Source organism: Homalodisca vitripennis, chromosome 1 (genome assembly GCF_021130785.1).
Source record: "Homalodisca vitripennis isolate AUS2020 chromosome 1, UT_GWSS_2.1, whole genome shotgun sequence".
NCBI classification, from domain to species: Eukaryota; Metazoa; Arthropoda; class Insecta; order Hemiptera; family Cicadellidae; genus Homalodisca; species Homalodisca vitripennis.
The window spans coordinates 21,543,864-21,688,042 of NC_060207.1; the positions used below are offsets into that span (position 1 = coordinate 21,543,864).

Sequence of the window (144,179 nt, forward strand, 5' to 3'; positions counted from 1 at the left end):
GCTTTCGTAAAGCGCTTTGTACACCTGATGGGAGTACATTTCCTTATTGAATTTTTATTGTTTTGCCTGTTATAGTAGTTTGTTCAATTTGATCCCGGGCTTAAATAAATACCTCAGACTATTGTATGCCCAACTATCATATACCGTGTCGGCCGCATGATTGCTTAATTTTTTAAGTAAATTAATTATGTAGGCAACCTTGGGGCACACAAAGAAATATTTTTAAAAAATATTGAAATAATTTTTTTTGGAAATTGTTATTGCTTTTCTCTTTATACGTAGCCGTTTAACGTGAAAAAAACAATTTCACTTGTTTACCGTTATGACTTAAAAATTCAACTGCATATAAAAATCTGGAACTTTGCCATTGTTGTGAACCTATTAAGCAATGTTTTGACATGGTTTGAACCAGAAAACTTAGTTAGTTATAATACTTCCTGTCTGACCGGATGTACATAAAAGGATTCTGCTGATAAAAGGATTCTTGTGAAAGGAGAAGTTTGAGCAACAATGAAACTGGTATTCTTGATAATGAGTCATTTTTGGTGTTAGTAACACTTTGTAGTCAGCGATTAGTCATGAAATCATTACTTGCACAACAACAGCATCAGGTGCAACTCTCTCAACTAATAAAACTATCTGGATCTTAAAACTTGGTGAAGTAGCGCATAGACAGACATTAATTGTTTATTTCATAGCAGATACATGTCACGTAAAAAAGCTTTATGCTAATCATCATGACAAAGATTTCTTAATGTTTGAGTGGTAGTTGCACTCAGAGTTATTTATTAGTATAAATATATGATAATGTTCAATTAACAATATCTCTTCTTTCAAAAAACATACAAATCTGAGAAAATGCAAAAGATCTGCTGGACAATCCATTGTGATGATGATAACAATAAGATCTCTATAAAATCTACCTAAACCAACATTATCATCTGTTACTTACTATGAAAAACTTATCTTATGGAAGGTAAGTGATAACCCAATGGACCTTGGAATGGGGATTTCCCAGACCACTGAGTGTGTGCACTAAACAAATTAAATTATCAGAAGTCTATACAAAGATAAGCTTCAATCCAACTATTATGTCTTTGTACTAAAGAGATAAAATTTTAAGCTGAAATCTTCATGTAAACATCCACGGTCTGATATATCAGATCATTTGCTTTATTTTACTTTTCCACTACAACTTCCAAAATGTTCGAAATTACATGAATAGTATTAACATAGTAGCATAGCACAGAAAAAATACTTTTCGGGTCACTACATTGCCTATTTTTTGTCGGTAAACCTAATATTTCCTTACGCATTTCAAGGTATGGCATTAAAATTGTCATTAAACTAACCTAACAACAAAATAAATCATTTAAAAGGGGCTCATAAAATCTAGACAGTATCACACCAGGAGAAAGGAAGTTTAAGATCCGGCTGTAGTTGAGGCCATCTTGATTTGAACCTCATAAGAACAATTTTAAACCTCGTCCCCTTCATGACCTTATTTTTTGTCCGAATCATGGGAGATGTCTCATTTGAAAGACATGACTCACACATCCAACTCTTTTTTAAATATTTAATAGCTTATTCAGGAAAAAATCACACTTTTTTTGTATTTGATATAAATATTAGAACAGTAAACACTTCAAAAGAAAAACAAAAAATGTGTTTGGAAGCATATTAATAACATCTTCAAAAGACATCTCCAGTAACATTACGATCAAAAGCTAAGAGGTCATAAAAGTGTACGAGGTTTAATATTGTTCTTATGGGGAAAAATCCAAGGTCATTTCTCTACAGATCTCTCTTAACTCAATATGGTGTCTTAAAGAGACATAAGCCCGAGTGTTACTGATAGCCCAGGATCTAAGTGTAACACCAATTGGAATATTTTACAAACCTTACAACAATTTTTACAAAATTTAGTCAAAAGTTGAAATAACTACTTACAGAATGTAGATCTGAAAAGTACAATGTTGATGATATACTTGTAAATATGACTCTTTCATCAGGCTCAGTCACTTGGCCTGAAATCTGATTATCTTGGAACTTAAAATTCTTGATTAGTGGAGATGTCAACTTAGGGACATCAGTAATAGGTGAGTAATAGGGACATCAATGGCAGCAATGTTGACACATGTAAGTAAAATAAAATGAACAGTACATCCACAGGGACTCTATTCAGATTCAGGAATCTTTTGGTTTACTTGATATCTTTTGAAGCTCGAGGATGATCAATTGGAAATCCAACACAACTGGAAAATCTATTTATAGATACCACACTCTAACAAATCTATATTTTCTTGCACTCTATTTCCTTCTAATATTCAATCCCTCTTTCTGTCAATGAAATCTTGTACATAAATTTTCTCATTACACTATTTAATTGACAAGGTCAAATCTCTAACATTCATAGACATTCTACAGACAAACCAGACAGTGTACAAATTGAGTGAGAGCACCAAATACATGACCAGACTAAGAATTCTATAGTCAAACCTTACTGCCTTCATTCTCGCGCACAATTAATTCAATCAATAAATGTGTATCCTTTAAGTTTTTTTATTAGTAGTGATGGATAGTAAACTTACAGAAAAGGTTTTTCTATTAGCTCATAGCAGTGGCACATCCACAATTTGAGTTTGAGAGGCCCAAAACTCACTTACTCATATTTCATGGGAAGTTATCAATCTTATCTTACTTAACACGTTCATGACAATGTTTACCCCATCGGGTACTAGCAATCTTTTACAATTAACATTGTGTACCCAATCGGATACCGTTGCTATGCATTTCCTTATTGTGATTGTATCGGTTACCTGTCTTGGGGGTTTGTTAAATTTGATACCGCGCTTCAATAAATACCTCAGACTATCGTTTACCCGTCGGGCGCACAACTACTTTTAATTTCTTAGGTAAATTAGTATTTTAGGTATCCCTTGGGGTACACGGAAAAACAATAAAAAACAGATTGAAGTTTTTTGGTGCAAAATTTTGAAGCCTTTATACGTTTATGGTTATACTTAGACGTTTGACGTAAAAAACATTACGTCTTTGTCATTATTATTTTAAAATTCAACAGCATATAAAAAAGTGCGGAAATTAGCTGTCATTGTGAACGTGTTAATATTGAATACAGAACAATACAGAACATTTTGAAATGTGAACCAAAACTTAGGTAATAATATGAACTGCCAAATGCTGTGCAAGAACAAAAGAAACGTTTCTTTTACAATTGCTTTTTCACCTACTTCATAAATTTCATGGAGTTAAGTCTCTATCAACTATGTTGCGATGGTAACGGGATTTAAAATACATACTTATTGCCTCTAATATTAAGGAATAACACCGACAAGGGTACTAGTAGTTATAAAAATTCACTTTATAGATGCGAGGTAATATCAATCACGATGTAATGATTCTGCCACATTTAAACAATGTCTTTTATTTGTACTAATTTCTATGATGTTCACAAACATGTTTAATGTGGAAAGAAAGAGCGTTCTAATTGGAAGTCCCATTATTGCCTGAGCTGGTATGATATGTTTTTGTTCCTGGCTTCTCATGCTCATGACTTGTGCTTAGTGACTTGCATCATGTGCAGTGACAACGCCTGGGTTTCATTTTCTGTCTGGACTACAAACATTTTTCAGATATGTTTAATATTTTTTTTCTGGTTTTTTTCCTTTTCTTTCTTTTTTTAGAGTCAGTCCATTGCTGCAAGTTTTAACTTTTTTGAACTAATCATTTCCTCATCTGACGAAAATTTATTTAAATCCTCGAAACGTTGTGTTATACATTTTGAAACATGTAACGATGACAAATTTCCAAAATCCTATTATGCTTTTAACCTTCCATTGTCAATAACAAACTTTACACAAAGAAAAGCTAATAAACTAACATAGTCTTCTATAAAAATGTTTTTTTGATACTAAACACACTTAGATCATGACTCCCAATACTCTGAAGAGCCTCTTTCGGTAAAGGTTTTAGTTGAGTTATTGTGTTTTTTATAATGTAATTTCTAGGCCCAAATTGAGACTCTATGACCAGTGTGTGCATGAAAGGTTATACCGGAAATCATGCTGTGTCGTGTCCAATAATTAAGAAGTCTAGCAAAACACCGGAATATTGTATTTCATCAAGAAGTTTTGAATAAGAAGAAAATTAAATTGACAATGACCCTTCACATTACTAAATTTCACACCACCTTGGTACCTACATCTGTTATTTACTACAAACCAAAATACATCACAACTCTATCACTATCGCTTGAGCTTGACCGATAACAGCACTATTGTAATCTGTTGTCGGTCCGACAGAAATCCATAGTCCACTGTTGTCTTAATCGTCTTCAACAACCTGTTTATTTGTCCAAACGATTCTATTTTGAGAATATTAACAAAATTCTAGACATTATCGTTGTTTAATATGTATAGTCATACTGCAATACGCACTCTGTACACAATGTTTAAGACCTTCACTACAACATGAAACAGGGAACTGATAGCCAGAACAGTAGCTAGATGTGTCGACCACAATAAATGTGTTAATATTCCACATTTACAATCAACTGACATGATCTACTTGCCATGTAACCTTCCGATTCATGTGAACACAATAAATTGCTATCGAAATACCTTGTTAGAAAAAACAACATGTATCGAGACATTATAAATTGAGTTTTGGTACAATCACTTGGTTTTATGTGATATCAAGCTTTGTAGTAATGTCAGCTGTTCATTTACCTCAAAACAATATCCTATATGAACAGTCCTTAAATAACGCTTCAATAACAGTGTGTCCTACATTTTATATATACATAAAATCATAACGCGTCAGTTATGGACCTGTAATGATTAAATTATAAACAAGAATTACCAAAAAGAATATACAATAATTGTATTTTTGCCTTATTTAATTCGCTCTTACTGAAGCTACAAAGTTTTGTATTAATTTTCGATTTTTATAAAAAATGTGTTATAACTGATATAGTATTCACTAGTAATCTGACTGACGGGAGCGGTTGTCTTCGAAGTTCATCCACCACACAATCCGTAAATTGTGAAAGCTGCTAAAAAGCACACTCTTCTTGTTTTGTGTTTACAAGATCATTCAGCTGAAAAAGGACTTAGCAGCGACTAACTTACCTTAGTCATCCAGTTCTTCTTCGTCGAAGGACAGCAACTTGGAGTTGGTTGGTTGAGTTTTCGCTTTCTTCTTCTTCGGCTTCTCGTCCTGATTTGCCTCTCGTTTCTTCGGTGCCTTGAAGACAATCCGACTGTTAAGATTTGCTGGTTGATTTGCTTCCTCTGAAACAAGATTTATGTCTTCTGATTATGACATCATGGTTATCATTTAATTAATTTACTAACATTTGATTTTGTGTAACATTTTACGAACAATAATTCACTACAGTTTAAGACACAGTTAAGTATTTCATTTTTCATATTGTTATATTTATTTAGAAAGTTTTCTTGTGATATTTTTTTGTAATTTATTGAATATCAAACAAACAAATTTATGATTTTTTAATTTGCTGTATTATTGTTTTATAATTCCAATAAGTGTACTGAGTGTACTGTCTAATGAAGAATAAAATTATTATGCTTAAGAGATGATTCAGATTACAATTAATTAGTATTCATTTTTAACTAACCAATTAAATCATGATCAATAAGATACGTAAATAAACTGTTACAAAAGTTCATAACTTTAGCACTTTGGAAAAGGTACTAGTGTAATCAATCTGACAAATCAGAAGTCTGAAGCAGGTGATAAGATGCTGATCGAGCTCTATACGACTATTAAACAAATTTTAATCACAGACAAGGCGTACTTTTGTTTGTTCGTATTTGAATGTAGCTTTATGAGTATTGATAATCATGTTACTGTATGAAAGAAGTTGGGGTGTTTTATTGTTGTTTACAGAGTTATCAAAAAGAGCGCCTGTCAAGACTTGTATTCAGTAGTGGAAAAACTTTTTTTCAGAATATAAAAGGCATGGGGTTTTTTTAAAATGTTATGGTACCAAATATATCGGTAACTGATAAGATTTTATTCCAGCGACTGATCACTTATTCAGCAATCATTGCGCAATTTTAAACGTTTGTTGTAAATACAGTCACTGCTAGTTGACAAGTTGAAAACATAAGCTGATTAGTATCGCAGACTCTTATCGCATATTGGTGCCATTGGATTGCATAATTAATTTAAATTAAAATATCAATTACTTTTTAAAAGGCCGGAAAATGTATATTCCCATAAAACGGAACACGCGACGTGACTATTCCACTCAACCGCTCAAAAGGAAAAGAAAGAAGCAGAGCAAAGTGAACGAAAGAGACATGGGCGAAACCATTATTGGGAGTGGAAAGTAGGAAAACGACAAGCTTACTCCCCTCCGTGCCGAGAATGAGCATGGCCCAAAACTTCGCTGCAGCTTGCGTCATAGAAAGAAGCAGGGCCGCTTCAGGAAGCAGGGTTAGTCGCAGCGCTTCCCGCTAGGCAGCGCTGCAGTGGCGGGAGCGGGAAATCAAGTGTTGTTAGGTTGTCAGCCTACCGGCCGGCAATAATAATATAATTCAGACGATGACGAGGGGGGGCGGGGGAAAATCATAATAACGATAACAAACTCGCACACTCAATATAATCTGCTGCTTCATCATAAATACATAGCTAAGTCATGATAACATTTTATTGTTATGATTATTATAAATATGTTAATATTTACAATAATTGTAATCATACATTTTGTTAACCCGCAGCTTTATACGTCGTAGCTGTGAAGTAGCTTAACAGAAATTGGGGGCAAAAGAGACAATTCAGTTGAAAAAAGACCTTTTAACAGAGAAATAATGAAAGTATGTATTGTTACCATAAAGAGCAGTATAGTACAGACAAATTCAAATATCAAAATGTATAATCAGTACAGGTTTTCATGAAATCCAATCCTCATCAGAGACAATGATAACTAATATGGCGAACAACTGTCTTTTTAGTGAACACTGAGCAAAAGTTAAAACTATTTTTAGTAAACCAGAGTACATTATATCCTTCTTCAATAAATTATTTTGTACGATTCGGAATATTGAATAATGGCGTCATGAAATCAAGATAATCAGGAATGCTTCACTGGTGACTTCCAAGCATCAACTTTCATTCCTTCTCTCTAAAATAAGTTATGCGATTAATTTCGAAGTTGTTTCAATGCCAACAGTCATTTTCTTTAAGTAATTGAAATTCTCATGTAATGTTTTGATAAATACTTTCCAGCCTATCAATCACAATTGTAGATGAACAGATACAGGTATTTTCTATAAACTATGTAGAAGTTTAACCTAATGAGAAAGCGATAAGCGAATGTGAACTGTTCTAGGACATATCCACGCAACGGAAATTACGGTTATAGTTGCAAGTGAAATTATTTCTTGCCGCAGAAGATGAAAAATCTTGTTGCAGAAAAGTATACATCTTAAGTTTTTTTTTTTTTTTTCACAAATAACACAATAATTTACCTAATGAAACCTAATTAGGCTACAAAAAAGCTCTAAAAGCACAGTTAGGGAATATTTTGTGTAACACATTGTGTATCCTTTGTAACACATATCTATCTGAACTCTAAAGTATATGGCTGTGAATAATCAGAAACAAAGTGGAATGTAGAGCATTATCATTTAAATTGTAATATTCTGCTATTCTTGTTAAATGTGAATTGAAATAAGTATTGGACTAAAGTTAGTGAATCCTTTTATTGGATGTGTACACATATACATTTATTTTATTTTCTTAAACTTGGAAAAATGTTATGTAGTTTAGTTATGTAAGGTGTTCGTTTTACCTCACTACACGATTCGTCAGACTAGTATATGAATTCCTGATGCAATCGTATAAAATAACCAACTTTGAAGAAACTACGATACAAATTTGTTGTTACTTTGAGTACATGGGATATAAAAAAATAATTCTTACAGATTTCTTTTACATACTAAAATATTAAACATGTTTGCAATTCATCTTTTAGTGTGCGTATCAAAAACAACTAAACAAATTTTGGACGAAACGTTTACATTAATGAATATGTCCATGAATTTGTCAGCGTGTTCTGATGTGAAAGTGTATGTGATGATGATGGATGTATAAAATTATCTGCTATAATATATATATATATATATATATATATATATATATATATATATATATATATATATTCTTTTCTCGTACACACAGTTGTTTTATATGTATAGAAAACTATCTCTACTATTATAAAAGATTGTGAGAATTCCGTACCAAAATACCACTCCTCCCACACGAAGTCTTGTGGTTGCTAAAAATACTTTTAGTACGTAAACTTGTTTCTCTTATAAACTATTGCGAGGAGAATAAAGTACTTACTTTGGTACCAAGATTCACAACAATTCCATGTGCTAGTGACAGTCAAACAGGAGCCAACCTACGTATGGTACGAGAGCATTGTGAAGTTAAAGGCTTATAGGAAAACGCTATAGAAAAAGTAATTAACAGTTCAAAAATGAGATAATCTTGCGAAGTAGAGTTATAAGCGAAAGAAAGAAAGAATGGAAATTTTCTGAAAAGTAGTGGGTAATACGTGTGATTTATCGATTCAGAATCACAGAGAATATACAGAATTTTCATTGATAATTAGTCATCGTTATTACAAATGTATAAGAAACTTTTAATATTATAATGATGCCGGTCATTCCTCTATACTGAAGCAAAAAATTATTTTCAATGTAATACTAATGTAGTGACATAATTAGTGCTTAGCTTGTCAAAACGACGAGGAACACATACACTTGGCCCGCATGTGTTGTTCATGTAGTGTCCGTATCTGACAACACTTGATAATTAATTGATTCTATCACATTTTTCCAACGCTCGTTATTATTCACCATACCATGTGGTTACGGTGGTTCTCATTTATTATTTCACCCCAGAAAGAGTCACGTAACTGTTCTGAATTGTGGGGAAAAAGTGAGTTGTACGCATGTAAAACATTGTGTACCTGAATAGCAACATTGATTTTATGTTTGACAACATTGTGTCTCGAATACACGTACATAAAAGTAAATGAAAATACAAGACACATCGCTTCGTGAGTCGAAACGGTTATTTTTACCAGAATGTGGGTACTCTACAAAACGTGCAAGCAACGAATCGACATTTAACTATACGTGTAAGACATTGCGGATAGCGTGCATAGGGTCATGAAATCGTCTTGAAACGGCTTAATAATTTTGGAGAGGTTTACCTTATAAAAGAGAAATTGTGTGTATGATCACAACCACAAAACCATCGCTGTGTTATTGAGCCTTCCCAGAGGAGTCGCATATAAATCTTAAATGGAACCATAATTCTAGTGTATATTTTAAGTGCATTTTAAATAACTTAATAAGATATCTACAAACATATTAAAATATAAAACTTAAACAATCTGAAAAATATCTGTTATTGAATGTTTATTCCAAAGAGTAAACATTTTAGACTTAAAGATTTTATAATAGACTTAAATACAAATTTAAGAAGAATTCCAAACACATGTCGAATGTAAAGAATGGAGGTTCCCACTATTGGTTTTTAAAGGGTGGACGGATGAAACTCTTGAGGGAAAAATAACTTTTCAAACAATTCCCACTTTTAACACACCATTTTTTAACACTATAAACCCCTAAATATTCATTTGTTTACGAAATTTAGAATTCCTAGTATAAAAACAATAGAATTTTAAGGTTTGTTCAAGAATGAATTTGACATTTAAGCGTGCTTCGAATCATATAGTGTTTTACATGCGTCATGTTATATACGCCTTTTGACAAAGTATATAAATTATTAGTTGTGATACCTATTATCCTAAGCAATCGTAAAATAAAATGGAAGATAACGAAACACCTGAGATCTTTATCCTGACTACTAAGATTGACACGATTTATAGTATGACACGCTTAGTTGATTTCAGTGTGTCATCATTGAGCGTCAAAAATACTTTTACTCCGCTTGATGAATGTCTGTTATTATAAGGAAAACTTAACTAAAACTAATTGGGTTTATTTAAATTTGTTACATAATAACACAACATAGACAAGTTTACGTAACATAAATAGCTGCTATTTATTTGTATTGAAATAATGACAAAGTGTGATATTAACGCACTGAAAAACTGAAATTGTACGCCAGCTGATTTTTCAGATTGATGTTATGAGGTAACGAAAGAATGGGCCAACTTAGGCATCAAAACCGCTGTCTCATGTGAAATTGATATAAGTTTCTATCAAATTGATCTATCGTGAAATACTTTATTAGTTAAAAAAATCAGCCATTTTTAAATATATTACTTAGAAAAATAAAATATATGTAGTGGCTACAATATAAGCGTGCAACAAACTTTTTCAGATGACCCCGTGTACACAGAGGATACACCTCATCAAAAAATCCATACAACTCTTGATTATGAAACCTTCTGAGTCTATTGAAACCTGGTATAGGCTATTCTGTAAGAACGATCTTTCTACATTGTGACCATACTCCATCAAGCCCCACAACTGGATTTGTCAAGTCAAAATAAGAAAGAATTGTAATACAAAGTATAGTCCTATCTTGCTTAGTCTACCGTCTGTTTGTTAGGGGGTTTTAGGGGGAAACTTTATATTTTAATTAGATCAAGGTATAAATTAGTGCAAGCTTGCGCAAAATGCTTAGTCTAATTAAAAATGCTGTTTTGATAAAAAAAGGTTTAAAAAATATAACATGTTTGAAAATGTCGTCTATACAATATGTTCAAACTTTAATAACTCATACACGGGAGGTTTTATGGAAAACTGTATAATGGTAAAATATGCGTTATTTTCAGATAAACATTTTGATGCCAAATTTATTTCGTTACGACATATAACAAAGGAATGGTAAAGCTTTGCTGAGCGCCACCCCTCACCTGAAATGCAGTAGTCGAATTATTAATATGTTTTATCTGCTGGTTTATAGGCTAATTAACAATTAATGATTAATTATCAGCAGATCAAAAAAATTAACAGATGATATAACTAGCTCACTGCTGTTTTGTACAATTGTACACAATGTTTCCATGCATTACTGTATATGTTGTTTTGACGAGTTGATCTTCAAATGTTGTTTGTGTATCTTAAGCAGGTACCGCTTTTTAAACATACAATTAATTGGTTTGAATCAACGGTTATTATATTTTTATATTACTAAAAATAGGCTAGTTTACTAAATACAATCAGTTTAGTTATACTTTTATTGCTGAAAGTATTGGCTGTACAGTATAGAAAATAATCTCATACAGTAAGAAAACCAACAATAAAATTGTATAAAGTCATGGTATTAATTGTATTTTTAATATATGGTATTAGACCACAAAGACAAAATTTAAAAATCAAGTCGGGAAAATAACATGTACTGGATCCAAACAAATTGTATAACGAGTGTACTAAATGACTAAAATGATCAGGTAATTTCAGCTGATTATTAATCAGCTGTCTGTCAGCCTACATTAATAGCTCAATTAGTATATTTTAAATGAGGGATGTCTCCATTAAATTCTTTGGCTACCCGATTATTATGTGTTGTAGAAATATAAACTTCGTATCAGAATGATCATCTTAGAGTAACCCATACTTCTTTAATCTTATACATTTTTCATGAACTCTGCCGATTTTGAGTTATTATAGTATGGACATTTTGTATGGCCGCCATTTTGAAATATAATATATGTTTCTTAATTTTTTCAAAACGAGTATACACATTTTGCAAAGTTTGAACTTTATTCAATTTAATTATATCAATTTCGTACTAAAAAGCACATACAAATAATTGTAAACTGCGCAAGATAGCACTTCTTTATATGAAACTTAATATCCTTCTTACTTTTACCTGAGAAATAAAATGATGAAGTTTGGAGTAATTTATGGACATCTTTATAGACAATCATAGAATACTAGAGCCAATGCTGCGGTAATAGTAAAACTGTACATCCATAAAAAGGACATTTACTAGCAACTCAACGTTAACGATTCGGATCGTTATTTGTCTAGCGTTAATTTCGTACTGAAAATGTGACGTTGCGGTTAAACTGTGTTTTTAGTGACGTTGCGGTCAAACTGTGTTTTAGTGACGTTGCGGTTAAACTGTGTTTTAGTGACGTTGCGGTCAAACTGTGTTTTATACAAACAAGTACGATTTTCTTATAATTGTCACTATTGTAAGACAATAACTGTTCATTGATCGTGGACGCTCCCCTATCAAAAATTTGCGGGAATCCTTTTTGGTCTTTATGTTGTATGCATTCTACGCCCGGGCCATGATATCTGCTTAGTAAATAGAGATGTATAATACCAAACTTTATACAACAATATGTATTGTTGTTATTCAATATTCAATCTATAACTGAAAGAAAATATATAAAGAACATAAATCAGCAGAATCCATATGGATATAGTACATAAAACATCATATAAATATGCAGAGTCGTAATTTTTTATTAGGTGGATGAACAATGCGGAACGTCCCGTATCGCTATCACCAAGACGTCGATACTTGTAGTGATCGAATACCATATTTTGGACTGTCTGATATCGAGATTCCCTTTATCCTTAGATCTATTACACTATATGACATACCATATAGTCTTCGTATTATCAATATTATCAATACTTATGGAAATCCAACACATTACGAGGTATGATAATGTACCACTTGGGAAATACCTCTACAATCTCTCAGAAAATTGCCAAAAAAGGATTCACAGGTATGTACGAAATTCTAATATATATATATATATATTTGTGTGTGTGTGTGTTTGTGTGTGTGTGTGTGTGTATGTGTGTGTGTGTGTGTGTGTGTGTGTGTGTGTGTGTGTGTGTGTGTGTGTGTGTGTGTGTGTGTGTGTGTGTGTGTGTCGGCTTAGGTTATTGCAAAAGCCGTCAAGCACTACACAACACCAGTGACCGAAAGAGGTTAACACTTCGAATATTTGTTACCATTATATGTTCCTTAAGCCTTTCGAAAACTAGTACCCACCTCTTTCTTCACGTAGAAACATTAAGTTAATTATCCACCAACATTAATTAAGAAAGCATCAAAATTCGGCGTCAACCACGCCACTGTAATACTTAAAACAGAACAGTTGTATGTCGAAAAATCAAATACCCACCCGAACCACTACACAATAGTGCTCCACCACGTGACGCATAGACAACGTCATGTATATTAAGTGCGAACTGACCACTGAACTATTATGCTTGTTTCTCCAAATCAGTGGTACTGGGAAACGTAATCAAGGTTTTGGTTGCATCTAACTAAATCCACACAAATTTCGAAGCAATGATTAAAGAGCCAAAAAATACCCACGAACCCCGCCCCCACCCCATAAATACCCCTCATATCCCATCACATCTCCTGGAGAGAAACAATATCGGTCACAAGCGTGTACCCTGCGGCACGCCAAACACTAGTAGATGGCCTGCAGGCAGCAGGTAGTAGCAGGCCACGCGCCACTGTTAGGGTAATGAGTGTGTGCACGTGTGAGCTTCATTAGGCCAATAAATAACAGCAAGGACGCGGGCACAGGACAGGTGATGATGTGACTTCCCGCTAGTCCACTAGGCTGGTCCTAGCATGCATGACCTTTCTTGTCGGGTCGGCCGTGCAGCGCTGCCGCCGCGCTCACCTTACCATCTCATTCTCCTTCCACTATAATTGGGTTAAAAGGCATTGTGAAGGTCTACTATTTATAGCTATATTAAACTGGTACTAGGCCTTCTATAAAATCTTGAAGAAGGCGGTTAAGTGTTATAAACTGATTTAAGTGAATAAAACGATACCGTTGTATAAAATGTGCGCTTCACCAATATCTGACAGAAGAATTTAAAATCTAAATAATTGCTGGAAAAAATCACCCAGGCAAATAAGACAGAAACCTATACCGGTGAAAATTGCAAACAAGAGTTCCAAACAAATAGGCCATATCAACTGTTAATCATTTCCATGACATCTCACTGGTGTACAGGTGAAATTTGCTGGAAAACAAGAGTTCCGAGCAAATGGGCCATGTCAACAATTAATCATTTCCACGGCATCTCTACTGGTTACAGGTGGAATTTGCTAGAAAACAAGAGTTCCAACAAACAGTCCATATCAACAATTAATCATTTCCATGGCATCTCTACTGGATACAGGTGAAATTTGCTAGAAAACAAGAGTTCCAACAAACAGTCTATATCAACTGTTAATCATTTCCATGACATCTCCACTGGCATACAGTTGCTAATTGTTGGAAAACAAGAGTATCAAACAATGAGACAATTGTGAAAACTATTCTGAATATCCCGCTGAGATCTATTCAGACGTACGAAATTGAGGACTGGTGGGTGGATACTTACGCTTAGTGGAGAACAGGAGGGGAGTAAATGCTGTAATATTGGCAACAACCTATTCCCGTTTCTTAGCAACGAATATTTCATGATATTACAGTTATATTATGGATGAATATAAGACCACGAAAATATAATTCTACCCAATAATTCACAAATTGTGAATACATTTCAATGCATTGAGATGACATTGTTACAGATAAATAGACGAACTTCTTTATAAATTAAAACAGGAGATTGATTACCCATTATTTTTCATTAAAAATTGGTAATGTATTAATTACTCTCTAACTAATATTATCATTGAAAAGCTATTTGCAGTAACGAACTTCTTATATTTAATTACAGTAATATTAGATAAGTTAATTGCTACAATAATACTCTACAATCCTGTCTGCATTAGGCGTACCAACCGTTTTAAAATAAGTGAGCACTTTTAGAGGATTTTGACAGTAAATGACTACATTTCCCCTATTTTGTTTCTTTTGAGATCCTGCCAGTCCCTTTGATCTCTTCTACCACTTGTGAGTTGAATTAATGCGTAATAAATACCACTAACTGATCATACTAGGCCATAATTTTATTTCTGATTATGACAGGAACGGTTATAGTTATGTGGTTATGTGTGAATTTAGATATTTGAAAGTCCTAACCAGGTCTTAGCTTGTGCCAATGGATTAAACTGAGTTTTTTTCTGCTGGCACATGCATTAAACTTATATGTACATTGCTAGTTATCAATTATGTTTCTAACATATATTTGTTTTCAAGTTGATTCGACCAAATTAAATAAATTGGAAGATGAAAACTACGGAGTTAAAGATGAGTAGTGAAAAAATATTTGTTTAGGCGGGTTTATGAATTCTCGTCACCTAATAGCAAACAGAACAGAAAAATAAATTAGACAGACATGAAGAACAATCAGTCAAACAAATACAATGCAAACCTAGACGTCTCACTCAGATTAATAACCAGGACTAGCCAACAGATTTTGCTAGTGTTGCGCTAGGTCTCGTCAATGATCCGTACTAGACCAGGCCGTCGGATCGCGCTGTAAACAATTCCAGTAAGACTTCTGCGAGTCAAACAAAACAAATCAGTAATCTGTATTAACCAATAATACAACGCTCATTTAAATGATAATTAAAAAGTAAAGGACAATAAAAGCACTCAAAGTAGGCACACAAACAGTGATAACAAAAGTAACCGCAACACAACAAATGATCCCTCTTTCCCCCTAGCAAATAAACAAAACCCTTACGGTGCTAAGATCCAATAAATGCTATCCTTAAGAATCTGGTTCAGATACGAGAAAGCCACCATCAATCTTTTTAGTCCATCTTTTTATCCCCAACCTTGAAATCCACAACAATCAACCCAACACTTCTCCTGACGCAGGAGAAAGTGTCCGTTTTGATTTGTAGTTGCATTTTACCAATTAACTAAATTTAAGTTTTAATTTATTTTCTGAATATAAGTTTTACAGCTTTTTGAATTAGTAAATTACAGGTATGGCAATTACGCTACTTTTACCTAAAAACTTGACTATAAACCATGAAAATAGAGAAATTAAAATATGCCATTCTTCAGATGTGGGTAATTTTACGTAAATAGGTCAACAAGAGAATAGTGAAATCTTCTGATACCTCCACTACGACTAAGAGTAGGCAAAAACGTGTGATTCCCTCATTGACTATAAAACTAACAATTCACATCAAGCAATAACCTTCAAAAACAACCAACGAGATCAAACGAAACTAACGACCGAATCGCCCATCTTTAACGACACCCAAAGACCGATACCTCTCGCCTGCATCTTAAATCTCCATAGAAATCCACTAGTGGATAAGGTTAAACCTACCATTCATGTGGCATATCTAATTAAACTTAAATACATTTTGTATTAGTGTTGTATGTGTAAATGTTTGTTGCGTTATCTAGTTGGTTGTGTTAATTTGTTTGACAAAAAGACTGGTATCATATTTGCTGTGTAAACATTCTGAACACTATAAAAGTTCTTACTTATCAAATGTGGGCGTTCCCCAATGATATATGAATTATAATTGCACTTCAAACCATCAACAAACAGTCTATTTCATTCAAAGAATGTTCTCTTGCGGCTTGCGTTAATTGTCAAGTATCTTCCCGACATTTATTGACCTAATTTTTATAATATGACACTTAGGGACGTTACAGTCATTATCAAACAATGATTACGCAAATCGTAGTCGAAGCGGTTGGCCCGGAGATGTAAAAACGCGGCGAATTCCAGTTGATAGACTCGTGATGAAGCGATGGCAAGAGATTCTGGAACTGCATTCCACTGCCTATGGATTACGTTGATTACGTGTCGGCTGCTGTGGCGGCCATCTTGACTTTTGTCTCATACGAATAATGTTAAACCTTATGCACTTTTAAGAGCTTAGTTTTGGTCGAAGAATTATGAAAGATGTCTCGTATTAAGTATATGGTTAATATGCATCCAAAAGCTTTTATTATATTCGATATTTTTGTTATTTACACACAAAATCTAAAACCCTTTTTACTTCATCGTGAACATATTTTAAGAACATTTACTTCATTAAAAGAGTAATAAACAAGCAAACTTTTATAACAAAAACTTGTAGATAATGCAATTCTAAAGAGAATGATGAAAAATAGGCCCACAATAAACAAACTCAAAGTTTAAAAAATGAATGTTTAATTAAAACAACACATATGAAAAATAAGATAGAAAATGCAATATATGTTTATTAAATGAACGTTCTTCGTAAAAAAAACAGTTCAACATGTTCTTCAATCAAGTAAAAGTGTAGCTCGCTAAGAAAGCGTTTCCGGACACATTTTTATATGAACTTTTTCATTATTTTCATGAGAGGAAACCACCTGAGAAGTTTGTCGGGCTATTCGTGGGACACCCTGTATACAAGTAGATAAGTAGTAACTAATTATAGATAAGTACAGAGAGATAGGTATAGATAATGTGCAGTATTTGGGAAAGTTATTCAAAAGGGCTACGAATTTAACATAAAAAGATATTTTCCAACCCAAAACTGATCGCACTATTTGAAATAAAGGTACGTTGGCACCGACGCGCCACTTTCGAGCTGTGAGAGTTCTCTTAAATAGTTACTTACTCAGTTTCAAATGAGCGTTTATGGAAACTAACCACGCTCTCAGGGTTGCCAACCTCTCAGGCACTGACACTAAATTACCACCGCTGAGCGGATGACCGCCTCGATGGTGATTCTTGTTTAAAATGATTTATTGTTGTGTAGTTTAATATGGAGCGATAAACATATTCCTGCTAACCTTTCCTCTTTGAGGAAATGTGGATTTTGAAATTCCAGGAGTTTTTTTAAGTAGTATCAAGAATATGTAGTATGAGGTTTAGTCTTCCTCATGCATATAATGCCAACAAATATGTACTGACCCCCTATTAATTTTCCTAACAATGTGAAAACAGATTAAACATTTTCGCAATCCTCCAACCAATAAACCACGATTTTAAAAATATATTTATGTTTCCAAAATGAACTAATAAAAACACTTGTGGATTTGTTGACGAATTATATTAAGGAATTTATTGATGAAATAAAGTATATTAAGATGTAAAACAGGATTTAATTTGGAATTAGGAAATTCAAAAAAGTTCAAGAGCTAAAAATTAAAAATTTAAATAAAAACGTTAACTTCTTCAGGAAACAATATACGAGTACAACATCCACATGAAATTAATATCCAGTGGTAATACATTTGTCCTGAATATAATTAATACAAAACCAAAGAAAATTACTTAAAATTATAGTAGTTGTTCAAATATAAAGGAGAAACTTGTCTTGAAATGTAACATGGAAACACTGGAAAATTACATTTGCTAAATTAATTATTCATCATCAGATTCAGTTGTGATAGCTTAAATCTAAATTTGATAAACGTTTTTCAAAATAGGTTACTTGCAGATGTTACTGACTTTGTATGGATTATCAAAATAAAAAATAATTTTATACAAAGTGGTGATACGTGGAAAGGAGAAATTTGTCTCACCAAAGAAGGTTTCTTCGATCATAGTTAATGTGTTGACGCGTCAAAAGAGTTGATCTGTCTGATAAAGTCTGTGATCAGGCTGTACGTTGTGATTTATTTAGAACTTATAAATACTTTTAAAGCGAAAATTATATGCGAATGAGATTTTAATAAATAAAGAAATTGACACAATATCTTCCATCAAGATTAGGATGAGAGATGAAACAGAAAATGGGTTTTCAATTAATTAGCTTCTACAATGTATTTGCAAGCGAAATCACAGGGAGTTCGCATTTGCTGGCGAAATCACTGTTTGGCTACACTGCATTACACACTATGAAGGGAATGGAATTAGAACATATTAATTAAATGCAGATGTCTTAAATATTTATGTTAATTTCAGTTTTCAGGCGTAATGAAATGGACGGCAATAATTAACAACAATTTAGAATGTTAATGATTAACTGATACAACTAAGATAGTGACAGGATATATCGGAGAACGTCATAAATTGTTATTGTATGGAAGAATGAATTATTTTCTAAAATAGGGAGGGAGATAATTAAAGAATACATTTAAGAATAGCACAAAACCTGTAAACTTAGTGATTGTGAACTTAGTAATAGTGTAATGCAATATTACACTTTGGTAATAGTGTGCACTTTCAACTTCTTTCTCTGTTTCTTTTGTCTATCAGACAATAAGCATAATGAAACATGACTGTGACCACGTCACAATACTACTCTGTCAAGCATGCGCAGGCGGGGGCGCGCGTGCCACGCACAGAATCTGCCAAGCACGCAACACATACACAAGTATTACTGGCCTCTCCATTCCAAATAGAAGATGTTTTATTGTTCTGTAATAACTACGCGATAATGTTATGTTTTTGTGTAAACTGGCCACAGTTTCATACCACAATAACATAATTATTGTAGAAAACTCAGAAACTCCTGAATATGACTAAACTCTTTAAAATGACAGATTTGAAAAAAATAGTTAGATTAAAATACCATATTTATTAGAATCGACCTCCTTGCAATTATGTATTTACAGAGTTATGTACACAGAGAGCTTACATTTTCCAGCAATTGGAAACCAAAATCGAAGCCTTTAATGATCCAAAAGCAAAGTTCCAAACTGCTTGTGTGGGTGTAGAAAAATTTAAACGCTTTCATGGACAAACACACTAACGAGAGCATCATAAAGTACACGATCTAAACCTCAAAAGCAATAACACTATGTATTGCAGTTTACATGAAAGGAGGCTCGTTAACACTGTCGAGACTAAAAGGTATATTGAAGTATACAAAGAAATACATGAGAACGGCCGGGATTAAGGTTGCTAACTGCGCAGCGTACATGTTTGTTAAACACGAGAAAAAACAACCTCCTACATTACAAAATTTACCCTCATCTGTGGTGTCGTACGACACTTCAAAGTATAAACGTGAATAAGTAAGTAGCCTACTTACTAGTAAAGACTATGATTCTCTAGTGACCTGTTCATTGTGCCACATCGCGCTTGTAGTCTATGAGCTGAGGGACAATTTGCACTGTACAAGTTCATAACCTGGTTTTTGTTGCCACTTCGTGCTTTTAGTGTAGGAACTGAGGGACAATTTGCACTGTACGAGTGCATAAACTGGTTGTTGTTGCCACATCGCGCTTGTAGTCTAGGAGATGAGGGAAGATTTGCACCGTACAAGTGCATAACCTGGTTTTGTTATGATCAAACGAGGAAATTGTTCTAAGAAAGAAATCGATCGTCAGCCACGGTAGTTTTGGTGGAGGTCGAAATGAGAGGTAATCGCAAGGGGTAAAAATACGAAACAATATATTTTTAATTACTTTTTTTATAGCTTGATATTCAGATATAATATAATAGTTATATCACAGTGAGACAAGTAGATAAAGAGACTGGAAATGTCTGTATTCAGCGATTTAAAATAAGCAACAAATGGTGGAATAATAATGAAATAATAAGAAATGAATTTTTAATTTAATTTGCTATGAAGCAGATTAAGAATAATTTCTTTAACATTTAACTGTAAGAAATCCGTTTTTTGGCGTCTCGAAAACCACCTATGTGTTGAATAAATAAATAGGAGTAATTAATATCGAGTTACGAACCATATCCTGATCTTTTTATGTGTAAAGATGTGTTTGGGGGAGAGCCAGTCGGCCGGCCGATACCACATTTTTATTATTTTTTTCAGATTGGTTCCATTTTTAATCATAGCAGCATTAAATTAGTATTACAGATTTTGTTTTTGGAACTGTTTCAGGAGAGAGATATTTAGATTTAGGAATTCAAATAATTGGCTGTCTAATGAGATGGTCAATAAATAAGGAAACAGCAAAATAAAAAAAAGGATAAACACTGCAGCGTTCAACAAGAATTCGGCAATAAATTACGTGAGCCTATAGTGTCCTATCTCGACAGTAGAGCTTGCGATCTATTTGTAATGTTTATGTTTATTTTCCCCCGTGGATATGAAATGGTAACACCGACAAATGCAGAGATGAATCGAGCAAATCAATTAGCTACTTGCACGGATAAATACATTAATAATGTTTTTACCAAACCTCCCATTTCAAACTTTAATATCACATCAGTCACGTTCACATAATAACTTTTTGCGGTACTGTGTTAAACCGTAGTTATAGCCTGACGTCTGACAAGATATAAATAAGAAAACAATCGAACTAGGCATTGATTGGCCCACAAAGAGCATGATCTTGTAAGCATAATTTCAATTCAGTCATTGTTTTGTGAAGAAATAAAACCTTGCCTGTAGTTTTTTGAACACCATAAAGATTGATCTAAGTTATCAAGTTATCTATAGTCCTTCCAGCTCAATTAGAAGTAGGTAGATTTTGTAACAGCTGAAATATTAACATGGTTTATGTTTTAATACGGGATAGTAAGTACGAGTAAATTTGTACAAACACACCCCAAACTTTGAACGGCCTCCATATTGCAAGGAAACGGTTGGTGTACTAAGCAGGATTAAAGTTAGCAGAGGTATTTATAAGACCTAATTTGGTACCAAGTTTGAACTTGTTTCGGCATTTCTTTGCCAGTTCTTGGTGGTCGAAAATTTCTTCCGGGATTTACATGTAATTAATAATTTAAAATTCAGTTCTAGACTTTAAAAAATTGTTTATAACAAAATGTTTAGGAAAAGGCAATAAATAACGGAATACTGATTTTTTCAAATTCGAACGTCGCCATATTGAGAACGAAATTGCGTACCTAGTGATCGCGGCAAATTGACTTCTCACAATTGTGCATCATACTCCTGCTGCTGTAAATTAAGTGATTGCATAATATGTTCGACTTCGAATTTTCCTTTTATTCTCTTCTGGCAATTAAATTTAAAAATTTTCGATTACTTAACAATAATTTATTTTTTAATGTAGATCTGGAGGCAGGAATGGTAGTGGAACAAAACAAATCCGACTACAAAAAGGCATACTAGATATGCGCATAATAATTACTTTTACTATTATTACTTTTTTAATTATGATGAGTTAAAGTGAGAAAGTTTAAAATTTAAACCGAAAACTGTGTTTTCTCCATATTCTTGGTTATAACAATTCACATAAAAAAAATGTTTCCTTCACTCGAATACATGGGTGGATACTACCCAATCAATAAAACATTATTTGCCAGGTTTTATAGGTGTATATTTTAATGTGGTAGACGTTTGAAGTGAGATGCTTAGCGTGTGAAAGAGATCGGCGGGACCCGACTCCATCAGGGTTCTTTAGAAAAACATGCAATGGCTTATAAGAATTTCACTTCAGAACGCTATGGTAACTTACAACTCGGCCAACACTAGTAGTATGCCAGAAGTGATTCAGTAGCGATTCAATATCTAAGCAATCTCAACTTTCAAGTTCTAAACACAGTTTTAATCCTGTACTCCAAATAGTGGACTTTCTAATATATACTATGGTATGATTTCCTTGAGTACCATGAATAAATTTCTCTCCTATATTAGTCCCTGATACTAAATTTTTATATTAATGTAACGTTATTATATTAAGAAAGGGAATCAATTTGAAAATGGGACAAGATGTCGTCTCGGAGCCTGTCGTCCCGGAGTTTTGTCCCAAACATATCGTTTCACAAATACAGGGGAGAATCTGACTCGCTACTGAATATTACTTAGTCTTTTTTTTATTTATTGTGACATTGAATAAAAGTAGGTGGTTTATGAGGTGCCAAACACCAATTTTCTCACAATTAAATATTAAACCAATGCTGTAACTCTGCTTCCTCCCTCATATAAAAATCAAAACGACTTGTTTTATTACTCGATCATTCCTAAACCATTTAATTTTACACGCTTGTTTTTAAATTGCATAATAAAAATATTTTCGCACTATTTTTTGGACTAACCACCGACTTTCCGTCAGCCCTAAACCTGACAAAAATTTGTAATTGACTTAAAATAAAGTACTTGGTTCAACCACCCTACCCCCCCCTCACGACCTAAGGAACAAACTAAAATTCGTTATTCTTTTACCAGATTTTTTAGATATATCTTTTTGGCACCTGTAGGCAAAAAACACAACAGATGTACCATTTTGGATGACTTATTACAAGCGTTGTAACAGATTATCCTACAGTTGTGTAAAGAAATAGGCAGGTATTCTCAATCAACAAAAGTAGGCCAAACCCCAAAATGTATCATTAAAAGACGTAACTTAATACAATATCAATATTTACATTGCTTTTGGGAAGCGGACGAAAATATTTAAACGAACATCTTTCCGATCCTTACAAAATTTGTGAAAGAATCTCCGTGTGTTAGAGAGACACCAAATAGAATTGCCCAATATTGCAGCGTGATTGTATGTGGTGAGGCCAACTCCTTCTCTCCCATTTGAAGTATGTCAAAAACCAAAACTTGTTAACAGTAACCCGATGTTTGTGATATTTATACAGTGCTCATGATTTTATAATTATAAATATCCCCCATATTAACTTCAATGATTCAGGGTCCAGCTACCCTCCGCTTAAAAAACATTTAAATCCTTTTACTATACAATATTACAAAATTCGGATTATCGTACTTTTGGAATATCAACAAATAAACAAATCTTAATGTTTTACTCAGAATAACGCTTTGTACTCTTGTACTCTTGCCACTACAGGAGACAGTATAACGGATAACAGTTTTGTCCTCCATCATTTGAAATAGTTAATATTTTACTTTTAAGCTGTTGTATGCTGCAACGCTAATAATTATTATAAGTTGCCTCTTATTGCAACAGTCTGTAACTGTTTGTTTTATAGTTATTGGTACTTAAAATACTGAACTGTTTTTTATATGTGATATTTATATTTTCTATTTCTATTTCTGTGATACATCTATATACTACTTAGAGCTACTTGAAAAGGTCATGAGTTTCAAATTAAAGTATAATATTTTGCTCAAACGTGATTGTAACTGAGGCCACGGTTAAACTTTGTACTGGATTTGCTATTTACAAAAATATAAACCTATTGTCACAAATAAACCCAAATAAGAACACATATTATATAGATTATCAGTACTATGATATATACTTCAGATATTGTGTAGCATACAATAATTTATTGTTATTTCAATTCTATTGAAATTCGGTTGAAAATACTAGGTAAAAAAATAAAACTGTTCTTGGTTCGTTAATGTTTCTAAAGGCAGCATTTTCTGTTGTGTTTCTACGAATGTGCCATGGTCGCCCGTTGTCCGAAATTGCTGTAATAGAATTATTAATGTGAAAAATAATTAGGGATAGCGATTTATTGTTAGCAGTTTAAGTTGATGTCTGAGCAAGCAGCATATTAGACACTAAAACAGTTAGAATTCGTTTAGCTGCACTGCCAATTATTTTTGGAACATTTGGCATGTGTAATATTATTTAAATTGAATACAGGATTTGTTATAAAACTTAAACTAAATGCAACATAGCTACACTCAGAGCATAGCTAGCCAGTCATTAAATGGTAGGTTGTGTTACATCAGTTTAACTCGGTGCATTCAACTTAAGGGAAGAATTGATGGTGTAACAATTGAATAATAACTGATTTGCTAGTAATCAGTATATATACTAATTCAATCATAACGTGAAAGATAATAACACTTTTAGGACTATTTCATTTTTGTCTATTTTTACTGGTAATGCGACCAGTACTCACATCATAGCATGGCAAGGAGTAAGTGTGCTGTCGAGGTAGTAAGTACCATCAGAATGTCCGTACTGTGTCATGGACATGGAAATGAGATTCTAAGTTGTACCGTAATAAACCGTTCCGTGAATTGCTGTGCTGGAACGTAAAGTACAGTTTCGTACCGTGCCGAGACGTGTTGTCAGTCACGTGAAGTGAAGTGCTAAGATGTGGTGTAATGTCCAGTTCCGTGAATTGCTGTTCTAGAACGTAAAGTGCTATTCCTTACCGTGCCGAGACATGTTGTCAGTCACGTTAAGTGAAGTGCTAAGATGTGCCGTAATGTCCCGTACCGTGAATTACTGTTCTAGGACGTGAGGTGCTATTCCGTACCGTGCCGAGACATATTGTCAGTCACGTTAAGTGAAGTGTTAAGATGTGCCGTAATGTCCCGTACCGTGAATTGCTGTGCTACGACGTGCAGTACATTTCCCATTCCGTGTCGAGACATGTTGTCAGTCACGTTAAGTGAAGTGCTAAGATGTGGCGTAATGTCCAGTTCCGTGAATTGCTGTGCTACGACGTGCAGTACATTTCCCATTCCGTGTCGAGACATTTTGGCGGTCACGTTAAGTGAAGTGCTAAGATGTGGCCTTAATGTCCAGTACCGTGAATTGCTGTGCTACGACGTGCAGTACATTTCCCATTCCGTGTCGAGACATGTTGTCAGTCACGTTAAGTGAAGTGCTAAGATGTGCCGTAATGTCCCGTACCGTGAATTGCTGTGCTACGACGTGCAGTACATTTCCCATTCCGTGTCGAGACATGTTGTCAGTCACGTTAAGTGAAGTGTTAAGATGTGCCGTAATGTCCCGTACCGTGAATTGCTGTGCTACGACGTGCAGCACATTTCCCATTCCGTGTCGAGACATTTTGTCAGTCACGTTAAGTGAAGTGCTAAGATGTGGCCGTAATGTCCAGTACCGTGAATTGCTGTGCTACGACGTGCAGTACATTTCCCATTACTTGTCGAGACATGTTGTCAGTCACGTTAAGTGAAGTGCTAAGATGTGCCGTAATGTCCCATACCGTGAATTGCTGTGCTACGACGTGCAGTACATTTCCCATTCCGTGTCGAGACATGTTGTCAGTCACGTTAAGTGAAGTGCTAAGATGTGGCGTAATGTCCAGTTCCGTGAATTGCTGTGCTACGACGTGCAGTACATTTCCCATTCCGTGTCGAGACATTTTGTCAGTCACGTTAAGTGAAGTGCTAAGATGTGGCCTTAATGTCCAGTACCGTGAATTGCTGTGCTACGACGTGCAGTACATTTCCCATTCCGTGTCGAGACATGTTGTCAGTCACGTTAAGTGAAGTGCTAAGATGTGCCGTAATGTCCAGTTCCGTGAATTGCTGTGCTACGACGTGCAGTACATTTCCAATTCCGTGTCGAGACATTTTGGCGGTCACGTTAAGTGAAGTGCTAAGATTGGCCTTAATGTCCAGTACCGTGAATTGCTGTGCTACGACGTGCAGTGCTATTTCCCATTCCGTGTCGAGACATTTTGGCGGTCACGTTAAGTGAAGTGCTAAGATGTGGCCTTAATGTCCAGTTCCGTGAATTGCTGTGCTACGACGTGCAGTACATTTCCCATTCCTTGTCGAGACATGTTGTCAGTCACGTTAAGTGAAGTGCTAAGATGTGGCGTAATGTCCAGTACCATGAAGTATGGTGCTACGACGCGACGTGCAGTACATTTCCCGTTCCGTGTCGAGACATGCTGGCGGTCACGGGAACTGATGTGCTCAGCTGTGCCGTGAAGTGACGGTCTGTCACGTGGAAGCGAAGTGTTATGCACTACATTAGTGTGCTGTCACGTGAATTCCTGTCATAATGTACCGGGATACGTTGAGCCGTGACGTGACTCGCAGTGTCTTTTCGTGTTGTGATGTGACAAGTAATGCTGTGACGTGACGTGAGCAGATAGTAATATGCCGATTCTGGCACACATTTGGAGTCAACAGTAAATCAATATAAATTACTGTTCAAAAAATCATAAATTTAATTTAACTGCAAATCTGTTAACCACACTTTAGGAGTCGCCAGTAAATCAATGTAAAATGCTGTTTAAAGGGCCATAAATAATCCAACAGAAAATTTTTTGTTCAAACCTGTGTATTCCCTAACGTTTTTATGAAATATCTTTTAAAAATCTAAAAAAATAAGCTATTCAAAAACAACTGCTTAACATGTAAAAAAAACTGAAAATTATCGCAAACCAATGAAAAATCTGCTACAGTCAATGAGAAAATTGTAAAAAGAAATACACAAAATGTATCATAATCTCTTAAACCAAATATAAATTGTAGGAAACTTGAGAAATATTACAATCTCTATTTGCTTCCAAAAATCTATTACAAATGTCGTCTAATCTGCTTCTAAAAATCTATTACAAATGTTATCTAATCTGCTTGGAATCAATAACAAATGATGCAAAACAAGGTATAAATCTGTTTGATAAATATAGATACTCAAGGCATTTTATAAAAGAAAACTTTAAACTTAAAATAAATCAATAAACCTTTGTTTATTTCTCCAAAATATTTTTGGATAGCACGATAATATTACTACAAAGCGAAAAAAAAAAAAGAAGAAGGAAATCAAAAAATCTTAGAATTAATACAAAATGCAGAGTCAAACTTTAAGAGTGTAATTTATACAATCTCATAGATGGTAAAAATAAGCCTGAATTTGTAGAAATATAATTTAAAAATAGTGTAAGCTCTGTAAATATTATAAAGAATAGAGAATCAGATTCATTTAAATTAGACATAAAAGATAAAGAAAAATTATTAGAAATTGTAAAAAAAATTTAACAGTACAATCAATGTTGATCAATTACAAAATATTTATGGTAGAAGATTTTTTAAATATAGATTTAGAAGCTCAAAATATGGCTATGTTATAAGAACAAATTTAAAATTCTAAAAAGATTTGACAACATTACAAGCATATTTTTCTTTCATTGATATCAGATTAGACTACATTCCCAATAGATTTTTCGTTTATTCAGAGTAGATTTAACAACATTAGTGGTAATAGATAGATTTGGAAGCAGATAGGTGGTAATATTTATTTCTTAGATTTCTACCACTTTTCATTGGTTTTACTATATTAATGGAAGATTGTTGTGATTTTGTTGTTAAGTTTTTCTCCATTGACTGTAGCACATTTTTTAATTATTTTGAGAGATTTTCGTGTTTTTCTTGTTAAATTTTTCTTCATTGATTGTAGCCGATTGTTCATTGGTTTTACGAGAATTTACAGTTTTTTATCATATTATTCAGTTGTTTATGAATACGTTATTTGTTTAGATTTTTAAAAGATATTGCAGAAAAAGTTAGGGAACACACAGGTTTGAACAAGAGATTTTGTATTGGATTATTTATGGGCCTTTAAACAGTGATTTATATTGATTTACTGTTGTAAAAAGTGCGCCATAATCGGCATATCACTATCTACTGACGGTAGTAACCATGACGGTCGGAATAGTGGATGCAGTGGACCAGACTGTCAGTTTATTGCTAATAATGTACACGTTTGTTTTATAGGTACATTCGTTCTGCAATTATTACATGCGTGTCACTGACAGTATACAGTATAAATCTCTCAATACAATACTAGCAACAAGCTATACTACGTTAGTGTCGGTGTTCCGTACTTAGGCACTATTGAATGTTACATATTGGAGCGTAGTCTACAAGGAGTAGCATGAGTGTCACACATAGTGTCACGTTATCTTACAATATGTTATCCTCATTGATTTATTACATCATTGGCAATGTTATTGTTCTCATTCTTACAAAGAGTATTATGTTGTATTTTTTTATTAATATTTGCTTTGCCTTGTAATTGAAACTAGCTTTCATTTTACTTGTCATATAATGTTTACTTTATAAACAAAATTATTTGTTAATATGTATACAAATATTGTAAGTACAGTCTAGTCTCAAATTGTTGTTTTTGGATCCATAAACTATGAATAGAACAACGAATACGTACACAATATAAACTTTAAGATTGTTCCGGGCGAGTCAAGTTCGATGGGTCATTTTACACAACACCCGGTTGAGTAACAGGTAACTACTGGACACTTCCTCGAACTATTCCGTTACATGTTGTGTAATTATAGCTTCACTAAGTACTTGTAACCGTAACGGGAGTAGCTATTACGGAGCATATAACAATCCCCAGAGTTAGATTTACAGACAAGTAACTACAGTTGAAATGTGATATGTATCACTTGTGGTAACCTAATGGAACATTTAAGCCTACAAAGAAGATTAAAATTCTCTCTTGTCTCTTAATACTTAAATTTCTATAAACTTTAATTAAACTTTAATCTAGGTTATAGTATTGGTAAATACGGAATGCAGCTCGGTTCAGATAGTTTCACACACACTCACACCCACAGACACGCGCGCGCGCAAGTGCAGGGGATTAGGACCAATCGCATTTTCACCCTATTGGTCACCTAGTGCACCTTCCCAAACAAACCGAGAATTTTGTTATTTTTAATCTTATCCTAAAGTTTTATATATATAATTATATAAAAGTTTTATAATTATATAAAAATTATACCAAACAATGCATAATACACTGAAATCCTCACAGAGTGTTGGCCACTCATAAGTTCAATGAGCTACTTAACAATTCGGGACGGAAAACGGCAGGATTGACCCCAACTCTAAGCGTCATCTACTGTGATACTGTTTGCCTAGATTGGGTAGCAGTAGTAAAATATTGAAAAGACGAAAGATTGTATAGCTTAGGAGTTTCATAGCGTCTGATCATAATTTTCTAAATCCATACAGACCCCCTCAGCCTACATCTAACATGCTAAATATTGCTCAGTCACGTGGTCAGGAACAGAGAGGCCACAGTCTAAGAATATTCTGAGTGGAGTGCAATTTTATTACACATTTACAAACTATTACCGCCCAGAGACTTTTACACCATTCACAGTAGAGGTCTGTATATAACCTTGTAGTGTTTTGGATAATGTTAGAACAATGCTTTTTGTTCTGTGATATTTGAAATAATTTGTAGTGCATGTCTTATATTTGGTCTATGCTTCGTTTGAGACCAAATACTTTCAGCTTTCAACTTTCACCTGGCCAAATCAAAATGTTTTTTAAGGATTTATCTGAGGAACGGCATCCTGTACCAGATGAGGATAGTACGGCAATCGTATGCGTACAAATGACTAAGTGAGGTGTGCAGTTCTGAACATAAAAAAGAAAATTCTACATGTACAGATTAAAGAGTAAAGGCTCGAAGACGTTTCCCTGAGGAGCATCACAGTCTCTGATAAAAGCAGTTGACATCTCTCACATTTCGTGACGCGTTCTGTTGGCTAAATATCATTTAACCTACTCAATTATACCTCCTTAAAAACCATACTAACTCGTTTCAGACGGCCATGACTAATAGATTCGAAATCCTGGGATCAGTCCAGTATAGTGGACGTATATTCAAATAGTTTTGGGTAATATATTCCCACCGTTCTTGTATTCGCTGATCTGGCAGATACAATAATTTCCAGTATTGTCTAAATGTATGGCAAAATTGAAATTGGTCTTAATTGTTGGACTTCTTTAGGGGCAACTGACTTCGGGAACGGATGTAGAATACTTATTTTTAGTATTACGGAAACATCCTGCTTGCCAGTGATTGAATTACTAGGCGAATTACACTACGAGAGCAACAGGATGCACAGACATTATCGTCTGTATTAGTAAGTTATTACTTCCAGTTGCACTGGATTTAATACCATTCGTGATCTTTTTATACAATTTTCTGTGACAAATCTAAAATTCCCACTAAAATTCTAAGTTCCCCAAATTATTCATCCTATTTTCTTTTAAGTGAATCATGATATTATCACTTGCTCCTCTATATCTTCACATTCTACACGCTATTGCTCTGATACAAAATACAGATTCTTTTAAAAGTATGTTATTTATTCCACTGGCAATGATTGTATGTCATTTATTATTCCACTGGCGTTGATAAAAATAAAACGAGGTTTATATAAAATTATAATCGTTATATACGCTTTGTGAAGTTATTCACATCACACATAAAGTTGTCTTACATTAAAGAAATCCAGTTCATATTCGCTCGACCAAGTGATACGACTTATCAACAAGCACATGAATTATACAGATAAAATGTACAACAAAACAAAACAAAGAATACGTCGTTATAAATAACACAATCAGGCACAACAAGATATCTAATATACCAGCAGTAGATCTACACTCAAGATAGTTGTGAAGCTCCTACGAAAAGAAGCTGCTCCCAAATCGAAGAATACATAATCTAAAATAAACATACTACAAAATCATACTTTTACGAAAAGTAATATAATGTAGTAAATTATGTTTAGTTGTACATCTAATGCGTTAACTAAGCTGACATCGATATTCGTACAGAAGACGCAAAGAAATTCCTATCGACAATTCGGTTTTCCCTTAACCTTGGACTTCATGTAACCCGGATGTATAGTTCACGAAATTAATCACTACATACGATAATCGTGAAGTTTTACCAAGAACACGCAGTCACTTACATAACGCAGACGAGATAAAAATAGATGTAATACCATTATTTAATAAAAAATCATACAATGCAACTACTAAATTATGTTTACTATTATAACAGCAGTAGTGATAAGTTAATGTTGCTAACATCAATATCAGTACTGAACACAAAATCCAGAACCGCAGTTGGGTTCGTGTGCGTAAAACCGGTAATCTGGGGGAAGCTGTCGATTAAGGAATCGATCACAAAATTGCCACCTCAAAGTTGTATATTAATTTAGAGTTTGTCAGGAAGTTCATCAAAAGTATTATGTGAAGTAAGATTAAAACAAATTGATTCCAATTCCATTCAATCCATACTATATTATATGTTTAAGTAAATACCGAGAAGCGGTCAATTTTGGACACAAGTACAAAATTACCTTCTTTAATGTTTATCTTAATTTATTTTATGGTTTTATAGCTTTTTTAGTTATTTATTTATTATATACTTATCAAATATATAATCTAATCTGGGATTAAAACAAATTGTTTTCAATTCCATTCAATCCAGACTATACTAGGCCTATATATTTCAGTAAATAGTGAGAAGCGGTCAATTTTGGACGCAAGCATACATTACCTTCTTTAATTTGTATCTTAATTTATTGTATTGTCTTTTTAGTTATTTATTTATTACATACTTATCTAAAATATAACCTACACTAAGATTAAAATGTTTTCATTCTTATGCAGTTATTTTTTAATTGTACTTTTTGTATTTATACAAATCCTAGAAATAGTTGCCGACAGTTAGTAACTTATCGGCCCTTGAAAGTGAACAATTCTTTCTCTTTTTGTGTCAGCAATAACTGACAATTTATATATATATTTAAAATTATTGTTTTGTTAATTACTAATTTTTAACTACTATAATAACAATTTACGATTGAAGTTTTGTTATATTCTTCTATCGACGAAAATGTATGGCCAAATTAAATTTTCACTACGTTAACATTTCACTAAGGTGAACACCACCACCAATATCATAAATATTTAGGCCCGAACCTACAAACCACATACATTTGCATGAACTTAACAATACAAAAGTCCAATCATTATCATTATTTTTAAAGGAATTATTTGGACAAAATGTTTTTTCATATACTTAAATACATAAAACATTTGACATGTGTGTTTGAAAATTTAAAATATTTCATAACAGAAAGAGGTATTAAATTGTAAAAAATTGTATTGATGCACAGAGATGGAACCCCAAAACTTGTACAGCATATTGGAAAAATCTTAATTTTGAACTAGAATGGTTCAATATATTTTTGAGCAGAATATTTCATTAAAAGGATCCTCTCTTTCCGGATGTGAATATTCTTTTACCCAAATTTTAATAAATACGATTTGGAGCCTCCATCTAATAAAGATAATTAATTTAATAATAATTAAATTATAAGTAAAACTCAATATAACTCCCTTTATATCAAATATTTTGCCTAGTTTTTTTTCAGGATTTGAGGCCAGATTTGTTTTTAAAACTGTATCTTTTAACCGATATTAAACAAAAAGAGCGAAGGAACACACTACATTAATTATAATCGGTTGTCGAATGCTAACAAATACACTCACTCGGGTATGAAGCTCCTAATAAGCTCACTTCTAAGAAACTGAGTTGAATCTATTTATTCAGTTTCTTAAAAGGATACAAAAACTTTGGATTCCTTTCCAAAGATCAAGTTCATATCACTTAATTCTGTATGGTTTTTATTTACTTAATTGAAAAGAATAGTTTATATCAATCCACCAATTGATTGGATTATTACCCATTTTCCAACAATTTCCGCATAAAATCTATCGTTGTTATGTAAGGCTAAGACAACGTATAAACATAAGATCTGATAGATATATAAGCATTAATAACATGACACCAAATTATTCATGTTAAATTAGTACTACGATACACTTATCTGCAGTGCAACAATAGAAATTAATGCTACACAAAATCATCGAGAATACAATAATATTTATAAGGATATAATACACACAAGTTATAATTGTTATTTAGATTAGTATATTGTTAAAGATTTCGTCATCAAGTGAGTACACCAATAATGCTTTACAGCAATAATCATTTTAATTGCTTGGAAACTGTACTTTTTGCAAACCAGAGTAATGGTTGTTTAAGAGTAAGGCATGCTTGATACAGGAGAGCTCACCCAATTACATCTGAAATAATGAACACTCTGCCACTCGTGGTTTAGTAACAGCGGCGAGTGTGGAGTGACTACGCGACGCATTGCCTACAATCACCAGAGCAGCAAATGAACCTGAAGTGCATCTACACATATCAAATTTGCCTACACCTTGTCTTGCAGGGGTTCACAGCTCGTTACTTTACGACAGTGTTTATTGGCTAAATGTTTCGCGAAGCCCGACACTCAGGCGGCAGGCAAACTTTCTGTTCTGTCCACTTGTCTGCACGATATTCTGAAATCTAATTGAGATATAGCTTTAAATTTTTCACCGATGCTTTATTTATTAATATAGAATTTTATTAGGTACATGTCACTCCATCATCACACTCTGGGATTTGGCTGAGCGTTAGCGAAGGTAGGTGCTCGAGGAATAACTGAGTTATGGACTTGCCAACACACGGATCTTAGGCTTTCTAACCTGATATAAAATAACAATTAACATCTTACATCAGGTCCAACAGTAAAAACTAAACCAAAACTATTGCAGAAATGTACTTTACCACCCTGTAATGTTACCAGCAAACCTTCAGCAAATTAATGGTAAATACCCCTAAAAACCTGAATTCGCTTTAAATTTCTTTACCGACGAAATTAATAAAGCAATAAACATACAATAACTTAAATATTCTATAGGAAGTCATAACAAAAGCTCCTCGCACTTAAGGGATGTTTTTGTGTTCAAAGAATGTCCTCCATGATCTTACGTTGCATTTATTACTCAATAATAGGAATATGGTAAGTGACGAATCGATATGAATAAAAGGAATAATGAAGAAATAATAAAAGGAACAAATATAGTTTTGTTCATGAATAAGAAACGTTCAATAACTGTTAAACATTTAAACATTTGCTAAAGTCATATTTAATAGTGGAAATTAAAAAAAATAACAATGTTATTAACATCCAAACAAAGGTAAACGGTTATGTGGTCGGAAAGGCATTTTACAGTTTGCGTGAAACACTGTAAAACGTACTTAATTACATCGCATAATCACAACGAGTGAGCTTAATTAAACCTTGTTGGTGCGTGTTATGTACTTATTTGATCTTGTTATTTATGTAACAGACAAGACGTTCTCGTAATATCTTCATTTTATATCAATGAATGCAATCTTGTTTAAATATTAAACTCTGCGCATCGAAACACGCGATATAAAATCAAAATTTATTGATAAATTTATGTCTTAATTCGTACGGGAACAAGCCACTAGACCTACGAATTACTTACAATTGAGTTAGGTAATTTTCAACGAGCTCGACGTGATTATTATTAAAAGCAGAAAACCATCTCCCACCCCCCCCCCCCCCCACCCCCCCCCCCCCCCACCCCCCCCCCCCCCCACCCCCCCCCCCCCCCACCCCCCCCCCCCCCCACCCCCCCCCCCCCCCAATATAAATATAGACTTCAACTAGGTCTGTAATAATCCTATATATTTAGTAAGTATTTAGCGCACAATCCCTGCAGATAAAAGATAAATAGAATAATCAATAAAAGAAGATTAATGAAAGAAGAACAGTGGAAACTAAAGCTTTCTATCTTAACCCAGTAGCTCATTAAAATTAATGGGTCTTTACGTTTAAACATTTGGAGCCCCTCTCACCCCAAATCCAATTTTGGGGAATTGCGCAAGGTTGTAGCAGTGACTAAAAAGTTAACTTCTATTTCCTAGAAAGGTGTCCTGAGTTCCATCCCTCCATCTTTATCCATCAAAAACTAAACAGAGTGTATCCATACTTTCAACTTACGCTGTACGATTATATTCCTTTAGAGTGAATTTTTACTGCTTGTATTCGTAGTTTACGTCCACGATAGTTAGCTTCCATATTATATTATAAATATTGTTTTTAGTTCAAACAAAAACTCTATTATTGAGACAAATGATTTAATCAAACATTAATTATTTGCTTAGTAGATTCGAATATATTGCTAATATATTTAACGACATTGACATTGATTCTTTCATAAATTATATGCAATAAACTAGATTAGTTACCGCCCATGCAGTGGAACATGATCCTAAATCAATAGCACAAAATCATTAAAAAAGGAGCTGCACGTCAAGCCCGAGGGTGTTAATGTACAACCCGTGTCGTGATCTCCTTAATCTTTACACTGCCTCGATCTACGCGTATATTATGTATCGGTGTTTTTATTAATAAAATCGATACATTTTATTTTCCTTGCAGGCGTTTCAGTATTCTTTTATCAGTTTTTACTTGTTCCTTTTTATGAATTTATTGAAATATATTAAACCTGATAATGAATGTGTAATGGATTAAATACTATCTGATTTGTATTCTTGGTAATTGTTGAGTATAAATTGATTTATTTATTCAATTGTTGTTCAGTTTGTAGTCGGTATTATTGTTATTCATAGTTTTTTATCAAGGTTACCCCCTTACAACCAGTACGATAAAAAGACATTAAATTAATTATTGGCAAAAAAATCGTAACGTTTAGTTAAAAATTTTTGTTCTCCATATAGTCAGTCCGTACGAGTACTTGTATAGCAATCTGACACTAGCAAAAAAGTCAGTATTTATCAGAGGCGTTGATAAGTGTTTTCGCCCCTTCCAGTAAAAAAAAAAACATTTTTATGTATGATAGTGTTTATAAAATTTTAACATAAATATGGTCTTTTGTAGTCCTCTTATTGTTGTAAAAACTCCTCAAATGTAATAGGATTTATTGTATTTTACATACAAAATTTTTTTTTAGGAAAATTATTTTTAATACGATTTTGGTATAATAAAAAGTATTACTGGTTTTGTAATGAGAGGTTCCTAAAAATTTGGAACTGCCCACTACTCATACCTTTGGACTTCACTAGAATCAGACTTCACACACTACAATCGTCTGCTTCGAGCCTTTGAGAAGATGGAGAAAGACGGCTGTTGTGTCTACTCGATATAACTATACAAAAAAATCAATCTCGAAATGTTTCATAAACTCGATTGCTCATATTATGGACTTATTAAGGTTTCAGTAAATATTTCTTGCCATATTTGCCACTGTGGATTCGCTTATGCTAGTATTGAGACAATCAGTCACAAACGTTGTCCTATAAATGTGTTTGAGACGGTAACAGATCATTCAATCAGTAGGGGTTTAACAATTCAAATGATAGGTGATGTGTGGTGTGGTCTGGACAACTAACGTTAGACATTCCTTGGTGAACATTTTTTGTTTCGTCCTCACTCCATGTCCGTGATTACCTGTGCAGTCTTAATTATCGCAGTTATAATGGAGATAAACACAAACTTATCATTCCTCGTTTACATACAGTATTATAAACAATAGCCATTCCAATGTCCGACTCAACTTATAAACGATATTGTTTACATTTTCCACTCGGGATCATAACTGGTCGAGCGTTAGCGAAGGCTGTCTCTCGGAGAACTGGAAAAGGTTCATTTATGCCTGCCCGCACGAAATCTCAAAAACTAATTGAGACACAGACATGACATTTTGTATCATGACATGAGTATTAATCTTAAACTCGCCGATAACACTGCACCTCCCTTCATGAGTATTGGAAGCCTAACTTTCCGCAGTATATCTTGGGAATGGAATGAGCTATACTCTTGATATGTTGCATGTTTCGTTACCTCTCATTGGACTGGCAAAATGTTTCCTTTGTCTGTCTGGCTATCTGTATGTATATATCTATCCCGCGGGTTTTATTGAGAAATAAACATGCTGTACACTTATACCTTTGCATGAAACTTCATGTCTACGTAGGCAATATCGAATTTGATTATGGTTGTCATATCCGCCCAAGGGATTCGGGGGGAAAGCGTAATATGTACACTGTAGCGGTACGTGTAACACGTGACAATAACACTTCCGTGTAACTGAAGTTGTACGACACAGGTATTGTCAGTAGTTTTATTGGCGTGGAAACATGTGGTATAAACTGAAAAATACGTACCGTACACTGTAGCAGTACGTGTAACACGTGACAATAACACTTCCGTGTAACTGAAGTTGTACGACACAGGTATTGTCAGTAGTTTTATTGGCGTGGAAACATGTGGCAAAACTGGAAAATACGTACCGTACACTGTAGCAGTACGTGTACCACGTGACAATAACACTACCGTGTAACTGAAGTTGTACGACACAGGTATTGTCAGTAGTTTTATTGGCGTGGAAACATGTGGTATAAACTGAAAAATACGTACTGTACACTGTAGCAGTACGTGTAACACGTGATAATAACACTACCGTGTAACTGAAGTTGTACGACACAGGTATTGTCAGTAGTTTTTATTGGCGTGGAAACATGTGGTATAAACGGGAAAATACGTACTGTACACTGTAGCAATACGTGTAACACGTGATAATAACATTTCCGTGTAACTGAAGTTGTACGACACAGGTATTGTCAGTAGTTTTATTAGCGTGGAAACATGTGGTATAAACTGAAAAATACGTACCGTACACTGTAGCAGTACGTGTAACACGTGACAATAACACTTCCGTGTAACTGAAGTTGTACGACACAGGTATTGTCAGTAGTTTTATTGGCGTGGAAACATGTGGCATAAACTGGAAAATACGTACTGTACACTGTAGCAGTACGTATACCACGTGACAATGCCACTTCCGTGTAACTGAAGTTGTACGACACAGGTATTGTCAGTAGTTTTATTGGCGTGGAAACATGTGGTATAAACGGGAAAATACGTACTGTACACTGTAGCAATACGTGTAACACGTGATAATAACATTTCCGTGTAACTGAGGCTGTACGACACATGTATTGTCAGTAGTTTTATTACCGAGAAAACATTTGGTATAAACTGGACAAGACCTGTACACTGTAACCGTACGTGTAAAACATGACAATGACATTACCGTGTAACCGAAGTTAAACGACATAAGTGCCGTGAAAGATTTGTAATATAAACTGAACAATACTTGCTGTACAATATAACCAAATGTATAAAACGTGACACGTGATACAAGCGTGGGACAGAACGTGTACGTCGCAGATATTGACAGTACTGTCGGAACCTTTAACGAGAGACGTAAATGAGAGAGAAAGCGTGAGATAGCATTAATTGATAAGCTTTACTCTGGTCGCTGATTTGTTTAATGAATGAAATCAGCTGTCTCGACGGATCGCATTCAGTGGATAGGTGGGATATTTCGCGGCGACTTAGTGTTTTGGGTGTAGCTGTAAGTGCCGTGTTTAACACGTTTAATTTGTGGGAATAAGTCATTGGAGACGTTCGCAGTTAATAATGAGTCCCTGAATATTGGTAATACAATATTCTTTACAGTGTTCATAAACGTGACTACTCTTAATGTTTTAGTTATAGTTTTTTGTTATTTTCATGAAATACCACAAAAACTGAATATTACATTAATCTTTATTAAAATTTTAATCAGTATATCCGTAATAATTATTGATTACTGGGAGTTATTCGGGAAAGCAGTCAGAACTTTCCAACGTGATGGCCTATTTGAAAGTAATTAATCAACGATCCTGGTAACAATTTGCTCCTGATATCAGTTTGCTTTTGTTAACATTGTCAGGTTATCATTAACTTGCGTATGTGACTCAATACAAACAGTGTAAGCTCATTGATTCTTTGATTACTTTTTAAGTAATGTCTTTTTAGTACACCGGCTCTGTACTAGATCCTTTGTGGGTAAGTCATCGTTCAATAGAGTATCGTAAGTGATGATAATACGTAGTCATAGGCTCTGTACTAGATCCTTCGCGAGTAAGTCATCGTTCAGTAGAGAATCGTAGGTGAAGAAAATACACGGTTATTGGCTCTTTTACCAGTCCTGTACGAGTAAGTCATCGTTCAGTAGAGAATCGTAGGTGAAGAAAATACACGGTTATTGGCTCTTTTACCAGTCCTGTACGAGTAAGGCATCGTTCAGTAGAGAATCGTAGGTGAAGAAAATACACGGTTATTGGCTTTTTTACCAGTCCTGTACGAGTAAGTCATCGTTCAGTAGAGAATCTTAGGTGAAGAAAATACACGGTTATTGGCTCTTTTACCAGTCCTGTACGAGTAAGTCATCGTTCAGTAGAGAATCGTAGGTGAAGAAAATACACGGTTATTGGCTCTTTTACCAGTCCTGTACGAGTAAGGCATCGTTCAGTAGAGAATCGTAGGTGAAGAAAATACACGGTTATTGGCTTTTTTACCAGTCCTGTACGAGTAAGTCATCGTTCAGTAGAGAATCGTAGGTGAAGAAAATACACGGTTATTGGCTCTTTTACCAGTCCTGTACGAGTAAGGCATCGTTCAGTAGAGAATCGTAGGTGAAGAAAATACACGGTTATTGGCTCTTTTTACCAGTCCTGTACGAGTAAGGCATCGTTCAGTAGAGAATCGTAGGTGAAGAAAATACACGGTTATTGGCTCTTTTACCAGTCCTGTACGAGTAAGGCATCGTTCAGTAGAGAATCGTAGGTGAAGAAAATACGCGGTTATTGGCTCTTTTACCAGTCCTGTACGAGTAAGGCATCGGTCAGTAGAGAATCGTAGGTGAAGAAAATACACGGTTATTGGCTCTTTTACCAGTCCTGTACGAGTAAGGCATCGTTCAGTAGAGAATCGTAGGTGAAGAAAATACACGGTTATTGGCTCTTTTACCAGTCCTGTACGAGTAAGGCATCGTTCAGTAGAGAATCGTAGGTGAATAAAATACACGGTTATTGGCTCTTTTACCAGTCAGTCCTGTACGAGTAAGGCATCGTTCAGTAGAGAATCGTAGGTGAAGAAAATACACGGTTATTGGCTCTTTTACCAGTCCTGTACGAGTAAGGCATCGTTCAGTAGAGAATCGTAGGTGAAGAAAATACACGGTTATTGGCTCTTTTACCAGTCCTGTACGAGTAAGGCATCGTTCAGTAGAGAATCGTAGGTGAAGAAAATACACGGTTATTGGCTCTTTTACCAGTCCTGTACGAGTAAGGCATCGTTCAGTAGAGAATCGTAGGTGAAGAAAATACACGGTTATTGGCTCTTTTACTAGTCCTGTACGAGTAAGGCATCGTTCAGAAGAGAATCGTAGGTGAAGAAAATACACGGTTATTGGCTCTTTTACCAGTCCTGTACGAGTAAGGCATCGTTCAGTAGAGAATCGTAGGTGAATAAAATACACGGTTATTGGCTCTTTTACCAGTCCTGTACGAGTAAGGCATCGTTCAGTAGATGCATTCGAATCATAATCCAGTGTAGAATAACTGCATGACTGAAGTTTTACAAAAATATAAATAAAGGTCGACACTTGCAGCGAATTCTTGATTACAGAGTCACAAAATGATATGTAGTCTCGATATCAGGTGGGTTAAAACGGTATACTACTCGACACTCACGAGGGGTTTTTGGTGATAAGAACAGCTAGAAAAGTCTGGAGCCCAGGATAGGCAGAAGACGCCACGACCTCTGTCATTGCCATGTCATTGAGTGAGAGTGAGAAGTGAGAATTAGTCTCGGTAATCAGATCAATATTTATGAGTTCAGCATTCAAGTGAATATTTATACTCCTTAGTATTACAAGGAGCTGGACTAGTAATTTTCTTTTTAAGGATTACTTTATTTTAGATGGACATCTTTCTTATCTCACCGGGACGTTTTTTTATTTGAAAAATGTTATGAAACCTAATAAACAAGAATATGAATGTATCATGTGACAAGATATCTCAAGAAAGATTTTATTTACGGACATTAACATTTTGCATGAAACTTAATGTCTAGATAGAGAAGAAGAAGTTATATGATGGCGGATGTCCAACCACGGAATTCGGCTGATCGTCAAAAGCCTTTCACTCAATAGGCTGATACAATTCCTCTTTCATCTGTCGGGGGATGTAAAAATTTCTTTTCTGTGTGATTGTCTGTCTGTATACCTGTTCGCAGAAACATCTCGAGAATGAAATAAGCCATATATTTGAAATTTTGCATACAACTTCAACGAAGCCCTTGACACGACACGTGGTATTTACTCCTACCTAGTAATTTAATTAAGTGAATGTTCATGTTATATTCATTAATTTCAATGTTCAATGCCCTCATAAAAGCAGGTTTTTGGTACCAACAACAGTTGTGCAAATTAATTAAAACTAGTTTAGGCGCTCATAATATGCCAATGATTGAAGTGCTATGCATATGAGACATGCACTCGTATTTTAAGTGGTTAAAGGTTTAGTAACAGCGAGGATGTTTAGGTCCTAACTTCATCCGTTTAATTAAGATGTTTTATATTTAATTTCATATTTCCCTCAAATTACAAAAAGATAGATGGTTGTTTTCAGTGCGCAATCGTGTTTTACGAGCGAGGTGAAGCAGAGTCCTAGAAGTTTTAAAATATACGTTTGCTCCGTGTCATGAGCAACGTGTTTGATCATGCCGAAAACAAAATTATAAATGTTGATTTATTTAAATACAATATTTAAACTTTTATTTATTTAAATACAAAATTCAAACTTTTATTTATTATTTACAACATTTAAACTTTATTTATTTAAATACAACATTTAAACTTTTATTTGTTTAAATACAAAATGTAAACTGTTCTGTGATTAAATCGAGATTTGTTTAATATTAATAGTCGTGCTGTTAAGTGTACGTATTATAAGTAGCTTTAATTTACTTGTACTGAGATAATAACTAAGTTTAAGGCAGCGCTCTAAAAAAACATAAATTGTGCGTCAGCTGATGTTTCAAAATCCTGTTTTAAGGTCGCAAAAAAACCATGACTTCATGGATCAACTTAAGTATTAAAAACAGCATTTATTTGTACAGTACGATAAAAACTTATATTTTTAATAACTCTGGTTTATTTCTAACATTTTGAAACCCGAGAATGTACCAAATTTAGAACGCGACTGTAGTCATTGTTGAGCATGATGTCATGTCTCAGACGTCTCATGTCGACTTCAGGGGATGAAGTCAAACGCTCCCTTAAATAATAATGTTTAGATCATTAAAAATGTAACCATAACAGTAAGATGTAGGACGTTTAAAAATTGGTGACAATTATTGACATGCTGTAAATAGGGTTAAAAAGCGAACTTTTTTAGACAAAAATGGGATAAAAATAACATAATTAGAAATAACACGTTAGCGTTGAACAGTTATACAATTTTCAAGTATTTAAAGCAGCCATATTTGTGGCTTACAGTTTATAGCCTATGAGCTAAATTACTATAGTTACTTTTTCCCCGCAGATTCTAAATAATTCAGAAATTAAAAACGTTCATTACAGTTATCATTTTAAATAAAATTCGTTTTATTTTTTTCAGGGTTGTTCAAATTCATTATTTCTCCAATATCGTCGTTCCCGCATTGGTAACGCATTTCAATTGTAAGGTAAATAGGATTTTCCGGACATTTGCCATTGTTCAGTAATACAAAACAATCAGTAATACGACGTTTCGAGAACTGCAATCTGATCTGTTCCTCAGGTTAATTGCAGAGATCTCTTAACTTAATATTACTGATTGTTTTGTATCACTGAACAATGGCAAATGTCCGGGAAATTCCTGTTTCCTTCACAGTCCTTCCATCGCCAAAACAATATTCAAACAAAGCATTTAAATAGATTTGTTTAACATTTTTCGTCGAATCCTGTTGTGCTGTTCCCAAAGAAAACACCTATGTTTCAGTTTTCTATGGAAAACGTTGAAAATCGTATATCCATAAACAATTCATCCATCTTTCGCTGTGAGGAGTCCCATCAATAATATTTTTTAATCATGTTTATGTTAATTTAAATATGGAATATGATTTCAACTCAATAAGCTTACTCTTTAGTATACTGACATATTTCAACACTTGTTTAAATTCCTCTATCGTTGTGTTTGTTTACTAACTGTTGTGAGACTGATAAGGTGATTAATTAGTAAATTATAATATCTTGATTTATTTGTTTGAGAACTATAGCCTCGGTGAGGCGTTGGGTTTATTTTCAGAGACGGTCGCTGTTGTAATATCATGTCAACATTAGCAACACCAATGTACCAAATGATGTATTTGGCTTAATTTGTATGCATTCAAGCGCATGTCCATGCATTTACGTAATTCAACATTTTTTTAGCCATCCATAAGTAACAGAGTCATTCAATATTCGTGGAGTATCCCGACCATTCACAAGTTTGTGTTACGGGTTTAAAATTACGTATCCATCACAAGTTTCTGTCAAGAGAGTACAATCCCCGATATATCACAAGTTACCGTCAAGGAGAATGCAGAATCACGACGGGCGTGAGTGGTTTATAGTGAAGGAGCCTAGGGCCAATTTGCATTGTATAAGCACAAAGCCTGGTTTTTTCGTGAAATTTACTTTTCTCTAAGAAAGGAATTGATCATCAGCTATGATAATTGGTGAGGAGGGATGAGGGGTTCGAAATGAAAAAGTATCGAAAGGATAAAAAAAAAGAAAAATGTTCTCCTAAGATTACATTTTCTTAGCTTGACATGCTTAAAAACAAACCGCCAGATACAAAAATAGTTATATCGGCATCATACCGTGAGATAAAGATAGTCATAGTCGTCATTTTCAAACTAAGAGTCGGTATTTATATGGAGCTGATGTCGATTTAACTTCAATTTGTGTCTGGCGGTTGGTTTTAAGGGCATAAAAAAATGTGATCCCAGAAAAACATTGTTTGATATTTTAAACACTTTTGATACCCTCTTACCAAAACTATCGCGGATGACGATCGATGTCTTTCTCATTCGGAATTACTCTATCGGTTTCACGAAAAACTTGTTTGTCTGAGTAAACAATGTAAATTGACTTTTGGCTTCTGGACTACAAGTGTTTGAATTGGAATACTGACACACAAGTCTCGACATTTGCCAGCTGATGTCTACATCGAGAATGCAACAAATAAATATGTTTTAATTCCTTATTTCAGCTATTGGACGAATGAATATCAAAGTTAAAGTTTAGACAAGGTCAGGCGGTCAAAACGCTGTAATCGTTTGATATCTTACGGATACTTCATATTGGTATATCATTAGGTTCTTTATTTCGCTCGAGAAATTTATCATGCTGTAGTGTTTCAGTTTTCTATGGAAAACGTTGAAAATCGTATATCCATAAACAACAATTCATCCATCTTTCGCTGTGAGGAGTCCCATGATTGTAGTGGTTATTAAACTGAAATTATATGCGTATAGGGACATATTAGTGCATATGTAAAAAGTAAAACTGTTCTTAGTCCAGTTAGATCCGTATATTTAGCGGAAGCATTACAAAAAGCACACACTTAATTCATTTAGAAATTTATAAATTTTTTCAGTGGTAATGCAGTTGGGGTTCTGAATACAAATTGAGGATTATATGTTCACTATAAATTGGTTGGTTAACCCCGTCTCGTAACTTATACAATGTTACGTAACATTTGTTTTTAACTAGCACAAATACGAGAACTGTATTTCTTATTAACAAAAGGAAGACCACATCACGGAACGTCAAATATGAGTATGCAATAATCTAACACGAACGAGTCGTGCAGGTGTAATTCTGACGATGCTTTGTATGCCTTACTATATTGTTATTGGTTTAATATATATATACAGCGTCGCATACCGGCGTCTTCCCTGACACTCGTTGATTGAACAACTATCCAAGAAATAATTTTCTTGGAGCCTTGTTGTGCCATCCATCAAATTAATATATCAATAGTCTAGTTAGAAATTAAATGCACGATGATTACAATGTTAGTTGAGTTCTGATAACATAATTAGAGGCTTTATAATTAAAGAATTAATATTGACCTTTGATCAAAAGTAATTAAATTAATACTATAATCTTACAAACAATACATTTCTCAAGTGTACAACTCGTAGAACATACACATCTCAAATGCTTACTCACTGTTGAATGTTTGTACAGTGATAATGTTTCCTTTTGAAATATTGTGGAAGATTTATTCGTAAAATATTATTTTGTTAATGTCAAAATTACATCCCTTACTTTACTTCAGATTCTTAGTTTACGTCACGAGTTGATGTTTACACAATGGCGGTACTAAATTCGCCAACGATTAACTTTTAGTTTAGCCACTCATTAGAATAATCAAACTATGTGTTATTCTTACTGTGTTTTTAAATACAATTATATGCATTATATATATATATATATATATATATATATATATATAAAATATGTATAACACACACACACACATATATATATATATATATATATATATATATATATATATAATATATATATATAATATATGTATAATATTGTTATATGTATAGATATATACATATCGGATCGGCAGTGCCGCTCAACTTATCGTTGCTTAATAATTTTATCGATATTGTACATTACACGGTAGTATTACTAATTTTCTCTTTACATTATTTCTTATCAATTCCTTCTTTCTACCAAATTCGCCGCACACCGTGCCATACTATCGAGTAGTTGTGCCGTCAGTTCAAACGCAAGTTATTTTCGCGGATATTGGTACAAAGCGGACGGAAAGAGAGGGAAGAGAGCCGTTAGGATGTACAAGTAAAAAGGAGAAGGTCGGCGCATGCGCGAAAGTGGCACATAGTAAGAGCCGAGGATTGGGCCAAACCATTTTAACGACAAGGGGTGTAAGGTAGATGTTATGCTCGAATGATGTGCTGGGCGCGGCATTTACGATTCAAGGTCATTTATTAATTTTATTATATCTGACCGATATAGTACTGGCAAAGTCCAGGACTATATTCTGATCCTAATCAGTATGTGACTGGCTTCCTTTAAAAAATTTATATTAAGAATTGTCTCACTTTATCAATAAACACTATATTGATTTAGTATAGGACCGTGTTTACCATAATTGGGTGGTATGAGAAACAAATGAATACATAACTTGTAATGTGACAACAATATAAGATTTGAAGTAACTGCGATTGTTGTCACTGACCTTGTAAGAGACAAATTGTAGGTCATTGCCAGCGTCTGTCTCGCGACACGAGTGTGATTGATATATTACAGTTCAGGTTTATTCTCCCCTTAGGTAACAAACCGTAACTGCATCCAAGTTTTATTGTTTAAACACTTGACCTGTACAATATTTTAAGATTTCTATATGCTACTGTTACAGTTATTGTCATTACCGTTAAAATATTGTTTTATTTTACTACTATAGTTTAATTTGTTTTTAATACGCGAAATATCTTGTGGAAGACAAAGACAGTGTTGGTAATACAAATAAGTTGTAATAAGCGGTATGAATTGAATGTTTTTATAATCAAGTAAAATAAATTGATGCCAGCCCTTTATTATTACATTATATACAACTTTTTTTACATTCATCAAAATTGTCTTTGATTGCTTTTTTTATTAACAAGTTTCATAAAAAAAATTAAATAGAGAAAGTAAATTTAAATAAACAACCCTGTAGTATACTGTTTTACATTTCTTCTCAATTCATTACGGGGATATACAGAACTAATGTACTCATTCCGTTCAATGACCTGATAATCATCATTCGCTTTCTAAATAAAGCGCGTTATGTGTAGAAAAATCCATAGATTCATAAATTAAAAAATCTATTAACTGATATTCCACAAATAAATAAAATGGAAATATATTATTTTTGAGACAATTTTGTTAATTTTTTGCTGAGTTAGAAAAAATATTTCATTACAACAAAACATTTTTCAGTTCTTCGTTATTGCTATACTTTCATGTTACATGCTACGTCATAATTTTGCGGTCACGTGATCACCAGTCCGCCATCTTGGCAGTTTTGGTGCTGTTCGAGGGTTAGTGACGTCGTCTACAACTAAGATTCTGTAGTTTCAACTTTATGCTGATATAACCGGATATAGTGAAAAACTGTTATTCACAATGCTAAGGTACTGTAATTACAATTTTATAGCTTATGTTATCGTTACTTCCCCTCAACTGGAGAGTGTTTGTACGTCGCTTGTGTCAGAATCAGCGGCAGCTAGCAGCAGCCACTGTAATCAGAACAGACCTTTCTGCTGTTACGTATCGGCTGGCCTCCGGATTAGAAATGGCGGGAGGTCATAAATGTGGTTAAAAGCGTAAAATGTGTTTAAAAGATAGTCTTATGGTACATTTTCTTGCGTTTTAATAAAATACATACGTACTTTATTGGAACTAAGAATTCATTTGAATATGTTTATGTCATATTTATGGATTAATTTTGTTCAAACTAAATTACAATGTGCTTTTGTTGACGTCAGTGCACTCTAGCGTCCAAAGACTGCATTAACTTTAGTTCATTGCGGAATAATGTTCCTTGAATTGTGAGTTTACAGCAGTCAAATTTCAAGTGTATCTGGAATATTGCCTTCCATTTTGTGCCGGTTTTAATGATATAGGTTGTCATATGTTATAACGACTCAGCTGCTACGAATTTTGTTCGGTTTGGTGGAATTATTGGTTTCAGAATGATTCCCTTAACCCTAATTGTGACAGGGTATAGTTTTTGTTGTTCTAAATACTGTGATTTTCTCATCATTTTCTTAAATGAATGAAGTTTTAGTGTAAATGTTATCGTGACATAGTACATTTACCTATAAAAACTAATATTGAATGGATGTAAGACGAAATTCATCACAGTAAGTGGTTTAATTCCTGACCCAACCTTAGGTATAGCCTGTTCCTGTTCAGCAGCCCACAGGAAGGTAGGACGCCATTTTGAAATTCTGTGATAATTTTTTTGTGGTTCCAAAGTCAGTATTTATTCAACATTTATACAATTTTAATCAATGTTTTGTTAAAAACACACATTTTATTCATATGTAAACATAACCTAACAATATGACAACTCATACTTGGCTTGTCTTGGTGCAGCATTTTGTTTAGGCTTGATTTAAAGATAGGCCTGCCCTAATAAAAATATTTTTCACCTTTGTTACTACATCATGGCAATGCCTACAATACTCCACTTACAGTTTGAAGTAAATCCAAGCAGATTCACTTCATCGGAATGAACTTGATCTGAATCAATTCTAGGTTAGCCTTTAGCTTACTTGGTAACACATAGGCTACAACTGGGAAGGTTTTAGCCTATATATTAAAAAATTAATTTTTTTAAGATGTATTATTTGTAGTTTAAGCTTAGAAATGTACATTTTAACACCCATACATTTCACTAAATTTATGCTGTTTCAATAAATAAACAACTCTAAGAGTTGTACAAGATTATTAAAAATAATATAAAACATAAATACATGTTGCATATATTATATATAGTATTGTTTCAAAAAATAAACAACAGTAAATTTAATGTGGATTATTTTAATCCTGTTAGGTACAAGGCCCACTTTACATTTTGCATTTTTAAATGAAAAGTACTTAAGAAATGAATAGGATATCGGGGTAGGATACGATAAGCGGACCCGGTTTTTATATCGAAATTGGCAAACGATATTACTTAATCATAAACATCGATAGGGTAGGGTACGATAAGCGGACCCGGTTTTTTATATCGAAAGAATGTAGTCTTTGATACCTAATATTCACATCTCAAATCCTGGACTATCAATCTATATAAAAGTATCTATAGTCCTCAATAACAATCATATGTTTTAAATTAAAATATGAATTTAAGGTACTTTGGGATTATACCGACCACAACTGAAGAGACTATACAGTTACAGTTGTTTCTTTGCCACAAAAATAGAAATTTATAGAGTCCAACATGTTGAACCCATGATAAAAACGAATAAAACAACTCTTCAAAGCAATTACAAAATTACAAATTTTTACAAAATTACTTAGGTATTATTATCGTGTATTATTTAAAGTGTTGTCGTTGATATAGACTATTTGTTAATAATTCTCTGATTATACGACCAGGCCGCGTATGAAGAACATCACGTGATTTATAGAAACAAACGTAACTCTTCAATTACAAAATTACAAACTTACAAGCATTTCCAGGTATTGTGATCGGTAATCTTATCTTTCTGATTTATCGTGATTTGCACGGTACATCATTGCCTTTCCATTACAATTCAATTTATATTTCTGATTAGCCCCTCTAGAATTTGATATTTTACTGATAGGTACTATCTCGAGGGATGTTTTTCTTTCGTCGACATCAGCGCGGGGGCAGCACCGAAGGTGCTGCCGAAGCCCGCGCTGATGGCCGGAGGCACTCGCATTTTGGGTGGCGGAATGTGATCAAGAATAAAAACAAGTTTTGAGTGTTTTTTTAATAAAAAGTTTAGTTTGGTAAATGTTTGTTTTTGTTGAATTTTTGTGTTTGGAGAAATGTAGAGGTAAAACACGGAAGTACAACAAAGCGATGCACCAGCTGAACGGGCGGCGAGACTCTGCAATCACGTTATCTACTAGACGCTCGACTTTGACCTCTGTCTGAGGATGGGGAGGTGTTTGCGATAAGACAATTCCTGTTTTATATTGACGAAATATTGTTCTACGCTAATCTAGTAATCAGTAGAAACGAAATGTGAAATAACGATTCATGTCTGGGTGTGGTCGGTATAATCCCAAAGTACCGAATTTAATATTTACAGTGATCAAACAAATTATTATATAACAAAAATTAGGAAAACTGTAGACGACCATATTTCCTCCTCTTGCAGTTACAGTTGTTTCTTTGCCACAATTTTAAGTTACATAATGGGGTTTTCGGTACGAGTCCAACATGTTGAAGCCATAAAAACAATATATTTTATTAATGTCTTATCATCTTTCAAAGCAATGTCGTGTAGTTTTCTAAAATTGATTGCCATTTTTAATAATTAAAATTACTTATGTAAAATTGAATTATTATCCAACGTGTATTATTTTCAAGTGTTTACAGCTGTTGATTTAGACTATTTAAGTTAATAATTCAAAATAATTAATCAGCATCGATTGATGATATCGATGGTTATGATTAACCCTGGAACTGGCAAACACCCGATATTGGGTGTTTTAGTCGCATCCTAGATCTCATACATTACAATTTTAAAAACGTAAATTTAACACTAACAATACAAAACAACAAAACCAACATATAGCCTGTACATCGATATCAAAGAAACTTTATTTACAATATTTATAACTTGCCCAGCTTGATATCAATGAGTTACCGCTTTTGTGAAATGGAGGAAAGATTTCTCCCCATAGTTTACCAGGAGCCAAACAAACAAAGCCACTTGAAAAAATCTCGTCACTTGTGAGAAATATCTTAGATATATTCTTCATATTCATCGCCATTTTCAAAGCCTCAAAATATTAGTTACTTCTTGCTGTTTATTGTTTACATTATAATTACTACCTATAACTAACAAGTTTAAGTCACATGCTAAGTTAAATAAATTGTAATATAGAATTATTCCTTTGGATAAAAACATGAAACCATTTGATAAAAACAACCGAATAACGATTGTAGGACAATACCAATGATAAAATCATCGATATTTGTGATTATGGAATCATCGATATTCATGAGTAATGAATCTTCATGATTATTGAGTCATCAATATTAATAAGTAAGTTAATGAATCCTCGATATTACGCCTAAAAGCAAATTATGTTATACAGGTATTTTAAATTACAGTACAGTTGAGGTTTTTATTTCTTAAAAAGTAATAACTAAGTAATTAATAAAAACTATCTAGGCTATGTATATTTATAAACCGTAACAAACAAAACTGTGTAATATTTAGATACCTTATTATTTTTAGGGATAGATAAACATGGTTGGTACCTTGTGATATAAATACGAGGGGTATTAGAAAAATAAGGTTCCCATGATTTTTTAAAATAGACAGCTATATATTTCTACTTATTGTTATACATCAATTTTATTTAAAACTTAAAAGTTAAACTATTTTTCCCACATAATCACCGTTTTTGTCCAAACACTTTTGTAGACGATGCTCCAACTTTTCTATCCCCATGTTGTAGAATTCTGCCGTCAATCCTTTGAGGAATCGAGTAACCTCTTCCTTGACTTCATCATCGGTACTGAAGCGTTGGCCACCCAAGTGTTCCTTTTATTTTGGGAATAAGTGATAATCACTTGGGGCTAGGTCTGGGCTGTAGGGGGGATGGGGCACAATAGTCCAGCCAAAATTTGTCAGCAGTTCTTGAGTTTGACGTGAGACATGAGGTCGAGCGTTGTCATGGAGAAGCCTCACACCACTGGACAATCTTCCTCTTCGGCGGTTCTGGTTCGCGCGTCTCAGTTTTCTTAATGTGTCGCGATATCTGTCAAGAGTTTACTGTTGTTCCCTAAGGCAAAAAGTCGATCAAAAGCAGGCCCTTCCTGTCCCAAAAGACGGTTGTCATGACTTTCCCAACAGACTGTGTTTGCTTGAAAGGCTTAGGCGAAGTTGAGTGACGCCATTCACGTGATGCTGCTTGGTTTCGGGGGTAAAGTGAAATGCCCATGTTTCATCACCTGTAACAATGGAATCCAAGAATTCTTCCTTGTTGTCTTCACATTGTTGCAAAAACTGTTTAGCACACACGACACGCTGCTGTTGATGGTTTTCTGTGAGGATTCGCGGTACCCACTGCGCACACACTTTGTGATAGCCTCAGGAATAAGCAAAGCAAGTTCGTGAATGGTGATTCTCCGATCTTCAAGCAACATTGTTTCAACCTTTTCAACAACTCCATCTGGAACTGAAGGCCGTCCACTTTGGTTTTCATCGTGAATTTCCATGTGGCCTTCACTGAATTCTCTACACCATTTCCGAATGTGTTGAACAAATATGCAGTTTTCCCCATAAACTTCGATTAACTGACTATGAATATCAATAGGTGAAATCTGTTTTGCATTTAAAAAACGTATCACAGCACGAATTTCGCATCTGGGGGTAACATTGATAGGGAGCTCCATCTTCGAAGGCAGCTAGGCCGGCATTGTTGGACGTAGCGAGGCGCGAGTGGTATGGCTAGAGAGAGGGACAGCTGATGAATAAGACAGTGTTGCCAGATTTCTCCCAACATATCGCATTCTGTCTCGGCGGCATAGGGAACCTTATTTTTATAATACCCCTCGTACCACACGCACTTTGTGACATAAGTAACACATGTACCTACATTGCCATTAGAGGTGGGCGGTTTATAACGTGTTAGTGCCAGTGGGTTATTCAGTTGTAACCTATTACCAGAATAAAATATTATTAGCAATACTCTGTTATTTCAGTAACAGCAGTAACAAGTAGAAACAAACCCAACTAATTCGTCATTCACTTGTTTCTCAGTTATCATTAATTATAAGTAATCTACTGGTCTAAATATTACTTTTAATGATTTATTTAAATTTTGGTATACTAAACAATAATGGGTTATCTGAAGGTCACTAGTTTTGGAACAATTTTTCTTACCTGTGACGTATACACAAACCATTTATAAACAAATGTAGCTATTTGCATTCAGCATCACAGCTCACCATGAAGACAACAGGTTTCTATAGCAAAGTTTGAGAAGTCAAAGGCATTTAAAACCTCTGCCTTAGGTCAAAATATTATTTTGGTTCACTAGCTTTGCATTCTAAAGAAAATAATATTAAAAATTTAAGGTTTTTGCTTAAGAAGTAAAAATTGGAGTGGCATTATAGGTACTACCACTTCATATTTTTGGCTGCAAGCTGCCATTTGATTCTAAATGAGTTGGTGGAAATCAAAATATTTATTTGCTAGGAATCATGCCTCAAAACTTTATTTTACAAAAAAACTTACCGTTTAATCCTGGAGTTAGCAGTTGTTCAATTTTGAACGACACTGACCACTGCTATAGTAGCAGTCATTCAAAATTGTATGTCATGACGTCATCAAATGATTAATTTATTATTTATTTAAAATAAAGTTTAATGACAATATTTATGTAAAAAGAGTTGTTTTATCAACACGAAATGATTTTTTTATTGTATATTCTTCCTTCTAAACTGCTGATTTATGATAGTTTGTCATTGTTTCTCAAGAGCCGCCATTCTCCCTCTGCTAACTGAGCCTACTATTACGTGTTGTTATTGTAGTTTAGTAAAAGATTTATTTCAGTGGTTGAATTGGATATATTTATTACCAGAAGAACGACAAATTTAGTTCAGTTTGATTGTGTGAGTGACAAAATATAATGATAAAATTGTTTATTTTTATTTAAACTTTTTGAAAGTTTGGGTGTTTACTGGTCAGTGTATTAACACATTGAATATGGAGCCCGACTTATACTGGTGCTCCAGTATTTAATTTAATACGCATAGGTTTTCTGTAAAAAAATCGGGTTTAGTTGTTTTAGACAATTTCCCATGTTATATTGTTTATATTTATATGTTTTGTATGACGACAGTTGTGCAGCTGTGAAAATATTATTTTGAACTATTGCACAGCTGCTTAGTACGTAACTGACTGACATGGTGATGTGAGCCTTGTTGTTATCTGACGTGTGTTTGTAAACAAAGTTCCACTATTATTAAATAAAGTGATGTGGTAAATTTTGGTTTTGTTTTTTTCTGATAGTTTTCGTAGTGATTCGAGTTTTTATTGTATATTTTTCTTGTTCATTGTGTAAAATGAGTGACCATCTAGACAAAGAAATGGTGCGTATAATACTTAATATCCTATCAGATTCTGAGGGTGGTTCGGAGGAGGATGATCCTATTTGTAATGAAAATAGAAGATCATCTGTAATTCAGTTTGAAAGAATCTTGGACCAAATTTATGATTTTGGATCGGAGGGTGAGTTTCTCGACGACAATGATCCTGACCCAGATTTTGAGGTTAGGCCTAGTGATGAAGCCGTGAGTGATGCTGAGTATGATTATGATAAGCCTTCATTATGTTTACTTCATAATTTTTTTCAGATAATTATTTGATCATAAATATTTTCTAAAAGTGCATTTTATCCTCTTTAATTTGATTTACAATATGTTAGGTTTAAACATTATCTTCATAATTTTCAAAATTTAAAAAAAATTACAAAATTACCCAATATACTGAGTAAATCCATTATTATAGACCTAGGATTCAATAAAGTCTATCTCACTCACCTGTGTCTTCAAATATGTTGATGTAGATATTTTATTCAAAGTCTATCTAATCACTTTTTTGTACTAGTTATTTACTTACATGTTAGAAAATTATTGAAACAGAAGTGTTAGTATTGTGGCAGTAAGCGTATCAATGACTTGTTTTGGAACCTAACCCATATATTGAATTAGTCCTAGATGGTTAGCTTCCTTTTCTTTTTTTTTTTGTAAAACACCATATAACTTTATTTTACTGAAACTAGACATTGTTTCTATCTTTTAGTCATTTTGGAATTATATTAATTTCAAACTTGATATTACTTTGCTATACATGGCCCATCCCAAAATTACGTAAATTTAATTTTGTAATTTAAGTTTTACTAACATAAAAAATATGTAAAACAATGAGTTATATTTATTAATATGTTATATTATTCTACAAATATTACTTAATAAAACAATAGATTAAGTGCTTGTATAAATGGAGCAAAAATAGCCTGCCCCACGGGTTTTTAGCTGCCAGCTCCAAGGTTAATATTTTATAAAATTTGTTTGATTCCATAGCAACAATATAATTAATACAAGATTATTAGATGTGTTTCTTGCTTCTAGGTTCTTGCCGAGTGAATTTTATTCATTCAAACAAATTTTGTATAGTTGACTAGCCTTTGGAAATATCAATGTGCAAATACCCCTTTTTTAAATGTTCAAATAAAAAAAATCTTTTTCTCAACCCTGGAGCTGAAAGGATTACATTAGTTTTGGGGGCAGGTCAATTTTTAGCATTCTGTAGAAGTCTCATTTTACATTAAATTTATAAAAGCCCAATACTTGTGTTTATTGGTTATATTTCAACACCATCCGCTTCAGTGAAAAATGTAGAAAAAGATTATATCATTGATAAAGTATCTTTTGTTTAACATTGGGATTTACTACAAGATTGATAAACTTGGGAATTTAGTGAAAACATATTGCTTTCAACTTTGACTAAATGTTCTTTTTTTTGTCGAAAATGGAAGAAATAAACTCTTCTCAATGTATCAATGCTTACAATTTTCAGTTGATGTTTATAGGCAATATTGGTGAAGTTTTACACTATATTTCAACCCTCTAAGTTAACTCTTTTAAAAGTCATTGTGTATACCTGCAGATGAACACACCAAAGACAGAGATATGTTTTCATCAGCAAGTGATGGAAGAAGCTTTGCTAATTGCTCAACCAATAAATTGTGCCATTTTCCTCACTTTTTATTAAATGAAGGCTACCACAGAAATCTACACATTATACTAAACAAATTTTACAAAAATGTAATATTGAAAAGAGTTGAAATGTTATTATTTAATTTAGTGAAAAACACAAAATTGCTGCTCTAAACTTATTGTTTCGTTTGAAAAAATGGGTATAACATAATAATACAAATAATACTGTACATTGTTTTTAATACTAGTCATTTTCATTAAATTTTAAAGTAATCATCTTATTCATATCTAATTATTTATAGAGTTTCGGCTTGGACTCATTGGCTTAACTTAACAAATGTACAAGGTGCTAAAAAATCGCCACCTTCCTATTAACTTTTGAACAGAAATATAGTAATTTATATCTGGCATTGTTATAAGACTAGAAATCACCTTTTTGGGATATATGAGAATCTGTCCGTAACGACCTGTATTTGCTCCAGAGGGTCATAACTGGTGATGAATCGTGGGTTTATGGTTATGACGTGGAAACCAAAGCTCAATCATCTCAATGGAAGCTGCCGCACGAACAAAGACCGAAAAAAGCACACCAATTTCGGTCGAATGTGAAAGTTTTGCTTACACTTTTCTTCGATTTCAGGGGCGTGGTGCATCATGAGTTCTTGCCACAAGGTAGAACGGTGAATAAGGAACATTACCTGCAAGTTATGTGTAATTTGCGTGAATCCGCCAGAAACGCCCAATTTGTGGAAAAACAAAAATTGGCTTTTGCACCACGATAATGCCCCTGCTCACACATCACTGCTTGTACGCGACTTCTTGGCCAAAAACAACACACTAATGATACCGCAGCCACTGTATTCCCCAGATCTGGCCCCCTGTGACTTTTTCTTGTTCCCAAAACTGAAGAGGCCCATGAAAGGACGACGCTACGCCACGATTGACGAGATAGAGACAGCATCGAAGGAGGAGCTGAACAAAATACAAAAAAATGATTTTTTGAAGTGCTTCGAAGATTTGAAAAAACGTTGGCACAAGTGTATAATATCCCAGGGGGATTACTTTGAAGGGGACAAAATAGATATTCACGACTAAATAAATAATTTTTGAAAATATACAAAATTCACGATACTTTTTGAACACACCTCGTACTGTTTTGGGCAACTCTTTAGCATGGTTTCAATCTTTTCTTCATGGTAGAAAGCAAAGAACGCTAATCAACAATAATGGCATAAAAAGTATATCATCATGGGTGAATATATGTGCTGGTACACCACAGGGGTCCATTCTGGGCCCTTTGTTGTTCATTATCCTTATAAATGACATGCCACATAATATTAGAAATGACCTGATTTTGTATGCTGATGACACAACATCTCTGGTAAAATGTAACAGGGAGCAAGATTTAAAATTAGAAATAATTAATTCCCTAATAGACTTAGAAAAATGGTTTACTTGTAATGGGCTCGCATTAAACAGTGATAAGACACAAATTGTAAAATTTCAGACTGTACAAAATAAGGCTATGTCCAATTTTAATATAGATTTTAAGAACTCAGTGAATGTTACAGTAAATACCACTAAGTTTTTGGGGCTAGTTATTGATAAGAATCTTTCTTGGAGACCACACATAGAACTGCTAAATAAAAAACTGAGCTCAGCTTGCTACCAAATGTACACATTGAGAGAGCTGGTTGATATTAAGACTAGGCTCATAGTTTATTATGCTTGCTTTTGTTCATTGGCACAATATGGGATCCAAGTGTGGGGATGTAGTTCAGGTATTTTCTCTGTTTTTAAAGCTCAAAAGAGATATATTAGAACCATGCTATTTTTGAATCAGAGAGATTCATGTAAAGATATTTTTAGAGATATGAAAATATTGACCATTCCATCATTGTATATCTATAGCTGTTTAATATTTATTCATAATCGCTTAAATTCAGAAACTATAATTCATCATGAACATCAGTATGGCACCCGTTTTAAAGACAATCTGCAATTTCCTCTTCACAAATTAACATTATTTGAAAGCTCTCCAAATTATATGGGAATTAAATTTTACAACAAATTACCTCTACATGTAAAGCAGCTAACACTGTTCAGTTTTAAAAAATCAGTGAAAAGCTTACTAATTAATAAGGCCTATTATAATATTTCTGAATTCTTGCAGGACAATCTGCAGCTTGTGTAGTTTTAGTGAATTTGACAAAAACATTGTTAATGTATGAAATGTTGTACAAACTGTTTTTACCATATAGTATGTATTATTGACAAGCAACCTGTTCACACAACATGTATAGTTGTATAACTGTGGATGTTATGTTGCAATAAACTTCTTGATTCTTGATTCTTGACTGTTTGTAAGAAGAAACTTTCTTCTCTTGTGGAAGGATTTCTTATGCTGCTATTAGCCATGGGCACAACTTATGGTACAACTCGTACCATCGGTGTGACAATTAGTTTACTAGCAAACTTTATTCTGTCAACCAACTTTACAACATGATTAGTTCACCATCATCTGTCAGAAAGATGGCATTTACTAGTACAGAGTCCTGCTTTTTTGTTTTTTAAATTGAAAAGAGTTGGAGGAAAGTGAAAAGGTTTTGGAAAAACTCTATGTTAATACTATCTTAGCTGAAGACTATATTACACAATATTTGATGACTGTGTGCTGATAAAAATAAATTTTTTATTTACTTCAGGATGTCAAAACCTTTGATGAGTTACTTTTCTATATAGATTATAATTACAATTGCAGAGTGTTGATTTTAAATGTGTCTCCATAAGTTTCTAAAAAAACAACTATATTAAAGGTTCAATCTGTATAAAAAGTGGCAGTTGTTTTAAGTTAGTAATGTGAGCGTATTAAAAATAGCTTTTTGGTCATTCTTACAATAGTTTTTTTTAATTTTTTTCATGTGTCTGAAAAAGATAGCCTTTGTTTAGTCAGGAAAAGCCAATGTTAATGCCATCTTCACAAAGAATATTTTGTAAACTGTAATAATTAAATCAGAAACAGAAATAGTGAGTATAATTAATAATTAATTTAATAGTGATTGTTTTAAAGTACAATTGTAATAAACAAATGTTTTTTAAATACATAGGCTAATGTGTGGTGTAAGAGCTAGCTGTGCTGGTGACATCCTGATTTCCATCCCATAACAATAATGTTAAAGCTCCAAACACTACTCATTTATGAATTGTAGAATTATAAAACATGTCTCATTATAAATTATTATTATTAATAAGCATCCATACACCGTTAAGTATTTTGGTATTTTAATTGTGGTTTATTTAATTGGAACCTTTTTGAACTTCAATGTTTAAATATTCTCAAAAGCATACACTTTTGAAGAAAAATTGAAAGATGCTTTTATATTATATTATTATATTTAAAAAATGAAACATCTTTCATATCGTAATCAAACAAAAATACAGGTACTCAATTAAAAAAAAAAAAAAAAGAAAGAAAAAATACACTCCAATAGTAACATTTTTATTTGTGCGAGGTCTTTTCTTTTCATAGAAAACATCATTAGACCCAGAACTGAAATTAAAGTGATTATTATAATAATATAAACAATTATGTACTGTAATAAAAACAAGTATCATAAAAAAAACAAAAGGCCTCACAAAAAAAAAAAAAAAAAAAATTGTATTATTGGAGTGTTTGTTTTCAAAATAAGTACAGAATTCCATTAAGAAATAAATATCAACAATGTAAAAATACTGGTGTAAAAATGTTTGAGGTGGAATATTGTTCATAGGGTAACACTAAGGTGTTTCACTGCCTCTAATGTTTACTGTCAACTATATTATTACTTATGTGGGACTTTTTTGTTCACAGAATTTATATGTGGTGATTTGGTGATTCTGCTTTTGGTTGACCTGTTTATTCTGCAATACCTGACCATGTAACACTTCGTCTTTGTCTGGTAAATTCAAGTGGAAAGTCTGCAATTCTAAGAATTCTGAACCTTAGACATTGAAGTGACATTCAACAAAGTCATTTCGAGGTGAGTTAAATCAGTTTACTAATTAAGGCAACTGTTGGTATTTTTTACAAACATTTTGATATCTTGAATATTAAATTGTCTATTATTGGCTTGCATATTTTATTAAAGCGTACAATCTTTTTGAGACTTTTATTACCATTTTGACTGTAAATTACAGTTATATCTGTATTTAAGTTTTTAAATTACCTTCAATTTACAGTGTTTAATGATTTGCAGATTACAAGATGGCATCTACTGTGTCTGAGAATGGTGATACTAGAGAAGAATTGGCTCAATCAACAGAGAACAGTGAGTCACATTTTTTATAACCAGTATCATACCCAAAATTGTAAAAAATAGTTAGTTGCAAGAGATGATATTAACTAAAACGCAAGGTTTAAGAAAAAAAAATTCACCTAACATTTATTTTTGTTCATTAAAAGCTCCATTTTAATTTGTTTGAAAGGTAAATGAATTGTCTACCAGAACTTATGTAGCAATAAGATTTATATAATGTAAAAATAAAAAATTAAATTAAAAATTACTTTAGACAGTGACTTTTCTACGGAAACAAAATAAAAATCCAGTTTAAGGTAATATAACTACTATAAGAAAAATTTATTTTAAAATTGTAATAAATTTATCATAAAGAGCATTTAATAACACAGTAAAATCATGTGTAACAACCTAATATTAGACAATAAACACAATTTTATTATAATAATTATTTAAGCGCTAGAGGTTTATATTGCTAAAAAAGCATAATGGGTTTGGAAAACATTCAGTTAAAGTTTATTTTTCAGCATAAACAGCTCTTTTAATTCTTTTGAAGTTTTAATACCTTAATGATAAAAACCATTTAAAAACATTGCAAAATCATGTGTAATATAACATTAGTTACTAAAACGAAACTCAAACTTTATTGTGTGTATAAATAGACATTACATAGAACCAATTTTAATAGTTTCATGTTTACTTTGTTTTTCTCAAAGATAATATAAATCCCACAAAATGTTATAAAATTGTTATAATTGGCCGGCCCCATGTTATAAAATTGATGCCTGCTAACTTGTTTGACAAAAAATGGAATTGATATTGATGTAAACTGATTTGATCTAGTAAATCTATTTTGCTATTTAAACTCAAAGTTTTGTAAATATTTCTATTTAAAAAATTTTTGAGACATCACTGCTGTGTGAACAGACTTCATATTGACTCGCAACAACCAGCTATACACTCTCAGCAAGTACTTGTGACATTTCTCAGGAATAAAATTTATTATCTTGTTCACGATTCTTTCGCAACTTTACATGCCAATCTAAACGCAGCTTAATTATTGTCTGCAGATAGCCATCCCACCGAATCTACCATACCACGTCACTTTTCTTTGTCATAGTGGCATTGCATGGACAACGGCTGATAGAAATCCCTTCAGTTCCCTGATCATCTGAACAACTTTCCCACACACATGATGATCAGTCAGACAGTATTTGATCACAAATTAACTTCACTTCATTAATTTCTGTAGCAGATAACTTTCTGATGCATTCTTCATATATTGGCCTGCAGTTAGATATATTCGTAACAATGATAAATTTGTGAGACTGCAACCATGGCTGCCACCTAGGATGATAATCTGGAAAAACTTGTATTATGCATGAATTTCGGGCTCTGGAAAAACATACGTGGATTATGTGTGAATTTTTATAATGTCGCTAGAATTTTTTCAAGGGATGGATCGATTTCCATACCAAGGCTCTTTTCACTCGATTCCGATGCCAATAGAAGTGTTTAACCCTGGAACTGGCCATCATTTTTCCCAAAATGGCAGGCACTTTTTGGTGATTTTGTAAGGGTTTTGTGTTTTAATCACTGCTCATCTATTTTTTAAGATAAAAACATTTTAAAAACTTTAGAACATCAATGTCTTTAGAAATAAATGTAGTTTCCCCAAAAAATATTAAATATTGAATCATTTCAATGTATTTTTATTTTTTTACTGATTAACATAAAAATATTAGGAAAGAATAAATGTTTCTCAAATGTATAGCCCCTCTCAGGTAATGTGAAATTTTTTAGAATAATTCTAAAATATACAAAAGTTTGCTTATATATCTGAATTACAAATTACAAAAAAAATATTTAGGTAAAAGAAGTTTATTGGTACTTTTGAATAATATATCTATAAAAACTACAAAATCTGAAAAAGTTTGTATAGCACTATTATGTATACCATTGTGACATTTTGGAATCTATTGGATAAACAAATATTTTTTTCTAAGAGATAAATATATGTAGAAGATAAAAATATGGTATTTATAGAAGTTTACATTGTATAAGACATTTTTATATGGCAACAAAACCTTTTTTTAATTTTTACAAAAGTCAAAATTGTGAAATAAATGCCTAACATTTTCTTTTCATCCAAAAATTATTTATATAGATAGTACATTTATTGAAGTTTACAAAACTGTACAACAATTTATTTTTATCTCTATTATTTTTTTGTTAAAAAAATAAAACAAGCGATGGTCATAGAAATAAAACGCTAATACCTTCAGAAAAGTAAAAAAAAATTACTGTCTAAAATACATGAATATGCTTTTATAATAAATACATTATGTTTAAATTAACACTCATTATGAAATAACTATAAATTGTCTACAAAATAATAAAACACTGAACCTGAAGCGTATAACATGCTTACTTTCAGTTTCACAAAAATTCAACCTATTCACTAAAACTTAACCAAACCTCTACATTTTTTACTTCACTAATTTAAAAAAAACACTAAACAAACTTTTATTTATACACACTAAATAACGAAAAGTCTAAAATATCCAAATAAATAGCAAGCAATACACTAATACCGGCAATGGCGTAATAACAACAGAGAAACAACATGGCAACCAAGCGATGCATTGTTCTTATCTACTGGCTGAGTTGGTGATTGTGCAACAGAACAAAAATAAAATACTAGTTCATAGTCTTCGTTGACGATACTGTTGCTAAGAGCAATTCGTCTTCTTTGTTTTGATATGATTTTCACTATTTCCAGACAACGATAAAGTAACAAAAATAATAAAATTTAATGAAGCTATTTTCGACACATTAGGCATTTTGGAATTTTACAAAAAACGAGCTTTTCAAACGCTTATTTTATAAAACATTTATTTTCCTACTGGCCATTGAACAGATGTTTCTGAAAGCCAAGAGTACACTGTTTTCAATGACGACACTTACGATCGTGTAGAACGTAAACTCACGATAGGGAATTTTGACAAACATGCGGTAATTTTAGCGTGTTCGGAAATTACGCAAACAAATGGCAATCGGAAATGTGAACATCCAAGTTTAGAATTTTATAATGAAAGATTTAACGTAACTTTAGAACGTTTTATGATATAATATGAAACCTTGGATCTTTATCTTTAGATTTACGTATGTTTTACTTCAAACAAAGTAAAAATAGGCTTGCTGAGAGAGATCACATTACGACATAGTTAATGCGTCGAAAATAGCTTAGTGTCATTTTAAAACTGTAGTTAATGCGTCGATAATCGCTTAAAGCCAGTTGCAGGGTAAAATACGTTTGGAAAATGATGGTCTCGCAATGTTACAACTAGTGAGGTGTGGAAGCCGAATCTTGAATACATTGGGAAGTCTATTCACAGACAATAGTTACTTTTTGTATGAAAAAATGTATATAGATAACAAAATTTAAAAAATCATTGTAAGTTAGTTTATCAAATATTTTAATATTATAATAAGCATTTTCTATATTTATTTTGGTATGTTTTCGTGGACAACAACTGATCAGTAGTACGCAAATTACTGATTGCTAAAACGTGTTTTTGTAGTTCTTTGTATATAAGAACTATTTAAAAATATACAGTTACAAAATAACGTGATGTATAAGTTATATTTTAATTGAAGTTTGTATTTTCCATGTTTGTATTTGTCAATGCCAGAGTGTTTGCTGGTTCTATAAGTGGATGTTAGCTGCTTGGCAGTAAACAGACGATCGCTAATTTTAATTTGGCCTATGTCATACTTTGGGTTTTTGTACATAAGTAGATTCTCTTTAAAAGTATATTTTTACATTTTTACATAAGCTTAATATATTCTGGAAGCTCATTTTATAAGCTACCATTTCTATTATTTAAAAGAAAAAGATAGAGGGATATGACTTGTAGTTAAACAAATATTTATTTATATTTCCCTAAATCTCTGTGAAGATCTTTAAAGAGCGTATTCTTAGGCTTGTTTTTCTCAAAAGGTCAAAGTTAATAGTAAAGTTAGAGAATGTATTTGAGTGGTTTGTTGCTTGTACCATACGGACATTGTATAAAGGCAAAATCATCTGTTTTGTTTTTAAGTTGCATATTATTATTAAAAACAGTACAATGAAACTAGTTACATTTCTTTGAACAGCATAAATAAAAACATTAACAGTGTTATTAAAATAATATTAATTTAATTTCGTAAAGTCCAGTCAATACCAAACAGTAATATCAAGTATGGTATTGTCTATGGCAAGGGATAAATATTGCTCTAATCAATCAAAGTTTTGGTCTTTATAATCAGTTAAAGAGATTTGATTTCATTATTATATCATATCAGATAAAATTTTCTGGTTTATTACAGAGTCATTCAAATATACTGAACAGTTAATATGATTTTTGATACAAATAAAAACTATCATTGTAATGAACTGTTGCTATTAATTATATTACATTTTTGTGTTTTGAATTTTTACTATATGTCAATGTATGTTTCAATTTATTTACTTTTTAATAGTTTATTGATGATTGAGAGGGGGTGGGGGAGTGAGTGGGAGTGGAGTGGGAGGAAGGGAGGGAATTATCCTCATGGATTTTCAGCTTCTTTTTTCATCTGATAGCTTGTGAACAAGAGGCCCTAAATTTAGCACAAACTGATCTTGAATGTCAATTTTTTAAGTTTAATTTTGGTAATGTGTCATCAGATGATGTTGTTAAAGTGATAAAATCATTAAAAAATAAAAAATCATCTGGGTGGGATGAAATACCTCTGGACGTAATGAAACATGTAATGTATAGTATAGCTGTTCCTTTATCAGTTTTAATTAATCAATCATTCAAAAATTGTAGTTTTTCCAAAAAATTTAAAACGGGCTGAATTAAAACCACTCTATAAAAAAGGCCAAAAACAAAATCCAGATAATTACCGTCCAATTTCAATACTGCCATCATTTTCTAAAGTATTTGAAAAATTAGCACTAAACCAAATTACAAATTTTTTAGAATCTAATTCAATTTTGACTTGTGATCAATTCGGATTTAGGAGGGGTCACAGTACATTAGGGGCCATTAATAAACTTGTAAATGAGGTGTCTTGGGCTTTGGATGGGTCACAGAGAACCATGGGTGTGTTTTGTGATTTGTCCAAGGCTTTTGATTGTGTAAACCATAATATCCTTTTAAAAAAGCTTAAACTGTACAGTTTTTCAAATAGATCAATCCTGTGGATTGAATCTTATTTAGTTCATCGATTTCAAAGAACTGTAATTTTTAAAAATAGTGTAAAATCTAGATCTCGTTGGGAGGAAATTAAAGTTGGCGTTCCTCAAGGGTCTATTTTGGGGGCCTCTACTTTTTCTTCTGTATGTTAATGATTTACCTAAAAATGTTTCACCAAAAATTATATTATATGCAGATGACACAACCGCAGTTGTTAAAGCAAACTCTCACTTTCAATTGAAAAATAAATTAAATCAAGCTTTTTATGAATTGGCATACTGGTTTAAGGTTAACGGATTGAAATTAAATCAAGAGAAAACTCAACTATTAAATTTTCGAACAGCACAATTAAAGGAGGGCTATAATAAGGATGTGATTTTCCACGGCCAACAAATAAAATTATGTGATAGTGCAAAATTTTTAGGTATAGATCTGGATATAAACTTTTCTTGGAAAAAATGTATTGAAAATATTATTAGAAGATTAAACTCGGCATGTTATCAAATGCTAGTGTTACGAAATTCAATTAATTTGGAAACTAGAATAATAATTTACTACTCTTTCTTTTTTTCAATAATTCAATATGGTATTGAATTTTGGGGATCATCTTCTGACTTTGATAAAGTTTTTAAGATCCAAAAAAAAATTATGAGATTAATGACCTTTTCATCATTTAGAACTTCTTGCAAACCTCTGTTTAAAGAATTAAAAATCTTATCACTTCCAAATTTATACATTCTGAAAACCCTACTAACAGTACAATCAAATTTTGAAAGCTTATCAAGTGATAACTTTGATCATAATTACAATACAAGATTTAAAGCTAATTTTCAATATCCCATACATCGACTGCGTCTGGTAGAAAAAACTCCAATATACACGGCAAAAAAAACTATACAATAAGTTACCTCAAAAATATAAACATTTAATCAATTCAAAAACATTTAAAAGCAAACTAACAGATTTTTTGTTGGAAAAAAACTATTATAGTGTTGATGAGTATTTGATGGATCCTGAATTTTAAAATTGTGTTTTAACATAGATTACATTAAATTTGTTACGCTGTCTTGACCTCTTATATGTATTTTTATTAAGTTTATATGTATATGTGAATTGTGATGTGCATATGTATGAATGTATATGTGTATGTATCATTATTACATTAATTTATGACAATGTTACCTGTTTCTATAGCAATGCTATGTATAAACGTTGACGTAACAATAAAGACTGATTCTGATTCTGATTCTATTATAAGCTTATTATAATCATCTGATAGCATCTTAAAAAACTTTATTAATAAAAAGGGGCGATCTGTCAAAATAAAGCTTTCTGTGTTCTGTAGTTTTACAACGACTGAATTTGTAGTAAACGTGCAACATTTTGTTCTGTTGTGATTCTTCAAGTTATAGATTGTTGCACAATGATGATTTTCTGGATCATGTTGTCTTTAGTGATGAATCAACATTTCACTCCAGTGTTTAAGTGGACACTTAGAATGTACATACATAGAGTTTTAGAAAACCTCCATGACATGGCAGACTTGCAATGGTGCTCTCCTAAATTAATTGTTTTTTTTTTTTTTTGCTATATTTTGGTGAAAAGTTTCTGGGCCTTTCTTCTTTGAACTGTAACTGGTACTTCCTATCTTGATATACTAGGCCTTCTCAATTTGTAGAAGATGAACCATAGAACTTACTTGACAGCAATTTGGTGTATCACATCACTGGAATGTACAGTACACGGTTGGTTGGATTTAACTGTACCCGAATGTTGGATTGGTCACAAAGTGTTTTTGAGAGAGCTTGTTTTGAATGGTCTCCGCTTTTACCAATGTGATCTATACCTTTGGTAGTGTATAAAGGATTGTGTATGTGCCTCTACTACTAACTGGCCTATCCTAAGTAAGGAAAAGGTTTGAAGAGACTTACAGAATCACTCCAGATATACTGAACAACTCTTTGGGAAGAATTGGATTTTCGACTTGATGTATGCCATTTAAGGAATGGAGCTCACATTGAACACTTAAAGCTATAACTTAAAGTTACTCTTTTCTTTGATGTATTAACTATAATTTAAGTTTCATATAATAAATACTAATAAAGCATTAAAACTTAAATATTCATTAGAAATACCTGTTATTTTACGTGGAATTAGAGTAAATAAGTGAAGAATTTTTAAACATTTACTCTGTGTAAAATTAAAATATATTTGTATGCCTTTGTAATTCAGAAAATTTAACCATTTATGTTTCATTTCAGGTGGGCTTAAAGTGAATGGAGAAGTTAACGGCTCCTATGAGGAACCAATGGAGGTGGATGATGATTGCCCTGTCAAGTCTGTTAAAAAAGTAAATTCTAGTGATATTAACTGTATTAGTGAAACAGCGGAATCGGATAGTCATAGTGAATCAGACTTAAATCAACAAAAAAATTCGGTTAGTGAAGACAGTATAGCGGAAATTAACACAGAAGTTGAAAGTGAAGTGCCTGAAGTTGATGAAGCAACATCAAGTAATGGTTATGGTGAACAACATGAAGAAAGTAAAAATGAAGAAGAGGAAGAAGAAAATACTTTAGAGGAGAAACTGGAAGGAAGTGATGATAGAAACATGGAAAATTCAGAAGGTAATGTTGAAGATGAGGATGTAATGTTAATGGAAGAAGATGAACCTCAAGATCCTCTAGCAGCTGACACAAACTCAGTGGAAGAGGCTGATGAAGTTAATATTAAAGATACTGTAATGGAATCTTCTGATAATGAACACATAGATAGTGAAGAAAATGATCCTTTTGCCGCAGAAAATGATCAAAGTGAAAGTTTAGAAAATAATGAAAATTATAATAATGAAGATGAGAAGACAGAAGATTTATCCAAAAAACACGATAATAACGAAAAAAATAAAAATTCTGAAGAAGAGTCAAAGAAAATGAATACTGAGGAATCTCCAGAAACTGAAGAAAATTCGGAGAAAATTGAGACTGAGAAAGTAGAAGAAGATAAGGAAGATGATAAGAATGAAGATTCATTTGATAAATCCAAGTCTGAAGAGGATAGTGAAAAAACACCAGAGAAAGGAAAGAAAAAGAAAATACAGCAACAACCAATAAATATCACTCCAAGACGGAGTTCCCGCAACGTTAATAAACCTAAAACTTATATTAATGAGCCAGATATTAAAGGTAACTCAATTCCAGCAAAAAAGGCATCCTCAGATGATCCAGATATAGAAGAAATTGTGCCACAAGATCCCTTGGCAATGGATTCTCCTGTTTCTGACAAAAAGAACAAAAAGACTGTTGTTGTTAATGATCCTAAAAGATTAGTAGAGATTGCAAGTGGTAATAAGCAATCACAACCTGGTAAAAAAGAACCAACTCTTGTTATAATTGATACAAACTCAATACTGTCTGGTAGAGGTCCTGTGCCAGTGTCTCCTTCCCCACCCTTAGCTCATTCTTCAAATGTGGCCAGCTCGTCTCGAACTCAAGGCTATTCTGTTCTGCCAATGGCACTACCTGCCCAAGGCATGTATCCTCAGGCTATTAGACATTCACAGATGAAACCAGTTGTCATGCCTCAGGGAAATTTACCAGTAACACCTCCTCCATCTTCCCAAAAGCCTCCAGTAATTCTTCCCTCCCTTACAGATGATATGTATGTTGTAGAAGCTCCTTCGTTTATAGTTCCATACGTATACGAAAAACCACCCATTAAACCATTAAAGAATTTTGTTGATCAGGTTGAACAAGCCATTAAAGAAATAAAGGCTCAGCTGGAAAAAGAAAAAGTAAAAGAAGAAGATAACAAAAAAGGAGATGATAGTAAAACGAATGATGAGAGTGACAAAAAAGGAGAAGATAAAGATGAAAAGGACGAAAATGTTGATAAAGAAGCTAGTAAAGAGGAAAAAGAAGTTAAAGAAGACAAAGAAGAAAAAATGGAAGTGGATTCTGAGGAGACAAAGACTTCCAAAGATGGTGAAGGATCTGTATCAACAGACGATAAAGAAACCAAAGATTCAGAAAAAACTACTGAAGCCAAGAGTGCTGAAAGCAAAACAGATTGTGAAAAATTAGGTGAAGATGTGAAATCCGAAGAAGGAGAGAAAACAAAGAAACAGAGTAACTCATACTTTGATAATCCTCTAGGTAAATTCTTTATCCAAATAGGTGTAAACTTGGTACAAGAGCATGTACAGACAGATTTGTTGAGGTCTCAGAAAAGGAAAAAAGAGAGGGAAGGCTCAAAGTGTACACCGGAAGTGCAGCAAGCCATGAACTCTTTAATACGAAGTTTAGAATTTAGTAAAGAGACAAATGAACCTTTTAAATTAGAACTGAAAAAGTGTGAATTTTGCAGTTTTAAGACAGAATCTGCATTAGTAATGGCTCACCATTTGGAGACCCCACACATGCGTAACTACGTTTATAGGTGTAATTTCTGTCCGTTGGAAGTAAGGAGTCCTCATGACATCTTATACCACATGGAGGCGGAACACAATGTGAGGGGACGGCTCGAGAGAGCACCTGCATTCCATCAGTGTCCTAGCTGTCCTTTTGAAGACAACCAGAAGGGTAAACTGAGCAGGCATCTACTCTCATGTGCCAAAAAGTATCGACCAGAAAGAAACCAGGTTTGTATTTACCACCAACTTAGATTAATAGTTTTCTTATACTTATACAGATCAATACTTATTTTTAAGTTTTCCCTGAGGGATGCAAGGAAAGTGCACAATTTTGTTAATTTTTGAACTAGGCCTAGTTTGAAATATTTAATTTTGTTTTAAGTAAATTCCTTTTTTATCCAAATGAAAAAAGAAAATCAAATAATGTTTTAAGCCTATATTTTCTTCGAACTCCAGAGACAGGACATTTTTCATCCAAGAAATACTGTACAAGAGGTCCTGTTGACACTTGAATCCAGGTGACAATTCCTTAGTATGATAAGCCGATTACTTTTCTCATACTTGAACGATACATTAGGCTCAGATGGTTAAAGCATTTTTTAAAGGTTTTATACCTTGTGCTGCTTTTTACAAGTTTCAAAACTACCAGCTCTTAAGTTTTAGACATTTGCAGAGATTTACATAAATATTCATATGACCATTACCATCAAGTAAATCTAAACTTTTATTTGTTTTTATCAAAGGAACTGTAGTGCTAGAAACAGTATTAACCCTCTCCCGCTCGCATTGTTTCCAGGCGCTCACGGTGCTTCTAACCTCTGCCGGTCGTGCTCAGTAAAAATACGGCACCTCAACTTGCACACGTTCTGTCATTGTAATTAACTATAATTATATATTAATTATTTTACTATATTGGTTCAATGAAGTTGACTGTACGAGACCAGGGAGGGGGCACACGAACAGCTGGGCGCGGGGTTGTTTGTTGCGCAGTTACTTGGTGAATGTCATTGTCTGGCTCGCCGTCATTGCCACTGTGATCACTCCGAACTACATTCTCAATGTCACCAACCACTTCACAAGGCTCTGGTACATCACTAAATTCACTTGAATCGTCGCAATCACTACTAATAACGAGATCGATTTCACTGTCACGAAGTGTACGACTACAACCCACCATTGTTTCCACACAACTAATATAAATAGCAAAATAATGGAATAAATCTACTGTAGAGTAAAGTGAATGGTCTCCTGATAGCAAACAACCCATAGTAGTACAAAATATTGCTACTTGAGAGCAACACTTATCGGCTCTAGTGGGTAAAGCAGTGCGTGCCGATCTGTGCCGTTTAAGCTGCAGTGGCTATGTGGTGGCCGTGCCATGCCTTGCGAGCGGGAGAGGGTTAAAATGGCCTACATTATAAATAAAAAACATTTTTGATTTCTTTGTGACTTCTTACAGAATATTGAAGATCCACCTCATGTATCTTCCGCACTCATTAGTTTGTACATAATATGTAAATATTTAAACATTTTGGATGTTTTTTTTAAGCAAAGTACGTTAAATTTGAAAAATTATGAATAAAAATTTACATATGTAAACATAAAAAATTCATTTTTTAAATAGATAATGCAATCTGTGAGGTTTTGTGAACTGGAAATCCACTTTTGTAAAACCTTTTTATTGTAATTAACACAACGTTAACAAGTGGTTTATTACAAAGTTATTAACCTGTTGAGTCCCGGGTTATGGCAGCACAGGGGCATCTGCTGGCCCGGGTTTTTTCTGGCACTTGGTTACTACTTTGCATTATAGTTATTTTTTGCATCTGCATAATCATATACTCGTAAGTTTTATTTTTATGTTTATTTATTTCATATTATTGATATTTCTAAATTCAAATATACATATTTAAATTTATATATATATATATATATATATATATATATATATATATTTTGATTCCAAGTGTAAGTTTATTTTTTATAAATCAATAAGACTAGGATAAACAAACTAGGAAAAAATCTAGGTTTGTAGATTCCTTACTTATTCCAGAATCAGCATTTATTCCAGATTTTGAGCTGTCAAATGGAAATATGTGCGGAATAAAGTTGGTATCATTCACCCAGGGATAGGTAATTGGAGGTAGCTTTCTACGTTTGGGGTTAGGCCTACATTCAGTTCCTTCATTACCAGTAAAGTCATTTCTGGGATTATAATTTTGAACTACCTCGTTTATTACCAAGTCAACACTATCCAAAGTAGGCTTATTTGGACGATTATTAGAATAAACAGTATCACCTGATGGTCCTGGTACTGGTTTATCGAGATAACCTAAATCGTGGTTGAAGTCTGCATCACGAACTAGTTCACTAAAAATAAAATCACCACTTCTTACACGACTGAAAATATCCACATCACTTTCGTCGTCACTATCAGATAGTTCACTAAACTCACTGCCCAATAATTCATTAATATCTTGATCAAACAACTCATGCTTACGCGAAGCCATAATTATTGTGTACAAACAACAGCAACCGGCTGAAACGCCTCGACGTTTAGAGTAAAAACAGGCTGCCAAGTATCGTAGCGCGAAACAAAATATACCTCACGAGAAAGCCAGTGTTCTCCCGAGTAACCCGGTATATTGAACGTCATTTAATTTAGCGAATTGAGTTGAAGAAAACGCAAAAAATAAAACGCTCTGCGCGCGGCCGCAACAGTACGGCAACGGGCCACGACTGCACACTTGCCTCAGTCGCAACTGTGCGGCTACGGGATCCAACAGGTTAATCCTCTAGCTGCTCATATAAGTAACTTCTTTACTAGCAAGCAAACCTATTTTTGTAAGTTTTTGAGGTGTTTTTAATTAATAAATTACCATACATACCATCATGTAGGGGTACAGTCCGAATATATTTTTTGTCTAAATATGCAGTACTAGAATAATTAGCGATAATAAATCATTATCTTTGGTTAATCTGCAAAAGCTAGTGATTTCGTAGGAATTTGTACAAAAATATTTAAATATAGATTTCTCATGTTTGAAAACAAAGTGTTTTTGAAAAAATAAATATTATAGAAATTCTAAAAGATCCAGAATTTATAACTTGATAAAAATATAATACACTGTGGAAAAATATATAAGATATTATACAGGTGTACAAAAGAATTATCAAAGTTGCCAAAAAGCTACAAGATAGATGACCTGTTTCAAACTGTGTATACTTAACTTCACCAGCCAGTTAGTGAACTGGACGTTAGTGCTTCTAATAAGTATCTTGCCAAATGGTTGCACAGAGAAACTCTTGTTACCTGTGGTAGTGCTAATCTCTGAACTTTACTGACTTGGTAAGCAGTTAAAATATATACATATACACAACCTGCTTCAGGTCCGAAAGAGTGTTTCTTCGAGCCATTTCTCACCAATATGACATAGTGTTCATTGCTTTTAAAATCGAAATGTCTATAGATACCCAACTGAGGTGTACTGAATTATGGCTATCTAGAATGGATACTCTTCAAACATTCCCATACCAGCCTTGAAGTAAATTTTTACAAGTTAACGAAAATATATAGGTCTGCTTAGATCAGATAGAATCACAATCCATTGATCCAATTCTTTGTTAATCTTCCACTGGTTTAGACTAAAATTGAATGGATTTCAGCCTAACAGTGATCTCCCACCTTTTGCCTACAGCTGTTCTGAAAGATACACTATATATCCCATAACTAGGTGTACCTTCCATCAAGGAACCATTTGTTTACCAGACCAGATTATCTTTGTCAAGGTATTCCTTTTTTCCTTCTCCAATCCTTCCAGACAAAACCACTATACACTATTTACAAATTTATGTTCCATATTACTTCATACCTATTCCTGTAAAGTAAAACAGTTTTTATTTGTTGAAACTAAAACAACAAGATATGAGTCACTGGTGGATTTAGTATGCGCATTGCTGTAGCTTGGCAACCGATTTTTATACTTGTAAAGTAATATATAAATGTAAGACAACATTTTGTAATGATAATTCAGTCGAGTATTTATATACTAACATAAGAGTTTACATATTTAGAAATAATTCACACTTCATAGCTTTCCAAATTTGAGAGAGATAAGCAATTAGAATAAGAAGATTGATACAGTTCAAAATGTCTTTATTCCTAAATTTAATTTTATTGGTGGTAGAAATATCGTTTTTAGTTATTTTTACTATGAACACTTTTGGTTTTAATTTCAAATTCCCAATAAAAAATACATTCCGTTTAAACTACCCCAACATTGATCATTGATATTAGAATCGTTATTTGAGTAGATAAAATCACCACCTTAAAAATCAACTGTTACAAAAATTTTACTCATAAAGTTAGAGGTTTGCCCGTCAATGACTTTAATGACAGCGTTGTGATGCAGAAAACAAAACATGAAGAAATACAAATATGGTACAATAGGTATTGAAAGAAATGCACTAATATAATTACTAAAAAGAGCTGTGGTTTTTAACATTTTTCTTTGTCAATGCACCAAGTGCAATGCACCAAATCATAGCTTATTGTAATAGAAAAACTGTTATTGCTACAAAAATAATGTTTTTAAATTGGGCAAAAGGTCAACGGCAACTAAATACTTTTACTGTTTCAGCCCTTTTAAGAAATACTACACTAAAAAGTTGTTGTTACATATATTTTTCATATAAATAAAAAGGTTTATGCCCGAGCCTAAAGTAGTGAGTGGTATAGTAAATTGTTGTTTGTTGAAAGTGTTAACAGAATTAATTGAATAATTAAATTAAAGATTTGTAAGAATTGGAAACTGATCATTGAACATACGAGAACATGGTTGGGGAATAGTCTCACTTTTTTCTATGAAGAAGTGTCACTCTTATTCAGCATATACTGGAAGATTTACGCCTGAATTACCAATGACAAAACGTAACGTGGATGAGGAAAAACACGAAAAGATGTGTATATATTTATATTTAACACAGTGCAGTTTAGAAAATGAAAACTTATACTTACAATACCACAGACCATAGAAGTAATTCTGAAAATTAATTTTATTGTTCCAGCAATTCATCAGGTTTTCTTTTAACTCACTTGTTTGTTTCCAAGCAGTTTTTTTTTTTTTTTTTTTTTTTTTTTTTTTTTTTTTTTTTTTATCACTTAATAATATCCTAACACAAGTAAGTGTTCAAATGTCTCCCAAAATGTTTCTTGGGAATGTTCGCAAAGAATAGAACATTCTTAAATTTTTGTTTGCATGTTTATGGCTGTAACAAAACAATGGATCTGGGAATCAAATATGACACTTGCAAAACTATTATTATTGTATAATTTAAGGAAGTTAGTTTTAAAATTTTAATTTACGAAAATGACATTTTAAATAATTTTTCTTAAGAAAATTTAATTTTATACATAAAAAATGTCATTTACCTTAATTGTCTTTCATAAACCTTACAAACTAAAAAGTTTATATACATTACTCGTACTTATCTTCTCTCTTAAAAAACCTTTCTAGTATTTTCAAGTTTAAAAAAACAACTCACTTATTAAATAATTATTAGTTTGTTGACAGATCCATAAATTCGAGACGTCAGAACCAGAGGGTTCCATCTGCAATTTTTTTGATTTTTTCATTTTATTGTATTAATGTGTACATTAAGCCTTTTTGTACTAATATATAACACAATCTTTGTGTAATTATGAACAGTTAATATTTTACAAGCAGGGAAATTTAGTTCCATCTGCATAAGTTGGCAAACTTGAGAACCAGACAGTTCTATCTGCATCAGCTGGGAATAGTATTGTTTCACTGCTGGTAAGGTTATGTTGTCGTGTTAATGTGTTAAAAGTAATTTCATTGTGTGTTTGTAAACATATTAAAATGGATGGTGATATCATAAATAAATGGATTGATGACAGTTTAAATGATAGTTTGTCAATAGAAAACATCAATAGTGATGATGAATATATACCTTCACCTGACGACAGTAACAGCGAAGAGGATTGTATTCTTTCACCAAACCTTTTTCTTAACCTTTTACAAAAGAAAGTTGAACGTATACAACTTAACTGCACATTGCTCAAAAGACAAAAAAGGCTATTGCGCATTTTGGCATGAAGCGCTTTGTGGTCGTTCTGGGAATGATATTGCCAGTGCAGTGGTAAAAATAATGGAAAAAATAAGTTCAGCGTTTCCAGATGTTAAAGATTATATTTTGTGGAGTGACAGTTGTGTTCCCCAAAACAGAAACTCTGTCATTTCATATGCCATTTCTTTATTTATGGCAAAAAATAAACACATTGAACGAGTAACAATGAAATATTCTACTCCAGGCCATTCATGCATACAGGAAGTAGATAATGTGCATTCCAACATTGAAAAGGCACTCAAAGTAACTGAGGTTTGGTCCCCTGTTTCTCTTTTAAGAGTAATCATCGCATCTAATAAAAAGTCACCTTATTCAGTAATCCAAATGTTGACAAATGACTTCTTCGACTTCCAAGCACAAAGCAAGAACCTTGCGTATCAAGATTGCCCTTATACTAAAGTGTGCCAACTTCAATTTTGCCAATCTAATTTACTATCAGTAAAGTTTAAAACCAGCCATGATCCTTTGGAACCTTGGAACTGCATTAACTTGGTGAAAAAAAATAAGTCGAACAGATCTACAGGACGAGCAACAACTACTCTGCCGAGAATTCTCTGGGGAGCAAACGTAGTGCGAGACAGGAAGAAATTACCTTCAGACAAGATTAAAGACATAAAATCTATGATGAAATGGATGCCTACAGTTGATGTAGACTATTTAAATACAGTTTTGAATTAAGGACCTTTTGGACTTTAAATATTGATTTGTACTCAGGGACAAAAGGTTCCATCTGCACGTTTTGTTTTGTTTAAAAATGCCTAAAAAATTGTATTTTACTAATATTTCAATAAACTGGGGTTTTTGTAAACACTAACAAACTGTTGATTATTTATAACCTAGAATTTCTTTCAGTACAATATAAAGTTGCCCTGCAGAAGGTCTTAAACTTTAAAACGCTCTACTGTAAAATTTGTTAAAATGCAGATAGAACCCTCTGGTTCTGACGTCTCGAATTGTTATAAAACGATTAAAACATTTATTTAAAGAAAGTGATGTTTATTAGTATCTCAGACCATTATTGGATGCAATTGATCAACATATATTAATATTTATACAGAAACAAGTCCCAGCACTTGTTAGTGTCATATATTTAAATGTCATTTTAGGATTTAGTTAAATCTTCTGCCTCGATATAAAATTAATAGTGTATATTGAATGGTTTAGGAGCCACCATTAGACTTTGAGCCTCCTGCTAAGATTCCACGGGTGTCTCGTAACCGACCCACCATGTCGCCGGGCACGCCCGTGTACCAGGCAGCAATGTCAGGACTGAAGCAGGGACCGGGTCATCCTCTCTTACCCAAGCTCGTACCAGCCCCGACCCCTCCAGGTCTCATCCGAGGACGTGGTCGGCCGCAGATGATCAACAGGTATTTGGGCGACATGCGCTCACCAGCCCTTGCTGCTCAGCAGAAGGCTATGGCTGCTCAAATGCGACCAGGTGAGATTTTATACTGCAGCAATATTGCATAATTAATTTATCCATAGGGTTTTTTATATAAAGCATTATTGGTTGCAAAGTAATCATTCAGAATTATTGCATTTAATTTGGAAACATTTCTTAGTTTTGTTGAATTCTTTGTATTACCCTATTCATTCATGAGGTGATTTTGAAATAAAATAATTATGCAATAGGAGTTTGCTGCTTGCTTAATAGATATACTGTAATGTAGGCTGTAAGAAATTTTTAATCTTTTCTTTTACCATATTTAGTGAATTTTTATGAATTTTGAAGAATAATATCTGGGACAATAATATATTGTCTTTTCTCTTTTTGTGTGTCTTCTTGGTAAGATACTGGTTGTACCAAGATGGAATGTTAATTTGACTTTAGACTAATTCTCAAAAACTAGATACTTAACCCTAGAATTGGCATGTGTAACACCCTATAGTGGTTTAGTATTTTAGGTCTACTGGTAGTAATTATTTGGAATAATTGTACCTTTACTAATGCTGTAAATGCAACATATTATATATAATTTTTCTTCAAAACGTCTTCCAAACAACAGAACAAATGGAATAATGAGATATCGGCATTATTCAACAGATTTAAGGAAGTGTAACTAATTCGATACTACCCTTTTATTGAGTTGATAAAATTTCAATCTTGAAACACTTTTATGAACTAATTTGACTCCTATTTTATTAATTTAATACAGTTTAACATTTGAAACACTTTTGAAGATTTATTGTAATAGCAGCATATGTTACATAACATTTAGTGTTATTTTCTTTATATCCAACTTGACAGTAATAATTTTATAAAAATTCCGTAGTATGTTGTTGGTATTAACTGTTTATTGGCATGGAGTTATACTGGTTTTTTATTGAAAAACTTTAATTCTCATTTCCAAACTGTAATAGTCTAAAAATTGTAAATGACATTGTTAAATATATATCACAGAGAACATGATGTACATAAATTATTAGACCATAAAGAACATCAACTTTTGTTTTGCAAACTTTATGAATGATATCATGTGAAAAGTAGTTATTTGTATGATTAATTGTGTATTTTATGAAACATTCTGATACCTGAGTGTTTTTGTAGACCATATTAACGTATCATGTCAACTATCACATACATTTTTGTATTTCTTATGTACTAGATCAGTTCATGTTCCTAGAAAGATGTGTGCAATTTCTACTACTACAACAACCAAGTAACAAGTATGTGTTTATTTGAAGGAATGATTTACCGGCCATCTGGATCTAATGCTCAGCCGCAGGTGTTGCTGCCTGCGTCGTACCAGCTTGCAGGCACTCAGCTGTATCAGGTATGTACATCAAATCGTCGCTACAAGTTGATTTTACACAGAACCACTTTTAAAATGTTCAAGCTAACGTCATATAAGTTTTATTTAAACAAATTTAGAATCTAATATTTTAACTAGTTAAAATATTTATTTTTAAACTCATATTGGTATATGACAACTCATCAAAAATTAATTAATCTAGTTGTACTTAAATTCTAGAAAACACCTTTCTAAACAAAATTAAAAAATGTTATTGGGCATTTATATTGCCATATACTTGTTTCCAGTAAATTCATCTTAGTATGAAATTTATAGCATGCAAGTAAAAGATGAAAATGGTTGCATGTGCTTCTTTTCAGTCTTATTAATAAAGTGAAAGCAAATATATATTCATTATTACTATTGTACAATCAAATTGTACATGCTGCCTGAATAATGCAGAATAAAGGGTTTACTGTAAGCTTAACCTGCTTTCCCTGACTGGCCCAGAAGGATCTCATCTTACTATGAGAGTATCAAAATATATAAGCAGTACTTGTTAAAAATATAATTTTAAGTTTTTGTAAACAAACATACTACTTTTTACATACATAATATATATATACAAAATAAAAAAAATTACATAATTGATAAAATGTACATTTGAAATAATTTACACATAATGGTCTAATAAAGCCATGGATTTTTAAAAAAAAGGGAGCACTATAAAAAGTGTTGCAATGATTCTTAAGTTTTTTCAAATTATAACAAAATAAACAGAAAGAATACAAAACTGTACTCATAGTTTATTTTCAATTGTATACGAGGTATGGCTATTAAATAACGGGACTGACGCTGCAGTGGAACGAGTGCGCATGCGCCAACCAACAATGACCAACAGCTGTGTAGTTTGAGACTTCCTCTTCAGAATGCAGTTAGTCTCGTTTCTGTAAACGACATCGTTGTCATAACCTTCATTTATGCAAGTGTTGTTATTTTGTTTTGCCGGAAAAATGGTTAGCGTAATAATAGAGCAACGAATTGTTATTAAATTTCACGTTAAACTTGGAAAAACTGCTACCGAAACCTATAATTTACTAAAAGAAGTGTATGTCAGTGAATGTTTATCGCGGACTCGTGTTTTTGAATGGTTTAAGCGTTTTCAAGATGGTCGACAAGACGTGGAAGATGATTCGCGGCCAGGTCGTCCTTCAACATCAAAAACATGTCGAAAAAGTTGCTAATTTGATTCGGTCTGACCGACGATTAAGCATTCGTGCAGTTGCTGAATCTGTAGGCATTGATAAAGAATGTTTACGACAAATTTTATATGACAATTTGAAAAGTGTGTGCAAAAATGGTACTGTACCAAAAATTCTTAAGATTGATCAACAAGCAGCTCGTAAAAATGTTTGTACTGACACTTTGAATGCCATTGAAAATGACCCAAATTTATTGGAAAGAATAATAACATGTGATGAATCGTGGTTTTTTACTTATGATCCAGAAACGAAGCGCCAATCCATGCATTGGAAGACCTCAACTTCACCGAGAGCCAAAAAAGCAAGAATGAGCAAGTCAAAATTTAAAGCAGTGATGATTGTTTTTTTCGACATTCGTGGGATTGTGTACCTTCACTGGGTTCCTGAAGGTCAAACAATTAATCAACATTACCATCTTGAGGTACTTAATAAACTACGTGAAAGAGTAAGAAAAAAACGACCCGAAATGTGGAAGGACAAATCATGGATTTTGCACCAAGACAATGCGCCAGCTCATTCCGCGTTATCTGTCAAGCTAGACCAAGTACAGCATCCCAGTGTTAGAACATCCACCTTGCTCGCCAGACCTAGCACCATGCGACTTTTATCTTTTCCCTAAGGTGAAATCTGCATTGAAAGGTACGAGATTTGAATCCGTAGAAGCTGTTCAAGAAAAAGTGGCAAGACTCCTGAAAGAGTTGACAGAAGATAACTTTCAGCATTGTTTCCAACAATGGAAAATTCACATGGAGCGTTGCAGAGATAGAGAAGGGGTGTATATTGAAGGTGATAATAAGTAATTATGTTTAAAATGAAAATAAATTTTTTTATAATATCAGTCCTGTTATTTAATAGCCATACCTCGTATGTGAAAATGATGGGGAAATTATGAGGAATTCTTGAAATTTTGTTTGTGACTTGGTTTTATATTTAGCAGTAACCATTGTACTTCCGCCAGAATGCATTAGAATCCTCTTAGCTAGGTTTAGTGTTAAAAAATTTTCTTCCTGTTTGTCAGTAAATTGGAAAACACTTCATCATGTTAAATAATGTTCACAAAGAGGAAAATCAGAAATGCTTCTTTTATTGTTTGTCCAATTTGATCTCGTATCAAGACCTGATTTTTATCTTAATAGTCGTGTTTCAGTATATGATATTATGTATTTGTTGAATTTCAAATTTGGTGGGTCTCCATGGTTAACCCACAATATAGTTCGTACTTTTCCAGATAGTCAGGAGTTTGTAAAAAGGCTGAATCATTCATGTTTATTATAATGTGTTCCTGTGGAAAATTAATTGTTTATGGAAGCAAAATTAATTTTTATAATGAGAGCAAAAAGTGAATTAGATGAAACATAGTTTCAGTGAAAAGGCTAAATGTAGGGAGGGCAATGTTGAACTACAAATAAATTATGTGTACAACAAATGTGTGTTTACCTGGAGGAGGTAACTTCTTCTATCTCTGTTCTGGATTGTTAACTTGAAAATACCAATCGGGATATTGAAGAATTTTAGGATTTTAAAATTTGTAACATTAATATCTAATTGAAGAATTATAGATGTGATCATTTAACAAGTCAATATTATTTGAATGCCATTAGACTGAAATTCGTTCCCCAATTTTGTACTTGGAATGTTAAAAAACCAGTTTCCTAGTAATAATTCCAAGAATATACAGGAAAGCTAATGTGTTTTCGGTTTGTTCTAAAGGATCAAATGTCCCTTTATCAGCAAATGGTAAGCACTTGATTCCACTTTATACTGATGTTGCATAATAGTTTTATCTATCGCATGTCAGCTCAGCAGTGCATCCTATAATGCTAATTATCTTGTATATTTAATATATCCAAGAAAGTTCAGTGTCTGGCTTCTTTACTTTAACTTAAGCATGAAGTTTTGTCTATTAAAAAAAGACAATTTGAATGAGGTCGCTTCTTATGTTGGTTAGGTATATATATTTACCTTGTTAATTGTTGTAAAGACATAACAGTTTTACAGTTTTACTACAGTTGCTGTGAGTGGAGTTAATTTTCCTCTTGTTATAGTGTATCACAGTGCATGCTGTTTTTACTTCTGTTAAATGTTCAAATATCTGTTTATTTTACTTAATGTAAGACATTGGATGTTGTATGTTAAATAATAAAATGTTAATCACTATAAACAGTGAAATATTTATTGGAAAGAGATCAAAGATGTATGGTGCTGAATAACTGGCAGAACACTGCAACACTTGTCTACAACTTTTTTTTGTAGTCTCAACGTACTCAGCATCATGTTAGTCAATATTTTTGTTTCTGCACTAAGGATGAAAATACAAGAATTTAAGTACAAAATAAGTTTTATAATTTTTCAAAATATTCTCTATGATGATACGCTAGTGTGTGCGTGTGCATGCGTTGGAACCAATTTTTAAAGATCTTTTCTCTCTCCGATTCAAATAGTTCTGATTTTAAAATTAACATGACAGATAGAAATAGGGTGTATATATTAAGAATTATCAAGTTTTAGTAAACATGTGTTGCTTTCTGGAACTAAATCTCGAATTTATATCTCCAATATTTGGATGAAAATTGCAATCAAGAATTTACAGTTTAAATAGATACAGTAGTGATCAAAACTTAGTTGATACAGCAACAATTTCTTTGTTTAAAGTTTGTGTTTGATGGTAGAAGGTTTGTGAAGGTGAGAGGATTTATCTGGAAATTTGACATTTTTAGTGATAAAATAATCAAACACTATGTTTTAAGAGATAAATTCTCTTATTATTATTTTTTCTGATTGCTACAAATAATAAAATAAGAATACTTATTGTTTTTCGAGTTTTTTCAGTAGAACTGCTTTTCAGTACAACTCACACCAAGTAATTAATAACAATGAACTACAATCAGTCCTAAAATATTTAATTTAAATGAGTAAAACTACATTAACAAGGAGTAACTGTCACTTAACTTTTAAAAATAATTCTAAACTTAATGCCACAAACAATCATTTAACTGCGATGGTTTAAGATATTTCTTGTCCCCTTCTAAATTGTACAATTTAAAGCCAAAATAAGAGATATTCCTCTTGCCGAATCCCAGCCATACTCTGGGCAACTGAAGCTGCTTGTCTGCTTGTCCTGACTGATGCTTCACATGGAGTCTTCCTCGCGGTATGTGAGCTTCTCACAGTCTCGTGTCAGTACACTGGGGCTCCCCAAGTGTTACTTACATGTAAATCACACAGTTTGTGAATACCATGCACATTGTTTCCATTGGAAACATATTAGCAGTAATTCAATAGGAAGACACAAGATTATTCCTCAAGTTGAACTCAAAGCAAATGGTAGTATTTTGTATTCTGTGGATTATTGATGCATCCTCAATCAATATGTTTCTATAGGCTGAGCAACAAAAGTAAAATACTGATACCATCATTGTCTGCATCAGCTGCAGCCTAGCTATACTTCTTTTGTACAAAACTAAAACAAAAAGCCTGTTTCATTCAAGGAGAGCCAGCTGTTGGTGACGGCTTTTTGTCTGATATAGAATTGAAGAACTCTTATCACATTACTCTTGTACTCCGATTTGTCGTGTTGACATGCCTTAGATTTGATTTGATATTCTTATAAATAATTTACTGTATTTGAACAGTTTACTCTACATACCAAGGAGTAATATTGTGATGCAGTGTTTCATTTGCTGAACACACTTATAAGAAGGCTTAGATTGTGTTCCTAAACTAAGTTTCTGCCTTTGAAATATTGTAACTTTTTTTATCTTAAAAATTGAATGTTGACGTGGTGTTTGACAGTTATAAGCATATAAAATAAACACTCTGATATTATGATATAGGCGACCATTCTTCACATTATCTGCGGTTCAGTTTCATCCATGTTTATTAGCTTGTCATCCATCTTCAGTGTAATCAAGGACAGCAATCTTAGCCTGGAGTAATCTTAAGATTTCTGGATACCCTGTTTTTTCAATTTGATGGAACTCTAAAAATAAGTTGAGGTGAAAGAACATCTTTAGCAGTCCAGGCTATACTCTTGATTGTCGGTTGAGCTGTGTTACGAGTAACTGTAACAATGATGTTTGTACAGGTGAGCAACCACAGTCGCGGACTGGGCTCAGCTCCATCTCTCGTTCTACCTGCACAGGTACACATGCAACTGAACAGTTTGCTTGTACTAACATAACCAGTGCTCTAACATACAGCTCTAATATTAAACCTTATAGTACACATCTGACAGTGTAAATACTAATTAATATAGGTGCCTGGGCAACCTAACGTTACAAGCTAATAACGTTTTCTTAGCGAACGATAGTCACAGACTGGGTTCAGCTCCATCTCCCGTTCTACCTGCACAGGTACACATGCAACTGAATAGTTTGCTTGTACAGTGGAGTTCCGCTAATCCAAACAAGTTTAATCCGAACATCCGGTTAATTCGAACAGGTTCAGGAGGAAATTCTTGTAATTATTTATAACGATAATACACAGTTATTACACTTAACTACCTAAAAACTGAAGATGGGTGCACCATTTAGTACAAAATGATGTTTTGGGATTATGTTAATATATAAATGTTGTTATTAATAATTTTTTGTGTTGTTTGACTTAAAGTTTAGTAACTTGTTGGACTCATTTATTGCATTGTTTCAGGCTTGGTTTGAATTTATTATTTTTTATTATATAAAGCTATCAAAGTGAAAGTATGGAGAGTATCAGGACAGATAGTTCAAAACTCCAATCAGATGAATTTACTAGTACAAACTTTTAAAATAACTATAATATAGTCCATATTGAAGTTTGTACCTTTACCAATGTTTACAATGATTTGTTGAGAGATCATTAATTTAGAGAAAATATATAAAAATAATAAATATTTCCAGTTATAAGTAATTCAGGATATCATTCCTGATAATTCTGTGCAACAACTCACATTCATTCAGTTTTAAAAGTAATTACATAACAAATGAGAGACCAGAGTTACATGGGGTACCATATGTAGCATATCTATTATTTTCATAAACTAATATTAATAAACATTTGTTTCATAGTTATATTTATTCACTCCATGTGGTTCATCAATTTACATACTCCCTGTAGTGGCGAGGAACACTGTGATCGACGATATATTACTAATGGGAAAGGTCAGGTGATGATTTAAATTTGTTATAGCACATTCTTGTGCATTTTCTTGACTTATTCAATCTTCTTATTTTCATTGATGCTACTTGTTATCTTAAAGATTATCAATAAAGAATCTCTGACACCAGCACTGAAATTATGTTTGATCAGTTATAAACCTTTGAGAAGACCCAAGTGCGCGAAAATGTAATACGTAAAATAGCTAGATACCACCACCATACAGAACTAGGATTTCTTCAGCACCACTGCCAGTTAACTGAATGAGTTTAAAGACTCTGCTAGATTTCACTAAAAACACTGTTAGTTCTCATTAGTAGCCAACAACAATTTCAATGCTTCCTCATATGGCACCAGACTATTTCTGTGCATACTCATTTGATTATCAAATACCACACTTTTCAAAGGATTAATAGTGTTTCCAATGGCACAGATTGTTGTAGCTAAGTATTATCATGTTAGTGTTCTCGTACAATGCTTGAAGTATTTTAACACTTCAAAATTGTATGGTTACCTGAGTTATAGTCTTTCTGTCTTATACTCTCAGGCTTCTGTCTGTATTTTTTAATTTGCGAGGTTTTATTCATTATTTTTAATAGCACTTGTTGTATAAATATAATAAAATTATTGCTTACAGCCCTAAATTCCATTGTTCGTGAAGAAACAGGAAAATAAAATTGTTGTGAGAACTGTTTTAGAGTGAAAGATTTTTGTTTGTGTTTTAGAATGCGGCTGCAGTGGCCAGCAAGGCAGCAGCAGCGGCGGCGGCGGCGTCAGTGCCTGCAGTGGGAGCGACGACAGCCAAGCTGTTACAGCAGCCCAGCATCTCCATTACTCCTCTGCCTCGCCAGGCACCCCCACCTCCAGCCCCCTCACATCCATCTCCCCCTACCAACAAACCTGGCCGCCCTGCTGGTGGGAGCAAGGCCACCTTCGTCATCTGTGAGATCTGCGACGGCTACATCAAGGTACCTATCATTTTTACCTAGGCATTTCAACATTGAAGTTCCAAAGGGCATTGAAAGTCCAGTTTGAAATCGAGGAACACATACATCAGTGTACAATAATTGTTTTGAAATCGGTAGAATTGATCATACAATGTTACAATGATTAAAAAGTGTTGAGGTTTGTAACATTCTTAAACACTATGAGAGCCCCAACCACTCAGTCACCCTTCTCAGTTGATTGATAAATTCTGTTACCACAATATATCGGTCATTGATGTGATGGTCCTGTTCTACATAGTTGATCAGTCACCCTTCTCAGTTGATTGATAAATTCTGTTACCACAATATATCGGTCATTGATGTGATGGTCCTGTTCTACATAGTTGATCAGTCACCCTTCTCAGTTGATTGATCAATTCTGTTACCACAATATATCGGTCATTGATGTGATGGTCCTGTTCTACATAGTTGATCAGTCACCCTTCTCAGTTGATTGATCAATTCTGTTACCACAATATATCGGTCATTGATGTGATGGTCCTGTTCTACATAGTTGATCAGTCACCCTTCTCAGTTGATTGATCAATTCTGTTACCACAATATATCGGTCATTGATGTGATGGTCCTGTTCTACATAGTTGATCAGTCACCCTTCTCAGTTGATTGATCAATTCTGTTACCACAATATATCGGTCATTGATGTGATGGTCCTGTTCTACATAGTTGATCAGTCACCCTTCTCAGTTGATTGATCAATTCTGTTACCACAATATATCGGTCATTGATGTGATGGTCCTGGACTTAAATTGGGTTGTCAGGTGAATGCTACGAGTAGGTTTTGTAGAACCTAATCTAGGTTCAATTGCCAGGTATAAACCAGCTGGGGTTGAGTACTTAGTACTACTTAGTAATCAAAATTATTTTGCAATAAAGGTGGTTAACTAAAATTATTCAAACTTTATAAATTCGATAAGTATAATAATTAAATATTATAGTACTAAAATACAATTTAGAATCCAAACAAATTGAAAGTTCAGGTAGATGGTAACAAATAAGGTGATTGGGCCGGAGCTTGATTGGCAATCTCTGGTTATATGTGTTGGATTTTCTGTGCTGACCTACAAGAACATCCATTGAGTGCAATCTCTCTAGACCTCCCCATGTTTGTAAAAAAAATAACCTGTGAATAATATCCTGGACTTGCACATTTGTCAAGGTGCAGGGAGGTATGCCACCAGCTACCAAACCAGCTTTTGGTGGCAACTAGAGCACTGTTCAGTGGCATAGGATCAGCATTCATAGATTACGGTCTAGTCTTCAGGTTTAAGTGACATATTCCAAAAATTAAAATGGTTAACATTAATTAAAGGAAGAATCAGATAATTCAGTAATGACGTTGATTTTAATTAGCTAGTTATTTCTTTGTTGACAGACTGTGAATACTTTCATAACCTGTACTTTACAGTTCCTACTTTGTTGTAATAATTAATTATTTAATTCCGAAAATCTAATCAAACAACATTTTTTACTTTGTGAACACTAATAATGAAAAATATAGAATTATGTTTTATTACTTTCTGGTAAAAGTTTATTATCTTATTTTTGAGCCTGATTTTTCTCTAACAAAAGTAAAATTTAAACATTAAATAATAACTGGTCATAGCTTTTCAAATTACACAATTTGATGATTACATTTGATTTGATTCCACAGGTTGATTTCGTTAAACGTAGATTAAATACAGCATTCTCCAACTAGTTTTCATTTCTGGTGGTAGTCACTGAGTAGTTTTGTGTTATAGGATCTGGAACAGCTGCGGAACCACATGCAGTGGATACACAAGGTGAAGATCCATCCCAAGATGATCTACAACCGGCCACCACTCAATTGTCAGAAGTGCCAGTTCCGTTTCTTCACAGACCAGGGCCTTGAGCGCCATCTGCTGGGCAGCCATGGCTTGGTCACCAGTAGCATGCAGGAGGCCGCCAACAAGGGCAAGGATGGTGGCCGTTGTCCTGTCTGTGGCAGGGTACGTGCCATATTTGCTATCTTAAGGATACCATGAGATGTATTACGATGGTCATTTATTCTTTCTTTTTATTCATTGCAATTATTAGATAGATTTCATAAAAATGTGCCCACTACAATCACCCTTGTGATGAAATTTCTGGGAGATAATTTTCATTTTCCATTATACTAGTTTTGGTCGAGGTTGATATGAGGGGCACCCAAAACTATGGAGGTTAAAATTATGAAACAATAGTTATTTCTTATATTATGTTTTTCCAGTTACATTTACATTTCATTTTTTTCATTTACATTTACATTTCATACTGACCATCAGGCACTTTAAAAATAATAGTTGTATCATAATAAAACAACTGGATAAAGAGACAAAATCACCATTTTAAGGTTCTGTATAGGTTAGCTGACGCTGATTTAACATATATTTACATATCTAAGAATTGGTGTATAAAGCTAAGAAATATTTCTGAAAAATGTAATTTCATATTTTTAACTCTTTTGATACCATCCTATTTTGGAGTTCACAAAACTAGAGCTGCTAGTTCCTAAGAAAAATAAATGTTTTTCTTAGGAGCAATATCTTATTGATTTCAAGAGAAACTAAGTTGTGTACTTATGCAATGTAAATTGGCTCTCGGATTATGGCTCAGGATTCACAATTATAAACAGTACGTACTTTCCAATATAAGTTGTCTTTGTTATTCAACATAAATGGTTCTATAGTATAGCTCATAATATGTAGACCCAAATAGTATGGACAAGGTATATGAAGAACATTGAGGTTGTGGCTGCTGAAGTAAACTTTTACCAGTGTTCTTTTTCAACTATTGTGCATTAGAACAAAACTAAAAAGGTTTAAAAATTCTAAGGTAAAATGTAACCACACATAGTTTCAATACCATGCCACAATAGGTATTTCAAGGCCTTTTGAACCACACATGGTTTTATACTAAAGTTACTTTTGATGTTTATTTTGATTAAATTGAATCTAATTTTCAGTGTACCTTACTCATCTAGTTATTACTAGATGCAATTATTCTAGTGACATGTAAATTTGGCCAATTGCAGGAAATAAACTGATTGATTTTTTATGTTACAGGTGTATCAATGGAAGCTTCTTAACCACGTAGCTCGTGACCACAATATGTCTCTCAAGCCAGCTCACCTCTCGTACAAGTGCACTGTCTGTACGGCTACCTTCGGCATGTACAAGCAGTTTGAGAACCATGTGTACTCAGCCCATAGTGTGGTTGCGAAGCGGGTCATGGACAAGAAACCCTCCACCAGTGCTCAGCCCTCTACTAGTTCTCAGGTTAATAAAGCAACTTGCTCATAGCATTATTACCAAGCGGATCATAGACAAGAATTGAATTCTCTTTTTTCAGTCTCGGTTGTATTGTTCTGTCTTTCCTTTAACTTGATAACATACATATGTTATAGAGACTCTTTTTATAGTAGACTCTTGCTAACACAACCTCCAATAACATGACTTTCTTTGATAACAAATGTATTTTTCTAACCTCTTTGAAATCGTCAAAACACTTAGGGTGAAAAATTTCTTTATAGTATGAAAGTTTGTTTATGAACCTCAATAGCTTGAATTTTTTTCCACTGTAGGTCAAAACATCAACTCTCTATAGAAAGTTTTTTTTTGCTTAACTGAACGTTTGTAGTAAAAGCTTAACCTCAGTAGTACGTCATTTCACATATTAAAACATTTATGGCATGAATTCTTCTTTCTAGTGAATATTTCTCACGGTGAGTGATACATGTCTTGAGGAAAACAACATCTTGGGCACAGGTTCAGACATAACCTCCCTTCCTCAGACACTGTAAATGAGTAATTACCGCATTCTATAGTATCAATTAATTGACTAATTAATTAACACGTCTGCTGTCACGTTCTTGTTGCCTTAGCTGTGCAGTGATTTATATCTGTTTTAGTTTATTTGCTGTTTTTTGTATTGTTGTGATATTTTTTGGAACAAAACATGTCTCTAAAACGTAAAATTATTCCACAAACTGTTGAGTTCAAACAAAAAGTGGCTAATAGCGTAGAAGAAGATCCTAAAGAAACTTATATTGCCAAATAATTCCATATCCAAATAAATAACACAGCGCTGTAAAAAAGTAGAGATGGGTTCAGTATAACTGGTGTAAGAATGAAGAAAAATGTATTTCAAGGTGTGAAAAGTGTATTATTAAATAGGGTAGGTAGTGGTGTGATAAAAACTTGCCAATCAGTGGCCCTATTGTACAAGAACAAACTCAGGTTGTTCCTACAACACTTAATCCAAAATGCACCTGCTATTGAAGGGTTTTAGATAAACCAGTGTGACCTCAATAGTTTGACTTTATGTCAATTCAGCCTTGATAGCACTAACCTCAACTAGAAGAGTTTTTCGCTAACAAGAAATTTCTAAATACTTTTGAGACTCTTGCTATCAAGGTTCTATCGTACTGCTGTGTAAGGTCTGGTTTCAGATTTCATACAATCCAAGTAAATTCTAGAACTCGTGCAATTGAGTGTAATTACATTAGCAATGGACGTAATTACATTTTGTTTTAGGGATTTAGCCTCGAAAAGTGTTTGATAAATATGTATATAATAATAAACCTTTTTAAACTTTTATTTTCATACAATGTACATTTCGAGTTCTGGGAATTCATCTTCAGGTATTGTGGTATTCAGGTATACCTGAAGATGAATTCCCAGAATTCGAAATGTACATTGTACGAAAATAAAAAAGTTTAAAACGTGTTAAAAAGGTTTATTATTATATACATACATTTTACTGTTCTTTTTTGTTCATTTCTTCACCCAGTGTGGTCTGATAATGATTTAATTTAGATTATAATTCTTTAAAGATATAAATGTTCCCTATCATAAGAATATTTGATTTTCAAGAATAGCTTAAGTAAGCTATGAAAACATTGTATAACATATATAAAACTGGTTGCTTTGAATAACACAAACATTTTGATTTTAGGGGGATATGCTAAAACCCTTAAAAATAAATGACGAGATTACGATCATACCTCAGCCAGCAAGGACCAAGACAAAACCAACTGGCTCTAATCGAAATCCACAGAAAAAGGTAAATTTGTTGTATTATCTCCTATAGTATTGTGTATTCTCTTAGGCAGATCAGTATTAGATTCAATTAGTTTTTTTACACTATGTATTTCTCTCGTTCATAATGATTATTACTATTAACATAACCATTTATTATCTATATTATGTAAAGAAATTCTAAAATTCAACAACTCACAGCCGTTCAGTTCATAATCTTAGAAATAGTAATTATTAGAGAGTCATTCAGTTCATAATCTTAGAAATAGTAATTATTAGAGAGTCATTTTTGCGACGACTCCAACTTGATCGTTTCAACAAAAAGTCATAATGAAATAGAAAAAAAAATCACCCAAATTCAACTTTAAAACATTCAAGAATATTTCCTAAGTAATATTGTATTTTTAAATGTAATTTTATTAGTGTTGAAACAAAACGGTATAGAATTACAATTGAATCAAACATTTTTATTAAAGTGTATCATCTCAGTCAATGTTCAATACAAAATATTTGGGATTACAAGTTGGTAATATTTTACATTGGGACATACATATACAAACTTTATCAAAGCAAATTTATTCTGGAATATATATATATGTATATATAAAGAATATCATACTTATGTAACTTGCGCATATTAAAAATTATCTATTATGCTTATATACACACCCATATTGCTTTTAATTTATGTGTAAGTGGTGGAACTTGTGATAATAATTTGGTTAAGATTTTAATCCTTCAAAAACGAGCAATTAGAACAATGTTGAAACTAAAGCATATGATCATGTAAAAGAATATTTTAAAAGTTTAGAAATATTGATGGTAAATAATAAATATATATTTTACTGCATCTTATTAAAAACAAATCCCAAAAAGTTTAGTGTGTGCTCTAAAATACAATCCCTATAATACAAGATATAAAAATGATTTTAATATAATAAAACGCTGGCTTCCTTTTTTTTTCAGTAAAAGTGTTTTGTAAACACCAATGTTTAAACCGAATCCCTGTCTATTAAATGCTTAAATTAGTTATAATTAACTTGACGAATGTCTCGTCATTCCAAATAAAATCTGACTATAACATAATTTCAAAAATGAAGGGTGAAACGTTTGTTTTCGTTCGTTTGGAAGTCAGCCACGGTGCACCAGCATTGCTTTCATAGCAACAAAGCATGGGCGTTCGTTGGACACTACTCTCACATCGTGCGCAACCCGCTCGCGTAATTGACTGCAAGAGGAAACTGTAATAAATTAAGTATTGTTTTAATATATTTGGCATTTATCATAATATTTTCTTATACGGGCTTTGGACCACCAATAGCAGGTTTAACTATGATTAATTAATTTTCGAAAATGCAGCTTAGTAGTAAAACGTCAAAAACTGGTACTTTTTCATTCTTACAAACGCAAAACTAAGATATTGTTTGTGAATAATTTTATTTATATGTCTAGACGCACAAATAAACAAGCTAAATTTTAATTTAATTCTTGTCATTTTACATCTATTAGTTAGTAGTTAACTTTCAAATTCGGATATCTATACTTTTTGATCCGAGAGTAGACGGGAACTTTCCAAGTACATGGTTCGTCGTGGTGTCGAATATTTTATATTTTATCTTATAGAATAATTGAAAACAGGAGTTTTAATGCTGTAAAACTGATTTTTTAAATGCTGTATACTTTTAGAGATTAGTTGTTCTCTCCTGCTTTTGTCTCAATTTTACAAGAGCTTTTCTAACATTTCTTGGGTCTTCTCGAAAATATGGGAAATGCAATCGCAGCTTAAACCCTGGCTATGTCAAAGTCAAAGTCAAATTCTTTATTGCCATAACACACATTGTATACATGTATGACATCGTCAATATTTAAAACAGTGATACTAATAAATATATTTAATAATTAGTACAATATAAAATGAACTCTTTTACATCATAGATACTTAATTCAATCAACAATGACTTAAGCTTAATTTTAAATTTATTGTCATCTAACATTTAATTTCCCTAGGTAACATATTATAAATTTTAATCCCCATTTCATATGTTGATTTAATGGTTGCTTGGTAATTGCATTGCCTGATTCCTAAGCAAGTTTCTTTGTCTAGTATCATGATCATGAATTGAACTATTTGTAGGTAAAACATTTAAATTTATCCTAACATGCAATAATAACTGTAGTATATACAATGATGTAACAGTCAGAATACCTAAATCTTTAAATAAAGGCTTACAGTGAGTCCTACAGCTAGCATTGCACATCATTCTTAAAACTCTCTTTTGCAAGATTAAAAGTTTTTTTTTATTACTATCACAGCCCCCAAACAATGATTCCATAAGATAAATGACTTTGTAATGTATGCATAATATACTGACAATAATACATCTAGAGTTACATATTGTTTCAGTCTTCTAATCATAAAGGTACCTTTAGAAATATTATTACAGACATTTACAATATGAGCCTCCCATTTAATATTTGACTGCAACAACACACCCAAAAAACTTTATATCATTGACATCAATAGAGTTACTCAAACTAAATTTAATACATTGAGTTTTATCTTTATTTAGACATAAACCATTGGCCGCAGTCCAATCCCCTCAGCTACAGAGTTAAAATGAGACATTATTTGATTTACTAGATTTATATTTGAAACAACTAATTTGTATTGCTAAGTCATCTGCATACATAAAAGATGATACACAAACATTATTAAGGGCAGAGGGCAAGTCATTAATATAAACATAAACATAGTTGGTCCTAATATTGACCCTTGTGGCACACCTGTAATTACTTCCAAGTATTGAGAGAAGTAACCATTATAAAACACAGATTGAAAACCTATCAGATAAATATGAATGAACAAGTTTAACAGACTTTTCATCAAATCCATAAAATTTGAGTTTATTTAAAAGTATCACATGATCAATAGTGTCAAAGGCCTTCGACATATCGTAAAAAACTACCAACCACAAATTTTCTTGCGTCCACATTAATTGTACACTCCTTCACATAATCGACTAACGCCATACTGGTACTCTTCCCTGGTCTAAAGCCATACTGACTATTGGAAAAAGATTATTATGTTCAAAATAATTAATTACTTGGTTATTTAAAAGAACTTCAAAAACCTTAGATACAACAGGTACTATTGACACGGGACGATAATTAACATAGTCACCTGTTGAGCCCTTCTTATGCAAGGGAACAACCTTCACTAACTTAAGACATTGTGGGACAATACACCCTTCAATACAGATATTAAACAATATGACAAAATTTCAGCAATAAATGGTGATGCCCAATTTTAAAACATGAGAGTTGAGATTGTATACATCTAAACATGAACTATTACTCAAAGATAAAATAGCTTTATGAACCTGTTCAACACTAACACAGCCAAATGAAAAAGTTAAATTTACATTATTACCTTTAATGACACTTGTTAATCTTAACTTATCAAGATAGTATGACATATCATGTATTTGCTGAGGCACTTCTTGGACAATAGACTCAACTTTACTTACGAAAAAATTATTAAAACCACTACTAGTTAAATTTACATCAACCTTATTAACAGAGGAAACATTCATTAGCACCTATGGTTTCTTTTACAATTGACCAGATTGCTTTAGGTTTATCTATAAGCATTCTTAACTTTATTACCATAATGAGCTCGCTTGGCTTGCCTTACATTGCATTTTATACCTTGATTTCAGAACTCTGTATGAATCCTTAAAACAAACCTGACCAGTATTTTTAAAACAATTCATACATAAACAAACATTGCTCTTTCACTAATCTAAGCTGCTCATTATACCAGTTTTGGCTTTTTTAGGCTTATTTTTAACAACCCTACTGTATTTAATAGGGCAGGCTATATCAACAATTTCTAAAAAACTTAGCTAAAAACAACTCAAACTTATCATTAACTGAGCTTAACGTATACAATACCAACCAGTTAACCCTGCTTAGCAGGAACCCAAAATATGCACTAGTGACATTATCAATTGATCTGGATATCTTAAAATTAGGCCTACTTTTTAAAATTTTTGTTACCAATTGAGACATCATTTTGACATGGATCCAATTTACCTTTAAAAAACCACGCTATGGTGGTCAGACATTGCCATTGGTTGCACAAAAGCAGAACAAATTCTATCAGATGCACAGATACAGCTATGTTGTCAATACATGTACCAACAGAATAACCATTATAGGCTAGGTCTAGTAATATCATACACAGTATTCCTCAAGTTTTAAAACTCAAAAACAAGTTGTTTAAAACCCTATTATGCAAGCTGTCACTTAAAATATCTACATTAAAATCATTACATAAAATAATCTAGGCACCAGTTTTTATTTTTATCAGATAAAAATATTTAACACATTATGCAAGTTTTCAATAAAAATATCAAAATTTTCATATAATAGGAACTCTATAAATTTCTAAACAAATAACATTTTAAATTCTCAATATAAACCGCCGCTACTTCACACACAGAAGGTACGGAGAGATTTACAAGAAAAGACAATTCTTTAAACTTCAAATCAGATTTTGAGAAAAAACTGCTGTGCCGCCACGTTTAGCTGAAGGCCGATGATACGCACTTGCCAATACGAACCCAGGAATGACCAATTCTGCAAGATTGTCTCGATGCTCCCAATGTTCACATATGCAGACCACATGACAGCCAAATTTGTTAGAGAGAAGACCTAATTTCATCTATCTTATGAAGGACACCCTGAACATTCCCAGTGAACCACTGTGAAGTCTACATATTGAATTGCAGAGGATCTGAACTAGGTTCACTTAGGTGGTCCGAAGTGACTGATTGTTGCTGTCCAAAAAAAGAATCATTTCTTTTCACAAAAGGCGTAGGCCTATTCCTAGGAGCCCGGTACTTGCCCAATAATGCATCCCTCGAACCATAAGTTAGGGTGCATAAGCTCCTCCCCCAAAGCATAAGAAACTCCAATTTTAAAAGAGCTATATGTATTGTATCTTGTCTCAAGTTTCTCACACACAAAATGTCTCAGACTCTTTTAACGACTTCAAGTACGTAACTATATCCTCCGAGCTCACTGAAGGATCGAGCCCTGAGAGGAACATCCAGAAACATTTTTCTTAGCTGGCTTGATAACAAAATCTTCACTCACCTGTCTCGTACCATGCACCACATTGTTCTTACTTGACTTCACTGCATCACTAAAACTAGGCCTACCTTCATCATACTTAGGCCTATGAAACCAGTTCTTTAGTCTCTTATGCTCAGTAGCAAAAATGTGTCTCACATTAGGCTTAGATTTTGTCCATATTCCCTCTCATGTTGTTTCCACTTTTTCCACCTCTATAACTCGCAGTTTTCCAACCTCGGTTAGAATTAGTGAACACACGATTAGAATTTTGCTGGACACTGTCCATCATCTTCTATAGTGCCTTCCACATTCTCACTAGGACCAGCCTTGGGTACATAATTCTCAATCTGACCTGCTTCGTTAGAACTAGGCTTACTCAAACGTAAGGTAGGCCTAGGCTTAGTACCAAATTCACTAATCACTTGCTTAAGCATAACCACTTCTTCGGATAACCTAGAATTTTCAGATGACACATTGTCTATTTTTTTTATTAAGTTCAAAATTCTCAGAACCTGATCTTCAGTTTTCTGTTTTTCTTGGCAACCACAGTATTCCACATATTATTACGATTTAGGCCGTCCAATGTAACAGCCGAGTCAAATCCACGAAAGTCGCCGGAGTCGGTAGACGACAACTCAGCACACGGAGTTGCAGTTCTGCTTTGGGATGACGTAGCTTGTACTGTACCATCCGATACGTACCGGGTCGGAAGTGGAGAATTACTCCCTCTCCACGGAAAACCGTTCACGAGCCACTGAACTATACATTCAACTGAACTACTCTCCTTACTGATTTGTTGGTTACAGTTATTTTGAACAACTTCATTCAACTGTATTTTCATAACCTCACTTTCACTTGCCAATTGAGTTAGTCTTTCAGATATAACCAAATTGTTTTTGGTAATATTTTTCAAGTTCGGATGTTATGATGCTAATTAAAGCGGAACTATCTTGAGTATGTTGTTAAAAGTAAATGGTCATCTAAAGTTCTTAATTCTGTACACGTCACTTTGGGTCAAACACTTTGGGCAGTACCATTTTAAGCCCTGCATGTCCTCAATTTCCTTGAAAACCTCAAATTGCTTTTTATTAATGTTAGCGCAATTAATATGCCAACGTTTTCCACATATTCCTTCACATAACAAGCATGGTGCCGGTCCTGTACCGTTTTATTGCAAGAGCCGCACAGACACTTCACCATATCAACCCGCCATTTTTACACATCCATTTTTATGACAATCTGTAGTGATTTGTCTTGACAAGTATTGACATAAGTTTTCAACTTAATCAGAAATTCATTGTTATTGTAGATCAGTTTAGTTTTTAACTTTATATCTACACATTTGAAATTGATCCTCATTGTATTTTGAAATTGTCTGTTACAGGTGTAATCCTGCTTGCCTGATGCTACACCTTGGCGTATCGTCCGCTGTAGTTAATTATTACTGTATAAGTCACTTTTTTCTTTATTTAGAGAAGTTTTTATATAATTTTGTTTTTCAAGTGTAAAATTTTCGTATACCGTCATTTGTAAATAGTATATTTTAGAGGAGTGAATCAATGTTGGTGCGGATACTCGAGAAAATATTGTGTATGTCTTTTAAACAGACTGTGGTTGCAAGTCTGGTGTACAAAGCTGCTGTATAAATATTCACATATTTGTAATTTTGTAACAGGGGGATTTCTGTGGTCAATATAAGAATGTACACAATTTACTCAGTTTTATGACGTCTCTCAAGACGATTGCTCTGCTTACTTTCTCCAGACTCGTCTATAAATTAATTGTTTGACTTAAGTTTTGTAAATAAGTTTTGTAATCTTGTGGGTTATTATAATATTTTATTGATATATTATACACAACATCGTTGTCGTCATCTTGAGTTGGAGAGCTATGGAGAGGGGACTGTCAGTCCCGTGAAATTCCCCTTGTGTATTATTTATTCTAAGATATTACCCAGAGAAATTCCAAAGTGTGTGAAATGTGACGTTGTCAGGACAGCAACATCGTAAACAAGGTTTATTATTACATTAACTATGTTCCATGAATAAATATTTTATTCCATTACACCACATTGTTTTATGTCTTAACCTCTCCTTTTTGTACAACACTATCATAATTTTTCTTGTAACTAAAACACTTGATTTAAATTGAAGGTAGTACTCAATATATAAAATGTAAAAAGATGATTGTTTATTGGGTATATAAAACACATTGTGAATGTAAAATAAAATATTTATTAGTGATGCTCAAATTTAGACCTCAAATCTGATTCTGAAACCAAAGTTACATTGATTCTTGATTCTTAAATTTTATACATTGATATTTTTCATTAATATTAATAAAATATTATTTTGTAAAGTTTATCCCAACATCATTCTAAATCATTTATTTAATTATACCCTGGCACACACCATTAGAATAATCATAATAATATTACAATAACTAAATTAATTAATTATTATTTCTTATAATGATGAAAATATTAAAATAATATTTTTTGAACAAATTATTGTAAATTACTTGTTTGTTCTAATCTGGAAAAGCCTATTTTGTTTGTAGTTATTTTATAATGATTAGACTGCATTGTTGAATCACACTGATTATTTAATTTAAATAAAAATTACGTCTTTTTTATAAATAAAAAAAAATGTAGCACTACTATTTATATACTGCATGCTAAAAATACTGATACAAAAAGAAAGTAATTTATTTATATTTGCTATACAAAATAAACATTCTGTGTATAATGTAGATATACACACACACAAATGTATACTAAGTGACTGACTGATTTATCAGTGCTCAGCAAAAACCACAAAAGAAAGAGACATGAAATTTGGTACATATGTTGCTGCTGCATGTGTGTTACGCCTTAAGTACTGGAACAATTATAGTCTATAAATAAAACACGTAACTTTTTAGTACAAACTTGTATTATATTTAGCTTTATACTATCGACAAAAGCTTCATTATACTGATAGAGTGGGCTGTGTATTGCAATATGAAGTAATACTACAGTGATATGATATACTCTAGTGAGTTTCAAACTGGACTCATTCGAGGAGAGGAGAGTGGCTCTGAGGTGAAAGTATTGTTTTTCCTGAGAGGCGTGAGTTGCAGCCCTTCCCTGCCTAATCTAGCCTACTTGTAAAGCTCTGTTGGTTTCCACAAATATTTAAGACCGCACTAAGATAATAAGCTAATTGCAATATATTTATGTAACATAAATAACTATGACTATGTTTATTAATAACAAAAGGAACCTAGGCCATAACATAGATTTATCTTGTGCCTTAGAGGCGCAATAAGGAAGAAATTTTTTCCTGACCACTAGCCTCTACAGTTCGTGAAAATTACCATGAGAAAGGCATTGCAGCAAACGTGTTATTGAAAGATCATGGCAAAATGTAATCAGTTGTTCATTGTAAACATTATAGTGTGATAACACAATCATATATTTAATTAATTTAAGTACCACTTACAGGTATATTACACTAGATGTTACCTATGGCATCTCACTCAATTCTTAAAATCAAAATCCGTAATCTACTTAGTCAAAGCACTTATGATGTAATATAATGGTCCCCTATGGTATTTTTAAAACGTAAGTAGACTTACCATTAGTTACGTATTATTTCACCTCACCGTTCATGGTTAGACAATCAGACTTTGAAAACTGATTATCACGTTTTGTGCGTATAGGAGAATTTATGGTTCAAATTAGTTATATTTCCGATGCCACAGCTGAGTTTTCCTTCTTGCTGTGTTAAAGAAAATTTATACATAGGTCTCATAAAACCCACTTTGGTTAAAAAAACACTTAATTTCAGCTCCTGTGATTTACTTCTGGATATTACCAGTAGCATAGCTGAGTTTGCCGTGTTGTTCCGATGAAAAAATACAGTACCTAATTAGGACTGTGAAGCCTACCTCGGTGAAAAAGTGTCTACTTCCGGACATTTAAATTCACTTCTAGTCTAATGTATTAACGGTGTCGAATTTGTTTTTACTGAACCGATAAAGTATACAGGGTGAATAAAAAGTCAGGACCCCCATCTATTTTGTTCTAAGGTTTATATAAGGAGATATCCTATGGGTAGTGGTGCGATGTGAAAAGGAAATGTCATTTTGTGAAAAAAATTTCTATATCTCCCAGAAATGTGGGATTTTGGGGGCAGCTACAACATTTTAAATATAAACCGCCCCCACGTGATTCCTTGTTTTGAAGAGCATAAAATAACTTGAAGAATGGTGAATAACTCAATATCTCTTTCTTTTAAAAAAATAATAGGCTGTCAATATCTTATATAAGATAAGTGTTTACACTTACATTTTTGTTGTTTAAAGTTACTCTACATGGAAACCGGTTATTTGGTCATTTGTTTTCTGAATCAATTAAGATTGCAATGGATGAAGGATCCAATGAAGATTAGAAATTATACTGATAAGAAATTGTGAGAAGAAGTGACCAGACTTTTTTGGTTTGAACTACGGTTTAGTACAAACAAGCCCCTTCTTTGTTTCAATCTTGTCAGGGCAGGTCATAATTTTAGAGTGGTCAATATCCAGTGGCATCATTTTTGTGTGGTTAATATTTCGTGGCGTTTTGAGAAATTTTTATGTGTTTTAGTGTTATTACAGTTAGTGATTTTAAATCACTTACTTTTAAACAATATTCTCAAATTATCACTGCCTGCAAGTAATAATGCCCCTTAATCATGATGATAAAGTATAGAAATTATGTTTATTTTCAAGGCTTTGAATGAAAATTATCATGAGACAGGAAGGCAGTTTAATGTTGCACATCCTGATAGACCTGTGACAAGGAAATACTTATGAATTTAGTAAAGAAGTTTTGATATCTTGATCCATTTCAGATGCTCCACACTCAGGTTGGCCTCCTTTAGCAGTGTCCAGCATACGAGAATTGAACCTAAATTTACTATTTACAGGGAAAATGCGGGATATGTGCAGGAATTATAGGAAAATGCGTAAAAAGTTAAAAGTAAAGAAAGCACATCTAACACTGATTTTTTGTAATCAATTTTAAGGATATTGGACAGCGCCTTTGTCCTGCGCTCTAGCGTCTTTGTGAAAGAGAGCGTAGAGGGTTGTGACAGATCAAGGCCACTCGCCACCAGTGAGTGTTGTGGCGTTGCACTGTGGGAAAGTCAGAGAATTTCATGATAGACTTGGAAAGTCTTTCGGTTATTCTTGCAGGGTGTCTACCGGTCATAGAAGTCCTGGAAAAGTTACAAATTTAATGAGGGTTCACGGAAATCGCCAAAAATCACAAATTATGACTTTGTGACAGGTTTCTCATTGTTTGGTACATATACTGTAGAGTTAATATTGCATCAGTTTTAAGAATTCCAAAAGTTACTAAAAGACTAATATTGTTTATTGTAATGGCTTAAAAAGTATCCGTCTCTAAAATAATATGAAAAACTCTTTTGATCTTTATCTTCTGTTTCCTCCAACAAGCCTGTATTCACAACCTTGCTAAAAATGTCAATTATTGGAAACCCATATTATATGAAATCAGTTCCTCTTGAAGGTCTGTATAAATTATTATAACCAAATTCTGCTAACCAAGGTATTATAAAATGGAGTACATTTGAGATGCATCTTGTACCGCATTATTGAGATTTGCTAACTGTCAGACATCACATCACCACACGTGGCTCCTGAGCACACTCTTGTTTCCTTGCTCCACGAATGCAATGCATTGTTGGAATGTCCAGCTGATTTAATTATTTTTTTGGATTTGATTAACTTCAGTTAGTAGAAACCATATGTACTTTCTTGCGTAAGATACAGGACACATTACTTGAAGTAAGAGTCAGACAATAATTGGTTATTATGTAAAAAGTCTGTGCCAAATGTGGAATTTGAACCAGGGTCCTTGTAGTGCTGTCATGGTGGCTGTAAGCTGAGACGGTAAATACTTAGCTACCGAGTACAACACTTTGGTCAAATAAAGTTTATGATATAGAATAGTTTTTAAATCAGATTCAGTACTAACTGATATCACTAGATTACATGGCTGTATGGTTTACATCAAAACGTAAATTTATTATATTCAGAACAAGTTGTGAATGGTTGTCCCATTGAAAGTTGCAATACATTTGTAGCTCCAAACGTGTATCTGTTGTGCTGTCTCTCTCTACTTTAGAATTTTATGCAAAAATGTGAAATTTACTGTGTTTTTAAAAATTTTGATTTGATCTAAAATGCGTAAATTTTGTTTTCCCATTAAATCTAAATTTCCTTAATGGAAAATCTATTTCAAGTGGGTAACATTTATGAGATGCGATGATGAGGAAGGTTTTTGTATCAAACAATAAAGTCTCCTCGATGCAGCTTACACAGCATAACTTTTTTTCTGGTGTTTGAACAAAATCAGTAGGTTTTTTCTTTAAGTGGAAGAGAATCTTCAAATTTCTGAATTCAGTTTTTGATTATATGTAAAAGGTAACTTGATTGTGTGATAACTAATAAACTTTCATTAAACAATGAACAGTTGTCATACTTACACATATCAGTAATACGTTCTCACAGTGATCACACATTCTTCACGGCTCCTTATTGACTAATCAATGTTGCCAATCACCAGATATCTTTCCCCCCTCCCCACTTATTGCAGACCTTTATGGCTACCAACAAGTAGGAGTACCATGCAACTTCCTTACATTCTCTCTGGAATATTTTGGAACATTTAATGAATCAATTACAGGCTAAATTTTCTAAAAATAATTTTTTATTTTTGTACACAAATACAACAGCATCACTTCAATAGTTTTGGACAGAGCCAAGGTGAGAAGTAGTTGACGTCTGTGTAGACACTGGGGGCGTTAACTTCACAGGAGCTCAAGCCCAGAGATACAATGCCTCGCTGCACGATGCTGCCATCAATATCTACTTGCACCAGGGGACCACCACTATCTCCCTGAAACATGATTCAAGAATATAGTGCTGCAACAGGTAGCAAAATTATTTCAATTTTTAAATTTGTGGTGATCTAATCTGAGATTTATAATAAACAATTCTCTTTCATGTTGTGTTAGCTAATTTTCAGTGTTTCAGTCTCTGTCCCAATTGTGAAGTTAATATTTCTTTTAACCCTTTGAGCCCCAGCCGCCGGTATATCGTCGGTAAATTTGACTGTCTAAAAAACCCCAGGCCGACGATATTCCGGCGGTAAAAATAGTGCGAGAAACCCCAGCCGACGATATGTCGTCGGCATGATATAAGTTATTATAAATGGCTCTTAAGTGTTTAATTTTAGCGACACCAGTGGTTTTAGAACTTATAATTTTATTTTCATACATATACAATATGATTTCATGGTCAAATGTTACTAAATAATATTTACATTACTCCTAAAGAAAGAGTAAGAAGATCAGCTGTTACTAAGAACAACATCTGCATCTGCTGTGACATTGTTTACGTTTAGTAGACTGTGTTGATGTTCATTAGTTTGTGTGAGTAGACAGTTATATTATTGTTTCGGTACTTTCAGTATGAAATATTGTTTTATTTTGTAAATAATGGGTGACTCAAACCGATACTTTGGGATTATACCGACCACAACAGTATGAAGAACACAAAAATATAAATTTATAGAAACAAACATGATAGAACGAAAAAACAACTCCGTAATTACAAACTTACAAGCATTTCCAGGTATTGTGATCGGTATTGTTGTCGCTGTTATCTTTCTCGAGAATCCCGATTACGGCAGGCCGCGCGGCATCACATGATTTGCAAGGTACATAATTGCCTTTCCATTAAAATTCAATTTATATTTCTGATCAGCCCCTCTAGAATTTGGTATTTTACTGATAGGTGCTATCTCGAGGGATGTTTTTCTTTCGTTGACATCAGCGCGGGTGCTGCCGAAGCCCGCGCTGATGACGAGGCACTCGCATTTTGGGTGGCGGAATGTGATCAAGAATAAAAACAAGTTTTTGAGTGTTTTTTCAATAAAGAGTTTAGTTTTAGTTTGGTAATGTTTGTTTTTGTTGAATTTTTGTGTTTGGAGAAATGTAGAGGTAAAACACGGAAGTACAACAAAGCGACGCGACTCTGCAATCACGTTATCTACTAGATCGCTCGACTTTGACCTCTTTCTGAGGATGGGGAGGGGTTTGCGATAAGACAGTTCCTGTTTTATATTACCGAAATATTGTTCTACGCTAATCTAGTAATCAGTAGAAGCGAAATGTCAAATAACGATTCATGTCTGGGTGTGGTCGGTATAATCCCAAAGCACCCTCAAACCTAGCAGAACATTCAAGTGACATTGACAGACAATTGAATATTGACTTTTCAGATGACGATTCAGTATTATCTGATATTTTTGACGATGATAGTGACCTTGATCCGACGTATGATCCTAAATATGATAGTGACAATGGCAGAAATGTAGGCCTATTTAGTGCTAAAGACTTGACACCTGAGATACCATCTACATCAGCTCAGAATAATGTTACACAACCTAGGCCTAGTACGTCACAGGTTTTGTGTCATTAAAAAAAATATTTTACGAAATATTTATTATTGAACTAATCTGTCTGAAATTTTTTTTCCATGTTTGCAATAACATGACAAATGAAATAAAATTATTTCCCACAGGTTAATTGTTCCTTGTTTTATTTCTAAAAAATGTTAAATGTAACTTTTTTCTTTTTTTTTAGTTTGCACATATGCGTTATTTTACATATATAAAAGTACACAAACATTTTTTTAGCCCTTATTGAATTTTTTATTTGTAAAGTACCTTATTTCAAACATTTTAATGTATTATTTAGGTCATTAGGTAGTATATTAGAGATGGTATGATTTTTCAAATGAAATCGTACAAAATCACTGAAAAGGCCTTGGGGTTTTTAGACAGTTACTTGCAAAACTAGACTTGGTAAAAATTTGCACAAACTATATTTTTAGGTCCGGGGCTCAAAGGGTTAATAAGAAAAAAGTAAAATTTATGTTATTACTTTGCAATACAAGCTTTTAAAAATGAAATTATAATGTTTAAATCCACATTATAATTGTACGAAATAAATTTTAAAAATTTAGTTCACAATCAATCTTGATTCTTGAATTGTGTTCTCGACACTTAATGTTCAAAGTGTCAACTTAACTTGATAGCATCATCTGCACCTATGGATCACAGAGTCTTAATTTTGTAGCAAAATTTGTGCTACATCAATCTGCAAAATGGCAGGGTATTTACTTATAACAAATGAATAAATAAAGGTATTTTATATGACAATAAATACTTTCATGTGGGTTTTAAGTACACATTCCTCTTACAAAATTAATACCATAACTATCCTATATTTGATAGTTCATAGATGTTTTGTAACCTCAAATAATTTTTATTGTTGCGCTTAGAACTAGTTTGAGGAACTACCAAGAATGCGTGCTACCTTCACTAAAGTTGCAATATTTCAGTTATTGTTCCTTTGATTTATTCAAACAATGTTTCTAATAAATCTAATTTATTATGAATTTCTAATGTTTCCTAAAAAAGTATTCTTGTACAATATTTATAAAATGGTTGTGTTTTGAGTAGTCTATATAGTTTGAAGTCTACTTTTTTTAAATAGCCACCATATTGAAATTTATAAATGTATGATTTTCACTATACATATTTTAAATAGATATTATTAATATTACTATCCATGGAAAATTTGGTTAAAGCACAGTATGTGTAAGGGTTTAAAAAAACTTTAAAATCCAACTAAAAAATATTGTAGAAAAGGTATTGGACAACTCTGAAAATAAATTGATCTCCTCTGCTACCTTGATTTACTTAAAAAAAAAAAAATTTGATTTTATTTCACATATACTACTTATTGGTATACTGCAAAACAATTGAATAAAAAATAAAGAAATCAATTTAATAAAATCATATTTTAGTGGAAGAAAACAAATGGTAACAACAAATAACGATAAATCAGATTTTAAAACTACACAGAAAGGAGTTTCACAAGGATCAGTATTAGGACCTTTCCTTTTTATAGTTGCTGTGAATGATTTATCATTTAACATCCTACGTCCTACTGTTTTATATAAGGATGATACAATACTTTTAAACTATGACAAAACTTTAGATAATTGAACAAAATAATTTTACAGATATGGCTCTGGATTGGTTTAGATCAAATGGATTGTGATGGTAAATAATAGTAAAACTGGTAAAAAATCACTTTCTCTCTGTATTGGAAAGTATTTCAAAATAGTAAGCCTGTGGCATTTATCTAGATAGCAGGTTAAGCTGGGACTCACATATTAATAGTCTGTGCAAAACGTTATCTATGGTTACATACTTGTTATGAAAACAAAAATATTATGTCAACATCGATGTTGATTACAGCCTACTATGCCTTTTTTAATTCTCATCCATCTCTTGTATGGAATTACACTTTTGGGGAATAGTGTCATGCAGATAGAATTTTTATTTGGCAAAAGAAAGCTTTAAGGACAATTAAATCTATACCAGAAAGAGAGTCATGTTTGTCCATTTTTAAAGAACTTTTAATAATGACATGTCCTAGTATGTATGTATATTTATTGTTGTCTATTTAGTATTAAGGAACATGTTTACCATTTTAAATTTAGGTAAGATATTTATTTATACCCTCAATACAAGGAATAATTATTTGCTTAATTAAGTTTCAGTAAGGTTGAAAAAATCAAAAAGTAGCCACATCTCAGAGAACCTTTAGTGTAGAAATGAATATATTTAAATTAGTATTAAGTAAATAGATGAAAATTAATGCTTTCTACTCTATTGACGAATATTTAAAATGTCATATCAATACCCTGATTTTTAAATTATTTTAATTTGTTATTTGTAATTAGTTGGTATGTGTCATGTTTATTTATCAAGTTTTAGTTACGAATTTTAATTAATTATTTATTTATGTTTTTAAATATACTACTGTTTTAGGGTAAACTGTTAAATAATGCTGCTTTGTCTGTGTCTATTGCGTGTAAATTGCTTAATGACAATAAAATATTTAGAATCTTGATATCGCAAGAACAGTTTTGTCTGTAGACTGCATTTTGCATGCAACTTCATTTCTACCTAGATAAGAATGAGAGTGATGAAATTGTACCTAAGGGTATTTGGTTGAGCGTCAGCAAACATTCAACTTGTGGGTGGCATACTTCTACCTTTCATTTTAACTTGGAAAATTCTTATTTTGTTGATCTAAAGATATTGTTTTCAAAGTGAAATGTTAAAATAACACACATTAATATTGATTTTATGGCGTTCAATTTCTTAGTTAAACATTTAGTGTACACTGTATGAATGGTGCATTTGTCATGAGTGAAACTATAGCTCAATTTCTTGGTCAAAGTTCAACATGTACCTCTGTTCCATTTGGTCAAAAAATGGCAAGTCAATGTTTAGTTTTAAATTATTATATAAAAATTTGAGCATATGTGGGCAGTGTTTTGAAGTAAAACATCTTTTAAACGAAACGCTATTTAGTTGTTGGGATCTGAAAGGATTTCATTATAATGTGACTAGAAGAGTCAAAATACTGGTTTTAACTTACACTGCAAGTACTTTTGCCGCCTGAACCACTGGTGCATAGTTGAGAGTCAATCACTCTATAGTCAGCATTGTCTCTATAGAAACTGGCACACTCGCTCAGCGATTCTCCTGGTACATTTGCGTACATCAGTCTCCATGTTGTGGTAGCTAGTAACATTTCATTAAGAATATGAATTCTAAATAATGACTAATAAAATTTATCATCTATGAAGAAACATTATTGGCTTTACCTATGAACAATATCTGATCCAAAGACAGTCCTGGTTATCAATAACATTTGGTGATGATTATTAATCACATGGTTCTTAATCTTAACCTCACAACTTGAAAACTTGAGATATAAAATTTCTTATAGCATTCATCTGAATAACTGACACACAAAATATTATAGTATACACTTAAAAATGGTTTATTTTATTGACATTTTATTTATAGATTAATCTAAATACAATAAGTTAAATATTGTAGACATCTTTGTAAATATATCAACTTCTAAGTATTATTGCTGGATAAGAACACGTTAGGTAATAGATGTAGGGATTTGTCTATTCTATTGAATTCATATCCGTGATTCATACATTTGTTGGAAATTAATGATAGGGTATGTAAAACCTTCTATAGGTTTTTCTATTGGCCAAATATTACTCTTAAGAATGCGCAATAAGCGTTTTTGTTACTATTTGGGTTTTTTAGTATGTTCAACAAACTGTAAATTTAGGTTAATGTACAAGTTATGTGCCATAGACCACGTAAGAAGATTATATTAATGGTGGCTTTATTATGGGCAGGAAGTAAAGATTTTGGATTAATATAAATTGTATCAGTTTAAAATTTGGACGTATGAAACGTACCAAATTTCAAATTCTTTTGACAAATGGGTAACAATAGTTAAGAAAATAGAAGTTTTATCAATACCAAAGGAGTTAAAATAAGTTTTGTTATATAGTTAGACAGAGAAAGAACAGGAAGGTTCCATTAATCTATGTGTTACTATTTACATTCTCAAAAATATTTCTCTGAAAATACTTTATATTGATATTTATACATACATTGTAACTGTATAGTCCTTTTTATCTGGTATGAGACAAGAAAATTTCTCATGTCAATAGAGAAAACTTACAATCAGATGTTTTTCCCCAGCCACTGATAGTGAATGAGCCCTGAGTGTTAGGGCGAGTACTGGGGGATGTGCAACCTGGCACCTTCACAGTGCACACATATTCTGTAACATAAGTTGCACAGTAAAGGGTTAAACATTTATTTTAATACAAAATAAACAAACTGGTTAACATTTTAAGTTTTCAAATATTTTAGAGTTTTTATTTTGAGCACATTACTTAATAAAGCATACACAAGCCATGAGTGACTATGTTTTAGAGTGATACAGTGTAATCAGCCAATGGTGGACTACATGCGAATTCATTATCTGTATGGTACTAATTATTAATCAATACGTCGGTTGCTTTGTCCTGAAAGTGAGGCTTTGTATGTTGGAATCAGGTGTGTGACTGACCTAGGTGTAACTGTTTTAAATTCATTACAATCTGATATACAGTATACAAAATTCTTGAGGCCTGAAAGCTATTAAGGTAATAATAATCTTGTATTGGAAGACAATGCCTATGCATTGAGAAACCTACAAGACAGGCTTTCTTTACTGTACAGGTGACAAAGAGTAATTTATTAGTAATAAATTCTGTAGCTTTAACAGTCACTAAGATTTGTAGATAAAATATAATGAAGGTCACTTTGTATATTTGTGTTTCTTAAATTTAAACAATCTTGTGTACCCTGTAGGCCATACTCGATTCAGCAATAACATTTTAAAATATCTAGTTTGAATTTATTCCAACTATATGTTTTAGAACAGAATAAACAATGGGATCCACTACCATTAGGTTGTAGAAAACTAAAATTATAAGAAAATCATTGTTATAAAATTTACTAGAAGAGAGAAAATTACAAACAGGCTTGAACTACATCCAGGCTCCAGGACATTGATCACAAAGTATTAATTTTATTCAGTAACTTGTATGAGGGCTACCCAGAAAGCATGGCCATAAAGAGACCTACAATTTTGATAGACAAACATTAAAGGGATTGAACCCAGTAGTTTATTTTAAGCTAGAACACATTTATGAGGTCTCTTAAAGCTCAATAAATTCCTGGGAAAAGATTCCTGAACTCCTGTTTTTCAAGGATATTTTGTACCTCCTAAACCAACCACTCCGAAATAATCTTGTGTATGCCACTGCCAGAAAATAGTCGTTTTGTGTTGTTGGGAAGGATATTTGCCGTTTCATTTAGGATTTTTAAAAGAACCAATTTAATTTGAACCATCCTGTCACCTTGATAGTGACACATTATCTATTTTGTATTCTGAACAAAAAATAAAGCAATGGTCTGTGCCTGAAATTCATTGTCTCTGTATTTTATGGTGTGCTTTATCTTATCAGTGTTGTCGTTATCAGAATGAACAAACTAATATCAATAATGCAGAATGAAGTGGTCAGCCACCTGTCATTAGTATATATTTTGAAAAGTTAAATAAAAAGTTCTGAGCTCGTAGATATTGAACTTATCTCTTGCAAATACCAAGATCAGTCTTGTGTAAAGTTTAGGCAGTCAACCAAATCATTCTAATCATAAAGATTCTTAATTGTTAATTGTCATTTACTTAAAGTATAAACATGCTACATAACTCAACTATACATTGCTTGTACTCACGATTGAGTGTGACAGGACGAGGTAACTTGACTACAGCTATGTCATTGTAGACATCATTATCATTGTAGTTCTCGTGAACCATCATCCCGCTGCCGGGCACTGTTAACACAATTCGGCCTGTCTCCTTTCGTTGTCTCAAGTCTAGGCCGCCCAATACGACATTAGCAGACCTGGCCCTGTGTCACATCCACCTTTCTCAATTATGTTATTAATAATAATTTACAATTTTGTCATAGGCCCATGACTAACTGATTTTGAAAAATACCTGACCAGCTGGTACAGTGATAGTTAAAATGTTATGATTAGCTTGCAAACTCTCTCTGTGTGTTTATTGTCTTGACCCAAAATTACATTGTGTAAATTGAACCACTATTGTATATAAACTCAAATTCTGCAACATTTTATTGAAAGAAAAATTTAAAAGGATTTAATTACTAAGGCTTTACTCCATGGACCTCTACATTTGAAGAAATCTCTATAAAAAATGCATTGGGAAATAAATAGCCTGACTTTTAGGTACATGTTCAAAGTAAACTTTGCACCAATACAGCAGTTTTATTAATAATCTGTTGTATATACCAGCTGGTTTGAGCAAAAGCTGATGTAAACATTTCTTATTATTTTTATTGATTTTACTCGTGTTTGAAATGTATAGAATGCGAGGAGAAGCTTACAAATGAAACAGAAGTGTTTAAGCTTGGATAAGAGTAAAATGTGCTTACAAAATGAATGACGAGAGGAATGAGATTGAATGCTTCAATTATGTATTCATGAACGATACATAACAGCACACTCGCAAGAAACTCTACTTCAAAGTAGTAATTGTTAAAAAAAAAATAATTAAACTGTTTGTAGTATCATTGTACTTTGTTAATGTAGTAGTAAACATTGAGGCCAGCATGTCTACTATGATTTAAAAAGATATATAAATGATGCTACATGAAGCTAGATAGAACATTAACATTTTAACATTAACAGTTTAACATTTTTTTAATTATTTTACCATTTAATCATTTACTTATGTTTCAAACACTCTGTATAGGCAAAACGATTTCTTTGGAAAACCAAAACAGAAAATAAGTGCAATGTGGAACAATTTACAAAAGTCTCAAAAACAAAATTATAGAGCTTACCCTTTGGCACAGTGGGCAGCAGTGAGGACAGTGGTAGGAGATATCAGAGAGCCACCACAAGCCCAGTAGTTCCATCCGTTAGAAAACTGCATGTAAGCCTGGTAACAGAACTGTCCCCGGGAGGCTGTCTGTCCATTCACGATATTCAGCGTGATACCCAGTCGGCGGTGGATGGCATCTGGACCATGGAATACCACACGTAATTATATGTTATTTTGACTAATATGATCTATGGTGTGATATGTTATATTTATTGTGATGTGCAGAAAATAGTTGAAATAAATTCTCACTTAGATATAACTGTGCTATTTTTTTTTACATTTTTTTTGACATATTAACAAATGGAGCCTAACTCTCACAACGCATACAACTTCATTTTATGGTGACTTGGTATGTATACTTTTATTATTTAAACACTGGTGTGAACCCCAATGTAATGATGAAACATGTGAATGTAGGATGTGGCAAGATATCTCAAGAAAGATTATCTGTAGCCTTAAAATTTTGGATGAAACATCATTTCTACATTCAGGTAAACCAGAATGAGTTCTATGATGCTGCATGCCCAACCATGGAATTTGGTTGTGTGTCGTTGAAATCTATCACTCAGTGGGCTGACACAATTTTTCTTTTGTCTGCAGGGGGATGTACAATAGTGCTTTTTTAAATGATTGTCTCTCATCTATCTGTCAATAATAAAATGAGTTATAGACTTAAAATTTTGCATTGGACCTCAGCAAAGCCTTTTATGCAACACATGGTGCGTCATAGTCATATATATATATATATATATATATATATATATATATATATATATAAACCTGTAGTAAAAGCAGAATTAGTATGTTAGCGATTTATGGTAGTTACAACGATAACGTAATTTCTCTACTGAAAAGAAGTCCAACATTACATAGTAAAAACCATTTCTATAGATGTTTTTTATGTCCACTGATGTCAAAATAGCTGTATAGAAATAATACTCGAAAAAATTACAAAAAAAAAACAATTTAATTTGATGTAGAAAATTTTAATAATTTATGTCAAGGCTGGTTAAATTACTTGGGTCTCCTTTTGACAGTCGCAGTCATTAAATAATTATTTATCGCTGTAGGTATCTTAAGACTCATAACTTATCATACCTTGATAGGCATATTGATACCTTAATCATTAAAACGAATGTAAAATATTGCAGCCACAGTCTATTGTTACTCGTCTTATAAAAACAATATGGAATTGCAATAAAAATAGCCAATCATCTTAGTGGATGACGTCATGAAATTAGATGTATAAACTCAACACTTCTATAACCTGTAAATATTGGAGATTATTATTTCATGTTGAATATTACAATGTTTTTTACTAAGACTTCAGATCAGGTAACCCTTTGTGAGTAACTTTCTCAAAAGCCAATACTTGTTTTATGTAACTGGAAAGTTATTAGAAACACATTTGAGAGTGTTTATTCAGAGAGATCATTAAGTTTGATCAGTCATAGGTTAAGTTTGAATTAAATTTGATTCAGGCTAGAACAACACTTTTATAGAAGAATATACACCTTCAACACATCCTAAAAGGAAGGTAAGACTAGGTTCGTACAAGGCATGTTCAAAAAGTAACAGGAATGTTAATGTTTTGAAAAAAATTTTATTTACTCCTATATTAATGTCACTTTCAAAATAGCCCCCCATTAGATATTATGCACTTGTGCCAGTGCTTCTTCCAACCCTCAAAATACTTCTCAAATTCGATCTTTGGGATAGCCTTTTTTTGGGATAGCCGATCTTTCAATGACGCACTTTTATTGTCAACTATGCTTCTAAAATGACAGCTCTTTAAGATTTTCTTTACTTTTGAAAATAGAAAAAAGTCGTACTGAGCAGGTCTTCAGAATATGAAGGCAGGGGCATCATTACAGTATTGTTTATGACGAAAAATTCATGAACAAGCAATGAAATGTGAGCAGGTGCATTGTCTGGTGCAAAAGCCATGAACTGTTTTACCACAAATCCGGCCGTTTCTTTTTCAGATTGTTTCACGCAAATGGCATTCAACTTTTTACTGACCATTTGATCTTCTGGCAAGAATTCATGATACACTATGCCATTAAAATCAAAGAAAACAGTGAGCCATAACCTTCACGTTCAACTGGCATTTGTCGAGCCTTTATACCTCTTGGCAACCAGAATGCCTCCACTGATGTTTCAATGTCATATCCGTAAACCCATGTTTAATCACCTGTTATAACATGTTTAAGTAATTCTGTATTGTAATTGACTTCATTTAATGACTCCTAAGCAACTTCAATTCGACATTGTTTTTGTCCAAAATTTTACAATTTTGGAACAAATTTGGTAAAATCTTGTATATTGTGTTTTATTTTGTTTAGGACAAGAGAGAATGAACATCTTCAATGCTGAATCAAAAGGAATCAGACTAACCTTAATCTGCTAAAGGCACACTGGTTTTTAAATTGTGAAAACTTGCATTTTATTATTATCATAAATAAAATAAATAAAATTCATTGAGATAAAGAATTTTGATATTCATCACTATACATACCTTCACGTTGTTTAAAATCGAGTCCAGCATGGCTTTTGAGGAAAATGTTTTTTGATGTTACATTATTAAGATTGAGGTCAAGTGGGAAACTTGCAATCTGAAACAAAGTTGACAAATTATTTTTTTTGAACTGAACATTGAATGAGCATTGCGAAGCCTATCACTTGTTCACTTGTGAGACTGAAAAAATAATAATTCTGTTGTTCACACGATATCTGGAAAACAAGCTGGTCTATAGACTTGAAATTTGTATAGACTTGGTATGGTTTAAGAAAGCAGAGGTTTTGAATAAATTGAATAATTCATTGATACATACTGTATGTCATCCGTGTGGTATATAATGAGGTGGAGTTTTCGTTGTAATATAATTTATTAAAAAGTGTCATAGTATGTAATACAATTTATGATTATTAATTTTAACTACTGTGTATATATAACAATTGTATAGTGAGCTAAGAGTTTGGATTAAATGTAGCCTAAGTATTAACCCCATAATTTAGACTATTGTTAATTTAATGGTATTTCACTACATTCAATAATATTTTAACTGGTATCTAATAATTGACAGCATTTAATACAATAAATGTGATGTTTTACACAATAAAATTTAGAAAATTAGTTTATAATCAAACTAAATAATAATTACAAATAGATAAGTTTTTAAATTGCATAATACTTTAACAGAAATTTAAAAAAGAGTTTTTTTTATTTAGGTCTGACACAACTTTAATCTTATACTATATTACATAATCCATCACATTTAAATCCTATCAGAAATTTTCGATCACTAAGTACTGGAAAAAGGAATTCTGAACAAGTTCAGACTTGGTACAAGAGTGTCTTGGATAAGTATGTTGCTAAGCTTGGTACACTACTTTGTTCCATTTTTGATGGCATTAAAATTTTAAATAAACCCACAACTTCATTCTTTTATGAACCTAGAGAAAAAAACAAATTGTGTTCTGGAATATAAGATCTTCTTAAACTTTTTGTAATAAACAATTTTGTTGTATCTCAAATGGTGTCCAAGATATCAGTTACATGTACACCCCATAAGAATTTTTCAATCATAAAAAAACTGGCAAAATAAATGCCGAAACAAATACAAACTTGTACAAAAATTGATCTTATTAATACCTTGGATAAGTTTATCTAGTTTGGCACACTGTTTTGTTTCTATATGTCAACCTTTCAAATAAAAAAAATCACAAATCCGTTGAATGTAAAGAAAAAGCTAAAAACTTTTCTGGAATGCTTGTAACATTTCTTAAAATTTTGTTACTAAAATTGTATAGTGCCTCATACAATTTTTGAGATATTAATTACTTGTAAATGTCATAAGAAATAAATTATTAATATTTCAGCTCTCACAAAATCTACTTACTTCTTTTGTTTGATTCAGAAGCACTATTTTCTTTGAGTGGCTTGAATACATTGCTTTGTTAGAGAGTATTGTTGGTTTATATTTTGCATTGCATTCTCCAATATTTCTTTATGTTCTTTAAATCTTCATAAATACATTTCAGAACATTTTTATTTGAAAAATGCAGTGTAGTGTAACCAGCCACCACTATCTGTTATATAATATATAAACTAATAAAGTTATTGTCATAAATAAGAAATTCCAGTTGACTTGTTTGGGAATATGAGAACTCATACCCATTTCAGGTGTTGTGTAATATCCATTTCTTCCATCGTTCACCAACATAACATTAATACAGTATTTAACTGTTTAACAAAAAGTTACACTGAACTGTGAACAGTGAACTGTGTCACTGTTACACTGAACTTTGTTAAACATTATTCCATAAAAATTATACACATTTTACTAACTAACGTGTAAACATAAACTAAGTTTACCAAGTAATTGGTCTTATTTATGAAAGTTTCATACTGAATTTTTCAGTGATTTGGTAGGTAAAATAAACTTTGTAAATAAATGTTTTTAAATAGTAGCCATGAAGAGATATAAATACACTTTAAAATTATTTCAGTGCTGGAAAAGAAATAAATTTACAAGGAAAAATGAACATTCTTACCTTCCCAACTTGAACTGCAAGGAGGCCAAAGCAGGAAATCGTGACTAGGCGAAGGAACATGGTTGTTGATAGTGTTTTATCTGGGTTGCGAAATGATAATTGAGTTCTTATAGTACCTTTTTTACGTAAATGTTCCGTTATCAATGAACAATTATTATCCTCTATTAAAGCCAAGTATATGGCTGATATCTAATCAAGAGAGTGTGAATTGCAGACAGCTTAAAATATTTAGTGTTCTCCTTGTGATAATGTGAGAGATCAAGAGACCTTCTGTTTGGAAGCACTTGGTATCAAAAAACAAACAAAAACAAAGAAGATAAAAAATATCCTCAGGAAAGTTAAAGCAATACTGCTGTTACTATTGAGAATTCATGTTATGTTTGAATGGTCTCATCCATGTTGCTGCCCATTGCTTTTATTTTAGAAGTTACTTTATCTTTATATTACTGTTTTAGTTGATTTGTATTATGTAATCCGTATTGAGAATCAGACTGAGCTCAAGACATTCTACATTGTTAAAACTGAGATACAAAATAATTAATTTAGTAATTGTCTGGAAATGAATTTGGAGCTAACTAAAGTGATTCAGAATAATCTGAAAGGCTTGCCAAACAATTAGCCTGAAATGTAAATAAAAATAATCACCTAAACAAGCCAAAGCATGTCTTATATCATTTGTGTCACTTTTCAAGATACTGTATCTCAAAACAAAACTGGAATTATTGTCTTTCTTGCAGCCAAGAATTGTGTGTGTGCTAAATATGCTGCACTCCTTCAAAACATGAGCCATCTGCAAAACTTAAATTCTCATCTGAACTTAAATATTTTATGTATACAACTTTTTCTAATTTTGTAGCAAAGTTATTGTATGTTTTACATACTATAGGAGAAAGGATAAGAATCACCAGTGTTCAAATAAGGGGTTTTAAAAATTAGCATGGGTTTTAGTTTGTGATGTGATTTCCTACACAAATATTTTGTTATTTCTTAAAAATACCTTAAACGATTTTGATGATTATTTAAATCCTATTAAACAAGGTATACTCATATAATACCTAGTTAAACAATCAATATTAGCTAGTTTAACTCTTCATAACACAGGTTTTAAAGTGAGAGTACCACAATCAAGTGTAAATACTGTGCGTACAATTGTGTCCATACTGAGGGGTATCAAGCAAAGTGGTACAAATTATAAGATATAAAAAAGTTGTATGAACAAACATTATTGTAAATTATGTGGGAACCATAAGTCTCCTTCATAATAATAATAATAAAGGATGTACTCGTATAACAATCCCAATTACTTTGCTTTCTAGCTGATGAAATAAAGAAGAACTCTTGGTTGTCTTCAGTCGGGGAGTTCTTCGATGCACTATCATAAGCCCTGGCGCCATGTAAAAATGTAAATATTGTAAATATTCTATAATTCATTTTACTTTGACGCTGTCTATCCAGTTGTACTGGTCATCGACTAAGGTGGAGGTAATTAAGGTAATTAAGGTATGGTTTAGTAGTTTTCCAAGAAATTCGAGCATTCCATTTTTATTAATAATTATAGTTTAAAATGTAATGAGACCCTAGAAATTCTCCTTATCTCATTTCACTACAGGTTTGATACTCATACATGAGATGTAAGTAGCGAGGTACTAGAGGAGTTGCTAACCAAAGAAAAATCACAAGTGTCACTCAAGATACTGATGTATTGTAATGTTGTATTTTGATTACTAAGGATTATTTGAATCATAGCAGAACACAATTGTTTATTTACACTCTTTAGAGAATGCAAATGAAAAAATAAAACATTACTACCTTTCACTCAGTGTGCTTTTAAAAGTTCATTTCTATCTGTCTGCATGATATCTTGAATACAAACTAACTTAAAGACTTGAAAGTTTACACAAAGCTTAATTTCTATATAGGCAATATCAAGTTTGATGATAGTGCAAATCACATGGGATTTGGCAGAGTGTTAGGGAACACGTTTACAATAGCTCTCATGGCTATTCATAATGGCAACTAAAAAATTATAAACTAAATAAATTTGTATGCAAACTGAATACAATAAATAATATGACAGTTTAACATGTAACAGTAATATGCATAGCCTAACTATCCGTTTTAGAAAGATATCGACTTTATACTTTAAATTTAGTATTAAATTTCATTTTTACATAGACAATTTTGATAACGGTGCATGTCCATCATCCACTGAATTTGGCATTGAAGCTTATCACTCAATAGGCTGCCACAATTTCTCTTTTGTCTGCTGGGGGATGTAAAAATATCTTTTATGTGTTATTGTGATTGTCTATATGTTCTGTATGTGACACTTGATGTACTCCTACCTTGTTTAGTTTCTATACTCATTATTAATAATATTTCTGTTTTGTAGAAAATATTTTATTAAACATTTATTTGATTAGAGTTTTTTATGCCCACCAAGCTCTGATGGTAATAAATAAATCTTTAATAAAGTAAATTTTAGCATGTGAAAAATGATATATTCAACATTTAATATATTCTTAACATTATTCATATCAGGTAGATTTTATATTAATATTCCTATCGTACTGCATGCGTGTAAGAAAATATCTAGCTGTGTAATATCACACTTACATAATGAATATTAATTCATCAGTTGTAATTTTAACACAGTTTAACACAATGACTGTGGGTCCAATCTTAGGATGTGCTGGATAGGATGAGTACACAAGATCACTCTGTAGAGAGCGGCAGTAGAGTGTTAACTACTTGAGTTATAGCTGGAGAGTACAGAACAGTTTAGCATGTTGACTGTGGCTGTAATCTTAGAATGTGCTGGATAGAATGAGTACACAAGATCACTCTGTAGAGAGCCGCAGTAGAGTGTTAACTACTTGTGTTATAGCTAAAGAGTACAGTACAATTTAGCATGTTGACTGTGGCTGTAATCTTAGGATGTGCTGGATAGGATGAGTACACACGATCACTCTGTAGAGAGCCGCAGTAGAGTGTTAACTACTTGTGTTATAGCTAGAGAGTACAGTGAAATTTAGCATGTTGAGTGTGGCTGTAATCTTAGGATGTGCTGGATAGGATGAATACACACGATCACTCTGTAGAGAGCCGCAGTAGAGTGTTAACTACTTGTGTTATAGCTAGAGAGTACAGTGAAATTTAGCATGTTGACTGTGGCTGTAATCTTAGGATGTGCTGGATAGGATGAATACACACGATCACTCTGTAGAGAGCCGCAGTAGAGTGTTAACTACTTGTGTTATAGCTAAAGAGTACAGTGAAATTTAGCATGTTGAGTGTGGCTGTAATCTTAGGATGTGCTGGATAGGATGAGTACACACGATCACTCTGTAGAGAGCCGCAGTAGAGTGTTAACTACTTGTGTTACAGCTAAAGAGTACAGTGAAATTTAGCATGTTGACTGTGGCTGTAATCTTAGGATGTGCTGGATAGGATGAGTACACACGATCACTCTGTAGAGAGCCGCAGTAGAGTGTTAACTACTTGTGTTACAGCTAGAGAGTACAGTGAAATTTAGCATATTGACTGTGGCTGTAATCTTAGGATGTGCTGGATAGGATGAGTACACACGATCACTCTGTAGAGAGCCACAGTAGAGTGTTAACTACTTGTGTTATAGCTAGAGAGTACAGTACACATTAGCATGTTGACTGTGTCAGATACCTTGGGCTGTGCCAGATAGTGGGAGTATTTCAATAAGGTACCATTTGATCCAGTTAGCACTACTGTTAGAAAAATACTGTACATTTGCATCTGTTTCATGAAGACTAAAGAAGAGGAAACGAAGAATACAGGAAATTACCTTATAAAAATTCAAAGATAGTCCAAGGCGTAATATGTGTCTCACTCATTGTTATTTATGTATATATAATATATAAAGAAATCCAGTTGTACTCTAATTAATACAAAACTGAGGTTGTATGCCAGATATCATTGTTCCAAAAAGACAGAAATTTGCTTTTAGGTAAAACTGAAAAGATATTGATGGAAGCTTATATCTGAAGTTAAGGCAGTTTTGGCTTAGTCAAGTGCTGGGGTCGTTAATACGTAATACTACCTAATAGCACTAATGCGAATAAAATTAATAATGATTCAGCAGCTTATTTGGGAAGGCCAGAGAAGTGTAAACGTCAGTTCTTATCAATAATGTTTCCCTATAATTAGATAAAAGGATCATTATTGCTCTCAAGAGAGCGTGTTTTAAAGACAACAGGATGATCTGTCACAAACCTTTTCTCAGATAAGAAATATCTAAAGCAATCAACTAATTTGTTTATGGAGGTTGTGATAAAATTACCTTCTTGTACAGCTGATAAAAGCAAGGTAACCTTATGCATTTAACTATTTCAAAGTCAATCAATAAATATGAAATAAAATACATAAAATACTCTGTTGAAAGAGTACTAGTACATCAGACCTTCATTTCTGATGGTCTGAGGGTGGTATCAACTAATATCATATTTGATACTATACTCTACATTCTCAAACATCCTGAACCTCTGAAGGCATATAGTGACATACATTATTATGTATAACACTAGAAATAGAGAAAATGTATCAGTAGATTTTTATAGACTAAATACAATGATTAACAGTCACACAGTAATCGCTTTAAAGGTCTACAACTTTTTAAGACCACTTATCTCTAAATATATAGTTGTAATGAATTTAAACAAAAAAAGTTATTCCTGGCTTTTAGTCAATCCATTTTATTAAAACAATTGTTTTACTGTGGAACTGTTTAGTTTAAAGATATAACCTATTTAGTTTAAAGATTAGATTTTAAATGTTAATGTCATATTTTTTATTTATACAAACTATATTAAAAAAATGTATCTACGTTATTTAATTCTGTGATTGTAATTTTTGACGCTGTTTTTTACTTGTTATTTATTTGTTTTTTTTTTTTAATTTGTTATATTTCTGTTATTTTTTATTTAAATTTTAGAGTAATATTCAAATTGTGGCATGATTGTTTTGGCAACTTCATGTTTTGGGTACCAAAGTTTTCTTATCCCGACTTCTGCTAGTTTTTATATTTTATACACGACATGTGCCGAAGTTTGTGCAAGCTTTATGGTAATAAACCATTCTCATTCTCATACACAAGAAGAGTACAGAGACCTTTTAGAAATTGGGGCATATAATTTATAAATAGAATAAATATAACTACTCCAGGTACAGAATTGTAGCACACCTGCTGTATTGGTAGAGGACAAGACTTAAATTTTCTTGAGATTTCTTTGTGGGTGTGTTTAAGTTCCAATTTTTTTTCTGCCCTCTAGGTTGCTTGTTAACCATTATTTTGCCATATCAGTCATGCCCTTGGACTCAAGCTGCTGTATTATTCGTACATGGATGAGGCAGTCAACCTAACCTGTTTGGTTAGGTCTTGGTCTGATAGAATGGCTGCAGTCAGATTGCCTTCCTCTATGCTCTTAATGATCAGTGTAATCATTGCACTGTTTGGAAACTCCATTGGGTGATGGTCTGTGTTTTGATCTAGCATCATTGAGACCATGACTTGGTACCAAATAATCTTAATTGTTAGTTGCCTAATAAACTGTTATAATGTTGTCCACAGTGTCAATTTTGGAGCATAGTGGGTCTCTGAAAGAGACCTTTCCTTTCCTTGATGTCAATAGCACTTTTGTTGAAACACAAAGTTATTTGATGTTTCTTCCTCTTGTTTTACAAAAGCTATACTCAATAGTATTATATAGCTTTACATATATTATATGTTTTGCATATTAATGTCTTCATTTATTATAGTTTGATTCTTTAATGCATCTCCATTTGTTCCTTCTAATAGAAATCTACTGTAATAGTATTAAATGATTATGGTAAAAAAGTGACATCCTGTTTTTACAAACAGAATACTATTATGTTTTCATTGACTGGAAGATAGTTCATTGAGATAACATTGACGATCTGTTAATTAGATAAACATACTGTAACAAGATACAGATACAGAAATCTTTATTTGCTATCATCAAGATAGAAACAGGCGTCATGTAGGCTACATTATTTATAGAAAAGAGTCTATTTGCTTGCCAATTGCCATAGTCACTCTCTCCAAGTTAAAAATTCATTGACACTGTAGAAGGGGTCTATCTGCTAGCCAAGATTTCAATTTCCTTCCTCCTAAAAACTTCCAGCTCCAAGACCTTCAAGGAATGCGGGTAAGGCATTGTAAAATTTTGCACCTGCGTAAGAAGGTTTTGACTCAAAGAGCTTCAAGCGATGGACCGGCAGGTTGAAGTCAGTTCCATGTCTGGCGCAGTGTGTGTGAAACATCCTGATGTCACTTATTTATTCCTAGGAGACAAGCTAGTGTTGTAGACTGGAAGATATATATATTTACAACGGTTAATAACTTCAGATGTTTAAAGAGGACTGGTCGGCAACTATCTTGCATTTTCATTCCTTTATGGTTCGGATGGCTCTCTTCTGTAAAATTAGAACTCGTTGTAAGTTATGTGCAGAGGGTTCCACCCCATACCGAAACTCAATAGTATATGAGGCTCTCAAAAAGGGCATGGTAGGCTGTTAAAGCTGCCTCCTCTGTGCTGACAGATAATGTTCTTTTAATGGCGAAGACAGCTGTGGACAGCCTTTGACAGAGAACATCTATGTGCTCATTCCACTTAAGATCTCCATCCAAGTGTAATCCGAGATGTTTTAATTGAAGTGACAGCATCGATGTCAGGAAGGTTTGAGACTCTTCATCCCTCTTGGTGCCAAAGGTAATCTGCTTGGTCTTGGAAGCATTGAACACAAGATCATGCCTTGTACAGTAGTCCCACCGCCAAATTCAGACCAAATGTACGCGTTTATTTCGAGGCTTTCAACAGACTTCTGAGAAGTGAGTAGGACGGTGTCGTCCTCGTACATGATGGACCCTACAATAAGGCTCCGTCCACTGCTGGCAGGTCCATTGGTGGACAGCACAAACAAGAGTGGGCCCAAGAACCGAGCCCTGGGGAACCCCCCTCTCCATGGGCTGAGAGTCTGATCTGGATGTGGATCTGATGCCTTTGATGGATTGAGCTATTTCAACCACTTGGTTTCTGTTAGAAAGATAAGATCGGAAACCAACACAGTGCCGTATCTTGGATACCAAGATGGTGTAATTTTGTCACAATCATGTCATGGCTTAGACAATCAAAGGCCTTGCTCATGTCAAACAAAAATGCCCACAACACTATCTCCATTTTCTATGCCATCCACAATAAATTCAAACAAATCCACCAAGGCTGTGAGAGTGGACCTACCCTTTACAAAACCATGTTGTCTATCAGTGAGAAGATTGTTGATATTTAGGTGTTTCGAGGATTCTAGATAGAACAATCTTCTCGAGGATCTTAGAGATAGTGGGGATTAATGAGATGGGCCTGTAATTCCCTATTTCATCTTTACTGCCTTTTTTGAGAAGAGGAAAAACTTTAGCGGTTTTTTTAGTTTTTGTGGAAACACACCCTGGGCCAACGACAGCTGGACGACATGAAGCAAGGGTGGTAGAAGTTCATGTTTGGCTGCTTTCAGTATTTTAGCTGAGATTCCATCCATCCACTCCCGTTGAAGATTTAGGCTTCAATGAATCTATTGTAATTGCAAGCTCTTCAATTGATACGGGTTTCAGGATATGTATAGTTTGTTCCACAGGGATTGCGTGAGTAGTTTTCAGCTTGGTTATAAGAAGGGCTGCTATTATTTACTCTAATTGTTTCATCTGCTATTGTTGTAAAGTATCTGTTGAAGTGATTAGCTACGTCTGTAGCATTATCTACCACTCTTCCATTTACTTCAAGGTTTATGGCATTTACAGAAGACTCTTTGGACGATTTCCTCTCACCATTGATTATTTGCCAAACAGCTTTGCTTTTATTCATAGATCGGCTAATGACAGATGCGCTATTTTCTTTTCTTAGAGACCTAAGTTTTAAGTCATAGGCTTTTTTTAGTCGAACAGCAGTCTGTTTATCATTGTCTGAGTTATTCAGGATGTACTTCCTTTGAGCCTCCAAAAATTCTTCTTTCAATAGCTTTGCTCTTCATCGTAGCATGCAGATATTTTGTAGTTGCAGTTTTGTCTAGACTTCTTCAGGGGGCAGTATATATCTAGATTAAAAGTTAGAGTGTGAGTCAGAGACTCATATGCGCCATCTGCATTGTCTGAAACCAAAAACCTCCAATCCAGTTCTCAGCTGCAAGATTTTTTGTTTTAGGTTGTGCAAATTTTCTGCATTATATTTTTAAGTGAGTTTCAAATTATTTATTTTTACATTTCAAGCACTGTATTATAGTTTTGTAATTTTTATTTTTAACTAGGTCAATACGGTTTTTGTTTTGGCATAATTGCTATCCGATGATATGCCAATTTAATAACCTGTTTTATTGAATGTAGGCTGTCCTTAGTTGTTCTTTTGGAAATGTTATTTACTCATACAATAGTACCTACTGTAGTCTGTTATTGACATTACCATCTGTTTTATAGCTGTTCTATTGTGTGAAACGTTTGTGACAATGACGTTTATTAGACACTGCAATAAAAATGAATTATACCTAAAATCAAATTTTGATTCTCTCATTCATTCATTAGAATTATTGTTAGCGAGCCTTATATAATAGACCACATGACTTTGTTCCAGGCTAATGAAAACAATAGCTCATACATCACTCATAGTACCAGAGCAAGTTTGTATAGAACCATGTTGCATGTCACATGTCTCTTTACCATTGAGCTCTACCATTAGTCTTCCTTGTCATTAGTCTCCTGCTGTAGTAAATGTAAGCTTTCCACATCATGAATCACAAGGCTTGACTTGTTTGTGTTCTCTCAGAGTCTTGTGTAAGCTTTGCTTTACTTTTACTGTTTTATCTTGGGTAGCTCCTATGGTTAAATTTATAAATAGAAGATTAACCTCATTAAGTAGATAAAATATATCTGTGGTGATACATAAATAAAAAAAAAATGTACTCATTTAAATAAATATAAAGTAAATATTTAAACTTGATGTAAGGTTATTGTTGAATATAATATGCAAGTTGTCTTTAAAAAAATTGACTCTGGAATAGTGGCGTAACTAAGAGGAGATGAAGGGAATTTAACTATCCTACAAAAATTCCTGAAAAAAAAAAAATGTATAATAGCATTCCAACTTGATTGAAATAGTCCAACCTGACTTAACTTATTTACATTTATTCCATACATCTGGTTGCATGTGTTTTATAACAATTTCATAAAACCCCCCCAAAGCCAAGTCCTAGTTACGCTACTGCTTTGGTACTTTCTGTAGAGTTGTGTCAGTAATTTCACTATCTCAAAGGATGATTAATTATTATAATCAAGAGCTTAGGTACATTTGATATAGGCATTTATCTCAAGGTTCGATATCTATTTTTATGATTTTTAAGAAATGCTTAATTGAAATACCAACTTTCACTTTTCTAGATTTTTTGAGGCGAGAGATAAGTGATAATTTAACCGGACCAGTCGATAAAGAATAATATATTTACAGAGTTGTAATACTTTAATTAAAAATTAACATGACTGATATGATTTCTTATCAGAAAATTCTTGTATTTAGCAAAATATTATTAGGTAAATGTAGATGTCTCCATATGCTGTCACAATATATGGGGTCGTGGGAAAGAGCCGTTTTGTTTATATAGAATAAAAACAAGCCCATATTTAGAAAAAAAATAAGCCTGAGTCCTCAAGAAAACAAGATCAGTTGTTTACTTTTTTTTCAATGTTGCTCTGCTCACTGCTGTTCTGAAGGCAAACTGCAAATTTTAACGTGTTGAATAAATGATGTACTGCCATACATCATCGTGATTGTGAGGACAATGCGAGGTAAAATATTGTAGGCCTTTCACCTTTGTGAAGTTGCACTATTTATTTAAATACTGTTTTCAGCTTAATTGCCATTTTTAGAGCCACAACACTAATTCATAGCAGTAATTGATATATTCTAGTCTCCAATCAAATTTTATCTATGACTCAAACTAGTAATTTTGTTCAATTGAGTCAAGCTTCATGTAAATACTTCAAAATTTTTAATTCTTAAAAAACAATTTAAATGATTAGTTTTCTTAGCTCTAAGGGAGTAAAGTACAATTACTCATCAATTCCGGGAAAAATAATTAAAATAAAAACAGATATTCAATTTATTCCCAGACTATAATATATCTTCATATAAAAAGCGGATGTCTATGAAATTAAATTTCTTTCATAAAATGGCAGCAAAAAAGTGTGTTAATCTTGGACAGTAGAACAAACGGTCCTATGGTTTAAAAACTATAAATAAGAAGTGAATCTAAATTTAGGAAATTCCGAGATTTATCACAATGTTTACTGATTTTAAAGAAATATCATTGTTTAGTTCTACTTATTTTATAGTTGGCCAGTAAAATAATTCAAAAATAGGTTTTAAAATTTCTTTAGTGCTTCATATTGAAAAGTAATAGTGTGATAAAAATACAATAAAAATGATACAGATATTTGCATCTTGGCACCAAAATATGCTGTTAGCAGTGACAAATTAAAAGATACCATCATTTTATTCAGTATGTCCAGTTACTGATAAAAATCTCTTATAAACATATTGACTACATTTCTTAAAATATGATAACATTTGTGTTAATTCTTAGGTAATCATTGAAAACTATTTTGCTCTCCTACTTAAGAACTTTTTACCACTTATTATTAAAGTTTCAATTAAAACTATTGAAGGCATAGAAACTACAAAACAAATTTGTATAATCATTCATACTAACTTAAATATTTTTTAAAGAAATATCTTATTATCTTTGATCACAGGACGAGCCCCTTTTTTTTGTTAACAGTTAATCAAACATTGTATGAAACATAAAGCTGGTTTATAAACATGATAATTGTCAAAACTTGTTATGAAAATAGTATGTACACAGGCTTTAAATACAAATTTTTGATGATTTCATCTAAAAGATTTCCAAATATGGTGTCTATATGGTTTTGACAAACTGGAGTAAAACTGAAAAGTTTTATTTCAGCCATTACATAATATAGATCAATATCAACATAGGTAAAATATTGTACAAAACTTTAAGTGGTTTAAATTAAAATTCATAAAGGTTTAAATAATGGTGGCAATTAAATTTTGTTTAATATATGATTGTATCTCAGCTGTTAGCATCGTAAATAAAACTAAAATGTGTTTTACAATCCTCGTTAAATTTAGAACACATTTCGTTCTAACCATTTTATGATATCTCTTAAGATTTCAAGATGGTGGCCATACCTGATTTGGAGAAACATGCAATATTGTAATAGGAATACTAATTAACAAAAATACCTTAATTCCTAAACAATTTCAACAAAATCTGGTAGGAGAAAGTCTTTACTCATTTCTTGCAAAACCCCATTAAGCAATGCCATTTATTATAAAATTTCAAGATAGCAGCCACACACATTATTGTATTTTTCCTGCTATATGCAATGTCAACAAAGGAAAAAAGTTTTTTATAAACATAAAACAGTTTAAATAAATATTATTCTAAAAATCTTGTGAGGAGTAAATGAACATTCAGGTATGTCTAAGAAACTTGTGTAAAGTGCAATTGTTATACCTAATCTACCATTGTAGAGAAAAATTAAGGTCATGTTTAGAATATTCAGGTTATTTATAATATCTTTTGTTCTTATGATATCTCATAAGTTTTCAGTAGGCGGCTGTATAAAGTTTGAACTTGAGGAAGACCGTGGCATGTTTTCCCAGGGGCACTGCTAGGTTAACTCCTAGTCCGTATATTCCGAATCCCGCTCTAGAGACAAGGCGTGAACCATCTGTGTAAAACTTCTGGACTCATTTGGTAGGGTAGGCCTCCTTTTTAATCCATTTCTCCCTTTCTTCAATAGAGACTGTATATGAGTTTCCAAAGGAGTATTTCTTAACCATCGCTTCTGACACGTTGATTAACATTTCAGCCTCAGGAGATTCCTGGGTTATTTTCATGTGACCTTCTGAGAAGGTAGTCCAAAGTATTTTGTTTTTTTATAGTGTTTTTGGTATATATATATATATATATATATATATATATATATATATATATATATTAGTGTAACAATGTTACACCGTGGATTATGAATTGACAAATAAAAAATTAACAATACTTCTTGAACGTCTTATCGGCATTAAAATGACTACCCTGCCATTTGATTGCAAAAAACTTTTATGCATATCCTGGTAAGTTAGTAATATGACGGAAATGGTGACAACGTAAATCTCAAAACTGATTTATTACAGTATGACGCAGTTCAGTGCCCGCATTGTTTTCAATGCAGCCATCTGCACCGATCTGCCATGCGGGTTGCATGGTAACAATTTATAGGCTTAGTTTTTATATTTCATGGAAGCTTTACGTAGAAGAATTTATGTTCTGACAGAGTTAAATAGAAAACTAATTACATTGTATACTATTTGCGAGGACATAATATACAAACAGTAATAGTTTGTTAATAATATTTATTTCGTTTTCAAACAATTTTTTGTGGCACGTAAATATTGAAGCTCTAAAATAAAATAGTGGACTCGTTGCTTGAAATCAACTTGTAGAAATACATCCCTTATTTTGGCACGAAACAAAGTTATATATCTCTAGTTAAAAATATTCTGTTGGATAAATCGATTTTAGTTTACATTATCAACTCTGTATATCCTTCCTCAAATCTGGATGAATTAAATGTGCACAAAATAATAATAACCTAATTCATAAAGAATGTTTTTGGGATTGCTTGAGCTTGAGTGGTGTAATTGTTTTTCGGTTGAAATATATTGCCTTTTTATTTTTAAAGAAAATTTTGGTTACAACAATTTAAGATACCATTTATTAAAACTGAAACATAGGAAGAGTAGATAATTCGTCTTCCTAGACACATCCCTACTCCTGTACAATTCCCTACAATCCTACAATTTACTACTCCTGTAGTAGGAAATTGGAGCAGAATTTAAGAACATTTTATAATCAGGCTTAAAGAAAACGGTTTAAGATAAGGATTGAAACCTTTTTATGACATTAATGTAGTTTATTAGGAAACAGATCTCAGACATTTGAAAGAATAGCAACATTCGTAAGGTACATATATTTATGTCCATAAAACCATTATATAAATAAATAAATACAACTTTTTACACAACATATTAATAAATGGGATATTGTTAATAGAATCGAAACGTTAGTTGTAGAATAAAACGGATGAAAAGAAATAAAATCAAACCCCTGTCATAAGATGCGTTTCATAACACGTGTAGGAAACGAGAGGTATCAAGAGTTTACGAAACTTAAATTTAATCACACCTTTTCAAAAGTTGTACAAATGTTGAACTTTAAATAACCGGTTATAAATTATCCTCGTGTATTCAAATTAAATAACTTCTAAGAATTGCACTTTATCAAATATAATCTTCGGTTAACACTTACCTCTTTTCCCAAGATGGAGTGGAAATGGTAATGAAAAGCGCCGTCTCTTAAGAGGAAAATCCCAGACGTTAACTTTGCATATAAAGTCTTATCTTGAATAATTTTCACACGGATTAGTGAAGTGTTTTTGAGTAATAAACCTGCTGCCACATTATCTTACTAAACGGTTATCAAGGGAATCAAGTATTAAATAATTAAGAAATCGCATGGGCCGTTTGTTCCATGTAATAGTAAATTCTAAAAATTGTAAAATTCCAAGTAGCCTAATGAATAAGAAAGAAGTAAATCGTTCGGAGTCAATTAGAAAAATATATTCTGATAACACGTATTAAATATGTTATGATATAAAATAGATTATGATAATCTTCATAAAAGGGCATCTAAATCATTATAGGGAAAATATAACATTTTATAAATCTAGATGGGGCCTAATTGAATTTAGGAATGTACAAACTCTACAAAATGCAGGCTAAAAATGTTACTAGAACGGACTGTATCACTATTTTACGAAGGCTCTTTTGGGTCCTTGATAATATAGCAATATTTCTGGTACCAAAGGAAGGAAAGGATACTCAAGAAGTTTTTTGTAGCTGGTGCGTTAGGGTATAACAGCAATTAATTGTAATCAAAATCACATACAAAGGTTATTCATGTTCAAAACTAAAAATCCCAAAGAAAACTCTCTTATTGATATTGTTATTACTGTTTACTTTGTGTGTTCGTACTGTTTTTGTATTAGTCTATACAGTTCAGTAAGGAATTAACAGCACTGAAAATAATGATTATTTATTTTTGTTGAGAACTTTTGCATGTATTAATCCATGAGGATGGCGGAATTCCCGAGAGAGCTAAAACCGTCACAACCAGAAAATGTATAAATAAACAGGTTTATATATAAAATTGCCATTTATGTCTAGATTAGAATAACATTAAATATAATAATAATGTTCGAATTACTTTTTATCAAACATTTAATAGTGCACCAAGCAGTTATTTACAAACCACAGCATTATTATCAGCTTAAACCGTATAAATTGCATTATACATCGCAGTTATCCGTTGTTTACTTTGAAAATACCGATACTACACGTACATAAATATTACATACAAACAATCAATGGTTCAACTCGTTTGTGTTAGTTAATTTTACCGACATTTATCTTCTACGTTTATGATTGTTGTTTTTGTAATTTTGATAAAAAAAATATACTGTACATTAATGAAAATTTGAGTCCTCAAATTGATTATTATCGGTGTTCTTACTTTAATGTCCTATTCTGAGACTGAAGTTGTGTCGTCTACTCGTCTGTCAGTTGTTGGTAGAATCTGTCTGTAGCTTGAACTTTATATCCCATGCCTGCAGAGAACGTGTTTCAGTAATAATAACAATTTCGCCGCCCACTTGATTCTTATATGGATTGCAGATATTGTTTATTTAAATAACGAAATATGTCACTCGTAAGCATGGAAAGTTACTCTGATACTGCAAAATCAAGATGTGTCTATTTTATTACACATTCGCAAGCTAATTAAAGTTCTATTGTCAAAACGTAGAATGACGTTATTCAACTATTACAAGTTTCAAGATCACCCTATTATGGATGTAACAGGAGAGCTATGTAGTATTAATTTCAAAAGTAATAGAACAATGGAACATTATAATATTATAAATCTACGTTATATCGTTATAGTATACAGCCTATGTTAGTGCTTATCGGTGATGAATGTACATAGATTTTTACGATTCTGTAAGTAATAACTATATGTCACTATATTCAATATGTACAATAGCTATTATCCCAAGATGTGTAGAGTAGAAAATCTGGGCCAAACTTCCTTCCCCCCGCGACCATCGCTCGGAAGATGACGTCACTATAGACCGGCCGCTACACTGCATTGTATAAAGCCTTTATTCACGCCTTTATCAGTTGGAATGCATTTTAAAGGCGATATTAGTTAAATATTCTGTATATTGATAACCTAATAATGAGACTATGACTTAACTTCGATACGTTATATTGCAGAAAACCTGGAATAAGGCTTACAATAGAAATAAACATGTTTCAGTACATATTCCCACTATTATACCGTCTTCTATCTGCATCGTTTGAATAATGTCTTAAAATATGATAACCATTTACTTGTATTTGTTCAAAGCTTTAGATAGTGGTATCAATGATGCAATAAATTATCTCCGCAATAAATATTAGTCAAGTTATTTTTATATTTTAGTGGCTAATTATGTACCGATTCTCTGAGATAGAAAACAAACATACACTCTGTCAGCTAATGTTTAGACTAGTTAATCACACAGCTACTTATTAAAAAAAAATTTTCTTAATATTTTTTGTTTCAACTTCCAGCTTGTTATAGAATTTAATCCTCATTGCGATTATCCTTTCGAACAAATAAATCTACTAATCTTGAAATGGAAAGTGGTTGAATTTATTTTGAATAATTTTAGTTAGATGATTTCTTATTCTAACAGCTTTTATTAATTGAATGTTAGCCACGAACTTTAGTAATAATAGTAGCTTACTTCATCTAGTACATAGATTTTCAAGTGATTGTTAGAAGCTCAGTTTTTCAGAATGGACAATGCAGGAAATGGTATTTTTATTTAATTTCTTAGGTAAAAATAACATTGATTACTTAGGTATCTTATTGTAAATGATTTTGTTTAGTATTTTCTTCCTTACTTTGAACCGTGTGCCTTTTTATTTCGGTTTAAAAAGGATTTGAGTGGACGAATATGTTCCTTTTGATTCTTTTGCCCGTCACTTTACAATTTTATCTGTAAGTTTATTATAATTCCATCTCAAAATCTACAGACTGAGATAAACATCCTGGTGAGGATTACTGTACTGACTTTCTACGGTACTTTAAAATAAACTACTGTATTCCTTTTTGTTGTTTCTGTTATTATCTCTTATCCCTCACTAAGTGAACATTCACCCAGAAGAGTGGTCACACTTATTGAGAGAATAGCATCAGATTTAAACATTTTTTTTTTGGTTTCCTATCAAATCTGCCTTTAAATTTCGGGTAAAAATCTAACTCATGTCGAGCATACATGACATACCTTTGGATTGACGGAGTCTTTTCTTTTGCACCTATCAACTAAATGTTTCCTCAAATCGGCTTATTTGGGGACAAAATAAAATAAAATATAACTTCACTTAGATGTTTTTTGCACGGATGTTATTAAATCCTGATACAGCATAACGGGTTTCAGGCATAATGGTATTTACGTAGTTTGTATAACAAGAAATAAAACCATAGGTGAAAATAAATCTTGAAGAAGAAAAGCTTAAATTAATGATTTTATTCTATTCAAACAGGCCAAAACCAGGTATAGCTAGTAACTTGATCGAAATGTTCTAAATAAATGGTAACTTTTAGGTTATATCAAAACCTCGGCTCATGGCCAGAAACAAATTAACTAACTAAACATAAACATTACTCAAACGTATCATTAGCATTTTACCACCGAAAACATGTAACAATACACTCTAAAAAACACTCGTGTACTGACCACATTCACAAGTGGACTGAAACTAATATTTTTACGGGAAATGGCAAATACGCTGCAAGTTCGTACATGCAGCACGGGGAGCCGGGTCTTGTGTGAGGTCACCGCCAGCGCTTCGCTCAGTCTGGCCAACCTCCTATACTCTAAACATCTTGCTATTATCCGATCAAGAGGTTCACACGCATTGCTCTACAATATAACATAGATGTTATAAGTTAATGTTTAATGGGAATTCCATTCCTAATATAAGTGATAGTTGTTGGAAAATATTCCCATCGATCACCGGAACCTATTACAAATAGTCGAATTTTTAACGTGGTGGAATCAGTTTTTGGTTGAATTAATTTTTTTAACTTTTCAGAGCCACGTTCTTTTACGTTAGATTTACTGGAGACGGAAAAAATGGCAACAACTTTTTGATTATTGCATGTGGAATTACAGACAAATAGAAAATTTTGGAAAAGTTATAAGCAGGGTCAAATATAACTGCTGATGACAAGAACTTTCTCGATAAGAAAATTCTTTATAATATGTATGTGAATTATTAACTAGGAAAATTATTTTTTTCAATGAAAAAGTACTAAGGGAAGCTACATAGTTTTATAAATGTAACACATTTCATTCTTATATTACGACTCCAGTTCAGTTCAAAGTTGAAAAAAGTTAGGAAAAAATCAATGTCAGAATAGTACACGAATTGATAAAAGCATTTAAACTGATTCGTATTATTTTGTTAACAAGCATGAAGATGAGCAACGTGTATAAACATTTATACAATAAACACTGCGTTGGACAGCTAGAACACAGCTGTGCATGACATGAAAATAAACCAAAGGAATGTACGGTTTATACACGGTGGGGGGGGGGACTTTTCTGCTTTTCGTAATTAATTTAGATTAAGTTAGTTTGATAAAAATCACAACTTTAACACAACTCGAATCCCAAGCTCTCATTTTCCTTATGATAATCATTATTATTTTAACCCTCAATATCCTATTTTGGTCTTTAAGTTATTTTGTACTTGATTTAATTAATTGAATTTGATTAGTCTAACAGTTGTAGAAAAAGGACAACATATTAATACTGAATTATTGTACTATATTTAGCCTATCGCATATTCAGGTACAAGAAAACAGAATAAAATAAATAACCAAGAATATAAAATATTATTTTGTATTTGGCTATTTTTCATGCATACGTTTAAATAACCAAACTAACATTTTGTAGAAATGTCAATTTCCTCTACAACTCGCGTTTTTAAATATTCATGTAATGTACACGTAGTAATATCATAATAGCATAACTTTAATTATAGTGGTAACATAGATTTAAAAAAGAAAAAAGAAAGTGATAATTTATGAACAAAGGTATTTGCTTCGTCAGGACGCATTGTATCCCTCACTTACGGGAAACTATTTTGTATAATTTTTAAATACAATTGAGTTAACAGCTGAGGTAAATGTTACTTATATACATACTGTATATGTATATACGGTTCTTGTTATTAAAGAGTAGCAATGTGTCATACACTAAAAAGCTGAAATCTTTTCCCACAAAACAGCGGTTTAATTGCTTCCAATCATAATCCTCGAAAATTCTGTAACAATAATAAATTAATAGATACTTATTGTACTCTATCAAAAATATATAACGCAGGATTATGTTACAATGACTGCCATCTTTTCATTCAAGATTTTGTAGAAAGTTGTTTTAAAAGAAAACTAACTTAGATTTAATCTAATAAATAATTAATTATACGCATATTGTATTGTAAATACCAAACGTGTTTATTCATTTCAAATATCACGTTAGCTGATGTTTGATTCAGTTATATAAACTAATCTAATATCACTTTTAACTTTGACTTATTTTTGCTAGACTGATATGAACACATTAACAATGTGAAAAAGGCTAAAGTGACATTTAATCTAGTATTCATGTATTGGCTGACAATGGTAGGCAATCAACAAACCAGCCTCAAAATAAACTACCTGTAGAATCAAGTTGAGCACGTCCTCACTAGGCTATATACTCACCTGTACTGTCACGTCTCATCAGCAAGGTTTAGAGAATGCGTATTGTAACAATTATAGCACTATCCTTTAGTATTGGCTAAAACTTGAAGGTCATATTCCATTGTTTCACTCCATTTCCTGTCTAAGCCTATTCAAGTACAACAATGTTTGTCCGATTTCCCCAATTAATCCGCACGTAATTGGCAATCAAGGAACATATTGTATTGATCAAAACTGATTGAAACAGATCACGTGATTCTCGACAAATCAGATGCAACTAAATGGACTGTCCGCTTTCAAGCTTAATCATGTATAAGCCCTGAGTGGGCTCTCTGTCATGTCCGTATTGTCGGAGATATCTAAAAAAATGTGTTACGTTCAACAAGTAACTTTGGAATAATAATAAAGAGAGATGAACAAATCTAAATTTTATTTGTTAGTGGCTAAGTGTTATCTAAGGCTATCACTCGAGGGACTGGAAAAACCTTAATGTCTGTCACGATATATTTAGAGCGAACTGACGTTTAGATTTGATATTTGCATGAAGCTTCATTTCCGTTTATGTAACATCGAGTTCGATGATGGTGCATGCTACTCCATAGGATTTGGCTGAGCGTTAGTGAATATTTTTACATTGGTTTTATGGATAACCACGATGCCATCGAGCAAATCACATAAGACATACATTTGTAAATACACTACAAATTACAAATGCAATGTAAATGTTTGCATGCAACCTCAGTGTGGTGCCTGTTACGTGACATTTGCTGTGTCGTACTCCAACCTTGTAATTTTAAAGTCTATTAAATCATATCTTACTTTTTTATAGGTGTAAGAATTTTCAAATGCTTCTTCCTGCAAAAAATCTTCTCATTGTTAGATGTTTATACCAATTCGAAACTGCAAGATGTCCACCAGCTTTAAGTGTGCAATGTACTTGGAAATGCTAAAATGGCAATACATGCAAGTAGAACTACAGGTGTACCTGCAACCAAGGGTGTTCTCTAGTTATTAGAAGACGTCTGGCATTTCAGAAATGCTGTATAACGCAGCATCTGACTTGTATAATGTATAGTAAAGTTTTGTGAGCCATCAAATAATCAAATAGATTTATTATTATTTTTTATAAAAATATTTTAAGAAATATTAAATATCACAACGTTTAATTCAGACATTAGGCAATTTTCCACCATTGCTCTTAAAATTTGTATCACGTACAGTTTTTAGTGTTTGAAATGGATAGTTCATCAGGATGGTTACAAAAATTCAAATTGAGAATGTATTTGTGAATTTAAAAATTAGTTCTAATTCCATTATCACGTCAGAGAATTCCAATATTAATTTCGTATTTTATCACCATTTGCACTTTTGCACAGCTTGTGGTTTAGCGTGTATATACTCGTACAGTTCGGGAGGCGAGGATCATAGCGTTGTATATAAATAAAATTGAGTAGTATTTTGTGAAATGGTAGAGACATCTCCTAATACCTTAACTGCTGCTCTATACTGAGGAATCCGAACCATGCTAAACGCACACTATTGTCAAAAAGAAGTCTCTGTAGTTTGGGAAGAAGTAAGATTTGAGACTGTAGCAAAGGGTTAAAAATATAAAATTGAGCTTTTTTACAGAAAAATTTTTTTAGTTTCACAGTAAGTTAAAACAGACCATCATCGTTATTTTCGTTTACTAAATATTGTTAACCAACGATAATTGCTTAGGTGTATAATTGTTAGTTTTACGTGTATCAAGCTACAAAATATGACAAGTGAAGAAGTTATGATTTCTTAATTTGAACTCTTTTCCTAACAGAAGGGCCCCTAAGACAAGCTCGATTCTTTTCAAGCGGAAATATTTCTGTAAGAATATTTTTGGAAGAATATTTACGCTTAATAATTTTGTTGGGAAATATCCACATATTTTATTAAAACTCTGTTATATTTTATACGATGCAAACTGCCTATTTCCTTCCGCTCCACATATATTTAAGCCTTTTGCTGTCATATTATTTTATTCTAAATAAAAATATTATAAGAAAGAAGTTATGAGAGATTCTATGAGTAGTCACAAGATTTTGCTGTGCTGTGAAAAAGATGTTAACCAAGAGGCAGTAATAGCTCAAAATAATATTGGCTTTTACGGTGGAACGTAATTAATATTAAGTTTTATTTACTTAGTAAAAAAAAAAAAACACACAAACACATACAGTGTATATATATATATATATATATATATATATATTTGTATCTATAGCTAATATATTTTATATTAAATCAGGTGAAAAATATTAAATTGTTTCTATACAAATTTTAAACTTGTTCTATAAAATTATTAAATGTACCATTCCCAACATTATGTTAATACCACGAATGTAAAATGGAGTGAGACAAATTGTGTTCCTGTGGGAAATCGACATATACTACATCTATATAGGCTACGACCAACAATGATTGTACAAATCGTAAATGCGGTTGAAAATAAATATATTAATTAGTTATATCGTTCACTGAACACAAAACGTGTTATTAGTTATTGAATTAATCTCAGCTTGGACATTAAATTAATTATGATTGAGTGGAAATATTACTCACAAGGGAATACCTCAGTTACTCATTGAACTTGATTACCTTTGTACCATTTCTGCTAAGTGACCTTTCGTGCAGAATGTAATTTTGATTTGAATGAGTAACACTTTTCAAACATGATGGCTTGAAAGAATACTTACTTAGTATTAATATCTTAGTAATAGTATTTAATTTATTAATCAATATTGGGTCAGATATGAACAATATATTGAAATCTCTAGAGGCTCTAAATTCCACGTCTTTTTCAATCAGTTTATTGCATAATATTTATTTTTATTACTTTAAAATTATTCTATTGTAAAATACATTATTATTGATTTATTTTTATAGTTGGTATACTGTTGTTTATTATATTCTCTACTGTAATAGTAAATTGTTATTTATTGCAGTGATAGATTCGATATAGTTCCCATTGTTTCTCCTTTCTATTAAGTTGTTGTTGAATATAATAGGCCTCACTGAATATAATTTATCATTCGATTTATAGTATTGAAAATGGTTTCATTTTGCATCTATTGTCTAATTGTGAAATTTTCTTGCATGTAAGTTTTCCTCCTAATAGTTGAAATTTCTGTGAGATGTACGAAAGAATATTTATACCTGTGAAAACAAGATAGAAGGGAATATTTTCTACTTTGGATATTTATGTAATTATAAACTGATTTAATGTAACTTGTTCACGTTGTATTGAAAAACAAAACAAAAAAGTAATCTGCTAGTCTTAGTAACAGCAATAGAAATTCGAAACGTACACGATTTCATAATACTTTCATCGTGTAGATAAATTAATTTTATAAATACGTTTTTTAGAAGTACTTTCAGAAAATTGTTACTGGACAACTCCAACTTCTTATACAGTGAGTTTGTCAATTAGTTGTTATGTGAACATACAAAAAAATGTATTTTATTAAAAATCTTAAATTTAAATCACCAGTTCTCAGAAATAGTCGACTGATATTTGAAAACAAAACTTTATTATTAATTTTAAAACTTCTTTTTCAATTTTTTTTTTCTATTCTCATTGCTTAGGCTGTCCTTTTTCCATCCTCAAAGCTTCTTCAATTTTATTCTTTCTCTTGGTTCAAAATTACTCAAAGTAATCAATTTGAAAGCATACGTATCCTTAACGAGAAAACTAAATTTTCTCTATTTTTAGAGTCTTAACTTAGAGACCTACAACTATTAAGTAAAATAATAACCCAACCGAAACCCATAGCACCACCAGGAGCATCTCGGCATTACGATACTACCTCCTCCGTTTAATATACACAACAGACAGATGTAGTATTCAAAACAGACAGTTACCCACAACAGACAGATATCCACAACAGATAGATATCCACAACAGACAGATATTCACAACAGATAGATATCCACAACAGACAGATATTTACAACAGATAGATATCCACAACAGACAGATATTCACAACAGATAGATATCCACAACAGACAGATATTCACAACAGATAGATATCCACAACAGACAGATATTTACAACAGATAGATATCCACAACAGACAGATATTCACAACAGATAGATATCCACAACAGACAGATATTCACAACAGATAGATACCCACAACAGACAGATATTCACAACAGATAGATATCCACAACAGACAGATATTCACAACAGACAGATATCCACAACAGACAGATATTCACAACAGATAGATATCCACAACAGACAGATATTCACAACAGATAGATATCCACAACATACATATATCCACAACAGACAGATATTCACAACAGATAGATATCCACAACAGACAGATATTCACAACAGATAGATATCCACAACAGACAGATATTCACAACAGATAGATATCCACAACAGACAGATATTCACAACAGATAGATATCCACAACAGACAGATATTCACAACAGATAGATATCCACAACAGATAGATATTCACAACAGATAGATATCCACAACAGACAGATATTCACAACAGATAGATATCCACAACAGACAGATATTCACAACAGATAGATATCCACAACAACAGACAACTATATTTACAACAGATAGTTATACACAACAGACAGATATCCACAACAGATAGATATCCACAACAGACAGATATCCACAACAGACAGATATCTACAACATACATATATCCACATCAACCAGTGCTAAGAGCGTAATTTTTAACTTAGTAGTCAGTTTTTAAAAAGAGGATTCCCAGTATTCAGTAAAATAAAAAAGTTTTTAAACGGTATTAAGTTTTTTGATTTTATTTCTTAAATCAGTATCTCAAACAATGATTCGTTTATAATTAGAGCCATTTGTAGGCTTTTTTAATATCAGGATAGGCAATTTTAAATACATCCAGAAATTACTAAATAATATTGTTACAATTTTAAATATAAAACCTAAATTTTCATATCGATAAAGGATATAAACAACTTTTTTGTACCATCAGACATTCAACATCCGAGGGAGGGCATAAACAATAGCTCTCTATATATGTTTTATGTGTATTAAATAAATTTTCTAAGATTTAATAAAAGGATAAAGGATTCAATAGAGACTGATAACTCAATAAATTGGACTGAGAGCAGTAACAAATGCATGTTACTGGAGATATATTTCACTCGGAACAATGGAACTGTGCTTCTTCCGATAACCCATTGGTGACAAAGGTACTTGCTCAAAAGTCATAAAGGATTCCTTCTATTGATATCCTTCCATTTATTATGATATATATATATATATATATATATATATATATATATATATATATACATTTTGGTATATAATTTTTCATATATTACGTAATAAATAATGCATTATATTATATTACATGTTACATGGATATATTAAATTAGGTGCCTATGGTTGATTTAGAATTAACTAAACGCAACGCAAACGCTTTGTTTATTGATACATGCTTTATTTTCGATTTAAATGTATATTCTAGAAATATTTTTGGAATATGTATTAAATAAAAACAAGGCGGGTAACAAAATAAGACATGATTCTCTTCCCATTCCAACTTCTTTTATATGCTGACCGCAAGGCATTACCTCCGTGTTTTTATTCAGCTGCCTGAGATGTTCTCGTTCTTTTCCATCACTGGTGGCAGTCTTTGTTTGTTTATAGTACATCATAGTTACAATAGCGTTCAATAAATACAATATTTTCACATTACAGCTTGAAAATACTAAGACAACACCAGCTTTTTGTTGAATCTTCACTAAGCTTTTATTGGTTGTATTGATTTAGTATTACTGTAATTTATGCTAATAAGTATTTTAAAAACTGAATATTATTTTTTAAAGGGACAATTTATTCTTAACTAACAGTTACCCGCGGCTTCGCACGCAAGTTCGAAAGGCTTTACACGTGTATGAACACTGCTGGTTCGAGTTAATTATATTTCCGACGAGTTTTCCACGTTACCACGATCATGAAAATCTATCAAAACTGTATATTTATGGCCAATGTAATTTACTCAGGTCTTAGTACATTTTGTTCCATAGTTAAATTGGCCTTGTTTCCCAATCAAGGAAATATATACACATACACAGGACAGGAAAGCCTACTTCTGCCAAAAGACCACTAAAGATGGTTTTATAACATCTTTTAAAGATATAGTAAAGGTTAGATAGTAACTTTGTCTTTTATATCTGTATTGCAGGACTGAACACGTACTGCCTTCTAAATATTTGCTAAAATATACAGTCAAAAGTATATTTTTATTAAAACTTGTAATTTTCTTATTTGGTTATTTTCTTACTCTATGATCGACAGCGATTGCAGAAAAAGTTGAAATAAGAAGTGCTGTTACTATCCAGCTTACTCCATGCTTTCACACTATAATAGTGGTTAAATTATTTAAACATAAAGTTGTGCTGTCATAAAGCAATGTTTACTCAGAACAGTTTATTATATTTAACAGGCTCTTTCAATAAATATTTCGCAACTTTAGATAATAAGATGGGATTTTTCGCTAATTTATAGACCTTTGGGGTGTGGCCTGGAGGGGTTTTCGAAATAATAATAACCCTATATTCATATCAGGGACCGTAAAAATGTCCAGGTGAAATTTCAGTATAATCAGTTTACCCGAGAAAGCAAAACAAACAAACAGAGTTACCTTAACCTTTATAATATTATTATTATTATAACACACCTTCCCTTACTGGTATAGTCACCAAGCTTGCTTGTTGTTTCTTTTTTGAAGAGACGTAGTTGTTCAAATTTTAAAAGCTTTCAGCCGTTCAGTCTACACGGTTTTCCTAAACCGTGTGGACTTTGGGGAAAACATACCAACGCTTACCTGTAAATTTGGGAAAAAAGGGTTTCACTTGGATTTGGCCAATAACGTGTTCGTGACATTCATTCAATCACAAATGAAAAAGGAAGAAAATCTGAATGTAGGCCACGGTGTACATATGAAAAATATTTTTTATATTTTTTAGGACAGATCCTCAGGAATTACGATTAATTACCGAGGGCGAAAATACAACGGGCCGTGACTCCAGTAGCATTCGTTGATGCCATTGCACTGGTGATCGTAGCGAAGTACCTAGTCGACCTGATTAACCTTTTTGAGGTCACCTTCGAGAAGTACACTGAGGGGCTGGAAGAAATGGGGCAAAAGCTGGCAGGACATAAGACGGAAGCCACACTTATTACCAGTAGGAAGGTATTTGGAAACATTAATTGGGAGTAATAATAGACTCCCGCCTCAACTTTAAGGCGCAAGTTTAGCATGCAAGCAGCAAGGCGGTAACATTTAGGAACGCCCTATCACGGCTTGTACCTAACATAGAGGGTCCGAAACAGAACAGACGAGCTCTCCTGACGTTGGTAGTTACGACATAGGCAGATGCATTAGCAGTCTACATGCAGGAAAATGGCATCTGTATATAGATTCAGTTAATTGCGGATAGCAAGTGCTTTTCGCACAGTTTCGAAGGAGGCAGCAGAGGTAGAAGGACTGTTACCAATTGAGATACTAGCGGAGTAGCGGACGCGATTCGGAGCGAAGGAAGTCGATGCAAGGAAGAGCGGAAGCTATGAATAAAGATGAGGTCGTTAAGACTAAAGAAAGAAGATCCGTAGGCCGATGACAGAAAAGTTGGGACAAACCCACGAAAGGATGATGGACATGTTTTCTGATCCCTGAAGTGAACAAGTGGACGAATTGAGCACATTGAAAAATTTGTATTATATTTTAAGTCAAATTTATAAGTATGAAAGTTAACTAAGTTAACTCTTAAGATAAAAGAAGCTCTAGATTTATGCAATAACGTATTACGGATGTATCTATCTCAGAATAAACTCGAAACACTCTTTGTTTCTCTCAGTATTATTAGTAGGTCATGAATTATTACGGTAGCCGCGTGGCTTTTAGTGCCTTTCTCTCCAAACCTTTACTCTTTGTCAGTGTATCCACTTATAGTCTGGTGGCTTCAGTCATTGAAAATATCATTTCAGATTGTAATAATAATAAAATGATATCCTTGTATTATATGATTATCAGTTGTGTTGTATGTAGGAAACTAATCTTTACAACTAAACTTATCTGGCTCAGAGTATCTTATCGATTACAACTCGTCCACTCGGATTTTACGCTCTTGATTCTAGCGCTTCGCGCATCTTTGAACGACTGACGTGAGACAGACATCTTCAAACACTAACAAGAGTTTTCCATCTGGGATTTAACCTAATGACTCGAGGAAGTCACAGCCATGCCCATAGAATGTCACACTTCGGGGATTTCTCAACTGACCGAGAAATTTGACATTTTGGACTTACACAAGTAAATCAGTGGAGTTTACTTTGTCCAAACGTGTTGAAGCAGCTGTAGCACGTTTGGCTTGTGCTATTTGCAGAGGATGACCTCCTGCCGAGTCGTGCTCAAGCAACCCTCTTACTCACTAGAAAAGGTTTTCTCCGTAATCTGAGTTACTCCTCAAAACGGACTGTTCCCTTTAAAAACTATGCCCCACCCGCCACTTATTATGGTTACTAAGGCATAGTGATTACCAGTCTAGTACAGGAGAAACTACCAATTCTTTCACTAAACTTACCTGGCTAAGACGATCTAATAAACTACACCTCATGTATCATTCATTAATGTGTTCAGCATAACAGGCGCAGAGAAATGTTTAATCATCGTAGTGTACAAATCACTAGTACATGTAATTGAATTGTTAGAGATTGAGTAAAGGATCTTTCTATCGCTTGTTGTATGTAAAATTAATGTGCGGAGCTCACATCAACTCAATCAATCATAGAATCATAATAACCCACCAAGTTCATCCCTATTGATTCACTATTCTAAGGCTATTCTACTATACTCAGTAAGGTAAGTCGGTTGCCTGTGATTATTGCCTATAAAAATTTCGAATATTTTAAACCCAAGTATGCTTACTATACTAGAATAACTTACACTATAACCCTACCACTATATTAAACATGCGATAAGTCAGACCACGATTCACGTGACAGCCTTCACTGAAGTTGAGTACAAAATGCCAGTTTGTAACTAATTTCATTTTCGAGATGTCCTGCGAACAGACGTGGAATGAAATAGAAAATA

At 32.8% G+C, this 144,179-nt stretch overlaps 2 protein-coding genes across 7 annotated transcripts; one reads left to right on the top strand and one right to left on the bottom strand.

Moving 5' to 3' along the window:
• The first annotated feature begins 47,161 nt into the window (after positions 1-47,161).
• LOC124358031 (MOG interacting and ectopic P-granules protein 1) lies at positions 47,162-98,038 on the top strand. Of its 6 annotated transcripts, none has more exons than XM_046810308.1 (13): positions 47,162-47,294; positions 59,454-59,622; positions 59,839-59,910; positions 67,364-69,738; positions 76,825-77,101; positions 78,349-78,437; positions 81,368-81,394; positions 83,742-83,798; positions 85,516-85,758; positions 87,537-87,764; positions 88,860-89,072; positions 90,751-90,858; positions 97,357-98,038. In XM_046810308.1, exons 3-13 carry the CDS (start codon positions 59,847-59,849, stop codon positions 97,360-97,362), a joined length of 3,687 nt encoding a protein of 1,228 aa, XP_046666264.1. In that variant the 5' UTR covers positions 47,162-47,294; positions 59,454-59,622; positions 59,839-59,846; the 3' UTR covers positions 97,363-98,038. The 6 variants fall into 6 exon arrangements, with proteins under 6 accessions (XP_046666264.1, XP_046666254.1, XP_046666273.1 ...); XM_046810298.1 differs by lacking the exon at positions 47,162-47,294 and adding an exon at positions 47,721-48,092; XM_046810317.1 differs by lacking the exon at positions 47,162-47,294 and adding an exon at positions 47,721-48,026.
• A 4,672-nt stretch (positions 98,039-102,710) lies between these two features.
• LOC124358061 (brachyurin-like) lies at positions 102,711-116,166 on the bottom strand. The gene is made up of 7 exons (XM_046810353.1): positions 116,006-116,166; positions 113,967-114,063; positions 111,408-111,585; positions 110,275-110,450; positions 108,668-108,769; positions 107,549-107,694; positions 102,711-102,921 (listed from the first exon to the last, which is right to left on the bottom strand). The coding sequence occupies exons 1-7, from the start codon at positions 116,063-116,065 to the stop codon at positions 102,760-102,762; spliced, it is 921 nt and encodes a 306-aa protein (XP_046666309.1). The 5' UTR covers positions 116,066-116,166; the 3' UTR covers positions 102,711-102,759.
• Between the last annotated feature and the right edge of the window lie 28,013 nt (positions 116,167-144,179).

Excerpts from the sequence above, each read along its gene's own strand:
- LOC124358031 (XM_046810308.1), top strand. The coding sequence starts at position 59,847 with ATGGCATCTACTGTGTCTGAGAATGGTGATACTAGAGAAGAATTGGCT. Across the intron at positions 87,765-88,859 it reads GTTGTCCTGTCTGTGGCAGG|GTGTATCAATGGAAGCTTCT; the intron begins GTACGTGCCATA and ends TTTATGTTACAG. Across the intron at positions 89,073-90,750 it reads AGCCCTCTACTAGTTCTCAG|GGGGATATGCTAAAACCCTT; the intron begins GTTAATAAAGCA and ends TTTTGATTTTAG.
- LOC124358061 (XM_046810353.1), bottom strand. The coding sequence starts at position 116,065 with ATGTTCCTTCGCCTAGTCACGATTTCCTGCTTTGGCCTCCTTGCAGTT. Across the intron at positions 114,064-116,005 it reads TTGCAGTTCAAGTTGGGAAG|ATTGCAAGTTTCCCACTTGA; the intron begins GTAAGAATGTTC and ends ACTTTGTTTCAG. Across the intron at positions 111,586-113,966 it reads CGATTTTAAACAACGTGAAG|ATGCCATCCACCGCCGACTG; the intron begins GTATGTATAGTG and ends TCCATGGTCCAG.